The sequence below is a fragment of the Phoenix dactylifera genome, chromosome 18 (assembly GCF_051530095.1).
Source record: "Phoenix dactylifera cultivar Ajwa chromosome 18, Ajwa_hap1_PhDact_Kaust_v1.1, whole genome shotgun sequence".
In the NCBI taxonomy this organism is placed as follows: domain Eukaryota; kingdom Viridiplantae; phylum Streptophyta; class Magnoliopsida; order Arecales; family Arecaceae; genus Phoenix; species Phoenix dactylifera.
This window is the reverse complement of record NC_143207.1, coordinates 15,536,223-15,680,401: the sequence shown is the minus strand read 5'-3', so window position 1 is coordinate 15,680,401 and position 144,179 is coordinate 15,536,223. Positions and strand designations below refer to the sequence as shown.

The 144,179-nt window shown below is 37.5% G+C and overlaps 7 protein-coding genes, 1 non-coding gene and 1 pseudogene across 14 annotated transcripts; 7 read left to right on the top strand and 2 right to left on the bottom strand.

Annotated features, from left to right (window-relative positions):
* Positions 1-15,528: 15,528 nt before the first annotated feature.
* Positions 15,529-60,922, top strand: LOC120107465 (P-loop containing nucleoside triphosphate hydrolases superfamily protein). 2 transcript variants are annotated; one of them, XM_039120742.3, is made up of 23 exons: positions 15,529-16,188; positions 16,283-16,380; positions 18,000-18,089; positions 18,820-18,872; positions 20,976-21,041; positions 21,138-21,191; positions 24,374-24,433; positions 27,404-27,482; positions 29,382-29,449; positions 41,768-41,830; positions 41,989-42,093; positions 43,844-43,948; positions 44,103-44,210; positions 44,412-44,558; positions 48,849-49,031; positions 49,201-49,359; positions 55,005-55,190; positions 57,050-57,190; positions 57,274-57,399; positions 58,088-58,138; positions 58,358-58,405; positions 58,505-58,687; positions 60,245-60,922. In XM_039120742.3, the coding sequence occupies exons 1-23, from the start codon at positions 15,941-15,943 to the stop codon at positions 60,749-60,751; spliced, it is 2,928 nt and encodes a 975-aa protein (XP_038976670.3). In that variant the 5' UTR covers positions 15,529-15,940; the 3' UTR covers positions 60,752-60,922. The 2 variants fall into 2 exon arrangements, with proteins under 2 accessions (XP_038976670.3, XP_038976671.3); XM_039120743.3 differs by having other exon boundaries at positions 15,623-16,188; positions 16,283-16,387.
* A 2,717-nt stretch (positions 60,923-63,639) lies between these two features.
* LOC120112364 (replication factor C subunit 3) lies at positions 63,640-74,111 on the top strand. Its single transcript, XM_089928377.1, has 10 exons — positions 63,640-63,926; positions 64,045-64,456; positions 64,566-64,782; positions 68,559-68,638; positions 68,730-68,889; positions 70,898-70,979; positions 72,583-72,712; positions 72,798-72,861; positions 72,948-73,016; positions 73,553-74,111. The coding sequence occupies exons 2-10, from the start codon at positions 64,291-64,293 to the stop codon at positions 73,650-73,652; spliced, it is 1,068 nt and encodes a 355-aa protein (XP_089784503.1). The 5' UTR covers positions 63,640-63,926; positions 64,045-64,290; the 3' UTR covers positions 73,653-74,111.
* A 1,323-nt stretch (positions 74,112-75,434) lies between these two features.
* Positions 75,435-84,730, top strand: EDA3 (DnaJ/Hsp40 cysteine-rich domain superfamily protein). Of its 2 annotated transcripts, none has more exons than XM_039131487.3 (5): positions 75,435-75,605; positions 77,663-77,754; positions 81,529-81,712; positions 82,659-82,751; positions 84,237-84,730. In XM_039131487.3, the coding sequence occupies exons 1-5, from the start codon at positions 75,512-75,514 to the stop codon at positions 84,365-84,367; spliced, it is 594 nt and encodes a 197-aa protein (XP_038987415.3). In that variant the 5' UTR covers positions 75,435-75,511; the 3' UTR covers positions 84,368-84,730. The 2 variants fall into 2 exon arrangements, with proteins under 2 accessions (XP_038987415.3, XP_038987414.3); XM_039131486.3 differs by having other exon boundaries at positions 77,654-77,754.
* Positions 84,731-86,453: 1,723 nt separating this feature from the next.
* On the top strand, positions 86,454-116,416 carry LOC103706819 (pantothenate kinase 1-like). Of its 3 annotated transcripts, none has more exons than XR_005513863.3 (18): positions 86,454-86,878; positions 86,979-87,146; positions 90,449-90,489; positions 94,690-94,806; positions 100,434-100,553; positions 100,664-100,758; positions 100,834-100,927; positions 101,661-101,792; positions 105,679-105,791; positions 105,951-106,083; positions 108,326-108,442; positions 108,543-108,637; positions 108,717-108,810; positions 109,944-110,069; positions 114,076-114,188; positions 114,433-114,619; positions 115,840-116,037; positions 116,147-116,416. XR_005513863.3 is itself a non-coding variant. In XM_039131485.3 (18 exons), the coding sequence occupies exons 1-17, from the start codon at positions 86,749-86,751 to the stop codon at positions 115,978-115,980; spliced, it is 2,016 nt and encodes a 671-aa protein (XP_038987413.2). In that variant the 5' UTR covers positions 86,498-86,748; the 3' UTR covers positions 115,981-115,987; positions 116,147-116,416. The 3 variants fall into 3 exon arrangements, 1 of the variants encoding a protein (XP_038987413.2); XM_039131485.3 differs by having other exon boundaries at positions 86,498-86,878; positions 115,840-115,987; XR_015974764.2 differs by lacking the exons at positions 86,454-86,878; positions 86,979-87,146 and having other exon boundaries at positions 90,453-90,489; positions 94,679-94,806.
* Positions 116,417-118,880: 2,464 nt separating this feature from the next.
* On the top strand, positions 118,881-122,247 carry LOC149750952 (gamma-tubulin complex component 3 pseudogene; annotated as a pseudogene).
* Positions 122,248-124,828: 2,581 nt separating this feature from the next.
* LOC120108831 (uncharacterized) lies at positions 124,829-126,596 on the bottom strand. Its single transcript, XM_039122560.3, has 3 exons — positions 125,468-126,596; positions 125,283-125,362; positions 124,829-125,163 (listed from the first exon to the last, which is right to left on the bottom strand). Exons 1-3 carry the CDS (start codon positions 126,371-126,373, stop codon positions 125,070-125,072), a joined length of 1,080 nt encoding a protein of 359 aa, XP_038978488.3. The 5' UTR covers positions 126,374-126,596; the 3' UTR covers positions 124,829-125,069.
* Positions 126,597-128,587: 1,991 nt separating this feature from the next.
* On the top strand, positions 128,588-133,517 carry LOC103706763 (DNA-3-methyladenine glycosylase (MAG)). Its single transcript, XM_008790974.5, has 6 exons — positions 128,588-128,963; positions 129,086-129,157; positions 129,402-129,525; positions 131,657-131,727; positions 132,932-132,989; positions 133,080-133,517. Exons 1-6 carry the CDS (start codon positions 128,673-128,675, stop codon positions 133,241-133,243), a joined length of 780 nt encoding a protein of 259 aa, XP_008789196.4. The 5' UTR covers positions 128,588-128,672; the 3' UTR covers positions 133,244-133,517.
* Positions 133,518-133,629: 112 nt separating this feature from the next.
* TRNAS-GCU (transfer RNA serine (anticodon GCU)) lies at positions 133,630-133,711 on the bottom strand. The gene has a single exon. It is a non-coding gene; the product is annotated as a tRNA-Ser (tRNA).
* Positions 133,712-133,827: 116 nt separating this feature from the next.
* LOC120112361 (uncharacterized) lies at positions 133,828-142,375 on the top strand. Of its 3 annotated transcripts, XR_005513861.3 has the most exons (3): positions 133,839-135,013; positions 140,884-140,963; positions 141,486-142,375. XR_005513861.3 is itself a non-coding variant. In XM_039131480.3 (2 exons), exon 1 carries the CDS (start codon positions 133,931-133,933, stop codon positions 134,981-134,983), a length of 1,053 nt encoding a protein of 350 aa, XP_038987408.3. In that variant the 5' UTR covers positions 133,828-133,930; the 3' UTR covers positions 134,984-135,013; positions 140,572-140,820. The 3 variants fall into 3 exon arrangements, 2 of the variants coding, with proteins under 2 accessions (XP_038987408.3, XP_038987409.3); XM_039131480.3 differs by lacking the exons at positions 140,884-140,963; positions 141,486-142,375 and adding an exon at positions 140,572-140,820 and having other exon boundaries at positions 133,828-135,013; XM_039131481.3 differs by having other exon boundaries at positions 140,884-142,375.
* The last annotated feature ends 1,804 nt before the right edge of the window (positions 142,376-144,179 follow it).

Sequence of the window (144,179 nt, the reverse complement as noted above, 5' to 3'; positions counted from 1 at the left end):
TTCCAATGGCGCTTATGAGCGTCATCTTAGGTTAGTGTTTAGGAGGGGTTTAAGGGAGAAGTTAGTGTTAAGGAAGTTTAGTGAGTAGGATTCCGACGACGCTTTTAAGCATCGTCTGCTCCTTTCTCTCTTTGGCCTCCAACGATGCTTAGAAGTATCGTCTTACAATTTGCTTTGGATAACGCTAATTAGCATCATCTTAGTTTCATCTTTGCCGACGCTAGATAGAAACGTCGGTAATTTTGGCTCCAGAGAAATATTGGCCCCTTTTTCTGCAGTGAGATAAATCGGGGGATACCATTCATGTTCGGATGATCATAAATGGTGTCTTATAGAAAGCCCATTGGACTGATCGAAGAGACGGGGAAGTAAGAGAGAAGAGGTGTGGTGGTGGTGGGAGGGAGGAGAGAGGAGAGGGAAAAAAAAAAGGAAAAGTGGAGAATAAATAGTAAAAAAAATGCATGTATTACATTGAGCTTTAATCTTGTTCAACATGTGGCAGTTTGAAGACAAAGTTCTCAGCTGCATGGTCGGTCAGATACTTCTTAGATACCAACAAAAAAACAAGCTGCCAACCTGATACTCTCAGCCCCCTAGTTATGTTATGAGAGACATCATTGAATGATTCGTAACGCTCCTCTAAATACTGGATCGGCCAGTGCCACTGCCACTGCATGCCCACTAGTTATAACGGCCCTCATTCACATAAAAACAAAGATCAGTAGCTCAATAGAACCAAGTCCAAAACCACCACCAACGCTCCTGCATTTTTATTTTAGTTCAACGCTCGTGCCAGATTTAAGGTGCTGGAAGGAGTGGCGCTAAAGGGACCAAAGCCCTGTTTAGGAAAGCGGTTGGTATTAGAGTTTTTATAAAAAGCTGTTTATTATTTGGTAACTATATTTCTAAAGTGCTGTGACACTTTAATATGTATTTAGTAAACAAACTGAGAAAATACTTTTAGTATGACAAAATGACCATAAAGGATATTGTATAGTATTATACAATAGAGCATAATAAAATATAATATATATTAATACATAAATATATGATATACTATAATATTACTATAATATAATATAATATTGTTATAATATAGCACTATAACATTATATACTATAGAATAATAATTTAATATAATATTAAATTATTTAACATAACATATCAATTATTATAATATAGTTCACCAATACATATTCGATAAACTCCTCCATCAATTGGTCATTCCAAATGGCCTTCCTCTTCTTCTCATCTTGGATTGATGGACCAACAAGGATGTTGTGAAGACCTGAATTGGGCCCATCCTAGGGCCCAACAAACTGAAGTCGGCAAGGGATACCGACTTTAGTTGGGTCGTCGTGGGGGTGACCACGATGACCACGCCGGCCGAACGGCCAGCGAAATCACCGCAAGCCCCCCCTTTTCCCTCTCCCTCCCTCTCTCTCTCTCTCTCCCTTCGTGAACTATCAGAGGAACCCCTCCCTATTCCTCTAAAAAAATCTAACATTTCCTCCTCTAACTCTTTCCCCTTCCTTGAGAGCCGTTGCCGCTGCCGTCGCCGGAGCCCCGTCACCGCCGGAGCCGCGGGGGATTCATCCGCTGACGACCGGAGGTGAGGAAGATATTTTTTTTGTTATCACTTTTTATGGATTTAAGGGGGAAAATGAGGGATATCAACCGGTTTTATCTTCCCCTGTTTCTGAAGATTTTTTTTTTTTGTGAAGTTGGCCGGCCGACGGTGGCCGGCCGGGGTCAATCCGGCCGAAATGGGTTCGGCCGGAGGTGGGTGAACGGGGGCCGGGCTTCCAGCCCCGGTCTCCCTCTCTTTCCTCCCTTTTCTTCCTCCCTCTCTCTCCTTCTTCTCTTCTTCTTCCCGTCCGGCGCCGCCTGTGAAGGTGGGATGGCCGACGGCGGCTGGCCGAGCGCCGCCGCCGAGTGCCACGGTCGGCCGCCGAGGGCCGACCGGAGCCACCAGCCACGCCCCCCCCTTCTTCTCCTTCTTCTTCCTCTTCTCCTTCTTCTTCCTCTTCTCCTTCTTTTTCTTCTTCTTCTTCTTCTTCTTCTTCTTTATTCGGCCTGGGTAGGGGTGCAAATGGGTCGGGTCGGGTCGGGTCCTAGGTGACCCCGATCCGACCCGGTTTTTTGTTCGGGTCCCAATTTTGGACCCGGACCCGACCCGGTTGAAGATCGGGTTGGGTCGGGTCGGGTCCGAGTCGGGTTCGGGTCGGGTCCGGGTCCGATCGGGTCCAATTTTTTTGTGCTTTTGGAAAAAAATTTGGACAAATCTAATTTGGTCATACCATAATTATGAGGTGCTGGGTGACCCATGACTTTGAAAGACTTTGCAATTGAGCTCCAGTCAGAACAGATGACCCATGACTCACTAACTAAGTCGGTCTACAAGCCAAATTTCATATCACACTATTTTTTATCTATATGACTGATTGGACGGAACTCGGTGTCTCCCAGCTCCCCTCTCAGGAGGACAAAAAAAAATCCCAGACCTTCTTCCAAAATCCAATTCCATTACATAAAACTGGCACATGACCCATATTCAGTTGCAGTGTTCCCTCACTTTCTCCCTTCAAAAGTTAAAAGAAACAAAAACCAAAAAACAGAAGGAAAAACAAAAAAAAAAAAGGCAGCTACACACCAGAGGTCTCAACAGTGTAATAGATCGAGAGAGAATTCTGACGGGCCGACGTTCCTTTGGATTCTGTGAACCTATGCTTGTTGCTAACTTGCTATCCTCCCACACTGACCAACAGTACCACAACCCACACCAAAAAAAAAAAAAAAAGAAAAAGAAAAAGAAAAGACTTTCTTTTGCTTTTCCTCTCTCTCTCTTCGGGTCCATTCGGGTCGGGTCGGATCCGTTTGGTAAACCCAGACCCGACCCAGAAAATGATTCGGGTCCAATTTTAGGACCCGACCCGGACCCGCGGGTCCTAAAATTCGGGTCGGGTCGGGTCTACGCGGGTCGGGTCGGGTCGGGTCACGGGTCGACCCGACCCATTTGCAGCCTTAGGCCTGGGTGCTTGTCCTTGCTTTGATTTCCGTGCCTCAAGTGGGGATCAGACCATGAACCGGTTTAGATTATGAACCGGTTCCACCTAATCCTTGTATTGGGTTTGATCTGAATTTGAGTGAATAGGTTTGGGTTATGGTTTGGATTTGAGTCAGAAATTGGGGTTAGCCTGATTTGAGTGTAATCTGATTCGTCAAGATTTAATCTAATCTGGTCTGGTCAGACCTGGTTTGGGTTGGGCTAGGGACTTGTTTTTGGGCTGAGTTGGGTCTGATTGGATCTGTGGGCTGGTTTGGTTTGGGCCCGAGATCTGATCTGGACCTGTAATCTGGTTTGGTTCAGTTGGGCCTAATCTGTGTTGGGCCACAATTGACTTGGGTTTAAAGGATTCTGATTTTAGGGTCTATGTTTGATCTTAGGGGCCCATTCTTGGATCTATGGACTTAGGAGTTTAAGGGGTTAGAATTAGTTTAAATTATGTTTCTTAATTAATTAAATAATTAATATTTATGTTTAATCAGGGGTTCGTGATATCTGTGACAGGGATTCTTAAGCGAGCCCAGGTAGGTGACCTATTGCTTTAAAGTAGAATTTTAACATGTATCTTGCATATGTTGATGTTATGTTTTATTATTGGCATTATGTGTTAGATTTAAAATTAAATATTTAAATTTCATAAATTGTTATATGCTTTACTGATGGGAGTATGATTATGACTTTAATTTGGAAAGTTGATTTATTGATTTTTAAAATCCGCGTGACTATAGTCTAGGCCCCGCCAATGGGATGATACGTTGGCCTTGTCGACTTGTACTGAGGAACTAGTTCCGACACCGCGACCACCGGTGATAGAATAGTGGCGGCACAGGGGTGCGTTTTGCTCTTCGGAGCGGCTCAGTGGAGCGTGATTTTGGCACCAGGGGGTGCGGCACAGTGGTGCGTTGGCTCAGTGGAGCGGCTCTTCGGAGAGTTGTATTGGCACTTCGGTGTAACCATGCCACTGGGTGATGTGGTCGTAGTCATGCGGTGGAGTTATTTTGAGTCTCGGATCGGGTTTACGTATTGTCGTGTGGATTTTTGGATTTATGAGTTTTAGTTGCTTTTCATATGCATCATGACATGTTATATGATTACTTTATTGCATGATGTTGCCTACTGAGCTGTTAGCTCACTCCTACTATTTACATTTTTGCAGGTGATGATATATGATTATGGGGATTACGGGATGGAGTGATCATGATGTAGTTAGCTAGTGGATATTGACTTTCTCTTTTGACTTATGTATATATGGACATTTGATCTGAAAACTGGAATTTATTTTTAATTAGTTATTAATAGTTGATCTGATTTATCTGCCTTGCGTGCCTGCGGGGTCCGCCCTGTAGGTGCGCGGCGTCTGCTCGCGCCCCGGGCCCCGGGTTCGGGGCGTGACAGATGTGTTGGTATCAGAGCTCAGGTTTCAGATTCCTAGGGATTGTGTTTGAAATAGTCAAATGGAGCTTAAGTTTTAGGATCTTTAGGATTCATCGAAAAGTTTGAGAGATGGGTAGACATTAGGCCATTAGACGAAGGCATTTATTTGCTTTTGTTATTGATAAATTTGAGTTATTTTATCATAATTTTGAAGTGCTAAAATTAGAATGCAACCTAATTTTGGTCGTAACCGAAGTGTGAATAAGCTATTCCGAGAGTATTCTTGGTAGAACAATTTGTATTTCAAGTTATGATTAATTAGATTTTGACTAAATTAAGTGAAGGAATGTTAATCATGGAATATTATCGTGCAATGTAATTATTTTGGAAGTTCAACTTGATATCAGGTATTGTGGATATTACTTTTAGTTTGAAGTTAATTATTTGGTGGCAAGTTAAGTTTCGTTCATAGGAAGTTGTCTAATGCTTGAACTAGGAGAGATTTTATGATATTCTTCGAGGTTAAAATATGTAGTCGGATCAAACATGAAATTGTTATATATAAGTAAAATATATTTAAGGATGAGACTCAAGAGTTCTTCTTTGGCTCTACTTGGGACTTGAAATTTTATATCTTTTCGTTTTACAATTAAGATTGGTATTTTGATGGGAAGTCAATTAGTACGTCTTGAGAATATTAGAGTATTAAAATATTTTTGGGTTGGTCGAAAATAGGTCCTCTTTGATTTGGAAAAGTTCTTGATGGTTTTTCTTGTTAATGAAAAATTTCGTTGTAAAGTATAGTGTTTTTGATTTTGATCAATATGGATATCATTGAGTTATTAGTAGATTCTTTTATCTGCAATATATATATTTAAAAAAAATGAGAACTATTACTAAAGGGATGAAATAGTTAATGAGTTTGTGGTGTTTTGAATAGATTCTCTAAGTCTAGTAGTTTACAAGATTCCGAAATATTTGCAGTATTGCAAATAAAAAATATTTTACTTATTTAAGGAATTGATCTCAATGTAAAATCATAGAGCTTATATCTTGGAGGAATTTCTTGTAAATCTTTGAACCACATTATTAGATTTGTGTGAGTTAAATATTTATTAATCAAGGCTGTGAGTTGATTGTGGATTTTGTATCACCATATGAGAAATGCAAGTGGGATTTCATTAGAGGCCCAAATAAGTTTAGCCTAAAAGAAAAGATTCGGGATGATTGAGTAAGCTCCTGAGTAAGTTAATCTAGAATCTTTTAATTATCAAAGCTTAGAATAAATATCAACTTGTATAATGGAATTGCCAAGGAAAACTAGAATTGGCTTAGTTCAAATTTGGATCTAGAATATGATTACTTGATAATGTGATGGTACAAATACGGCAACTATCTCAAGGGTTAATCATGACCTAGTATACTTGGGAAGCAAGGATAAAATTTTGCTTGGATATTATATATATATATATAAAAAAAATGTTGATGATCTGGGATCATTAAGAAATTTTGGAGAATATTGATCAGAGTTGCACAGCGAAAGTAGGAATGACCTTGGAAAAAATTTGCAGAGCTCTACATTGAACAAATAGTAAGGTTGCATGGAGTACCCGTATCCATTGTTTCCGATAGGGTCTCGCGGTTTGTATCTCACTTTTGGGGTAGTCTGCACAAAGCTTTGGGGACCACTCTGAGCTTCAGCACAGCTTTCCACCCTCAGACTGATGGCCAATCTGAAAGAACCATTCAGACCTTGGAAGATACGCTAAGAGCTTGTGTAATGAATATGAAAGGTTCTTGGGACTGTCACTTGCCTTTGGTTGAGTTTGCATATAATAACAGTTACCAGGCAAGTATTCAAATGGCACCTTATGAGGCTCTATATGGAAGAAAGTGTAGATCACCTATCTGTTGGGATGATGTTGGTGAAAGAAAAATTATGGGCCCCGAGATTGTGCAACAAACAGTAGAGAAGATCCAGTTGATCAGGGAACGCCTCCGGACGCTCAAAGCAGACAGAAGAGTTATGCTGATATTAGGAGGCGGGAACTGGAATTCCAAATCGGAGACCATGTTTTTCTTAGAGTGTCCCCTTCTAAAGGGGTGATGCGATTTGGAGTTCGGGGTAAGCTCAGCCCGAGATATGTGGGACCATTCGAGATCCTCGAGAGAGTTGGAGCTGTTGCTTATAAGCTGGCACTTCCACCTGCTTTATCGGGGGTTCATTCTGTTTTCCATGTCTCTATGTTGAGGAGGTATATTGCTGATCCCAGTCATGTGATCGAAGTGGCACCTTTGCAACTCCGAGCAGATCTTTCTTATGTTAAGCAGCCTATCTGTATAGTGGATAGAAAGGACCAAGTTTTGAGGAGGCGCACGATTCCTTATGTAAAGGTGCAGTGGAGCAATCACAGTGAGAGAGAAGCTACTTGGGAGCTGGAGGAGGAGATGAGGGAGAAGTTTCCTGCCTTGTTCTCGGATTGAGGCATGTTTTAATTTCGAGGACGAAATTTCTTTTTAGTTGGTTAGAGTGTGAAGACCTGAATTGGGCCCATCCTAGGGCCCAACAAACTGAAGTCGGCAAGGGATGCCGACTTTAGTTGGGTCGTCGTGGGGGTGACCACGATGACCACGCCGGCCGAACGGCCAGTGAAATCACCGCAAGCCCCCCCTCTTCCTTCTCCCTCCCTCTCTCTCTCTCCCTTCGTGAACTATCAGAGGAACCCCTCCCTATTCCTCTAAAAAAATCTAACATTTCCTCCTCTAACTCTTTCCCCGTCCTTGAGAGCCGTTGCCGCTGCCGTCGCCGGAGCCCCGTCACCGCCGGAGCCGCGGGGGATTCATCCGCTGACGACCGGAGGTGAGGAAGATATTTTTTTTGTTATCACTTTTTATGGATTTAAGGGGGAAAATGAGGGATATCAACCGGTTTTATCTTCCCCTGTTTCTGAAGATTTTTTTTTTTGTGAAGTTGGCCGGCCGACGGTGGCCGGCCGGGGTCAATCCGGCCGAAATGGGTTCGGCCGGAGGTGGGTGAACGGGGGCCGGGCTTCCAGCCCCGGTCTCCCTCTCTTTCCTCCCTTTCTTCCTCCCTCTCTCTCCTTCTTCTCTTCTTCTTCCCGTCCGGCGCCGCCTGTGAAGGTGGGATGGCCGACGGCGGCTGGCCGAGCGCCGCCGCCGAGTGCCACGGTCGGCCGCCGAGGGCCGACCGGAGCCACCAGCCACCCCCCCCCTTCTTCTCCTTCTTCTTCCTCTTCTCCTTCTTCTTCCTCTTCTCCTTCTTTTTCTTCTTCTTCTTCTTCTTCTTCTTTATTCGGCCTGGGTGCTTGTCCTTGCTTTGATTTCCGTGCCTCAAGTGGGGATCAGACCATGAACCGGTTTAGATTATGAACCGGTTCCACCTAATCCTTGTATTGGGTTTGATCTGAATTTGAGTGAATAGGTTTGGGTTATGGTTTGGATCTGAGTCAGAAATTGGGGTTAGCCTGATTTGAGTGTAATCTGATTCGTCAAGATTTAATCTAATCTGGTCTGGTCAGACCTGGTTTGGGTTGGGCTAGGGACTTGTTTTTGGGCTGAGTTGGGTCTGATTGGATCTGTGGGCTGGTTTGGTTTGGGCCCGAGATCTGATCTGGATCTGTAATCTAGTTTGGTTCAGTTGGGCCTAATCTGTGTTGGGCCACAATTGACTTGGGTTTAAAGGATTCTGATTTTAGGGTCTATGTTTGATCTTAGGGGCCCATTCTTGGATCTATGGACTTAAGAGTTTAAGGGGTTAGAATTAGTTTAAATTATGTTTCTTAATTAATTAAATAATTAATATTTATGTTTAATCAGGGGTTCGTGATATCTGTGACAGGGATTCTTAAGCGAGCCCAGGTAGGTGACCTATTGCTTTAAAGTAGAATTTTAACATGTATCTTGCATATGTTGATGTTATGTTTTATTATTGGCATTATGTGTTAGATTTAAAATTAAATATTTAAATTTCATAAATTGTTATATGCTTTACTGATGGGAGTATGATTATGACTTTAATTTGGAAAGTTGATTTATTGATTTTTAAAATCCGCGTGACTATAGTCTAGGCCCCGCCAATGGGATGATACGTTGGCCTTGTCGACTTGTACTGAGGAACTAGTTCCGACACCGCGACCACCGGTGATAGAATAGTGGCGGCACAGGGGTGCGTTTTGCTCTTCGGAGCGGCTCAGTGGAGCGTGATTTTGGCACCAGGGGGTGCGGCACAGTGGTGCGTTGGCTCAGTGGAGCGGCTCTTCGGAGAGTTGTATTGGCACTTCGGTGTAACCATGCCACTGGGTGATGTGGCCGTAGTCATGCGGTGGAGTTATTTTGAGTCTCGGATCGGGTTTACATATTGTCGTGTGGATTTTTGGATTTATGAGTTTTAGTTGCTTTTCATATGCATCATGACATGTTATATGATTACTTTATTGCATGATGTTGCCTACTGAGCTGTTAGCTCACTCCTACTATTTACATTTTTGCAGGTGATGATATATGATTATGGGGATTACGGGATGGAGTGATCATGATGTAGTTAGCTAGTGGATATTGACTTTCTCTTTTGACTTATGTATATATGGACATTTGATCTGAAAACTGGAATTTATTTTTAATTAGTTATTAATAGTTGATCTGATTTATCTGCCTTGCGTGCCTGCGGGGTCCGCCCTGTAGGTGCGCGGCGTCTGCTCGCGCCCCGGGCCCCGGGTTCGGGGCGTGACAGATGTGTTGGTTCTTTTTAGACATTTAGGCCCTGTTTGGGGGAGCTTTTGGAAGGCCAGAAAGCACTTTCTGGCCCTCCAAAAGTACTTTTAGATGAAAAACTGTGTTTGGTAAATTTTTCAAAAAGCTGTTTCAGCTTTTGCGGGAAGCTGAAAACAGCTTTTGGAAGGAAGCTGCAATTTGGAGCTTTTGGGAGGAAGCCGTTTCAGCTTTTTCGGAAAACTGTATTTTTGACAAAAATGCCCATATTAAAATAACATAATTACATAGTTTGTCCCTTTATAAACCTAAAAATCTGCTGGAGCCAAGAACCCTAGCCGTCAGACTCCCTTCTGTAAGAAAAGATATTTTTCTTTTCAATTTTTGTATGCATCTCTTGAACCACATTTTAGAAGAAAATTTTTTTAATCCTTTTCCATACCTTCCAAAATCAATCTATTATTTTTTTTTATCATCAACCTCGCGGCCCATGTTGAGGTCCTCCTCGAGCGTGGACCATGAAGAAAAGCCCCTGGACCGCGAAAAATTATTTTATGGGAAATTATTATGGAAAATTATTTTATACTAATAATTATAATATTTTGTACCTTTATTTTTTATTATACTATAAATATAATATCATATTATATTATATCATAATACATTAATATGTTATGTTAAATAATTTAATATTATGTTATATTATGAAAAATTAATTTATACTAATAATTATAATATTTTATACCTCTATTTTTGTATTATACTATAAATATAATATCATATTATATTATATCATAATACATTAATATGTTATGTTAAATAATTTAATATTATGTTATATTCTAAAAAATTAATTTATACTAATAATTATAATATTTTATACTTTTATTATTGTATTATACTATAAATATTATATTATATTACATTACATTATAATACATTAATATGTTATTTTAAATAATTTAATATTATGTTATATTATGGAAAATTAATTAATAATAATTAAAATATTTTATACCTTTATTATTGTATTATACTATAAATATTGTATTATATTACATTACATTATAATACATTAATATGTTATTTTAAATAATTTAATATTATGTTATATTATGAGAAATTAATTTATACTAATAATTATAATATTTTATACTTTTATTATTGTATTATACTATAAATATAATATATATTACATTATATCATAATACATTAGTATGTTATGTTAAATAATTTAATATTATGTTATATTACCAAATATTAATCTACTCTAATAATTATATTACTATTATGCTATATTAACATAATATTATTTTATATTACAATAATATTATACTATATCGTATATTTATATATTAATTTATGTTATGTTTTATTATGTTATGTTGTATAATACTATGCAATGTCCTTTATGGTAATTTTGTCATACAAAAGTACTTTCTCAGTTTGTTTACCAAACACAAAATAAAGTATCACAGCACTTTACGAATGTAGTTACCAAACAGCAAACAGCTTTTTATAACCGCTCTACTTCAGACAGCTCTACTTCTAACAGCTCTACTTCCAACAGCTCTACTGCCAACAGCTCCCCCAAACAGGGCCTTATTCTTCTTACAATACAACAATAAAGGCACGAAACATTTTGTTAATTATAAGTCATGATTTCATCCATAATCATAAAGCATCTTATAAAGCATATCTAAATATGTACAATTTACATACACATAGATTACATACATATAACTTACTTTTTCGTTTTCGTTTGAACTCTTTTTTAACATATGGACCCCTAGAATCCCATATATTCATATATTAGTCATATTACTCCTTGTGGGTGAACCAAGAATCTACACCTATAAATAAGATGCTATTGTTTACTTCACAAAACACAGGTTACATGTATGACTATGATCAATAACCAAGCTCCAATTTTTTCTAAATCAAGTATGATAATAAACAAAATCTAGCAATGCAATCCACGCATAAATGGAAACAAATAATATATTGATTCAACATGTATATTGATTATTTTCTAATAACTAATAGCTTTACCAGTAAATACTATAGAGCCGACAAAGTAGGGCATGGCCATATTCTCTCTCTATCTCTCTGTTATAGAGAGAGCTTTCTCTGTCTCTCTGTTATAGTGTGTAACAGAGAGAGAACTCTCTCTCTCTGTAACACAATTGATCTAGCGGTCCTTCATGGACCGCGAGATCAATCAAGGAGGGAGTTGGTGGACCGCGATGTCGCAGTCCACGCTTGAGCTTGCACCGTGATGCTGCGGTCCATATTTTCTGATGCATGGACCATGATGTTGCGGTCCATGCTTGAGCCTGGACGGCAATGTCGCGGTCTCTGCTTGAGCCTAGACCGCGATGCCACAGTCCATATGCTCTTCTCTGCGTGGACCGCAATGCCGCGATTCATAACCTCCTAATGCATTGCAGTCCACGCTTAGAGGAGGATCTCAGCGTGGACCGCGATGTCGATGAAAAAAAATCGATGGATTTCGAAAGGAATAGAGAAGAAATTATAAATTTTTTCTCCTAAAACATGATTCAAAAGGATACATACAAAAATAGAAAAGAATAATATTTTTTCCTCATGAAAGGAAATCTGATCCACAGCTAGAATTTTTTGTTGGGACTCCAGCAAATTTTTAGGTTTATAAAGGGACAAAGTGTGTAATTATTATATTTTATTATGGAGATTGTGGTAAAAAAAATGGCTTCCCAATGGAGCCTAAAAGTGTTTTTTCGAAAAGCTCTAAAATAGAGCTTCTCTCAAAAAACTGTTTTTAGCTTTCTGAAAAATTTAAAGAAGCTTTACGAAACTTTTACCAAACACAATTTTTTATCTAAAAGTACTTTTCGAGAGATAGAAAGCCCCTCCAAAAGCTCTCCCAAATGGGGCCGAAGTCCATCCCAAAGACTGTACAAGAGCATCTCCTCATGAAATTCGGGCATCCGTGGAGATGGATGGTAATAAAAACTGAGTTTTATTTGCGACCATGACCAAATTTGCTTTAGGCTTCAGCCAAGCTCATTCGCTTCAGGGAGCAAACCAGGGTTCAAACATGTAACCCGAGTATAGCATTTGTTTCATTTTAGGGACGAAACCTAAGTTGTCATACTATACTAGTTGTGGTCTATTTCAAGGACAAGGTTAAAATATCATGATTCCAGAGTTTGAATCCACTACTCCTGCGTTCATCAAGAATTGAGCAATGAAGCAGCATGAGTTCTAATGATACTTATCCTTCTCTCTCTTTATTTCTCTTCATCCTGGAATAAAAAAGAAAATAGGGAAAGGAGAAAAATGGTTGGTTGATATTAGATCGCATTACTACACCTGATAATGTGAATTTTTAGTATATTAAATGTTAGCAAGGTAATGGGTGTTAAATTGAAAAATTTTATATGCAATTGTGGAGTACTTATGGGAGAGAATTTTTTTGTCGTTCTTTGGAAGAAATATGATAGGAATACAACCCATCTTATTGTAACCTAGAACCTCTTCTAGTGAAGAGCATGCTATTCTCATTGTTGTTATAATCCGCTCTTATTCATATTTATGTCATAAAATTTGAGATGTTACATCATTATATCAAATTTCGGCTTATTTAATTATACACTAATTTAATATTAAAATTTTGTATCATTCTACACATCATCATGTGTTATATTTGCAAGATAAATTTTAATTATTCGATAATTTTTAGCAATTTTTTTAGATCTTTTCATGACTTTAATGAAAGCTTTTCATTTGGTGTTTGCCATTTGGCAAGAGACTATATCTAACTAGAAAAGTTCACATTAAAACATTTAGGACTCTTTAGTGATCTTTTATTTAGTCCCATATTAGATATGTTATTGCAAGTCAGATTTGTATTTATACCGTTTCCAACTACAGGTGCCAAATTGAACTCCTTCATTTTGGACTAAATACTATATGGCTTAAATCACTGTGCTTGGTCACGCCGTGCATGAAGGTGGTGCAGGTGGGTCAGTCATGCACAAGCACAACTTACGTGTGCTTTACTTCTTGCAGCAGGTTGATTATTTGGTCGCCTCGGCTCTTTTCAAGATCTAAGGGGTGCATATATATGGCAAAAAAAAAAACAAAAGTTGTTTTTAATGATTAGATTCATGCAATCATTATTATTAAGTGGGATTTCACCAACTTAGATTATGACTGAACAAAATTTAAAACAGGAGCGTAAATTTAATGAGGTGCAAGTGGGATGCATACTCAGAAAGAAAGTGACAGGGTACCTTTTTTTTGAAAGTTTTTAATTATTTTCTAGCATTCATGCCCATCGCACCTAGATTCCAATGGAAGGCACAGCTAGTAACCAATTAGTAGTACAGATGGAATCCTTTGGCTGCACTAGTGGTTGATATAGAGTAGCCTTTTGGATGGAAAGAACAAACAAAATTAGAAAATGAGTCAGCAATGTTTTCTTTTGTTTACCTTCTTGCAACTTTTCAACAGAAATGGATGTAGTTATATAATAGTTAATCTATCTCATATATCTAGGTAGAGAGTAGCACCTTCTTCGTACTATTAAGAGCTTGCATATGATTCTGTGATCTTGCTGGTTATACTGGCCTAACCTATGAATTTTACAAGATTTTCATCTCAATCATTCAAACAGACTCAATTGTATTACATTCCAATACTAATTTGTCGAATACTTGAGATGCCTCCTCCAAATAGAGAGAGTGAGAAAAGCTTTGGACCACTGTCCACATCTACCATGTCGATAAAACTATAGAGCCAGTAAGGAATAGCCGTAAAAGATTCTATCTTATGAATAGCCTAAAGTCTTCTTGTTCACATGAATGGAATTTCTATAGATCAGTTGTAGCCTATTGCCCTAAGATATTTTGTAAAATGGATTCCAAAGACCATCCAGCTCCTTAAGTCTTGAAGTTGCTGGAGCCATGTTTTTGTCCACTGTTTGGGTCCATTCATCAAACGCTTGACGATGTCGAAGTTTTCCTAAGAAAATTGCGGTGACAACTAGGTGGCTAACCAAACCTTGACCACATATTGGAGATGTCAAGGGTCGAATTTGGGATTGATTTGGCCCCACCTTATAAGCTGGGCTTTAGTTTGGGTTTCACCTAGTTTGCTTAGGCTCAAAGGTTCCATAAAAAAAAAAAAAAAAAAAAAAAGGTGATAATCAAAAGGGTGGTAGCATATTAGGTGGTTTCTATATTACGCCAATTGACCCATTTGGCCCCTTAATCATAACCTTCGTACATATATTAAATCCAATTTAGTGTAGTTAGTTATTGATTCTATTAGTTTAGATGCTAAACAAATCGATGACATAAGAACTAAATCATGTTGGTCTTCGATGTCTTATTCTTACCCACTCCCAACAACATCTATTAGTTTAGATGTTTCAAGTCCTCCGGTTGTTTGACATGCAATTTTTCTTCTACAAATTCATCTAACTATTGTGACATCTCTCTCTCTCTCTTGTATCAAACGCATCGCTCGAGTAGTAACATTGACATTGTCGGAGTGAAGGTGGCAATTATCTTATCACAAACATTATACATACCACCATATATAGGAGGATGATGTCCTCTTCTAAATTACACCACAACACATTCCATGCACCAAATCCACAGCCGACAGCAAATCCATCACTGATGTTAAGACTCCATTCCAAGCCATTCCGATCACTGTAACGCCTTTCTTCCAAATCGACCACTCACCAACCCCAAGATTGCTTGAAGAAGTGTAAACATCATTACACATCAACTTAACCAACCGTCTTTTTTGTGAAATCATAAACGAACGGCCCTGATTGATCGCATTCAAACGTCCGGTATAATGTGCCGTCGGCACTCCGAAGCAAAACACGTACGACAACAAAAGACGGCTCATGAAACCAGCGCACCGCGCACGGTGCGGTAGGAAACGGACGCATCCCCTATTCCCCTGCTCCTGCGGGCCACTTTCCTGGGCCACCAAGTAATGCTGTATATATTCCAGAGACGTGCACGTAACATTTGTCTTTATTGGGGGGAGTAGGTTAAGGAAAACAGCGGGTGTTCTTGGATACTTTCTGGGGGCACGCACGAAAACGGCGACCGGCAGGCCCCGGTGCCGTGATGTGGGGATCCAGTACACGACGCCACGCGTCCTCCTATGATTGGATTCGCTTCAACGTACACCCTCGTTGCGACGACACGGGTGGCATGTGACGGGGTGTCCCACCTCGACAAACCGGCAATTTCTATCAATTCTTCGTATATATTTTTTCTATGCGACTACGTAGATCTGCCGTCCGAGATAATTATCGATGGTATAAGTTGTTAACCGCAAAAAAGTTCTATGGGAGGATAAGATGGGAGGAACTGTGGTGTGGATACGGCCGTCGCTTTTCTCCTCCGGGCGCCAGTGGAATAAATAAAAGTGGGAAGAGAAAAGGGGGAGGAAAAAGGAAAAGAAAAATAACCGAAAAGGCGAGCTTTCTAAAATCGATCAACTGCATCGCTTCCAAGGCAAGCAAAAGAAAAGCGGAGCAGAGAGAGAAACCCTAGAAATCTCCTCTCCTCGTATCCAAATTTCAAAAACCTCAATCTTCCAGCCTCTTAGATCATATTTTGTCAGGATTCCGTGCAATGCCGCTCCGATCTGCTCCGATTCGAGCTCCAATGACGGCGAAATCGGTCTTCTCAGGGTCTTCGATCGATTAGGGGAGGTTTTTCGTGTGGTTTTGGGCTGGAGGATCGATCGGAGCTCGCCATGGCGTCGAGGCCGGCTTCAAGGCAGAGGAAGGCGGCTCCGGCGGTCTCTAAGGCCACGAATTCGCTGTCCTCTTCCACGACGTCGTCTTCGCGGCAGGTACCGGAGGCGTCATTGGATGGGCTGAGCTCGCCGGTTTCGTCGTCGGCGCTGAGCAAGCCGCTGTACTTGTACGAGGATGGCCTGGGATTCGATGCGGGGGGATCCAAGGAGAATGTCACTGTCACGGTCCGGTTCCGGCCGCTCAGGTTCGGTTTCCGTGCGGCGTTGCTGTCCCCTTTCTTTGTGGAAAATTTGGAAATGCGTGCCTTCTTAAGATTTGGTGTTTGATTCCGAATGCAGTCCACGGGAGATTCGGCTGGGGGAGGAGATCGCGTGGTACGCCGATGGGGATACAATCGTGAGGAGCGAGCATAATCCATCAGTGGCATATGCATATGGTACGTGGTATGTGTGGCATTTCAATTGTGAATTGGATTATCTGTAATTACAACGCCTGTTTTGTGTTGGGCCTTGCGGGTCAAAATTCGGTGGTTCCAACAAAATATTATAGGCTGAAGATGTTATCATGCCTACCTGCATCCAGATTTATCAATGCTATAACACTAGATTAACTGGCATGCAAAGTAAAGAACAGAAAGAAGGTTTCCTCAATCCAAAAAGAGGAATCGGCATACTCATCAATTTAGGGGAAAAAGATGATAACTGAAATCTAAGGAATAATTTCTTGGTATGTGCTTTACTCAATTTTGTTACTAGTTAGTCAATTATTCGTTCTAAGTGAATCAGGTTCACTTTTCATTGGTCGACATAGATCCCTTTTTTTTAGTATATTAAGTGATTCCAAAAGTTCTTAATACATCTAAGACTCGCTGACTTCCCAATTGGAACTTATGAGCAAATAGGAGATAAATAAAAGGTCAACTAATTTATTAAGATATGTCAAATAAGAAAATCTGTCTTACTCTCATCCCTAATTAGGTCACCTAACCCAAACCCAAACCCAAGTGCTGATTGGTTTTGATTTGGATTGATCTCTAATTTAGCAGGTCATTGGAGCAAGATAGCTGGTCTTATCCAGCGTTTGCTAGCCCTAGATATATTAGATCTGATGACAATGTTGATCAGTCCCTCTATTCCTTTAGTATATTAGGGTTGGTGTAATTAAATGACACCTTGGTGCAGTTGGCTGCAACTATTATTTGCAACCCTGAGATTTTGATACTGATACTGTTTTTGTATTTAATGCTAAATATCCACTTTTTAGGGATTAAGGTATTATGCCCATCTTCCTATGATTAACACATTATGCCTGTCTTCCTATTCTCCTTCTCTTCTAATAGTTTGCTTTTTCTAGAATGGAGCTACTCCAATTGAATTCATTAAGAAAATGAATCAGAAACATTACAAAAGATACCTTCTACTAGTGTAAGGGAAAGTATTGCATGAGAATCAGAGAAAGACGTAAAAAGAATTTGAGAGTGCTTTCTGTTAAAAAAAAACATCTCACAAAGAGAAATGATGAGAAAAAAAGGAGAAGGGAGGCAACCATTTGCGACTCATCTCCACAGGTGGAACTATATTGTTATTCATTCAAAGGCAATGATAGCTATGGTTGTATAGGTAATGACAACTAGAAAAAAGTGGCACTGCTGCTTTATACTTTTTTGCTTTAAAAATGTGGTTTAGAAATTTTATCAGGATATTCAAAATAAGTCTGAGCAATCTATGATTCTTTGGTCATTTATTTAAGAGAAAGAAAAGCATTGATATATATTTTTACATTTAGATATTTAGAGAGAAATGCCAAAGTGAGTGGGAGCATTAACATATATGTAGTTGATATTCTACTTATAGATACTCGAAGGAGCATCTGACTGAAATCTTTCCTTATCTTTTTGTGCAATAAATTATAAGCAAGCTTTTCCACACTCCATGTGTATTTTTTATATAGTATGCGCAGTCATGTTCTGTAGATACAAATTTTGGTGTTTGAGGCCTCAGTAGATTAGAGAGGGTTGGCCTTGACTAACTGCTCATTTGTGCTTGATGGCTCCAGATCGAGTTTTTGGACCTACAACTACAACACGACATGTTTATGATGTTGCTGCTCAGCATGTTGTCAGTGGTGCAATGGAGGGTATAAATGGTAATTAGATTTAATACTTTTTGTAATATTTTATTTACAAGTATTTTTAAACTTTGAAGGATAGAGAAATATCAACAATTCAATGCTTGAACATGTTCTACATGCATGCTAACAGACACTTTTAGTGTATATGATGATTACATCTTTTACTCTTTTTAGCTATATGAATTTGCTTCGTAGGGAACCCTTTATAGACCAAACTTTGTTGTTTGAAAGCTAGGTGTGATATCTGATTTAATCCATTTAAATATACTATCCATGGCTGAATATATAAGGTTTGCCAGCATTTCTATAAATCATATGATTTATGAGATCGTTGCAGCTAGACATTAGGGCTTTGTGATTTTTTCCTTCTTACATGATGTTTAAACACATTGTCTGTCATAAGAGGTCTACATTTTTGACGAACTATCTATGTGCATGCAATCAGTTAGTCTTTTAATGTATGTCTTTTGAAATTTATTAATTTAATTATCCATGCTAGCATGATTCATGCAGAGTGAATCTTTTAGCTGCATCTCTTAATCTATAGAAGGAAGCAGCATGCACATGAAAGTATATGCGAATCCCTGAAGTTGGTTGGGTTTCAGCATCTTGAGGTGTCACAACATTTGGACGTATTCTTATCTTGTGTTATTCACTACATGTGTTAAATAATTTATACATGCGAACAGCATAAACTGTATGTATCACTAATATTGTACTCTAATGTTTTTTTTTTCTTTCGCAGGCACAATTTTTGCTTATGGAGTTACTAGTAGTGGCAAAACACATACAATGCATGTGAGAACTACAACTGTTTTGATTTATCCATATGTTGTATTGAAAATATAAGTATGTGCATTTAGATTTGATTAATCATATGGCATTTTGCATTTTGTAACTAATAGTCATGCTATCATTTGTTCTGCAAATATAGTCTTCAAATCTGATTCTACATAAAAGTCTGCCATCTAGTTAAATATTCTTCTTTACTTTTCTAGATGTGCAAACATCTATATATAACAAAGCTGAACTCTTAGAGTCATTTTATTTAATGCTTTTTGGGTAGAATGTTAGCAAAAAAAGAGAGATGCTAGGTGTCCTAACTTTCCAAGATAACAAAGAAGCCATGAATAAGTTTAAATTGTGTTCCTGGCATCTGTAGTCAATGTGAGAGCACCATTAAAATGAATTATTAGTTAGCACAGCTTTTTTAAAATGTGTGAACCAAAAAATGTGAACTAGCTATATGTACATAAACTTGAAAAAAAGGAAAGACTGATGTTAGGATCTTTTTTGAGAATGAAACAAGTGTTGGCCCTAACATTTTGCATCATGTTGGATATGGAGGTTGAAATTGATTTAGAAATTAGAATAGAAGGTTGCAAAAGTTGGTACTTCTGTTAGACTTGCTACATCTCGTTTAGTATGTTATGTTTTAATTTTTTAGATTATACTTATTTTTGAGATATCTCCTTGTATTTTTAATTTTAATTTTAATTTCTAGATAACTTAGTGACATAGGTCCGTTTAGCCTACATATGCATAGAAGGTCCTATGAACAATTATCTAGCTTGTTGTCCATTCTACAGAAATAGGGAATTTTTAGATTAAACTGAAAGTAAATAGGCTTTCAATGATTTCTGCATGTCAAAATATTAGAAATAATACAGCAGAAATAGTGAAAAGAAGTTGCAGTTTGAGTAAATATGGATTGAAAAGAAGAGAACTGGAGTTAGAGGCGTTTGTGGTTGGTGGGGGCTGGGAGGGTGGGGACAGAAGGATCAACCTGGCCTCAACCTCTTTCTTTCAACAAAAGCAATTCCTGTACAATGCTTCTAAACCAGCTCTAGTGGACTTCTGTTAGATTTTTTTTTTAAAACTTTCAATCACCTTTTATTTGAGTCTTGTAAGGACTCTTAAAGACTAAGCAATCAACTTGCTCTGTGGGATGTGTAAAGTCCCCTAATTAGGCTGCAGTACTGTAGCAGTTGCTTTAGCATAAATGGTACTGTGCTACACTAACATGAATAGTAACTATAACAAAAGAGAGGAAGATGACCCAAAAGATGTTCTACAACTGACCAGCAAATTGACTGTTAACAAAGTTAAAAAAGCTCAACACCTTGATAAGCAAGAAAATTTTAAATCTTCAAATTGGGAGCATTTAATGCATGAATGATGATGATAGACTCATATCATCACGATAAGAATTGCACGCATGATCTCGCCTTGACTTCATCACTTAGATCACGTACTTTATAAGATGTAACCAAATACTTTTATTTTAATATATACAATTACAACCACCAATTTTTTTTATCCTTTTCTATTTTTACTTTTCATATATTTGCTACCTTTGTGCTGTAATTTTCTAAAATTTTTAAGGACCTGCTTCCATGCTCTTGCATTAAAATCCTTATCCACACTGGTGAGTAACTCAGACTACATTGTACTGATAATTATATCTCAACAGAATATGACTAGCCCACGGCATGCTGTTTCTTTTCCCAAGTCATGTATATATTGTTAGATGAAGCTTTTCTCTAATTCCTTTATTGCAACTATTAGACAAATATGAAGTATTCTAGTTGAAATATGTTAATTAGTAGCATTTATGTATATGTTTTCAGGGCCTTAAAAATGCTTTAATAATTAATTTTGCATTTCATTGTATTGAGGCATTTCTACTGATAATGCTGATCTTTTCTGTGAATTTCTAAGAGTTTCAATGGACAATGCTGATGTTTTCTATGTATTTGTAAGAAAATATATTTCTGATTCATCACAATTCTTTTTTATATTAAATGACAATTATATGTTTCTTAAGATTAGTAACTAAAGTAACATGGTCAGAAATTTAAAATACCTAGCATTCATCTCTTGATGTTGTATCACTTGTAGGGAGACCAACGATCCCCTGGTATCATACCTTTGGCTGTGAAGGATGCATTTAGCATTATACAGGAGGTATGTGGCTAGTTGTTCACTTCCAGTTATTTTATTTTAATATAAATATCCTAAGTACACAAGTGGTTAACTATTTTAGCACTTCTATTTTTGTAGACTCCTAACCGTGAATTTCTCCTTCGTGTATCATATTTGGAAATCTATAATGAGGTTTGTTTCTCTATATCACTCCATCAGATCATGTTCTTTCCTTGTTGTAGATTGTTGAGTAGATCTGTGCATTTGATTGGATTTGCCCATTGATAATTTGAACATCAATCTTTTGGTCAATATGTTTAACAGAAAAGTTTTGTGCTCTATGCTTTTCCTTCTGTGAAGCACTAAATACTTAATAACTCTTGGTGTTTTTTTCAAGATACATCAAATTTCACTAGCTTAGAACTAAGCTAGGTCAATTCATTGTTAAAGGTGGTGCAAGTTTACAACTTTGTGGGTGTTATATGATTATATCATCTTAAAACCTCTTAAATAATTGAAAAATCTTTATGGTTGATAACTTGATATTCGTATTGCCAGTTCTGTTGTACAATATGTTATGTTCTTTGGATAAATGGTAAAAAGCAAGTTATTGATAGAACATCTAAGAAAAAGGTATCTCCCTTAAACAAAAATCATGAGTTTGAACATAATGACGAAATTCATTAACAAGAGAGATTAACATCAAGGCAACTTAATTCTTGTGTTTATTAAATCATTTAATTTTAGTAACACCACTTTGAGAGGACTAACTATACAGGAAGTTCTAAATTGTTTTGGTTGTTAAAGAATAGGTCCTGAATTATAAAAGAAAAAACTTATAACGTTCTTAGAAATAGCCTTCTCTATTCACTTCTATTATGTTCTTGGATGAAATGTATGGGAAATCTTTTTTGCTTTTTCTTTTGTAAAAAAATACTTGAACCTTGAAGTTCATTTTGTGGAATAACAAGAAACATGTTGTGTCGTACATTTTTTGATAATTGGACGTCACTGTTTTGCTGCAATCTGCTCCATAGAGGTCTCTTTATAGAGAATATGATAAATCCACAAAGAAGTTATGCTAAAAAAAAGAGTCGATTATATTGTGGTTGGCTAAGGGCAGGATAATGGCTTATTGAGAATGAATCTTGGTGAGTGGCAAATGGTAATTTTCTTTTATATATAGAAAGGCAAGCCCGCATAATGCACCTCGACTGATTGTATCTAAACAATAAAAAATTAAACAATCTAGACAGTTTGTTGTGGAGCTGTTTGACTTGAGCAGTTTTCCAGATGAACCAGATCAAAACTGCAACGGTGATTGAACTTAATTTGATCAGGCGTCCCCTTGGTTTGTACAACATCTCTTCTATGGGAATAGTCGATAAATTTTTTAATTGTACGAAAATTTTGAAGAGTTACTTTTTATTTGTAGTTGATGAGTTCTAAAATTGAACTAGTCAGTCTAATTGCTTATGAAGAAATTGCAATCCACAGATAATTGACAGATTAAAAAAAGTACAAATAGAGAAAAATGACTACAATTAGGTGTATAGTTAAGACTTAAGAGTAAGGAATACTAGATGGTTGTACGATTTCAATGCCCTGCATTTAGTTAGTACCTTGTAAGGAGTACATAATACACCACATAACTTTTGTGTACTATATATGTAAATCTGCTTTTGATCTTTCAAGCAGTGTCTTAAGATTTTTTTATTTTTATATATTTTAGTTTTTTTTCTTTTAATATGAGGTACATGGGAAAAGGCATAACATGACTAGGATAGGAATCAAAAACAAGAATGATGCTAGGGCTGGAAAGAAATTGAAACTGGACTGAGAAGTAGTAACATGAAAAATCTTGATGTTACATCTTGGGAGGAGCATGGCTGACTGGTAGATGCACTGACCACAGATAGCTTATCAAGAGAAACCTCATGATGAGGAAGGATCTTGGTTAATTGCTGGTTCTTAGTGACAAGTTTCTCTGCAAGACATATTAGGAATTAGAACAAAATCCTGTGGCTTCAATGTATTGGCATGTGATTTGGAAGATGGCTGAACTGTCATGTCCATGGCTTTGAACTCTTGCAAACTGGAGGGAGATTTCCCTCTTGGTCAAGTGGATTGGTAGCACTCAACACTAATGCTCATATGTCTGACCCAGCTTACCATCAATCTCGTAGAGGTAGCTTTAGACAATGAGATGTTTCCATAAGCATTCTGTCCGATTGACAGAAGGATCCATGGAGGTCTCTAAGAAGAGCAACATTACCAATTGATTTGATGACACCTTGAGTCAGTGGAGCCCAAGAAACTAGTCATGCTACCTCTAAATTCAAGTTTATAGAAGATGAGGTGAGCTCTAATAATCATGTATCCTATCTCAAACATTAAGATGGACTCATTTGTAACTGAGAGCACAAGCCAATTCCATGCAAAAACAAGCTTCTCCATATTGGGTTGGCAAGTATATTTACTTTAGTTAAATTGCTATGAGCTGGAATTATGAAATTGGTGTGCAATGATGATTGAATGAATCCATACTTGGTGGGCAGAACAATGACAAAGTCATCCTTAGAAACCTAAGACCATAGCAGTGAAAGGATGACCTAAAGACTTGAAAGGCATGTGAAGAAATTGCAAAACTCCTAGTGGCAAGAAATATGGGATTATATTTGATTAAAAGAAGCTGAAACCCGAAAACTTAGAATCAAACACCTTGACAAATGTATTTAGACAGATACACTCGTGTGTATATGTGTATGTGTATTTGACAAATGTGATGAAAGAAGGGTGAAGCCCCAAAACTTAGAAGTGAACATTTTGATCAACAAATTAGGACAGGTACACTCATATATGTGTATATCCATGTATGCGTGTGAAGGTGGTGAAAAATCTCTAGAAAATGGTTGGAGGAACTGAGGAAGAGGAAAGAGTTCTAAAACATTGCTAATGCAATAATTATATTGATACAGCTACTACACTCAGATAAGACAAAAAACTCATCTGTTTGTATCTGTCTAGACACACTAACATGTGCAAAATTATTTTATACATGCCACTCAATACAGCTATTCATTTTATATAAATTCAACATATGCATATCTTTTTATTTGTTGTTTCATATAGTAGTTGATTCCCATTATGTTATCCATTAATCAACTTGTTTTCTGTTTGGTACTTTTCTATTGGTGATCTTGCAAGAATCAAGTCTCCTAGAATTTATGCTTCTAAACACTGATACAATAATTTCTTTTGCTAAGGATACTGGTTGTACTGAGATGACCACTTTCCTATTGATGCTAATTATTTGCCTCTTTTATACATATAGAGGAGATGATATAGTGCTCACTGAACATTCTTGGTCCCAGGTTGTTAATGATTTACTGAACCCAGCAGGACAGAATCTAAGAATCAGGGAGGATCTTCAGGTGCTAGATTTCCCTTTTCTTTAAAAGTTACTGCTGTTCCATTTCTCTTTCATTGCTATTGCAACTTACATTCTATTTTTTAAGTTCTTTTGGAATTGGAAGCTTAATTTATCTGGTCGTTATTTGCACTAAATTGAAACTGTGTTGTTGTTATATTTATGCAAGTATTAACCTTGTGAGTTTGAATTCATTCGGCTTTTTCCACACAAAATAAAATTTAAATATAGAAGTAAAATCTTTTTTCTCTGCAGTAAGGACTTATATTTCAAGACAGAAAGCAAATTTGATGAAAGAAGATAGATGCCCTCACCCCCCACCCCAAAGAATAAAGAAAGAAAAACATGCAAAAAATAGAATTAACAAACAGATTCTTTCCCAATCAGGCCAATCATTGTCTTGCTTTTAGGATCTACCAATTCATCCTCCCATTTTCCTAAGTTCCACAGATAAAAATCCTACAGAGGCCTCCTTTAAAATGATCATGTATGGATCTGTTTATAAATCACCAGGTAAGGCACTCTTGCTGATCTTAAAACATCTACTGAAACGAGCAGATTGGGAAAACAGAGCTTGTTCCCCCCTTGCCTTGTCGTTTGTGTTAGTCAAAACAGTTGCCCTTCCTTTTTTTGTACTCCTATACTCTCTCTCTTTTTTGCTATATGCTTCCAGACATGCTCTTATACTCTCGTCATTTTACAAGCACCTTTCCTCTCTTCTTTCTTCCAAATGCTCCTAATTGCCAGCCATATTGTTGCTAGCTAATGTACCCAATTTCTGAGTCTATGCTGGGGAAAAATGTGGTTCCAGCCAGGGCCTGACATCCTCTGATAGGTGTTGATCATTGTCTGCCTGTGCTCTACACTCAAATAAATGACAGAAGAGTGGGTTGGAGAAAGAAAGAGGGCTCTCTGTTCTTTGGCATTCACCTTTTTTTTTGTTTATGGATTTTATAGTGATTTATGATCGTGAACTCTTGAGACATTTTGTGTGTTGGATGTTTTTATACCGAGTGGGTCATGGATTTCAGTTTGAGAGCTTATTTTTTCTTTTATTAGAAAGAGGGGAATTAACTGATTCCCCATTTGCTATAACCATCTTTCTCTCCTCCAAGCCCTTTTCTCTGTTTGGAGTTTATGATTTGTTTCTTGAGACATTATAGATCACAGAAGTCTAGTGTAGAAAAAAATGAGGTTATGTTGGATAAAATGGAATGCTCAAAGTTATCGATGAATGATAAACTTCTTCAAAAATCAAAATAACCATTTGAGGCTGGATAGTGTGTGATGCCGGACCGTTTTGGCTGCCCCACAATATGTAAGTGGGCCCTTACAATAGGTGAGATAAGGTTTTAGAGCAATCTATTTGCTTGCTGTCCAGAATCCTGAGATCAGGACAGTTCTGGTTGTATTTTTGTAATTCAAAAGAAAAAGCAATGCAGCATGAGTTGTTTATGGGTCCTAATGTGATACGTTAGTAGAGAACATGATTAGTGCTAAATGATTAAAGGGAGAAGGATTTATGGCTTCAAGAGTTCAGAGCAGGGAAGATTGCAGAATTATGCAGTGATTTTAAATGGCAAGCAAAGTTCTAATGGGTCATAAATAGAAAAATTACTTGGGATTTTAGTGCTCGTGTTATTGTAGCATGTATTGTTCAAGTTACAGTACCAAAGGTTATTTGTTTTCTTTATTGTTTTGTAGAGTCCTAACAGGACTCAAATAGGTAATGTTATGGCTGGTTAGTAACCAGTACAAAACTTGTTGTTGGCTCTATGGTTGGTTTTTGTTATTGTTTTGAGAAGAAAGAAAACTGAAGTTCGGGTACGACTGTTTCCCCCTCATCTCTCATCTTTTTCTTGTACTATTTTCATCTCCTCTCTCTATTAATGTCTGTTCTTCAGCTATTTATTGCTGTATTATCTATAACTGATGGAATTACTGTATTGCGGCCTTCGATTCCTATCAGACTCTTAACTAAGGGAAACAGGAAAAACGTAAAACTAGACCTCCTAACCACTTCCTAAACTGAAATAAATAGAAATTATTAATTATATACTAAGATGGATCCATCAAATTCTTCCAAAATCTTGGACTGCAGCAATTTTTAAAATCTGAGAAGAATACAGGCCTTTGGATGACACTTGGAGCTTTGCTGCGTGCTGATTTTCCATCCGCTGTTGATAACAAGAAGCTAAAGGAAGTTTATGTTTATTCTCATGCTCTGACAAGCGGCAGCAATGATCTTTTAAATATTTGTGCCATACCTTCCATTTATTGTGATTTACCTTTAGCCTTTAGAATCCTTTCCTCGTGGTGACTGAATCAGGGTTTGCCAAATGTGGACTTTGAGGATTCAAAAAGGTCTTTTTTGATATTAAATTTTACTGCATCTTGTTAATCTATAGATCTCCATGAGAGGGGAAAAAAGAGCTAGAGACAACTTAAAAAAGGTAACATGTTACTACTATACAAAAGCTTTAGTATTCATGTGTGAAAACTTTCACAAGTTAGTTCCTAACATATTTCCCTTCTTAAAATACTCACTTCCACTAATTCCTAAAATATCCACTTCCGCAAAATGCTCTCTCCCACTTAGACCACACCTAAATCAAGGATCATATGGTCCAATAACTAATAATCAGACTGGGTGAGTATAAATATGTTCCTAGGATGCTCCATTTTTTCTTCCTTTCCTTCTTTGAGGCCTAGGATGCTCCCTTATATCTGCTGCTAACCTATGAACCATTCATGATTCCTGGTTGGTTTAATCCTTAAATCTCTTACTAGCTAAAATGATATCCAGTTGCAAACAGGTTGGTTATTGAGCATATGATAATTGCTCATATATATATGTATAGATGTAAATATATTAGCATCTTGTAGAAGTTTGTTTATGGCAGATTGTCACTGTTTGCATCTTGTGTGAGGGCTATTATTTTAGCAATTACTGAACTTCATTTTATGTTTTCAGGGAACATTCGTTGAGGGTATTAAGGAAGAAGTTGTATTATCTCCTGCGCACGCATTGTCCCTTATTGCAGCTGGGGAAGGTAAATTTATTAATTTTTCCATAGTCAACCTGGTAGTTATTATTATACAAGCTAATCTCTTATATGTATGCAGCTGTCCATTGATGCTTAAATATTCAATTATAAATTTTCGATCTGTGGTATTAGATTATGGTTGTTATAGTACCTACCTATCATACTTTTGAGTACTTGTTTAACCATATATTTCTAAATGTGATTAATAGAATGCTACTATAATATCCAGTTCTGTATTCCATATTTGAAATGTAAAACAGCACTTTGTTTTGGGATCGTTCGTAAGCCCAGGAAACTATCATATGGCACGATGCTTCTCAGGAGCTTGATAAGACATTTCTATCTAATAATAGAACATTTCTATTGTTACACTATGTACTAAGTTACCACGTTTGTAGATTTTAGACTCATATATCATTATGTTATTCCTGCAGGTTTGCATATTTGTATTGGTAACAAATATATTTCCAGTTATTTAAAATTGTTGTATTTTCAAAGAGCATCCAGTGATCAATTGTAGCGGTCGTGAGAATGCAGGTTTCTCCATTTTATACTGTCCCAAATTGGATCATTTCATAGCGATGATAGTGCTTTTTGAGTGTTTAATAGGCCTTGAGCGATTACTGAAGAATTCTTGACTTTTGTCTACTTGGAATTAACTAGTGGGCCTTGTTTATAATAATATTAGAGTTTTTACAACATGCTTTATGGTAGGAGGTGTAAAATTATAGGAATAGGAGGGTCTTCCCAAAACCTCACCCAGGTACCACTGCCCTTTTTGCTGCAATGTCTTGTTTAGCTGCAACACTTGGCTGAGTGGTTGTGCTTATGTTTGGTGTTGGAGTTCATTGGCTGCCGTCTTCATGCAGTGCCTTAAACACTGCAGTGCCTTTATTGAGCTAACATTCATTGTGACCACCATTAAATAGTTCAGCTATTTCCTCGTTTGAGATCTTTTGGAATAAATAAAAGTTACCGAATTAAGAAAGTTTAATCGTCTTTGCTATTGTAACATTTGTTTGACTGATTTTCCAGGGTGATCTTGATAGAACTTATTGGTCCATCAAATTGGCCAAACTCTATAGCAACCAGAAAACATAAATGCAGAACGTGCGATGGAGCATTTAATACTAATTTGTCCTAACCATGGTCTTAGGTGCTAGTTTGCATCGTTCATGCCTTTGCTAAGCTAGTGGTGGCACTGGCCACACATGTGCACTGCAATACCCTATGTATCACAAGGTATCAAGTCATGCCAATTCTGCAAGAGTCAATATGGGTTCAGATTATTTAACATTGACACTAGTTTTGGAATCTAACATCTTATTTATTTTTATGATGTATCACAAAATCATGCTAAAACTTTGGCATGATTTTCTCTTTTTTTTCAATTTCTTTCTGTTTATGGGATTTTAAAAAGAAAAATAGAGGGGGAAATAGCTGGATTGCAACTCTTGCTAACCCTTCCACTCTCTCTCTTTCTCCTCTCTTACCTTGAAACTGAGGGATGAGAAAGGTGCGTCAGGCCCTTTCTCCCCCAATTAGTATGGCTTGAATTGGTATAGGGCCCTTATCGGGCCAATCTGCATGGAACAAAGCAATTTTTGGCGGTTCGGCCTAGTAAGAATCATCCTAGTTCATGGTCATTGTGGTATGGTACCGACTTAACCGCATGATTCCTTGATAGGAACCTTGAGTATCTTTAAATTTTTTAGTGTACTGCTATGGTGCCAGTACCATATCGTACTAGTCTCCTGTCCATACATGGTACGGTACTGAGATTGTAAACCTTGGTCAATAAGTTGTTTGCATCGGAAAGAAGCATTTGTATTGTCTTTCTTCATGCAATATACTACTTATGCCTTCTTTATCTTGCTAATGATGATAATTTTGACTTGGTGACAGAACATAGACATGTGGGATCTAATAACTTCAATTTACTAAGCAGCAGAAGTCATACAATATTCACACTGGTATGTAGGCTGTGGTTTACTGGAATTTTTGTTTGAATTTAGAAACATTGTTACTTATAAGAGCACTTCTGGTTGCTGTTGCATTTCCTTATTGAAGAATTTCTGCCTAATCAAATTTTGGCTGAACTAATATGATTCTGTAGCTTTGTAACTCTTCTGTTCTGTTTCATATGTTTTCCTAACTTATTGTTACCACTGAGATTTATTTGGTTTTCTGATGCTTTAGATATATTTACATGCACTTTCAATGGTCAACTGAAATACTAAAATATACATATTTCTTTCTGTTTAACAAGCAAATTTTAAGTGCTGCTGACATTTCGCTTAGGTTTCATCTGGCTATGCTCATGGAGGCCTTCCATGTGATACCTGGATTTAAACAACATATGCTGCTGCTGTCCTAAAAAAAATATGTGCACACAATCTTTATATTCAAAGCATGAACCTGTGTTCAGGTTTTAGCGACCATAACTGGGTTCATAAGGGTTTTGGCAATCAATATTGTCTCTGCCCAGAAATTTGATTAAGAGGCAACTAAAGACAGCGCAAAAAGCAATATATCTAGTCCCTAACCACTAAGATTCCATGCATGACAAGTCAAGATGCACATGATGACTAGTCAAGCGAAGAAGATACATGGCAAAGAAGAGAAGAATTGACACGAGTATCAAATAAGAATAAGATGCTTTGCTCTTTGTCCCAGTGTTTTAAAATGTGGTGCATAGAGCTGCATATGCACTTGCATATGCAGATGTCGTTATGCAAATGCTGTCCCTTGACTGCACCACGATGCCTATACGTGGTCATATTGCATATGGACCAAAAAGGCAATCTACGTAGCATTGTGTGGCCACATATGCGGCCCATTTAGTTTTGTGTGTCATATGCAGCCCACTCTTATTTGGGCCTGCACAGATTAGGTTTGATATGAGTTTAAAGCGGGCCTAATAAGGGTATTAATAATGTTAATATGTTAATTATATTATAACTATTGCTATTAAGTAAGGTTCGTTGTCTCGGTATCGGACCCCGTATCAGTGCCACATTAGCACTGTCGGTACGGTATGGTACGGAGCATGGTCTGTCGTACCGGTCCGGCCAGAGACCGGTACCAGATCAGCATGGAATCCGGTACCGGTAGTTTATCGTTGAAGAACTGGTTTGGGACCGGTACGAGACCGGTACGGAATCGGTACGTACCGGTCTGGGCCGCCATCGGTGTCGGGAACCCGCCCATGCCGCTGATATTTCAAAAATTTTTCAGATGGCAGCGGAATCGGCATGCACGGGTTCGACGTTCATCGCATGAACGTTGTTTCGAGACCTTTCGTAATTAGGTAAGAATTAAAACTTTTAAAACTAATAGGAAGATCAAATCTTCACCTTGCGCGGGTAGATGATCACCGCAAATCTGAATTCGTGGTTTTGGAAGAGGGTTCGCTTGAAGCCGTTCAAACGTCCGGCCTCTACGGGTATCCACACGAAGCAGGATCCGATCCAAGCTCTCTATCTCACCGGGGTACTAGCTCCCTTGCAGAGATAGCTTTGATGGCTGATGTCCTCTCTTTCAATCAACTCTTGATTGCACTTGAGAGGAGGAAGAAGAAGGATGAAGAAGAGGAAGAAGATCAAATCCCTTCGCAGCCTTCTTCTCTTCACACGCGTTGAAGCCAAGGAAGAAGACCAAGAGGAGGGAGAGGCCTCCTCTTCTTTTCCCTTTGCTAATGGCGGCTGAACCAAAGGAGGAGCAAGAGGGGGGCGTACGGCAGCAAGGAAGAAGCCTTCTTATCTATTAGGTCAGCCCCCATGAAGCCCTCTTTAAATAACAAGTGGAGCTCCTAACTTTTAGGAGCTCCCTTGAAATAATTCCAAGAGGGGCGCCGGCCCCTCTTGTTGCCGCACCAAGCAATATGAAAGGAGGAGGGGCGTGTGCCCCTCCTTCATGGTTGCCCTAATCCTCATTAGGTAAGGATTTGGATGCCCTAATGTGGTTAAGTCCTAATCCAATTAGGCTTAACCAAATTGGGTTCAATCTATGCTAGTCCTAATCCAATTAGGACTTGAATGAATCATGACTCAATTGAACTCTTCAATCCTAATCCAATTAGGAGTCATGTTGATTCATTAGATTAATAATTAATTTAGACTTAAGGAATCCTAATCCAATTAGGATGTATTTTAATTTTAGTCCTAATCCAATTAGGACTCTATTTGAATCCGAAGTCCTAATCCAATTAGGATTTCTAGGAATCCTACTCCAAGTAGGAATCCAATTTTAATTCAAAATTTCTAATCTCATTAGGATTGTAGGAATCCTATTCCAAATAGGAATTCCAGTCCTACTCCAACTAGGATTTCCAGTCCTAATCCAATTAGGACTCTAGGAATCCTACCCGAAGTAGGATTCTTGTTTCAAGTCCAATTAATTAATTCCTTTTTCCTTCTTCAACTTTTTATCAATCAAATTGATTTCTTGTGATTCCTAATCACGATTTCAACCATCGGATCGGTCAATACTTCTAGTGTGTGTGACCCCATAGGTTCTATTCTGACTGGTAGTGAGATATATTGTGATCTCTATCACTATATCATTGAAAACTCCTTTCAATGGGTTGGAACGATTCCAACTCAACTCATTAGGGTTTATCGATCATCAAGATAATCCCTATGAGTCCCACCATCCACCAGTGACACCTAGCAGCATGTAGTGGCTACCCAGCAGAATGGAATGATGAACCTCTAGGTGCAGTTAACGTGTGATACAGTCCTACTATCGTGGATCCCTACAGGACGGAGGTCATGGACAACTCGTCAAACCCCATCGTCTGTCATATGTCAAGATTTATTCGACTTGAGTTCGATAGTGGAAAACTCTTTCTCCACTTTACTGCCCTGGCCAAGGTCTTAGAACTCAGTCTAACAAATCACATAGGATCACTCCTCTTCTATCAAGGTCGATAGATTCCTTGTAGGTGCATACCCTACTCCTACAGTGAACCTACTGCAGCCAATCTACACTGCATGGACCCATATGGCTAGAGACCATGTATGTGTGCAGTCAAACTACAATAACCTCACTGTGAGTAGCCGAAGCACCGCAGGTCAAAGGACCAGTCACACTACTGCAACATCAAGCAAGTCACTGACGAGTGGATAGACATCCAAGTGACTTCTTGTCTTGGTCACGCTCAGTACCCTTGTTCTCTAACAAGCACCTGCACTATCACTTCAGTGTCCCTACACTGTGGACTCAAGTCTCGTCCATCCAGAAGGAGAGTGATCTGTGCACTGATCGGATCGATCACCGTCCTCGTGATGATCCATTGATCAGGAGCATTTAGAAATTAATCACCAATGATACATGGCTCAAATTCTCAACTCTTGAGAATATGTATCATCTTATTAATTTCTTGGACGATTCATAGACACATAAACAATATGAATGAAAAAGATGCCTTTTATTTATTCAATAATAAATAGTCAAGTACAAAATTATGTCCCTAGAATCAACAATGTGTCAGCCAAATTGGCTTCTAGGGCATACATCTAACAATCTCCCACTTGCACTAAAGCCAATTGGTCATATATCTTACGCCCATCTTCTCAAGGTGGGCTTCAGTCTTTTGCTGACTCAGCTGCTTAGTGAAAGGGTCTGCCACGTTATCCGCGGAGTCTACTCTCTGCACCTCTATATCATAGTCGCGTATGAAATGGAAGCGCCGCTCTATGTGCTTGGACTTCTGATGAGACCATGGCTCCATAGCTAGTGTTATGGTGCCAATGTTATCGCAGTAAAGTGTCATGGCATCTAATGACATTACACCTAATTCTGCAATTAACTTTTAATCAGAAGGTTTCCACTGCACCCTTAGATACGGCTTAACATTCAGCTTCTAAGGTAGAATCTATAATGATCGGTTGTTTGGAACTCTTCCAATTTACTGAACCACAATTGCACATATTCTGATGTTGACTTTCTATCATCAATATGTGTGCATCTTTCTACCTTCAACTCTGATCTTCTCCCAAAGACCAAGAACATGTCCTTAGTTCTTCTCAAGTACTTAAGACTGTTCTTCACAGCTGTCCAGTGTTCTTCACCTGGATTCGACTGATATCTGCTTGTGACACTCACAGCAAGAGCTATATCAGGTCGTGTACATAGCATGGCATACATGAGGCTTCCTATTGCCGATGCATAAGGAATCTTGCTCATGCGTTGAATCTCCTCAGATGTGTTGGGGCACATCTTCTTGGAGAGATGAATTCCATGCCTTAGGGGTAAGAGACCCCTCTTGGAGTTTTCCATGCTGAACCTCTTCAGCACCTCCTCTATGTACATCTTCTGTGAAAGGCCAAGCATCCTTTTAGATCTATCTCTATAGACCTTTATTCCCAAAATATAGGATGCTTCCCCAAGGTCTTTCATGGAGAATTCTTTTGACAACCAGACCTTGACCGAGGTTAACATGGGAATATCATTCCCAATCAGGAGAATGTCATCTACGTACAGTACGAGAAAAATGACAGCACTCCCACTAACCTTTTTATAAACACATGGTTCCTCTTCGTTTTTGATGAAATCAAACGTTTTGATTGCATCATCGAAACGAGTGTTCCAACTCCGAGAGGCTTGCTTTAGTCCATAGATGGACCTTTGCAGCTTGCAGACCTTGTGATCTCCATCACTGGAAGTGAAACCCAAAGGCTGTTCCATATAGATATCTTCATCAAGATATCCATTCAGGAAAGCAGTTTTCACATCCATCTGCCAAATTTCATAATCATGAAATGCTGCAATGGCAAGCAATGTTCGGATGGATTTTAGCATGGCTACAGGTGAAAAGGTCTCCTGATAGTCAATGCCTTCGCGCTGACTATACCTTTTTGCCACAAGCCTTGCCTTATAGGTCTCTACCTCTCCATCCGAACCTATTTTCCTTTTGTAGATCCATTTGCATCCAATAGGTACAATACCTTCTGGTGGATCTACTAAGGTCCAGACTTGGTTGGAATGCATGGAGTCTATCTCTGACTTCATAGCTTTCAGCCATTTCTCGGAATCGATATCAGATATCGCCTCGTTGTAGGTTTTGGGATCCTGTATGTGATCCCTATCTCCCACTAGGAACATTTCCTCGGTATCCTCTTCTAGTATACCTAAGTATCTATCGGGAGGATGGGAGACCCTACTAGATCTACGAGGTGGTTGAGGGACATCGTGTACTGGCTCCTTATGAATAGGTTCTTTAGGATCCATGACTCGTTGCTTTTCAGAGACTTTCTCTTCAAGCTCAATTTTCCTCCCACTGCCTCTATCAAGGATAAACTGATTTTCCAAGAAGATGGCATGACGGCTCACAAACACATTGTGATCCTCTGAGACGTAAAAATTGTATCCTAATGACTCTTTAGGATATCCTATAAAACGAGCACTTATGGTCCTAGCCTCTAACTTGTCCGCCTGTAGTCGCTTGACGTGGGCCGGACACCCCCAAATCTTGAGATGACCCAGACTTGGTTTCTTACCATGCCATATCTCATACGGTGTGGTAGGAACGGATTTAGAGGGAACTCTATTCAATAAATAAATTGCTGTGAGTAAGGCATCTCCCCAAAGAAACATAGGTAAATCAGTGAAGCTCATCATGGACCTGACCATATCCAAGAGGGTCCGATTCCTCCTCTCTGACACCCCGTTGAGTTGAGGTGTACCCGGAGGTGTCCATTGTGAGACTATGCCGTTTTCTTTGAGATAGTCCCGGAATTCCCCACTAAGGTATTCTCCTCCTCGATCTGATCGAAGAGCCTTAAGAGGTTTTTCAGTTTGTTTTTCTACTTCATTTTTTTTTTGAACTCTTTGAACTTTTCAAAGGATTCAGACTTGTGTCTCATAAGATACACATACCCATACCGTGAATAATCATCGGTAAAGGTAATGAAGTAAGAATAACGTCCCCTGGCTAGCACATCGAATGGGCCACATACATCTGTATGTACTAGGGTAAGTATTTCAATGGTCCTCTCCCCATGTCCTACAAAGGGCAGTCTAGCCATTTTTCCTTGAAGACAGGTCTTGCAAACTGGATATGACTCGGAAGTCAATGAGCCTAAAAGCCCATCTTTATCCATTTTGTTCATTCTGTCCTCTCCAATATGGCCAAGCCTAAGGTGCCACAAATACCTTTGGTTTATCTCATCTCTGGATCTTTTGGATCCTTTGGCACTCACATCTTGCTCGGTAACATTCACAGATACATCCATATGTAAATGATAGAGACTGTCAATCATGAAACCACGTGCGACTATTTTATTTCTTAAATAAATAGAACAGCAGTCTTTGTCAATTGTAAAAACATGACCTTCCTGTGCTAGACATGAAACAGAAATCAAATTTCTGCTAGCAACAGGTACATAATAACAGTCTCTAAGTATTAAACTAAATCCAGACGGTAGTCGCAGATGGTAGGTGCCCACAGCCACAGCAGCAACTTTTGCCCCGTTGCCAACCCGAAGGGTTACTGCACCTTCCGCCAGCCTTCTACTTTCCTTTAGACCCTGCATGGTAGTGCACAAATGAGCACTAGAACCAGAATCTATAACCCAACTAGAAGTAGAAGAAACCGTTAGATTAGTTTCAATAATGAGCAAGTCTATACCTTCTGAAGGTGTGTCACCTTTCTTGTTCTTCAGGCTCTCGAGGTATGAAGGACAGTTTCTCTTCCAGTGGCCTTCGACATTGCAGTGGAAACATTTTCCTTTGTCGTTAGCCTTTTTCTTTTGAACTTCCTTCTTTGGCTTCTTGTCTTTCTTCTGCTTCTTTGCAGGCTTCTTTTTCTTCCAAGTAGACTTTCTCTTGGAACCAGAAGTCAACTCAGCAGCGAGGACATTGCCCCTTGAACCTTTCAAGGCTCCCTCAGCAGTTACCAACATGTTGATTAGTTCAGTCTTAGTGCATTCAATCTTATTCATGTGGTAGTTTACTATAAACTGACCAAATGAATCAGGAAGTGACTGTAGGATCAAATCCACTTGCAATTCCTTGTGCATGTCCATACCGAGCTTCTCAAGCTCCTCTAGGTCCTTGATCATGGTCAGACCGTGATCATGGACAGACTGCCCCTCGCGCATCTTCGCTTTGAAAAGCCTCTTGGACACTTCAAAACGAGCTGTGCGACTTTGCTCACCATACAACTCTTGCAGGTGTGCCAGTATGTCCCTAGCAGTCTTTATATTTTCATGCTGGCATTGGAGTTCATTAGACATAGATGCCATCATATAGCATTTTACTCTAATGTCATCGTCCAACCACTTTTTATGCATCTCACGCTGAACATCAGTGGGACGTGCTGGTAATGTGGGGATATCTGAATCGAGTATGTAGCCTATCTTCTCACAGTCCAAAACTATTTTGAGATTTCTAAGCCAGTCCTTGTAATTGGTTCCGGTCAGTCGGTTGGTCTCAAGAATACGGGTCAAAGGGTTTGAAGCCGACATTGTATCTGCAGAGAGTAAAGATTCTAGTTAGACTTTTGTACTTGATCCTAATCTGTCCTAAGGTCTTTTAGAACAAATTGTGACTCCCACTATTTTCTCGAATTCCTCACACTCCCCTGGTAGGAAAACGGAAATCCCACACGACTAGGGTTTCTAGTGGGTACTGCGGTCCCACCAATTTACATGCCACCTCACCTAACAGTTATTGGTGACACATAGATGGATGAGTGTACAACTCTTGTACAATGCTTCTCAAGCATGTTGCAGTGCAACTTGGTCTCTAAGCCATGAAGACCTCACCTAACAGTTATTGGTCTCATTTCTTAGTTAAGTCAGACCCACTGTATAACCGTAGGAATAAAGTCGTCATTGGGTCCTCACCTAACAGTTATTGGTGCCCAACCCCACCTTTACCCTACAACATCTCATGTCTATAGAGAGGTCCAGCCCCCCAATGCAACTTGACCACTGTATCCAGCCGAGACAAGTCAACATCAGAAAGGCCTTAGCAGCTCTACTACAGTGGAAGACCTATTGACTTAATATTGGTTAATCAGGTCTTAGTGTTTGCAACTTGAGCCTTTCATAAGAGGTAATCGAACAATTGGCCAGGTAAGCAGGTGGGAGGCTCCCCTTACTCAGAGAGTAAGGTCCTAATTAAGTAACCACCTTTCATGCTTTCCTAGACACCAATTAGATCAATTAATCTAATATGATTTGCTCATGTCGGTTCACTCTCGACTTGATTGAGGAGGTTTTGATTTAGGTCTCAATTGGGTTTGCTACATCACATGTAGACCTATCTACCCGACTCTCATTCACATCACATGCAAACGGCGCATTGCAGGCAGTTATAATCGCGGCAATAATTAAAGCTAAACTTTAACTAGGTGATGATCATGGATTCTAATTAGGTCGTATTACAAGCACATGCACATCAATCGATCAAGTGGTCTTCAACTCTTGAATTGGATCCAAGCTTCCTTGATTCGATCCTTGATCAACTCTTGATCCCATCGCCATCAACCGCTTAGACCCCTGTTCATCTCATGCATCGTCTTCGACTTGATCGTTGATGTACATCACATCACAGAAATACAACCAGATGTAAAATAAAAATAAAAATAATTTACATCTCCTTTTAGGAGGCACGCAGGCCTCTCAAAACATCAAATAAGATGCATGCAAGCATCTGTAAAATTTACATGACATCGCAGATCACATCGCAGGTCATTACATTTGATACCAAAAGGGTTTGAATCCTATGATCATCACCGTATGCTACAATTATAATTTCAGATCTGAAAACTAACTGATTATATCATGACATAGGTCGCTGATCATGCTAATCATGATTCTAAACTTTGTAATCCCATTAACAATGCAATTAGAATCATCTTTTTATCACATAAAAATCAGCATGTAAAAAATCAGCACCCCTGAAAAATCTGCATGCAGAATTTTTCAGCATGCATGATCAATCAATTTTCAGATCTAATAAGCCTTTAGATATTTAATTCTTACCTTAATCTACGAAGCCTAGGCTCTGATACCACTGTCGGGAACCCGCCCATGCCGCTGATATTTCAAAAATTTTTCAGATGGCAGCGGAATCGGCATGCACGGGTTCGACGTTCATCGCATGAACGTTGTTTCGAGACCTTTCGTAATTAGGTAAGAATTAAAACTTTTAAAACTAATAGGAAGATCAAATCTTCACCTTGCGCGGGTAGATGATCACCGCAAATCTGAATTCGTGGTTTTGGAAGAGGGTTCGCTTGAAGCCGTTCAAACGTCCGGCCTCTACGGGTATCCACACGAAGCAGGATCCGATCCAAGCTCTCTATCTCACCGGGGTACTAGCTCCCTTGCAGAGATAGCTTTGATGGCTGATGTCCTCTCTTTCAATCAACTCTTGATTGCACTTGAGAGGAGGAAGAAGAAGGATGAAGAAGAGGAAGAAGATCAAATCCCTTCGCAGCCTTCTTCTCTTCACACGCGTTGAAGCCAAGGAAGAAGACCAAGAGGAGGGAGAGGCCTCCTCTTCTTTTCCCTTTGCTAATGGCGGCTGAACCAAAGGAGGAGCAAGAGGGGGGCGTACGGCAGCAAGGAAGAAGCCTTCTTATCTATTAGGTCAGCCCCCATGAAGCCCTCTTTAAATAACAAGTGGAGCTCCTAACTTTTAGGAGCTCCCTTGAAATAATTCCAAGAGGGGCGCCGGCCCCTCTTGTTGCCGCACCAAGCAATATGAAAGGAGGAGGGGCGTGTGCCCCTCCTTCATGGTTGCCCTAATCCTCATTAGGTAAGGATTTGGATGCCCTAATGTGGTTAAGTCCTAATCCAATTAGGCTTAACCAAATTGGGTTCAATCTATGCTAGTCCTAATCCAATTAGGACTTGAATGAATCATGACTCAATTGAACTCTTCAATCCTAATCCAATTAGGAGTCATGTTGATTCATTAGATTAATAATTAATTTAGACTTAAGGAATCCTAATCCAATTAGGATGTATTTTAATTTTAGTCCTAATCCAATTAGGACTCTATTTGAATCCGAAGTCCTAATCCAATTAGGATTTCTAGGAATCCTACTCCAAGTAGGAATCCAATTTTAATTCAAAATTCCTAATCTCATTAGGATTGTAGGAATCCTATTCCAAATAGGAATTCCAGTCCTACTCCAACTAGGATTTCCAGTCCTAATCCAATTAGGACTCTAGGAATCCTACCCGAAGTAGGATTCTTGTTTCAAGTCCAATTAATTAATTCCTTTTTCCTTCTTCAACTTTTTATCAATCAAATTGATTTCTTGTGATTCCTAATCACGATTTCAACCATCGGATCGGTCAATACTTCTAGTGTGTGTGACCCCATAGGTTCTATTCTGACTGGTAGTGAGATATATTGTGATCTCTATCACTATATCATTGAAAACTCCTTTCAATGGGTTGAAACGATTCCAACTCAACTCATTAGGGTTTATCGATCATCAAGATAATCCCTATGAGTCCCACCATCCACCAGTGACACCTAGCAGCATGTAGTGGCTACCCAACAGAATGGAATGATGAACCTCTAGGTGCAGTTAACGTGTGATACAGTCCTACTATCGTGGATCCCTACAGGACGGAGGTCATGGACAACTCGTCAAACCCCATCGTCTGTCATATGTCAAGATTTATTCGACTTGAGTTCGATAGTGGAAAACTCTTTCTCCACTTTACTGCCCTGGCCAAGGTCTTAGAACTCAGTCTAACAAATCACATAGGATCACTCCTCTTCTATCAAGGTCGATAGATTCCTTGTAGGTGCATACCCTACTCCTACAGTGAACCTACTGCAGCCAATCTACACTGCATGGACCCATATGGCTAGAGACCATGTATGTGTGCAGTCAAACTACAATAACCTCACTGTGAGTAGCCGAAGCACCGCAGGTCAAAGGACCAGTCACACTACTGCAACATCAAGCAAGTCACTGACGAGTGGATAGACATCCAAGTGACTTCTTGTCTTGGTCACGCTCAGTACCCTTGTTCTCTAACAAGCACCTGCACTATCACTTCAGTGTCCCTACACTGTGGACTCAAGTCTCGTCCATCCAGAAGGAGAGTGATCTGTGCACTGATCGGATCGATCACCGTCCTCGTGATGATCCATTGATCAGGAGCATTTAGAAATTAATCACCAATGATACATGGCTCAAATTCTCAACTCTTGAGAATATGTATCATCATCTTATTAATTTCTTGGACGATTCATAGACACATAAACAATATGAATGAAAAAGATGCCTTTTATTTATTCAATAATAAATAGTCAAGTACAAAATTATGTCCCTAGAATCAACAATGTGTCAGCCAAATTGGCTTCTAGGGCATACATCTAACAATCGGTACACCGATCGGTACTGGTACGGAGTTTTTTTTTTGGGCATACTGAGTGTCGGTATGCACCCATACCGGATACTGGTAGCGAACCGGTATGGTATGGTATACCCTGTACCGCTCAGTTTCGGCCGGTATGTTGAACTAAGCTATATTAATATTGATATTGCTGTTATTTATCAAAAAAAAATATCGCTGCTATAATTGATATAAAATGTATTTCATTTATTTTTAAATAGTTGAAGAAAAGTAACTGCATAGGAACCGGTAATATGCAGCTCACATATTGCATATGTATTATGTGCTCTGTTGACCTCCTTCGTATGACATCCACCTTTTAAAAACACTGCTTAGTCCAATTCCAGTAGTAATCTTCACAACATAATGAAAGTGAAACTGCAACTTTATTAGATATTTCCAAAGATACCCCTCATAGTGGCCAGTTGTCTGTGCGTGTGCGAGTGAGAGAAACTACAGTAGATATTTGTGGGGGGGGGGGGGTGTTGCTCCCCAGCAGGATCCAACACTTTTATAACAGATGGGGTATATAATTCAAAATTTTGCCACCTTATCAGCTTATCTAAAAATCATAAGACTTGTAAATTCTTTTAATAGACAGGGTATATCAAATACTATCTTTCTAATTAACTCCATTTTAAACCTAGGTCCTTGTCATTCACAAACACTTGCAATCATTATACTAGACTAGTATGCGCGATGTGCAATTCATGTGCTGTATTTAAGAGCAGCACTGCTTAAATAGTGCATCAAGGCTTGCAGAAGGCTTCCAAGTTCAGCTTTGCATGCTGGACTCCAAGCCTTTCACATCATATATAGAAATTTTAAGTTATGATTCACATAAACTTGCTGTCATCATACTAGTTTTTGAATTCCAGATTAGCATTTATGTTTTTCTATCCTGCTTTGTGACAGACAATAGAGAGTAGCCCCTGTGGTGAATGTAGTGAAGGGGAAGCAGTTCATCTTTCACAACTTGTAAGTCTATATATGTGATGCTTCTTTCTTTCTAGAATTTTCTAGTTTTCACTCTTTTTTGTACTTAAAGTGTTTAGTGATGTTGAATATGTTTGATGTATGCTCTTATAGAATGGTACTCTGTTGATTTCTTATAAATTTCTTTTACTCATATGCAGAACCTCATCGATCTGGCAGGTTCAGAGAGCTCGAGGGCTGAAACTACTGGAGTACGTCGAAAAGAGGGATCCTATATCAATAAAAGCTTATTAACTCTTGGAACCGTAAGGCTTTAAGCAAAATTCTTCATATTTATTTAAATTATCAAATATGTTTCTCCACTAAACTACTTTAGTTTCTGTAATTTTTAATTATATATCATCATTTTTGTGCTTACATGTGCATGCCTTGTTTGTTTCTTTCAAATATTGATGATGCCATAAGTTTGATAGTAGTATAGAACCTTGAATGATGCATGCCCAGTAAGTATGCTCAGTGTAAGTAATTTCTGGTGACAGCTTCTCACTGCCCATCTTTGATGCAAACTATAATGGAAATTTTGAACGATCTAAGAAACATCTATTTATCTAGAGGGTCCATATTTATGCTTTGATCAATTTTGTGGATATGTATCGTTTCATGCTTTACTTCAGATTGTTAACTAACTAATTTTGTTAACTGACTATATATGTAATGACATCCATATGCCTTCAAAAGTTCAAATGCACAAACAAAAAACAAAAAAGAAAAAAAAGGGAAAAAAAGAGAAATGAGAAGAAAGGCTATAAACTGATTTCTTGCTATTGTAAAATTTTGCAGGGTCAAAATCTGTCCAAATCATTTATCGATGCATTTTATTTACAAAATTCATCCTTTCTAGCACCAGAATCTTTATTCCTTGGTCTTTCCGTATTGCTGGGCTTAGTTTATATAATTATCATACTTTGCTCTATATAGAAGTTCCACAATTTAGAACCAATCCAAGGGTTGTCATAGTGCCAATCATAGTTTGCCATGTCATATGCGTCATGCCATGAATTTTATGATGCAAATGCAAACTTGGACCATTGGGACGTTTAGGTACATTATGAAACTGGAATTCACTTCATGGCTTGTATCAGGCCTTCTTGATTTGTCTGAGACTTTGGGGTAGCATTACTCATTTATATTTAAGCTGGAAGACTCAAAGTGTTCTTTGGATATATGATCTTATTCAGATCCCACTTTAAGACCAATTGTCCCTTAATATGGGTTTGATTCCTGTTCTTTTAAAAAAATTAATTTAAGGATCATCTGTTGAGGGAGATAAATTTAATTTTTGTTTTTTCTTTCTTTTCTAAATGAAATGCTAATTTATGTCCTTTTTTTGCTAAAAACCATTTTGCAGAGTGTTGTTAGATTTTTTTTTTGACTATTACATGCATCAATGGCTAGGGTGAGCCAATGTGAGAAGAATAGATGGATGTTCCCCGCCTTGCTTTGATCCAAACTTATAAAACGAAAACTATAGCTACTTAAGTTCATGCAAATGTTCTTTCTTCTCAACATTGTTGAGTATGCACAATCCACGGAGCTCTAAAAGTTATCATATTTTAAGTTCAGATTTTTATAAAGAAATTAGTTTAAATTGAAAATTGTTATATTTTAATCTTATGTTTATTAATGAAAACAATGGAAAAATGTCATGCCCAGGGACTTTTATATAATTATAAGGACCAAATTTTATAAATAAAAGTATTTGACTTTAATAATCAACTCAACTGAACTCAACTCAGCCTCAATCCCAGACTAGTTGGGGTCGGCTTCATAAATCCTATTCCTCCATTGTACTCAGTTTAGGGCCATACTTTCTAATAAAGTATTTGACTTTCATAACTCATAAATGAAAAAATACAACATTTTAAACCATTTCCATTTCATGTTTTGGATTATTGACATCTTGTCAGTCACATTTACATTGTTTAAGTCCTTTATTTTGCTTTATTTATTTGATTTTACAAGTTTCCTCATTGAACTTCTTCAGTTTTTTTTCAGGTGATTGCAAAGTTAACTGATGGAAAAGCTACACATATTCCATACCGAGATTCTAAATTAACTCGACTCCTCCAATCCTCCTTGAGTGGTCAAGGGCGTGTTTCTGTAAGTTACACTTTGTTTACTTATGACATAAGCAATTAACACGAAAGAGAAATCAACGAGTGGTTTTTAATGCTAGAGTTGTCTTGTTTGTTAAAAAGAAAAATGTTATCGTCATAAAGTATTCAGTAGTTTTTACCTGTCTTCTGTTACACAGCTCATCTGCACAGTGACTCCATCCTCAAGCAATGCAGAAGAGACCCATAACACGTTGAAATTTGCCCATCGTGCCAAACACATTGAGATACAAGCATCACAAAATAAAGTATGTTTCTTTATCTTGTAGAATTAGTACATAATTTTACTTTAGTAACAATTGTAGATCAACCTTCTTAAGAGAGAGTTGCATTTCCTAGAAACCACTGTCCTATGTTTGTGCATTATATTCCATGTTTTGTCTCCTTCACTTGATTTCTTTTTCTCTTAATTGTAATTTTTTCTCACATACTTTGTCTATACTTTGCAGATTATTGATGAAAAGTCTTTGATCAAGAAATATCAAAATGAGATTCGTAGTTTAAAGGAAGAGCTAGAACAGCTAAAAAGGGGCATTGTGACTGTTGCTCCCTTAAAAGATATGGGAGAGGATGATATTGTTCTCTTAAAGCGAAAGGTGTGCCTTTTCTCCATATTCTGCAATTTACGGAAGATGATCTTTTTCTTTTATTTATTTACAGTTCACATTGATATAGTTAATCTGCTGAATGCTTGATAGTTTATATAAAATGCTAAATATTATTCAAATCAATTTTATAGCTCTACGCAAGAATGCTATTAAACTTGATGTTGGAGATCGATTATCAGAAAGTGAACATATAAGATGTTTAGTCATGAGAAACAGCAAAAACAAAAGAGAAAACTTTTGATGAAAAACCTTCCTAAGAGGCTAAGAACTTTGTAATAGCAATGACGCTACGATATAGTTTGAATGCGCAGTTAAAGGCGAGAATGATATTAGCAAATCGAACAAATCAAAGCATGTAGTGCATTAGGTAGATTGAGTTACATGCTCCTGCTCAAGGATAACACTACTATAGAAAGGTTGAGAAAATATTTTCAAAATTCATCGAACAACAACTATGCAAACGATTTTAGTTGGTCTCTCTCTCTTCCCTTTATTTTCTCTTTTCTTTAGAGCTTGTCAGATAGGAGAGGCATGGAAGAGGTAGGTAAAGGGATTAGGAAAGTCATTTTGATTTTCTAAATAACAAGATGCTAGATGGTTGTTGCCCTACTTTACCAGCCACGCTACTTGAAAGCTGGATTTACTCCAGATTTGACTTGCTTAGGCAGGTGTTTTAGCAGGCTGGCTAGGCCCCCACCCATGGTCGGGCCACCTAAACAAGCCACCTGCGCCTAGAGAAGGCACTGGGGGTGGCATACCTAGGCTGCCACAGAAGCAGTCATAAGAAAACTTAGTTGAATGATTATTAAAAAATAGGAACAATAGGCTAGGGAAAAAATAATTAATCATGACAATATAAATTGCAACTTTATTGAAGACCGAGAGTGGTGGAGAACTAGCTGAGATGGCTTGGGCATGTCAAATAAAGTGGTCCTAAAAGGAGAGGTGGTCAGATCTATACTGGAACTCTAGAAAAAGGAGTATGGTAAACAAGGATTTAGAAAAGCTGGGGCAACACCAAAACTAAGCATTTAGTTGGAGGCGGAAATGCAATCTTTATGATGTTGCTGAATAGTTGGGGAAAGGAAATGGTTATAATTGTAACGATTTAACTAGTCTGAGCTGCATACTTGTGTCCAATTTATAAAATGGTAAATTGACAATGAAAACATATGCAGTATGGTCAACTTCATGATAAGTGGTAACCTATATCAATTTGCATCCAAAAGGGTAATTTGCTTTTTCTGCCCTAAAGCACATCTAAATAACCATGATCTAAAATCCTACTAGAATTTTCAATAATGTAAAGCCAACCCTATAATCTTTTACCTCCTTACAAATGAATAACTCAGAGTTCAACAATTGATGCATATTATGAACGTGTTTTATCATGTGCACCGACCTTCTATATGTTGATTCTGGTCATAATATTGGCATGCATTTTAGCAGCATTTATTGGAGCCCCTTTCACAATTTTTTTCTCCCAAGGTTATGTATAAGTCATTATCCTCATATAAATGGCGCTGTTATTGTAGGAATTTGCCCTAGTTCATTTATTTAGACGTTGGTTATTCCAGTCATATCATTTTATGAGTTCTTTTAGTCACTACATGTACTAAGATCCCATACAAGGGGATGCTAGTAAATGAATGGTTATCTTGTTTTTTCCTTCATAATAGACATAAGAACTGGTTCTCAAAATTGCTTCCAAAAGAACTAGGGCTCACCACAGTCTTGTTGCACAATTAAACTATGAGTTAGTTATTCCATTCCTGAGGTCTGGCTTCTACTTATCTTTATCAACATATTCTTGAAGAATGGATAAAATTAAATAAATCCCATGTCCATAACAATACCCATGATTTTTCACTAGTAATTATAGGTTTGCTAAATAACTCGTATGTATGGCTCATATGCTGGGCAGTAAAGAAATTGATTGAGATGGCATGAACATGTGCAGTGCTGAGGAGGCTCCAGGTTTGTGTTGAAGGTTATAAGAAAAGGAGGGGAAGATTTAAGGTAACATGGATGGAGGTTGTGAGGAAGGATATGAGAAAACTTGGAATAACATCAGAGGTGGTTCTAAATAGGAATGCTTGACGAATGAGGATCCATAAAGCTGACCTCAAATAGTTAAGAAGGGGCTACATGGTTATAATTAACTCATGCCCAATTTTCTTATATTTTCAGTTCTGAGATTTTAATGCAAAAACAAGCCTTCTGTAAATGCTTCCAACACTGAAAGAGCTTGTGGTGACATTGGATGTGGCCTTTTAAGGGAATAGATAAGAAGGAATGTTTGATAAAACCAATCCTTTATATTTGCAACAAAGCTTATATTTATGGCTGCGGTCATACCAACAGTTTCTACCAATAAATCCATGTCTCCATGGAAGTTCTTTCATTGTGTAACAATATCTGTTAATAGTCTTGGATTTTCATGCATGTATGATATCAACTTTGCCAAGTTTCTTTCACAAGCAACATTCTGACAACCTTTGACAGTTTATTTTAAACTTCTCCTGTGAAAGGCTAAATATATCGGAATTATATGAAACAAAGTCCAGATAATATCAGATGCAACTAAGATGTGTGGATATGAGTCCCTGCAAACATAAAGGAAAAAAAATCAAAGAATCAGGAGAATAATTAAAGACTCACCTATCCTTACAATAATAAATCATCTCACCAAGTTCTAGCAAGTCCTCAATAAAGCAACTCTAATAATAGAAAATAAAAGGAAAAGGAAATGTTGAAGCCATGCCTTGCAACATGATTCTTTTTGTTCTATATCTTTTGAGATATGCCTTGCTTATAGAGTTTTTACTAAAGACATTTCTTGGGAAAACTTGCGGAATAACTTTTATTAGATATAGTGTTCTAGGTGAGCCTTCAGACAGCTAGTTACATGTTTACATGGATGTAGAAAAGGTATGCCTTTAGAAAGATGATACTCATCTTACATCAAGTCAATCATAATGCTGAAGTGAAACGAAAACCATACCTAGACTTAGATCTTATAAATATTCTCAAACTAATGAAATAATCTGAAAGAAACTTAGATCCATGAATTTGTTGCATCAATCATGGGCTAATATTTGGCAAAAAACTTATCCTCCTCAGATGATCATGCACCTTTTGTTCATCTGGCATGACACAAAATTATTTTTTGACGATTAGTGATTTCTTGTGATTGTCTTGGTCCTCTATTTTCAGCCCTTGCGCACCATGAGTGCACATTTCTTTTTCTCAGCCATCCTCTGCCATCAGTTAAAGCATGGCTTTTAAGTTTAGTTTCATGGATACGGGAAAATTTGTATTTCACCTTCATTTTGTTGAGTGGCTACAATAATAAATTCTCACTCATTCAACAGGTTCTTCATATTTAGTTGTTAATAATAATGCAGTTTTTCGAACCCATAACCCATCCTAGATTCTTCCACATTTCTTCCTGCTTATGTTGGTCTTCGTTTTTGTTTAATGGCGCATCTCCATTTCAAATCTTTTTCTTCTCTGGTCGTGTCAGAAATGTTGCCATTTCTGACCGCTTCTAGAATTGATCTAGATCTGCTCCCCTCTAGAGTCCTTTCAGCATTTTTTATTAGCATATTTATCATCTTTCCTCTACTTCACTGTCTTTTGTACTTAAATCTCAGTTAAGAGTGAGTGAAATTATGACAACTAATTCCGATTTCGATTTCGGGAATTTTTTTCTGAGCTACCTTAGACATAGGAGGATAATGTGCCACCATTATTTTTATCATTAAAACTTAAAAAAGAATTTGTATAGTCTTTGACAAGAACATTCATTAAACTGTGAATATATGATGTTTCCTTGTTATGCTTCTGAAAGTTGGAAGTCTAGCATCCCATGATATTACTGAAGGGCTGACAACTGGAAAAATGTCCAGTAAAGTTATGGATAGGCAAGCTAGATGGATAATTTGCATATAGAGAAAGAACTCTATGCCATATAATAATGAGATCATCTGATGAGCAAAGAACTTATTGGTTTTATCCACCTCGAACACTTGTGTGGACTGATTATCTGCACCAAATTACTGAAAAGGCAATTAAGGCATCACTTTCTGGGAAAATGTCACTTCACATACTCAGTGCTTTATAGTTTTCTTAAAAATTAAAAATATTAGTATTGATACTTGGTAAATGTTTATCTCTCTTCTTTACCTGTTAGACATATCAGTCTTTTAACGTAAATTTGTTTTACCTTCTTTTTTAATGTTCAATTTTAATTAAAATATGATCATGTATATAAAGCTAGAGGATGGTCATGTAAAGCTACAATCGAGGCTGGAACAAGAAGAAGAAGCTAAAGCTGCTTTGCTGGGAAGGATACAACGATTAACAAAACTAATTTTGGTATCTACAAAAACCACCCAATCTCCAAGGTTTCCTCAACGTCCTGGTCCAAGGCGAAGACACTCGTTTGGAGAAGAGGAGGTATGGTGATTAGTATTAATCCACTTAAGCTCTTGAATAATTAATTTTAATTATCAGGTTCTTATGAATGTTGTCATGGACTCATAGATATATTGTCTCCATTCCCATGCAGTTAGGGCGTTATTTTTCCCAAATCACTCTGATTGTTGGTATTTATGTGAATGTGCAGCTTGCTTATCTCCCATATAGGAGGAGAGAAATGATCTTGGATACTGAGAACAGTGATTTTTTTGTTCCACTAGAAGGATATGGTGAAATTATTGATGATTCTTCCAAGGAGGAGAAGAAAAACCGAAAGCATGGGCTCCTAAATTGGTTCAAGCTACGGGTACGCATAAATGTCTATTGGAAAGGTCCTTGGTATCAGGGAAATCCATGCATTTAATACTTTATCGCAGACCAAATTTGCTGGCTTATTAAGAGTTCTGTCTATAGATTTTCTCTGTTTCTTTTCTAATCCAAAGTAGAACTTACTAATGGATGTCATCTCGTCAGGATGTTTCTTCACCATTATATTTGATTGGGACCTCATTTAGTAATGGTTGACAAGAATACTGTACAAGGTACGCGATACCGACTGTACCGACGTACCGGTGGGCATCGGTACCGGTACGGTGCCGAACCAAACCGAGCCGAACCGGTACTGTACCGAAGGGGCTAAAAATCAAAAAAAATTTGGAGCCGGTACGGACTGGTCGGTTCGAGTCGGTACCGGTTCGGTACGGGCCGGTACCGAGTCGGTATGGATCGGTATGGGCCGGTACGCGTCGGTACCTGTCGGTACGGGCCGGTACGGTTCGGTACTGAAATATGTAGCTGTACCGTACCGATAGGGTCCGGTACCGGCCCGTACCGACCGGTACGGCAGACCATGATCTATACTCTGTTTATGTTGAGGTATATCTTCAAAGATTTCAGTCATAGCACTGGTTTAAATTTGACCTCATGGTTATATCATCACTTATCATTACATAATCTGCAACTACGATGCATAGAGGTCTTCACTAGGTATGAAGTAATAAGGGCTCAAGGTTGACACCTTATGTAACCCAGCTACTGTTTTTTGTTGTTACATCCTGCTAACCCAACGTAATTGTTATAACCAGTATATAGAGCCCTATTAGTTTTTCTTTCAGAAACCCTGCTTGTTAGTGCAATTAGTGTCTGTTGTAGTGCTTCACTTGGAGCCAATACTTGCCCTTTTTCATGATGACCATTGAAGTTGTTGCTCATTGGAAGTGCACATCATCCCCAACAGGTAGCACTAGGCAATATATGTGCATCAAGGTAATGCTAGTCATATAAAAAATAGTGCTGCATATTGTAAAATACAAAGATAAAAAATTAGGCAATTTACAGCATATATGCAGTATGATTGTGTGTATGCGTTAATAAGCAAAACTGATGTTCATAAATCCTCATGTTCTTTTCTTTTATCAAGCTTCACATTCTAAACATGACTGCTAGAGTACAACTATAAGCATAAAGAATTAGGCCCTATTTGGGGGAGCTTTTGGAGAGCCAGAAAGCACTTTCTGGCCCTCCAAAAGTACTTTTAGATGAAAAACTGTGTTTGGTAAATTTTTCAAAAAGCTGTTTCAGCTTTTGCGGGAAGCTGAAAACAGCTTTTGGGAGGAAGCTCCAATTTGGAGCTTTTGGAAGAAAGCTGTTTCAGCTTTTTCGGAAAGTTGAATTTTTGACAAAAATGCCCATATTAAAATAACATAATTACATAGTTTATCCCTGTATAAACCTAAAAATCTGCTGGAGCGAAGAGCCCAAGTCGTCAGACTCCCTTCCGTAAGAAAAGGTATTTTTCTTTTCAATTTTTGTATGCATCTCTTGAACCATATTTTAGAAGAAAAAAATTTTAATCCTTTTCCATACCTTCCAAAATCAATCTATTGTTTTTTTTTTTTTATCATCAACCTCGCGGCCCACGCTAAGGTCCTCCTCGAGCGTGGACCACGAAGAAGAGCCCCTGGACCGCAGGAAATTATTTTATGAAAAATTATGAAAAATTATTATGGAAAATTATTTTATACTAATAATTATAATATTTTATACCTTTATTTTTGCATTATATTATAAATATAATATCATATTATATTATATCATAATACATTAATATGTTATGTAAATAATTTAATATTATGTTATATTATGGAAAATTAATTTATACTAATAATTATAATATTTTATACCTTTATTTTTGTATTATACTATAAATATAATATCATATTATATTATATCATAATATAATAATATGTTATATTAAATAATTTAATATTATATTATATTATGAAAAATTAATTTATACTAATAATTATAATATTTTATACCTTTATTATTGTATTAACATAATATTATTTTATATTACAATAATATTATACTATATCGTATATTTATGTATTAATTTATGTTATGTTTTATTATGTTTTGTTGTATAATACTATGCAATGTCCTTTATGGTAATTTTGTCATATAAAAGTACTTTATCAGTTTGTTTACCAAACACAAAACAAAGTATCACAGTACTTTACGAATGTAGTTACCAAACACCAAACAACTTTTTATAACAGCTCTACTTCAGACAGCTCTACTTCCAATAGCTCTATTGCAACAGCTCCCCCAAACAGGGCCTTAGTCATGTCTAAGGAACATTAAAGACTGATTAGAGCTGCAGAGTGTTGTCTATGCATTGTATGAACCAAAAGCAGCCACATCTTCATGTTTGAACAATTTTAGATTCTTTTCATATCTTAGCAATTACAATTAACATAGATCACTCCATGTAACATTCAGAATCGATGTTGTTTTTATCATTTAGGTACATACTTTCTGCTCATACAATTTTTTGCATATACAGCACGTAAGCTCGTAATTTTTTTCTCCCAGTTTGCAAATATTTCTTTTAACTGATGGAAGGCAATTAGCAATTGGTTGCTTGAATTCTTCCAATGGAAACTAGATTATACAATCACTTCAGTAATAATTTGGTGCTGACAGTCCAGGAATGTGGAAACTTGTGGTATAGAGGGTCAGAAAAGCGATTCTTTGATATGTCAGCTTAAATGTGTTAAATTGCATAAAATCAATCAGTACTTCCTACTTACAAAAAAAGAGCTAAAAGCGTGTAGCAAGAGACCTTTAAAGCACAGAGTTTAGTTATATATTAATGATCTTTTGGTCCCATCTATGTATGCTTTCAACTCAACTGAAAGTAAATATTTGCATGGATTCACTCTGAAATATATCACTACTAATACAACAGCGTATATGAGATGCATAACATATTACTGGTTCGGTACATTATAGTCGATATGGTCATTAAAGTATGCTATGGTCATTGCGGTATGGTACGCACCCTATACCGAGATAGCTCCCAACACTTTTTTTCTTCCAAAACCGGGCAGTATGGGTTGGTACTGACTACTGAGCATATTGGCTGGTTCCTCTCAGTTTGGACCAACTTCAGTATCGAACCAGCAAACTAATCCAGTTCCCATGGGTTTGGTATGGTACTCCCTAAAGTAGATGTTCGGGTCGGTTTTCCAGTCCTTGTGATGTATAGTATCAGACCATCCTTTCCTTTTAACTTGAGGACTTATTCAAATTTGAGCGCAGCTCATAAATTAGGTGAGGTACATATATCCTTATGTTTTTACACCATTCACACTATACATTCCTCAAAATTCCATTAAATACATATGGATCCTTCAATGTTTATGCAATAATTTATGCATATGGACTTTAGCTTTTGCTAATTTGTACTGTTTGGGCCTACATCACCAGTTAATGGACTTATTTTAACTGGTCAAACATATTTGGTTGCATTTTTTGGTCCTTTAGGGATACTTAGGCGTTGGTGTAGATTTGCAAAGCGAGTGTTAGAAAATCCTGCACCCCATTGCTTCCCTTCTTTTCCTTCCTAACATCAATATAAAGACCTCGTTAATTTCTCGTTTTTAATCCTTATAAGAGACGGGCATGATAACTGATTTCTACAGGATTTCTTGTATATTTGTGAGTCTTCTACCTTAAAGCTTCTTTACCAGTATTGGATGATATGTAGTGAAAGACCTTTTATCATCAACAATTCCCATTGACATCAACATGATGCTGGATGCACACTAGGTTTTAAATAACAGTATTATAACCATTATGATTAGGTTTTAAATAACAGTACTATAACCATTATGATATTGATTTTATGCAATAACAGGAGAAAAAGATAATGGTCATGATATTGCATTTTTTAGTGTTATAATGGTCGGTTATAACATAAATAAATCTGTTTTCACTTGTCTTTCTCCATGCAAATCTATGTAAAGTCTATTTTTCAAATTTCATTTTTTTACACCAAATTTCCCTTTAAAATTGATTGTACGGTCTAAAAAATATTTTTATCTAATGAAATGTGAATGGATTCCTGTTTTTGCCTGTTTCTTTCTATTATAACACCATTATAACAGTGATTATTAAAATAAAATTTTGAAATGCTACTTTTTGAGGCAAATAACGGCCATTATAACCGTTATAATTGTCAACCACAGTTTTCATCGGGGTTGATCCGCATAATGTGTTATTTAAAACCATGGATGCACATTGATAATTTTTGGTGAAGTTGTGAAGGTGAAACTCTTTTCATCTTAATCCTGACTTTTAGAGGCTAATGAAATACCAACAAAAGTGTAATTTGTTGGCAAAAAAGATATATTATATGAATGAATATTGTCAAGTTGCTAGTTCTTGGCCAAGCTGCTGGGAATAAAAGTAAAGCTTTTTCCCCGGTTAGGTCTCTATGCTTGGTTTTTTATGTAACGTGAAAAAGATTTATAGATGGCTAACAGATGAAGCTAGCAGTGATTTCTGACAATACCATGTTGAGGAGCGGTGATGGTAAAAGTTTATATCACACATCTTTGATGAGGAGACATTGTTTCCCTCATGACCAATGCCTCATGAATTAGGGGCAAGTGATGTAGATCTAGGAAAAAAGGAAAGACATGCTTGTGTCATGTGAGCCTTCAAGGAAACTAGACATTTGATAGACACGGCAACATTCAAAAAGCAGTGAGGGCACGATCAGATGTATGGGCCTAAAAGAAAGAAATTTACTCTTAATAAGTGACAGAAGGATTGTCAAAACTCTTGAAAGGAATTAATACTCCATTTCACACTCAACTGTAGAAGCAAAATGTAATTTATAATCAAGTATTGAGCAACAACTCATCATCAAAATAGCCTGCAAGCCTTATTATTTTGTAATTTTAAGCAGCTAATACTGAGATTACCCTCTGTTTACATGATCCCACCGCGACAAGAAAAGGGAACCGGGTCACAGCATTCATCCTTATCCACAAAACGGCTGCAGATATTCACTTAGAAATTTGTTATTATTCAATACTGAAGATGGTATTTGAAGTTCACAATGTTAATTATCTTTGAGAAATCCCAAGATACTCGCAGAGAGAACTGTTCAAATTAGATATGATATTAGATATGATTCTTTGAATAAGGAAGTTATGGATGGTTAAATTTTTTTCTCGGTAATTTCAATTTGTCTCTAACAGGAGCACTACGGCCTCTTAATATGGAATCATAATAAAGGATGATTCTTGCATTCTACTGTTTCTGTAATATGGACAAAAGAAAAAAAAAAATACTCCTTCAGAGTAAAAGGGCCCTCTCATATAAGGACCAACAGAGCATTTGGCTCATCATTACAATTAATGGTTTGATTTTCTCTACAGTTGATTTATGTTCTTGAGCTCTTCCATCTTGTTTACTTGATGTCCATGTGAGCATGTGACCTGAAAAAATGCTTCATGTTTCAAAGTTTGTGTTAGAATGTCTAGTGTAGGTTAATATTCTAGTAGTTCTGGAATGCTTCTCTTTTTCTTTTTCTTTTATTTTGTAACATGCCTTTTTCTCTTTTGGTTCATGTATAATTTAGAACTCTCTCTCCAGAAACGTGACAGTGGTGGGACATTGACAAGTTCTGATGGCGAAAAATCAAGTGGGACAAAGTCATTCACTAGACCTTCAACTCCTCAAGCAGAGAGTGTAAACTTTCCTGTGGAACCAAGAAATTCAAATTCTTTAATCACAGAGAGTATTCCTGCTGATAATCTTTCTCTGCAGGAGACACCTCTGGTATGCAGTTGAAGTTATATAATATATATGTGCATATGGCTTCTTGTTTAACAACTAAGTTCGCTTATTGGGCTATGCCATATATTTACATGTGCAAGAAGCTAAATTAAAGTGTGCAGCCTAAGAAATTTAGATTATCGGAAGGCATAACATCACTATGGACTGATTTTACTGTCATGCCAAGTTTACCCATTCTTATAGAATGCATTTATTGATGCTATAAATTCTTATTCTTTTTTCCTTTGTGAAAATTTTTCAACAATTGCACTCGGAATTTGAACACCATTAGCACAATTTTTTTTCCATAGATATGCTTGCTTGACAGAGAAATATTACCTAAACATCATGTTTTATGTGTTTGTTCTAAATTTTTTTGCCTCATCTATTTTGAATTGATATCCCCCCTGCATACCATGGTTCCATGTAATGCTTCCACATCAAGTTTTACTTATAAGCTTTGTCCGAAATAGATTATTTGGCTTATACATCTCCAAGAAATTCGAAATTTTAAATCAAATAATAAGAATGATTTTAAGCACATTAAACATATTTTATTCCGCAAGAGTACAAGGTGACAAAGGAGAAATCCAAGGACAGTAATGAAAATGGTAAAACTATGTTCCTTCCGTCATAGGATATGATGAAATGCAAGGGAGGTATTTAATAGATTGTTAGCTTGGTGCATCCGTGTTTAGGATTTCTTATGAACAACATACCCCCACTTCACGCAGCATGTGGAGAATGTCACCCTTTCTGAGATAACTAAGTGTGCTGCACTTGCTAGGTCAAGCAATCGTTGCTTGGAGAAAAGAATCGCCATATTTTACAGTTCACTCAACTTATTGTAGAATTTGAGAAATGTCTATTCGGCTGTCGTCCAATAGACGTTGAGGTTTATAATTTTGCTTTTTGACAGCAATTCAGCCATACTAAAATTACGTTTTTCATATTTGAAACATTTTGGATAGTTTCATGAAAAAGCAGTTCAGAACATGAAGCATACATTAAATGGAATTATAAAAAATATTTAAAGAAAATAAAAAATGATCTGTTGTTGAAAAAATACAAAAGTGAAGATATGACATTTGAAAATTGAAACACTAATTATGAAGAGTATATGATGTTTTTAGTGTGAGCTTGCCAAATAAGAAGGCTGAGTAGTGAAATTAATCAAGATCATCAATTTTTAGCCTTTGTTTTTCTTTCTTTTTTAAGAAAGGGGAAATGGAAACACAAACTTGTGAAATTTTTTGAGCAAGCTATTCTCAAATTATAATGCAATTTCACAAATGTTTAGCTAAAAATATTTGGTGTTTAGGTGTAAAAGGTCTATCTTCTCCCTTGATCTAGCAGCCAAAAGGAAAAAAAACCTGGAAGGGGATAAATTTATACTTTTAAGACAAAAGATCGATAATCATTGAATAATGTCTAGCATGCAATATTTAAGAATCTTATATGTTTGACGTGGATGCTTGAGGCAGACGGCATAAAAACCAAAAAGAAATTGAAAAAAAAAACATTCTCTTTAATTCTCTTTTGGGGCTGATACATGCCTATCTGATTTGATTTGTTTTAGAACCATGGAACAACTTCTGTCCATATAGATCAAGCTTTAATGGTGTTAGTATTTCTTTCTAGTTTCGCATGATGATAATTTTCATTCTTCTTGAGAAGTTAATTGGAAGGCTAGCTTAAGGAATGAAGTTAACAGAATGTCATACCTTGTTTTTTTTGTTTGGAGCATATATACTGTTAAATATTAAGTGCTATATGTGTGGCTCCTGTTTCAGGAATGTAATCTGGATTTTTTTTTTTTTTTTTTTTAACTTGATTAACTTCTGCTTGTTATCTTATGATAGACCAGCATTAAAACTATAGACCATGTTGATTTGCTGAGAGAGCAACTAAAAATTCTGTCTGGAGAAGTAGCACTTCATTCAAGTGTTTTAAAACGATTGTCAGACGATGCAACCAATAATCCAAAGAACGAGCAGATTCAAGTAATGTATCATTTCCTATATTCCTTTCTCGGTCAATATGCGTAAAGCATGTAGGTCTTGCTGATATATTTTGAACTTCGCAGATGGAGATAAGGAAGATTAGTGATGAAATCAAAGCCAAAAACCAGCAGATAGCTTCTTTAGAAAAGCAGATGGCTGATTCAATTTCTGCTAATCAAAACAAAATGGACAAACTGGTTCTCTCACCGGTGATTTTTTTTTTTTGAACATGTCATATATTACTCATTTTGATTTAGTATGAATAAATAATTAGGGCCTGTTCGGTACTGTTTTTTTTCCTATTTCCTTTTTTTAAAAAAAATAGAAATACAGAATTCAATGCAGAAAACATGTTTTGTTACCTGTTTTTGTTTCTGTTTCTATTTTTTTTTAAACAACTTCTATTATTTCTGGAAAAGTGAAAGTGAAAAAATTTCACTACTAGTTTTTTTAAAAGTGGGTTTTAACCCTTCTCCGAACCCTCTTCTTCCGTCCAATCTTTCCCTCAGCTCCATCGCTCCTATCCAACCACTGGCTCCTCAGACCTCACCGGCCATCTCTCTGCTCGATGCTCGATCTATCCCTCGTCCCCGGCCATATCACCGGTCCCATCCTCACTTTTTTTTTCCTTTGCTGCTCCCTCGACTGCCTCTCCGTTCGACGTCAAGCTCTCCCTTGTTCTCAACCACATTGCTGGCCCCAATCTCCCTCCCTCTGCGTCATCACCGGCCATGTCGCTGGCCCTCATAGAAAAAAGGAAAAAAATTGCAAACCAAACATGTTTTCTGTTGTCAGAAATTTGAAAAAAAATAGAAATAGAATTCCTATTTTCAGATTTTCTTTAAAAGGAAAAGTGACAACAATGCTGACACAGCCATATTTTTTTTTTGGTTGCAGTCTTATGCTGAACTGGTAGAACAACTCAATGAGAAGTCTTTTGAACTTGAGGTACTAAGTTATCTTTAACTTGTACTCTTTCATATTAATCTTTGCATGGATGCATCTCCGAATACTTTGTGGCAAGTGGAATAGTTGAATGTTATCTTTGCTCTGAACGAAATATTTGGCCGGAAAATTTGGAATATGCATATAATCTAATCAACTTGGATATATTTTGGCTTTTATTGAAAACTGAGTTTGGAGACGGTGTTGGGTGATCTATTCCAGGTGAAAACTGCAGATAACAGAGTGATACAGGATCAGCTGCAACAAAAGGTGAAATTTAGTAATGGGTTATATTTATGTTCTCTTGGTTGTATGACCACTGGCTACAAATTGCCCAGCTGTAATTCTTGAATCCATTCTCCTTGTCAGATATGTGAATGTGAAGAATTGTGTGAAGCAATTGCTTCACTGAAAAAACAGATTGCCTCTTCAACAAATTCTAAATCACAACATTGCTCTGGGGGAACTAATTTTGAGATGGAGTTCCCTGCAAGCAAAGAAAACACACCATCAAGAGACGTTACTACAGAGTTGCTGCAGCAGGCGCATATGGTCAGTTCTACTGATTGTTTGCTAGTTTTAGATATTATCTGCCCATATGATACCTCTATACCTAAAGCACATTGAGTTGACACATGATATCGATGTGCCATTGTAGCAATTGTTAAAAGAATAGGATATGATACAGCTGGGGTATGACAATGAATAACTACTTTTTTTACGTATATGTGGAAAAAACACCCATAAAGAATAATGAATCATCCCAATAATTTGACCCATTCTTCCACGATAACATCCGCATCCTAGGCTCCAAAAGTAACTATCCATCATGCCCATGGTTGAAAGGCCAGCATTTATCCCCCATTCCCCTCAAAAAGAAAAAGAGAAAAAAATAGAAAGAGAAGCAGCCCTATCCCTCATGCTTGGAGGTATATGAGAAGTATTTTCTAGCGTATCAAGGAAGAATCCATTCAGAAATAAAAAAAGAAAATGGAACTTAAAATAGCTACCTGGCATATATCCTATCCGTATGCAATGTGTATCAGTATCTGATATGCACATTGCATAGGGACACGGCATGGAATTTGAAGTATGTATGCTTCCTAGCGCTAAAATGCTTTATTCCATGCCAGAAGTTCAAAAGAAGTGTCATTTGTTTGTTTACCATACTAAAATTTTTGCATTCGCACAAGTAAAATTTACCTGTAATAATGACATAATGTTTGCATCATTCTTTTGTAACTCTTATAATCATCCACTTAGAAGAGGTGACGCCCTATTCATAATTTATCTGAGTTCATATTCCTTCTCACTTCCTACATCAGGGCCATAAGCAGCAACTCTTTTTGTTCTGCATTCCACAATTGTAGCATGCGATTTATGTAAGCTTGCCTCTTTAGATCATAATTTTTACCTCTGATATGAATGCTATTCCGGCATCAAGTCTTGACGTTTGTCCTCTCTGCTTAGCTTTCTCTTTTTTGGGGGCTGGAAAGTGCTTGATCTATTTCAAAGTTGGAAACCTTGCAGGGTTGCTTCCCAGTTCCATGAGTCAAGCTGTGTGACCTATAAGATAGATCTCACAACCCACCAATTGAACTACTAATTTTACTGGCAAATGCCTCGTCTGTCTTGCTTACTATGACTTGAAAACAAATTTAGAATATCGACATTAAGTTGAGAACTAGCAGTAAAATTGTCAAACTTTAATGAGTGGTTGCGGAGTTTATAAAGCTAAATCCTCACAGATGTGGTTAAAGCCTACCATTCGAGATCATTTGTCAGCAATTTTTGGAAGAGGAAAAAACAACTTAACATAGTCCTATAAATATGTGAAACTCCATGCACTGCAAATTGGGGATAACGTATGTAGCTCTAGAGCATCGGACATTCTTGTGAATCCACAAATGAAAGTGCTCAATAAATGGACAATTTGTTTAGAATATCATGGATAAATTATTGACAAAAGCAGCCAAATTTCTGGATGCATGTGGTTGTAATATTCACTGTAATTATTTAGATAATGTTCTCTGTTTGTGAGGTATCTTTCTTACTTTATAATAAATCCTGCCAATACCTTCCACTCAATTTCTTTATTGACCCCCTTAGGCATCCGAGATTGAAGAACTTAAGCAGAAAGTAGCTGAAGTTACTGAAGCTAAAACCCAACTAGAAACACGTAACCAGAAGCTGGCAGAGGAGAGTGCATATGCCAAAGGGTTGGCCTCAGCTGCAGGTGTGGAGTTGAAGGCACTATCGGAAGAAGTCACCAAACTCATGAACCAGAATGAGAGGCTGGGTGCTGAATTAGCATCAGTGAGAAGTTCTGCTCAGCGGAGAGTGAGCAATGGACCAAAGAACGCCAAAAGAGACAATCACCTCAAGCGGCATGAACCAACGCCCAGGAGAGAAGTGAATGCTAGCTATGAAAGAGAACAAACACTTGAAGCTGTGCTTCTGGAAAAGGAGCAAAGAGAAGCGGAGCTTCAGAAGAAAGTAGAAGAATCCAAACAGAGGGAAGCCTTCCTAGAAAATGAACTGGCCAACATGTGGGTTCTTGTGGCAAAGCTGAAGAAATCTCAAGCAAATGAACCCGATGATTTAGATGCCAACTGAAATTGTGTTGGAAAGGGAAGATAAGAGTGGAAGGTGAGAGTTATTGTTTTGGTTGGTCCATAGGCTTTGGGTTTTTGTATGTAAGAGATATATTGTATATTGAGCTTGTTTTGTATTGTGAATTGACGTCGTTCTTATTGTTTCTATTTTTAATGTCAGTTTTCATTCAAATTTATTGTTTGAGTTGTGTTGACTTTAAACTGGTGCGAATTGCCCTCCATATTTGGCAGAAATGTTGCAACTTATGCAATGTCAGCCCGCCAGAAATTTTTATCATTGCTTCAAATAGTCACTGATCTGAATAACTTGCTGAGGCATCAATTCTTGTAAGTTGTAACGTTACAGAGGATACGGAACCGATCCGTAGATTTCCACTTGATGAACAAGTTAAGATGCAGTTATGCTAGCTGCGTTACATGTTAATGTGGTATGTGGGTTGGAGTACTCTCTTTTCTTGTAGAAGCTAATAAAGCAAATAACTAGAAGATCTCACTGGATGATTGTTTCCAGGAATCTTTGATGGCCTCCATATGTGGTCTAAAATTACCTTCATGACAATTTTAAATCACCTCTAATTAAATTTGTATCGATGTCTTGACCATAAGGGATGATCCAGGAAGTTTCTTTGACCAGCGTTCGTTAATTCGATTCAGATGACATTGTATTAAACTCTCATTCTTCCTAATGAGTTGATTCTTACAAAAATGTAGAATGCTTTTATGGTGGGTTGTAGTGTTGTGTGGATGATATTGATGATGTCAGTCTCTTGTTCCTGGCTTCTTCGGTTGATCTAACGCAATTCTTTTCTTTCATTTAATCAGTGAAATGAAGGTTTTGGTCTGCAGGCTCATTGGTAGCACAAGGAAAAAAGAAAACAGGTAGATTGTTCATTAATTGTCAATAAGCATCTGTATGGAATTAATTATTTATTCTTGAGAGCAAATAAACGTTCAGTAATACTTTTTGTAAAATAAGCTCTGCACCTAACCAATCACCTACATGATCGCTACAGAATTATTCCCATGATAATATATGAATTCTGTTCCCCTTTTATTTCAAATTTGGTTCGTCATTAAATTAAACCAAGAAACCAAATTAATAAGAAACCTTGGAAAAACATTCTCAAGTTAAACCACAAAATGAACAAACATTCTGGCAGAAATCCTATTCAAGATGAGGTGCTGCTGATTAGGCGAAGAGCAAACTTTAAAATAAACTCTGATAAAAGAAGTTACGAAAACCTTTCAGAGGTCAATTATAATTCTTGTTTTGGCATCTATTGACCAGTGATTAAGTTGGATTCTGGAATTGGAAATGGGTAGCATCCACATTGGGTGGGCCTGATGAAGAGATATTTATATGTTTTGGTTGAAGAGACATTTCTATGAGAAGATGCGGCAGTTCTGTCAGGACATTTTCCTCTCATTTTCCATTTTAATATTTGAGTATCATTTGACATCTGGATCTTGTCTCAGAGGGTTATGCTGACTCCATATCATCATGCGAGTGTAATCAAATCATTACAAGATGCTTGATTTGGACATTGTTTGGAGGCTGCATGAAGTATGGTTTTCAGAGGTCTCGCAAACCTACTTCTGTTCTTACCTGAATCCATATACAGATCGGAATGCCATCATCATGTTGTTCATAGGCCATTCTGTGTTGGAATCCGGCGTCTTTGACAATGAGCATTCTTTTATAAATATTCTTCAATAAATTCGTTCTGACAAATTAGAAGATCAAATTCATACAAGAGAAAAGCTAGCATCAGGAGACCAATTATTTAACAAATAAAGATAGAGATAAAATACCATATATTTGATTGGAGGTTGACAATTGGCGTTCCCTAAAGTTAGGCATGGCCCGCTATTCGTAAGGTGTACACCACCTTTCTAGTAGAAAAAGAAAACCACCTCTCTTTTTTTATTTGTATAAAATTCCCACCCACTAAAATCTCATCCTAGGAAAACTTCTCTATTGCTACCTTTTCTCAAAACTAACCAAATCCAATCCATTCAAATCCTTTCTATTCATTTTTTTTCTAGAATTCTTACTCATAAACTTTGCTTAAGAAAATGAGCATACGGTCCTTAGCGGTAACAAATGAAGGAGAGCAAAGATTCCATCATAGGAGGTCTCGTTTGTAAAAAAATGAGCAGCTTGTCATCATGAAGTCTCGAAAGGCACAACCGACACCTCTCAACACCAATTGCATCCCAGAAAAACTCCTCCATTGCTACCTTTTCTCAAAACTAACCAAACCCAATCCATTAAAATCCTTTCTATTCGTTGTTTTCTAAAATTCTTATTCATAAACTTTGATTAAAGAAATGAATATTCTCATAAAGTTTTTTCTTTTTCTCTGGATAAAAGAAAAAGCTTTCGAATGGAAAGATATGTCGAAGTAATGACTATGAGCTCATTTGGTTGGTAAATAAGTGAGGGATATCCTCCACTATCTCCTCTATTCTTGCCAAACGATCTGCTGGTGCCATAAGAATAAATTTATTCATTATGGCGGGATATTCCTTCATCTCGCAGCATAAGTTCATTCCGATCGATGGCTCGGATAGACTTGTAGTGCAAAACTAAGCAGAACCCTATCACGTCCTGTTCCCGTTTTATCCCCATTGCCGTTATTTCCATGATTTATCCCCAACATGGAGAAAAATGATTCACTTTCCTTTTCTTCTCGCTCTCTTCCTCCCTCTCCTCCCACCTCTTCTCTTCCAGTAATCCTCCCAAATAATAAAATTTAAGTTATGCAAGGTAAGGTAAGCCCGAATTACCCGCTTATCCACCTTCCATATTAAAGTATGTCGGCCACCAAACCTACAACGACCGTGGGTCTTTATACTTTTCCCCGCCACCCCACACACTTCCAATTTGGCTTTCCCATCATGAATCCAGTGGGATATCTCATGATCATCCAAACACGCTCTTTTAGATTCTGGTTTGGGGCCGGATCTGAGGTAGCATCGAACCTTGGTTCTAGATCCACCATAATATGTTGACGCCAAGTCCAAGTGAGACCTGGCCTAATCCAAACAAAGTCAAACGTAGTTGCCGTCAATTTTTTTTTTTTTTTTGGGTAAATCGGACGCTCACGCGAATCTCGCATGAGCATTGCCAACAGAGTCACAAGCCAAAATATTCCACAACGGTGAAGGAACAGGTACACAGTGAGTTCACAAAATCTTTTTATAGCTCTGTACCCAATCAGCAGTTCTGTTCGTCTTTCATAATACATGATCAATCTGAAATACGGTACATTTTTTTGATCCTTTTTATAGAATCCACTCTACCGCTTCAATCGGATCCGCCTCCAAAATAAGACGGAACCCGTCACTTCATAGCCAGAGGTCTCAGTCCATTGCACCATCGGTGAGCTTATCCGCGGCCCTTCAGCCCACCCTAGCCCTCGAGCAGCCAAAAAGACCCCCACTCGGGATTTTTGGCGCCATAGCCGCGACGGCTGGGAACAGTACGAAACCGGAGAATAGAGCGCTAGGGCGTGGGAGAGAAGGATTTCAACGAAGATGGCGGAGGCGACCGCTCCCATGGAGATCGACGGCGACGCGCCGGCGAGGTCCAACAAGGACAAGGCCCCTCTCGCCTCCGACGGCAAGTCCGCCCCCTGGGTCGAGAAGTACCGTCCCCAGTCCCTCGCCGACGTCGCGGCCCATCGCGACATCGTGGACACCAGTAACCCTCGTCTCCCTCCCCCTCCTCCACCTATCTTCTCCTATGGATCTCTTTTCCTTCTTTCTGGGTTCGATTCTGTGGTTAAAAGTTGGATTTTGTTGGTTGGAAGTTGATCGGCTGACGAACGAGAACAGGCTGCCCCATTTGCTTCTTTATGGGCCGCCAGGTACCGGGAAGACGTCGACGATTCTGGCAGTGGCACGGAAGCTGTATGGGGCGCAGTACCGCAACCTGATTTTGGAGCTCAATGCATCTGATGATCGGGGGATTGATGTTGTTCGACAGCAGATCCAAGATTTCGCCAGTGCACGGAGCCTTTCCTTTGGGTAAAAAGAATTTGGATTAATTTCTATGCTTGCTTATATTTATTAGTTTATATGCTCTTCGCTGAAAAGTGGTTCGAGGTTTTCTTTCAAAGAAGTTTTGCTTTGTTCGTGCTGAATTTACATCTATTATTTTCAGTAGTCGAATTTGCGGAAGTACAGGGTTTATGTAAAAATTCTTTTGGGTTTTGGTGATCCGAATGCTTGAAAGATAGACATGTATCGGTTCAAAATGTTTACTTGTGGAGTCTGACAAATATTGCGAGACATTGTGGCAGAAGGAAAATAGAGTAGATGATAAGAAAGCTATAACTTGCGGGGTCTGCCACAAAGGAGTTGCACATTTTGGATAAGGGGGAAGGGTATTACTGCATCCTTAAAACACCTTGGGATATGTACTTAGCTTAGTGATGGATTAACTCCTCTTTCTGATTTTGAGTTGGAGTTGTTGTGGTTATGATAGGAGAAAGTTTTGATGCGCTGCAGAATAGGGGGCATAGCAGTCATGTATTGGTGTGATGTGTACTGTGGTACAGGCTTTTTTTTACTCTTTAATTTGCTAATATGGGGTGGTACATGACAGTATATTCCATTTTACGGGCTATGCAATGCAGTAAGATTGGTTTTAAACCTTGGATAGGAGAGGATTTTGTTGTATAGTTGAGGTCAAAATGGAATGGATTATGAAGTTTGTCAAGGTTCTTAAATCCTATGAGAGAAATATTAGCTCTAGTAGCAATTACTACAAAGTAAAAGTGAAATTATACGAATGTAGTTTTAAATTTTAGGTGCATAAATGAGATTAATATTACGAGGTTAGCAATTGTGTCTAAATTAAGAGCTAATTGAAATTATCTTGTTTTTTACTTGAAGCTCAACCTTATGCTTGTGTTGTGCATGTGCATACACACTCCTCTCTCTATCTACGTGTGTGCATGTGTGATTCTCTCATTCATATCTTAACCATCAAGCCTTGTTACCTCTATCAAGTATGACATTATGGAGCAATGTGATTTAGCAATGCCTATAAACTTTCTTTAAGGCAGTTTTAACTGATGTCAGTTTTTTTGCTATTTCACACTGAAATCCTATCCACAAACTCTTTGGGCAATGCATTTTCTACAATACCCTAGGGGCATAATTACAGTGAAGGGAAACACGACTTCATGAAATTTATTATCTTGTTAAGCTTCTAATAGAAAGGATCAGGGGATCTCTATACCCTTGTTTGGTAGAGTCATGTCCATATTAGTCTTCTCTTTTTAAAGGTTCTTGACATTATCATGCTCCAAAGAAAAATAGTTGGTTCAACCTTTCATTGACATGTCTGACAAAGTGCCTTGATGCAATTAGAGAATGCAAGTGAGGTGTGGGTCAGACTTTTGAAATTGGAAAGCAAGAGACAAAAACTTGATTGCATGTCTCATTAAGCATCTTGATGATTTAAAACAAAACATTATCTGCCCGTTGCATTCATGGATCATATATTACATGTATAAATGAGTTCATTAAACTAAAGCAAGGAAGTGGGGATTTAACGAAAAAATTTTGCATAGTAAAGCCTTGATGTCTCATGAATCAAGCTTTGATATATTTCTACCTAGCATATGTTCCAAAGAGAAAACATAGAACTTCAAAGGATGAAATGCTACATAAGTGTTTTTTATTTACTTCATGCAAGTATCCAAAAAGTGATAAAGAACTTTTTACCTTCATTAATTATAATAAATTTTTTGTGAGGCCTGATATATGTTAAAGCCTACACAATAAGCTTCATTTTATGTTGCCTATATACAGACCGAGATCCCTGTGTCAGCATATGCCGGTCTATGCTGTTTGGCATTTACCACGACAGGGCTAGACTGGCATGGGGCAGAGGTGTGTTCCCAAGTGCCTTGTGCTGCCCATATTGAACTGTGCCAGTTTGGCACAGTTTAACATGACTTGTTATAGGGCTGAACAGTGTCAGAAGCCTTTTTTCTTCTGTTTTTCTCATTAATCCACAAGAGAGGGAGGTTAAACTTTGTTCTTGGTTCCAAAGAACAACAGAGAACCTAGCATTCATGTGATGCCTTTCTGCAAAATTGAGCAGGATCCATATTGAATCCTTGCTCCAGACTTGGTATAAGCAATTTTCAACCTATTTCCTTTTCTTTTCCTTTTCCACATTTGGACTATAACAATTTCTTTGTTAAGGTTAATAGAACGATTTATCCACACATGCACATTTATATATTCAAGATTAAAGTTGATAACAACCAAATATGTCCACTTAAACACCAGCTTAGAAATTAGTGATTTTGGGGAGGAGTGATTTCCATCCAAAATCCTCCCCTCGAAACAACATTAATCTAGAAACAAAAGCAAATAACATCTTTTCATGTCGATTTTTAGAAATGTTATTAGAGTATGATGTCATTAGTGTCATTGAGGTATCACTTGGTAATTTATGACATAACACATTGACACTCAATCATTGTTTCTTGGTGGTAATGTACTGTTGAGGTGTAATACCATGCCATAATACCCTAGATTATACCTGTCAGTAAGCAACACAGTCATACATGTTTTCATTTTTGATTATAGGATATTATTTATTGGTTTTAGTTCTTTTTTTAAATTATTTTTAAGAGCTACATCTATAAGCATTATGAAGAAGCTGTTGATTGTTTTGATTTTAAAAATCTAAAATATGTCCCTTGCCCATTCATGCCAGTGGCATTGACTGCATGCCTACAGTGTGCTAGTGTATCCTAAGCACTGGTACATGGGCACATGCCATGCTAGTGCTAGGCGGCAAGGCATCAGCATGCAACATTTATTCCTTGTTACATGCGCATGTGGTGTAGATGTTTAGCAGAACTACGATATGTAACGAATAGTACAGTAAAGCTGTATCTTGGATCGATTGCTATACTAGCTTTGTCATGTATCAGATTCCTGAGGAGAAATATTCCAGATAGTAATTGCGATACAGATTGAATTTTATTGCTGTTCACTTGACTATGTGCAATTGCAAAGATGATTGTATTAGAGTTAATGTTGTTTCGGCAGGTTTTCGTAAAATTACTGCCAAGGTTACAAATGTGGAGGAAGTTGATGAATTCACTGAGATTGAAAGAAGTAATGTATTGAAAATATTAAATTTTTTGTCATGTACAATGATGACTGAAGAGGACCTTAGTAGAGAGAGAAGCTCGGATTATAGTGGAAATGCCAGTCAAGAGGAAGATCTGACCAAAGAAGATCTCAATGTCCCACATATTCTACCATTTTATTTCCTTTGCTTATGTGTTTGTAGATAGAAGATGACAACTCTGAGCAAATTAGGATTTACAAAGCCGGCGCTGGATAGACATAATAGTGTTTATTGGGAATGACTGCTTGACAGAAGTATATGCTAAGCAATTTTCCATCTTGGTGGCAAAATATGAACATGGCATGTGGCAGGGTGCAGCCCCTAGGATTGGAACCATGTGTGTGTGGGAGTAAAGATACTCCACCCTCCAAATCATATAAACTGCATATCATGCGATGAGGTAAATTTTGTCCTGATGAGCTTGTGACAGCTGCAGGATCCTGCCACTATCATGGGGCATGGTTGTTCAACACCTGGTTATTTAAAAGTAGCACATGTACATACATGTATGCAAACACAAACACCACTAACATATATACAGTGTGCACACGTATATGCGCACTCATGCAGATGTATGACTTTATCATTGGTTACCTGGTGGATGCTGCAATACCTAGTCAACTATTTATGTTTCATGCAGTGCAAAATCTTCTGTGAAGTTGGTCCTGCTGGATGAGGCAGATGCTATGACTAAAGATGCTCAGTTTGCATTACGTAGAGGTCTGCCTGTACAACCATTCACTTTTCTAAGTATTCATAGGTTTATGTATTCTCACCATCTTTATTCTTGTGATTTTATCTTTTTGTTCAGTGATTGAGAAACATACGAAGAGCACTAGGTTTGCACTTATCTGTAATCATGTCAACAAAATTATTCCAGCATTACAGTCAAGGTGCACTCGGTTTCGGTTTGCTCCACTTGATGCAACTCATATCAGAGAACGACTTGAATATGTGATAAAGGCTGAAGGGTAAGTTGTTCTTTTTAATTTGATTCATTGTAGAAATTTGACATGAAATAAGTTTCATAAGGTGTTGTACCCATGTTGCATGTCATTTTGAAGTTGTATCTTTATTTCATGGTTTGGTTTTGTACAGCATTGCATTATTTTGAATTTCCTTGGCCACCTATCCAAGGGATAATTTACATTTTTTCACGCCGGAGCTAATCTTGCTTTTCATGGTCTGATAATATCCTTTTAATTTACACTCTATTAGAAAATACAGTTTTGATTCTGGCACATTCTTTTCTAGATTTTGTTTGCCAACTTCTTAGAAAATGCCCTTAGATTCAAATCCCCCCCCCCCCCCCCCCCAACACACACACACCCAAAAAAAAAAAAATCTCAATTTCTCTTTAATTTTATTTTAGCTAAAATGGAAACTCAAGTCAAGCAACAAAGCCTTGCTCTATCACTTGATTCATTAATCTCTCTTTAATCACAAACCTTAAACCATTCAAGATCAATTAACATTTAGTCTTTTTTTTTTTGGTTAAGATTTGTTCATTTTAACATCTTCCAGGCCCATAAGGTAATATTTCCCTTTGAAATTCCTTTCTCTCATAACAATCTATTTTATACAATATCCTTTCTTGCTATCACTTGTCATAAATAGTATGTAGTATATTTTTGGGTCATGATTTTAGCTAACTTGGTCAGCTTGGATTGGGTCCATAGAAAATATTTTGGATCAACTGGGTCATTCTGGTTAGGACAGGTAAAGCATGACCTGAATCAAACTCACTGCATTTGAGTTTGGGTTGGATCAGATCTTGATTTGGATCCAGTGCAAGGTAACAAGGAAGTACATCATCTGTTTGATGTCTAGAAGGTCCAGTAATAGCATGGATAATAAATTGAGATAAATAAAAAAAGGGCATTGGTGCAAAATAGGACCACTAATGTTGTCTATGAAAATGCAATTCAACTAATTGAGCCTTCCACCTATAATTAGTACCTGTAGTACACAAGCTCGTGGAATCTTGGGGTGAGTTGGATTGGGCAAAGCTAGGTTTAATCATGTCATCTACTGTTTGACCGATTTTAAACCTTGTTGGGCCATGGCTTGGGTTAGGTAATATGGACCAGATGCAACCTGCTTGTTCAAAAGGTCATATTTCAGAACTATACTGGACTTATGGGTCCAAAAAGTTGGGTGGTGCTGGGCCTAACCAGGTCGGTCTCGGGTTGCGTCATGGGTTGACCCAACCTATTTGCAGCCCTAATGCTCACTTAAATTGCCTTACCTAGCTCTAAGAGCCAAGCGTTTGATCACGAGTCTGTGTTCATTTATTGCTGCTCCTAAGCTTTTTTGTTTCTTATATGGAATTTTATACTTGCATTTCTTTTCCTTTTCTCTGTATAGGTTCTATTGGTGCAAAAGATTTTTTTGGCGTTCTTTTACTTTGTGTACTAATATAAGCCAGTAGCCATGATACTGCTACCTTGTTTATTATTTGAATCAATTTTCTTTTCCCAACCTTAAAAAAGAAAAATTCTGTTCTTGGGATTGGAATGCTTTAGAGGATTTGAATCCCCAAAATGAATCTTCAGTAAGCACCTGCTTCAGTGTTTTTAACAATCTGAAATTGATGATTATGCACTTAACAGTGATGCAATAATGAATGTTCAATGAGAGATTCCGGAAAATAACTTGCTCTGGAATCTATGAACATAGTCTGTCAGAAGATCTTTGATGAACATTCAGGGTTTATGTACAATTTTTTTTTAAGAAGTTCTGACTTCATCTATGTAAGAGATGCTTTCAACAAATAAGTAGTCAACTTTCCCAAAATCTACCATTCTATTTTGTAAGATCTGTTTGCCCCCTTTTTATATTTTTTGGATAAAATCTAAGATTTTAACAGCAGCTGTCGATTGGATTAAGCAGTATATGATTTTCAGTTGTTAACATGCTACCAACTTATTAAACATCTACTGATTATTGAATCAGTAACTTGTGATCATCTCCTTCTAGGCTTGACGTGGCTGAGAGTGGCTTAACTGCCCTGGTACGGCTGAGCAACGGTGACATGAGAAAGGCTCTGAACATATTGCAGGTCATTCTCCTTTAGTTCCAAGTATTGACATTGCTTTCTTCTTAGTCAGATAAGTTACCTTTTGATGGCTGACTTGGCATTTTATGTCATAAATTTCACTTAATTTCCTCGGGTGACAAAGTTGATATGTAAAATTCCCAATTTGACTTTTTTACAAGTCTCCCGTATTGAGGGACCTTATCAACATGTTCTTGTTTATTTGACCATATTGACCAATATTTGCATGTTATATTAGTGATGGTGTATAATAATATTGACAATCTTAGAAATTAACTAATTTTCACTCTTTAGATTTCTGTGGTCACATACTCAAATGTATCAGTTAACCAACTATGATATGTGAAATAAGGACCATGGGCATGCTTTTGTACCATGTCCCAGTAAGTACTGAAATGGATTTTATTAGTAAATGTATAAAAGGCCATGTTATTACAAAAATTTGAACAAACTTTTATGCAGAATCGAACTCAAATCTTTTGGGTCATATGTTAGCATGTCTATCCATATTTTATTTTGCATATAGGCTTATCATCGTTTTCATCACATGCTAGTGCTGAAATCAAGGTTTTAAATTCCTGTGGGACAGTAGGGTGTCCCACTGTCCCAAGTTCCTGGACAGGACGTGGACCGGGATGGGATAGGACATCCACCATCCCGTGTTTTGGTATGTGGGGTGTCCTCGTTGCATGAGAAAACCAGGACGGCCCTGTTCTACGGTACTTAGAACTTTGGCTGAAATTGTATTCATCTTTTACTTAACCTCTATGTGACATTTCATAAGATGGTCATGTAACAAAAGGATTACTTTATACACTGTTTTATGAAAAATTATTATGTGAAATATAGAGCTCTGATAATGGGAGTGCATACATCAATACAAGTTTGCTTGCATGCCATTAATTTTATAACCTAGACTCAAAATGCGTCAGATTTCAATGTGACTTTGCAGCTGATACTCTTATACATTGGAGGTGGAGGTGGGTAGGGAGGGAAACCGGGGACTAGGGACAGCTCAGTGTTTAGGAAACTCAGATTGTTCTGAAACAGGAAAAGGTTTTAGAAGATCTGATTAGGAGGTGATGAAGTATGACAAATGTGATAATAAATTAGAGCCAACAGATGTAGATGGGATGAAGCCAAACGTTATGCTTGTGGCTTAATAAATTTTGGTAACAATAACGGCAACTTGCATTCAGAAGCATGAAGTTGCTTTTTCAATAATTAACATGTACATCTGTAGGCACATGATGCAGAAAGAAAAGCTTAAAGGTCTTTACTGTAAATCTACCAAAATTTCCAAAGCCTCCTGGGATAAGCATTACACTGAGGGGAGATAATGATTTAAGTTTATTTGTATGATGAAAGAGTTCTTGGGAGTTGCGACTACAAGTAATTCATATTTTATTTGGTCACCTAATCTTATTAGAAAGAACTGCATGTATTACTTATTCTATGATTGTCTACCAAAACATCTGGATTAAATATTTATATGGGTTGTCGGATTAGTTTTCACTTTTGTTTCTGATATGTTTAGCTTTTCTACATCTGTATTTTTTTTTCTGAATTTGATAATGAGGTAGTTTATCTCCTTTAATGTGGACAGTCAACACATATGGCTTCTCAGCATGTAACAGAAGAATCTGTCTACCTCTGCACTGGAAACCCGATGCCAAAAGACATTGAACAGATAGCCTATTGGCTACTTAATGAATCATTTACAGCCAGTTTCAGATGTATCCTCGCACATGGACTACTATTTTTTGATTTGAGCGGGAAACTTGTTATTCTATGCAAGATTTGCCATCTTAGCTTGTTTAGATATATCTGATATTAAAATGAGGAAAGGACTGGCCTTGGTTGATATTGTGAGGGAGGTTACAATGTAAGTTGAAACATGCACGAGATCTTTTTTTCATCCTACCCATTCTTTGTTGTGTTGCTAAATCACATTCCGTGATTTGTACTCAGGTTTGTTTTCAAGATCCAAATGCCATCAGATGTCCGAGTTAAGCTAATCAACAATTTGGCTGATATTGAGTATGGACCTCCTTTATCTTAGTTAAGTTTATCAGTTTCATGGTTAACATTATGTAACTCATGCATTTGTGCATTTTACATCTTCTGGTCATAAGGTGTTAGGTCTTAAGTGGTTTCAATCAGGTTACAAATCTTGCATGAACCATTTGTGATTTCAATTTTTTTTTCATAGGATTTGTACCCAGTACCGACTGACAGTCAACATATTAGATTAGGTCCAATACTTGATCAGATTAGGACTTAATCTGTTTTTTTTTTTTTTTTTTTTTTTGATTGGATCATTTCTTAAATGAGTCAATTCTGGTTTAAGTCCAGCGTACAAGATCCTTGCTTAACCACTTGGTTTAATAGGTCTGTGTTTCAGACCAAAATTCCCTGGAAAATGTTTTGTGGTTAAACCAATGATGTTGTTACAATAGTCATAATCAAGAAGAGTTTTTATTACTTACCAATAAGGAAAAGTTTTTATTAGACAAGGCCAAGAAAAAGGACCTGCAAAGAAGAGTTTAACTATTTCTACAATGTTCTGTTTGCAGGTATAGATTAAGTTTTGGATGCAATGATAAGTTACAGCTTGGATCGCTTATCTCTACATTCACAAATGCTCGTTCTGCTCTGGTTGCTGCAGCCCAGTGAAAGCACATCCTTCCGTTGGCTTTGTTTCTTGAAACGTCTTCACCTTGCATATAATGGTTTAAGGCATGACCTACCCAGTGTATCGTGTTGAGTGAGTGTGATTAGAGTAATTTCTGCGTAAAGCCCGACTGATGATGCACAAAGAAATGCAGCTTTCACTGAGTACGGATGTAAGCTATTTTATATGCTTTCTTTTAAATCCTGTGGTTCACCTAAATGTCCCAGATCTGCTAACGTACTGCACAGAGGTGGAGCTGTATCGCTGCTTTGAGGCCATTTGCTGTAATAGTACATTTTCCGAGCTGACTTTCTTGGACATACAAATCTACCGCTAGTACTTTGCTTTGTCTTTTTTTTTTTTTGTGCCCTCCTTTTGGTAGGAAACTTAGCTTAATTCTGGAGGAGTGATGGGAAGAATGTAGAATTTTATGACTACCTCTTAAGTTTTGTTATGCGAAACCTCCTCACTGCACAGGGACGCAACATGATGTGTGAGTAGTTCTGATTGTTAACCATGCACCAGTTTGAAATTTCTGTTCTTGGAGCCTACTTCAGAGAAAATATTCATGCCTACCTTGTCCTTCTTTTCCCTTTTATTTAATAAATTGAAAGGAGAACATCATCAAATGGAAGCAACTCTGGTTTGATGAGTGCAACTGCCCGGAAATTATATAACCTCAGATAAAAGACTATCCGTTTTGGGCATATGATGCCTTTAGTAAAGTTTGTAAAATCGTGGTGATTGCCGATTAATATATATTTCACTTACGCTTGGAAATGTTTAAACAATATCCTCCGTTTTTTTGTGGCCTTCTTAGTTGTTTGCATGCCGTGCTAGTCATGATCTTAATTTCAACCCAGTTATGGGCCAGAATGGGAGAGGGAAGAAAAACATAGAATTTATGTATGACATTTAAATTATCTTCATGTTCATAGGAATACCCGAATAGCTTGGGAAGGGAAAATTTGATTGTGAGCAATGCGACTGGTGATATGAGTCAAAGGCCACCAGGGTTTTTCATGTTCGTTATAACTATATTAGCTAGGATTAAGCTTAAGCTTATCCATTTGCATTTGGTTCAGGATTGAGCGGACTTGGAAGTGAGTTGCTGCCCCCTGTGATGCTCATGGCTTCTAAAAAATAAAATGCTTGTTCTAAAATGGCTAGTCCTTAGTCTTCTTTCGGTTTTCGTATTACAAATCTTGGTTCGCGCTTTATGGCGAAAAATCCAATCCCATGTAAAAAAACGATCCATTTTCACACCATCTATCTATTCATTTCTTTCCTATGTTCTTACCACCCTCTCAATCGCTAGCTATGCCAGTAAAACTAATGTGCTTGCCGTAACAGTTTATCTGTGAGGCCTCTTGGCAGGATCCTCCAGATGTAGACAAAAAGGATAAAAAAAAGAACACTAATTCAACAAGGCTCAGGCATGACACTCGTTTGGACAAGTTGCTGGTCTAATGCAATGTTGGATACGCTTGTTACTCAAAAGATGCTAGATCATGAATCCCACAAGAAATCGGTGGTTGATGTAATTGCGTAGATTTAGGTTACGCTGGCCCACTGTGAACTCATCCGAGGAATCACCAGAAAAAAACATCCGAGGAATATGAAGCAGTCTACATAATTCCTATTTTTGTTGGTGGGAGCTACACCAAATCTTATCTTAGACACGTGCCGGCGTGTTGGAGCGAAAGCAATCTATGCTGCTGTTTGGTGGAAAATAGCTAATCAGACGGGTTTTTGAATATCTCGTAGCTTTTGGATCAAGTCGCGACCCGTTACCTTCTTGTGGCTGACCGCCGGATGAGGAGGTGGGGGACGGAGACACAGAGAGAGAGAGAGAGTAGAAATGGGCAGCAGTTGCCCCGTCTTCCTCTCGTCTGCGCTCCCACCAGCCATCTCTCGCAGCACGCCCAACGGTAGAAGCAGCTCCAGAAGTAGAGGTTAGTTCGTTACTCTTCGCTACTACCGGATTTTTTTTCAGCCGCAAGGAATTTGAGTTTATGGAGCTTGCTCGATGCGTCATGACCGCTCCGTCGTACTAGTAGTTTCTTTTCCTTGTGATTTTTTTTGCGGTTTCTGTGCTCACTGGCTTTTCCAAGAGTTCTTAAATGATTTCTTTCTTTTTCTCTTTTTAGTAGTTTCTTTTGGTTCCCCATCTGAAGTTTTGTCGCACCTTCTTTGCAACCTCATGAATGAAAAATTTTCTATGATAAGATACAAATAATGAATCAACAAGGAGGACTTCACATTCGTTGGGTGATTGGTGGATTGAGATGCGCACAATTGATTCTTCCATGTTGAGCCTCTTGTTTATGAAACGTCTCGCATGTAGCATTCCTTGCACAATCAACCATTCTTCACTGATCGAGTCTTGGGTTTGATGAGAGAGATGGGTTCAATTGCCTGGATTAAGAGGACTTCATGCCATATTCTGCATGCAACACAGTGTGAAGGTGCTTATTTTGAATTTTTCCTTGAAACAACTTATCTAGATGATAAATCCTATAAGGATTTTATCAAAACAAGAGGTGATTGAGTATTTGCTTGCATGGATATGAGGGGACATTGAGAAACAAGATGAATTTAGGCACATAAGATAAGTACAAATAATGTAGTGCATGTGGGCACATGATATACTAGGAATGAAAGTCAAAATGGAACGTGCGAAACAAATCTATGACCATCACCAAATATATAAACGGTTGTTGAGAATTTGATATGATGGTCGGTTCATGAGCAGTGGAGATCTTAGTTGCTCTTAACAAGGCCATGACCTTGGATGCATCTTAAATGGTTAAAAAAGGATTTAGGGAGATAATATAACTTAGGTAGAAATGACAATAAATTGAAAAATCTTTATTTTGCAATGAATTTATTTTTCAGTAGGCACAAACAAGTTATAAACCATCTCTAAATATTTGAGATTAAGCATGCTGTGCATATTCAAATGTGTGTTTGGTATTATATTCTGAATATAAAGAAGTGTGGAGTCATGTTTTGCTTGGAGGATCTTTTTTCTGAAGGAGGGAAGATTCTTCAAGTACTATGATGTTGTACAATGGAGAAGCTTAGGAACACATTGCAGATACAAGTGTCTTGTGGTGAATCAGTTACAGTAGGAAGAATTGTCCTAGATTGGAGAATTGTAGGAATTTAACCCAAAAAGGATGAAGTGGTGGAGAAACTGATAAGTTGGTATGTGACTGTGCAATTAAGCCTTGATAAGGTCCTTGGGTTTATATTGAAGAATTGAGAAGGAGGAGAGAAAGACATATGGTTGCTTAGATAAAATTGATGGGAAAGTTTTGAAAAAGCATTAAAAACCCATGTGCCTTGCAGTAGAAGCTAAACATAAGGATGGAATCGAATCTTAATTCTAAATGCTGGGAATACAGCTAGTTGGGTCGTAGTTACGTCTATAAGTGCTTTTGCCTCTATGCTTATGCATGGGGTAGTTTAAAGTTTAAACACTGTAATTTGGAAATTTTATCCTTGATGGCTGCAAACTATTTTACATATGAAGGCTGCAAATATAAATAAGAGAACTTTTCCTAGTATTTCTTAATAATATACTAAAATGATCAAAACATGGTATTCTTGTAAATTTGAGATTCATTGCTAACTGCAAGTCAAGGCATTGAGGCTGTTTTTATTCTTATCAATTCAAGGGTGTCTGTTATCTGCTGGTGTTTGTTAATGCATGTCTAGAACTTGAAAGTTAGTGGGTTCTCAAAGCCCTTGCGTTAAGATGCCTTGCAAATTTCTATCATAGAATCTATAATTTCTGGATTCTCCTTAGGTGTTCAAATATTTAAAATTGCTTGGTATAGTCTTTCTATTTTTGGTTTCATCAACTCTCAAGAAAATATTTTGTTTATTTCTTCCTTGAATAGCTGTTTTCCGTACATGTCTTATAGTAATAACTATGTTAGCAAAACAATCTTTAATTGGTCTGATGTGCTTTATCCTGTTGGTACGCTAATGCTAGCCATATCAGTGTCAGCTGGACATTGTGACAGCTCCAATTTGGAAGATGACAACAGGAAGCAGAGCAACTCTGAGTGTTCGTCAAACACAGAAAACCTGAAGGTTGCATATGATGTATTTTCGTGCTTTTCAAATTCCTTAACAATGGCTGTTTTTCATCTTATTTGTCTTTGCCTTTTCTCTGCATCTGTCCTATTTGAAAATATCACTGTATGTGCATTTGCGTAGATACTTCTGAAATATGCAAAATCTGGTCGATATTTCTCCTTTCTTACAAAAGCAAATTTATGATCAGCAGGAGAAATAGCAATCAGTGTTCATGTTTGTGATGCTTGAATCTAATTTAGATATTGGAATGTGTGTCTTCGGCTGAATAATCATTTATAATTTTATATTTATTTTTTTCTTCAACCAATGGGTGATGAACCTAGGCTTTCTAAGGTGACATTTTCATATTTGAGATACTACTTGAAGCAATATACTTCTTGCAGCATGTTGTATATTTGAAAGTGAAAGCCAGTTATTGGGTTAATATGCACTAGGATTAAATTTGGACCCTTTTTGATCAGTAACCTGCCATGTGCAAACAAAAGTTTTTATTTACTTGTCAGTCATGGTATGCTGTACCGGTCGGTACCGGACGTATCGTACCTGTACCGATGGGTACCGGTATCTGTACGCCAATGTCGGTACGCCTGGCATACCGCATACCATACCGTACCGACACTCGGAACACCTATACTAGTGTGGCACCGGTATGGGGTTCGATACCAGTACGGCGAACCTTGCTTGTCACCGTGTTAGATTTACATGCTTTGTGTCATATTTAATAATATCTTGGACTCTGATTAGGAATCTTAAATGTACTAAATATACATGATGATGACAACAAGCACAAACATGATTGAAACTTGCGAAATCTCCTTAAAATCAGATTCTAAGTGAACTCTCCAGGCCTAATCTGTACTATGTTCAGAGAAATTACTGCACTCTCTGAATCCTTAGAGAGCGGTTGCTGGCCTTTTAGAGAATCATGTCCCAAGGAGCTGGCTCCTGCATGAATTTATTAAAGGAGATCCCTCAGAGGCTTACAATTATGAGTATGATAGCAGTACGAGAAACCAAATTAAAATAATTAGAATGTTGCGGCCTCACTGGTTCTGTTACTTAAAAGCTGATTACTATGATGAGAGTCTTCAACCATATCAAGTCACCTGTGGTGTGAGCTATAACAAAATACTTACCTTTGGCAATATATCTAGCAACCACATCACTTCAGCTATCTGTATACTTATGAATGTGCATCAAGCAACTGAAGTAAGTTTCCAATTAGAGAACCATTTAAATGGCATCTTAGTGTCCATTAAATGTGTTGAGCATACTTTTTGCTGAAGATTCTACGTTCTGAAGAACTCATAAGGTACCATGCGTGGTATAAGGCTGCATCAAGATGTATAGCATTAGATGATTTTCAGATCAGCAAGCTATGTCGATCACAAATGCAAGGTTGGGTTTTGTGACTGCCATATAAATGCATTCACTGAAAGTTTTCAATGTCTTTCTCAAATCATTCTGAATTTCTCCTTGATCACTTTTGCTTTATAGTCATATCAATTGGCAGGTATGCTAGAGTCCTAGGTGGTTGATTGACTTTGCTGCCATTTGTTATATCTTATATTTATATTTTAGAGAACAAATCAATCATACTTACATTGAGGTATATCAATAACTATCTAGGACCATTTAACTTCATCTTCAGGATTGTCTTTCTGTGGAAATGTTACTTACAAGGTAGCAAACATCTTTTCTTCAACTCCCTTTTTCATTATTACCTCTGCTATGCATATAAACTACCTATATGAAAAGCTGGTTCGGGAGATGGTAAAGTTGAGACCGAACACAAATGAACCAGGGATGACAACTACCCTCAGAAATCATTTTGAAACATGTATGGGTGATTGTTTCAACTAGAAAATCAACCTTTCAAGCATATAGACTTTGCTGAACATTCTGAATGCTTGTTAGAACTAAAGCAGTTACATCTAATACCTTTTCCACTTCTGTGACATATCTGGATGTTATGTTCATCTAAGTCTTCAGCACCAAAAAGTTCATTTGAACTTACACACCAAAAAAATGAACCTCCAATGCTGTAATAATCACAACCATTCTCCATTTGGAGGAGGTTCCAGGTTGTGGTGCATCCCCAAGTACTTTGCCCTGGCTAATTTACTTTGGGTGGGTTCCCCTCCCTTTTGCTCAGAAAAATCAAAACTGGCAATCAGAGATAGGCAACAGAAGAAAGATGATTAGAGATATTATTTGTTATTAATTTTTATATTGTATAACTGGAAATGTTTAAATATATTATTCGTTAAATTTTTTCAAGATAAGCATCCAGACTCCAAAATTAGATCGAGGATACAGGAAATTCGACATTCCAAAGTTCCTTTAATATCTACATCTTTTATCGAGTTCCAGAAACAACAAAAACCCCTTCTAGTATCATTTTGGTGGGTTAACTTATTACTTGAAAGGTCCAACAACTCCAACTCTTCACCCATCTTTAGAAGCTGCAATTTGATAAGTGCCCAAGTGTCTGACATGCATCCAACTCATCACACATTTTCTGAAACGGATTCTCTTACCTGGATGAAGAACTTTGGGTAGCAGAATTATTTCCATGCAATCATATCTAATAGAAGAAAATGAAGAGGCTGAAGAGAAGATAAAGTGAAAGAGAAGTTGAAGGGTATCGCATATAATTTGACATAAAAATAATCATCCCTCTAGTTAGTTAAGTACATAATGTGTTCTAAGTATATAGAACAAGTTTCATTGATGGAAGCTTTAACAAACAATATGCTCAATTTTATTTCTAATGTAGAAATTTAGTTGAAGAGTCCACCATGGAATGCTCAACTTGTTCTATGACCTTGTCCATGCTCCAATCTTAGACAATTCTGAGCTTCACTGCCTACTGCTGTTGCAATCACTTCCTAGAATCTTGATGGAAATGATTTGTCCTTCTTTGACATTATCATGCTGCTTTTAATGTAAGAACCTTTAAATTGTTTTTTTTTTTTTTACATTTGTCTTTTCTATTACAAGATCGGTTGATTGAATTTGGTTTCTTTCCATAAGTATTACATGGATTAATGCTGTATATTATTAGTAATATTATTTGGCTGGAAAAATTCTGAAGAGCTAACTTAAATGTTTGCAACTTTGCTCGTTTTTATTTATATCACTTGTCTTGACCATAAAATACTTACAATGGGTATATCTGGATCTAACAATTCTGTGTACAACATGCCCAAATCTATGAATTTTCTTGTCTTTTTGAAATAAGTTTTCATTAGTCAATTTCCAGTTTCTTCGCACCTCAAGTTCATCTGCAGTGGGTATTAGACATTTGTTATGTTATCAAGGTTAATGAACATAAGTGTATGTATAAACAATTTTGATGGGATATGGAGTGATATACTTTTGGTGGCTTATGGTGTACCAACTTCTTTTGGAAGTTATAAACTGTAGCGTCTGAGAATGGAGCAACTTTCTAACATACAGATTATTTCATTACTATGTGAAATTGTGAATGCAGTTGCAATACTTTAACATGTTATGAGGAAATTAAATTACATGAGTTCAATATGTGCAGTTCTGATTTAAATTTCACTGATTATACCCAGAGACAAAGCAAGTGTTATGGGTCAAATACCAATTAAACAGCAAATGCATGCAAACAAAATGGGCATTTCACATTAGGGATGCTAGAAGATGTATTATTTCTGTTACATGTCTTTCAAGAACTGCATCATTCTAAAGCTTTACGAAACAATTTTTGCATTAAAAATGTCCTGCTTTCTTATGCAGAGGAATTGCCTTCTGCCTTCAAGGCGCAAATGTCTTGCATGTTTGTGTGCAAATCTAGCATTATTAAATGCTTCAGTGTTCTCTATTTGTCCGCCTAATGGAATCGCCTTGGACATGGTGGATGGGTCGTCTGGGAAAGAAAAAGCCGTTTGCCGGAATTGTGGGGGCACTGGTGCTATAATATGTAAGGAATCTGCTCCTTTATTTTTTTTCCTTTCTTATTTATGGTTTTTGTCAGGATTCTGTTTGATTTTGATTCAGTTATGCAACAAACTAGTTAAGACTCACGTAAGCAGTTCATTTATTTCTAATGACTGTAAGCCCTTCTGCATATCAGAGCCAATTGTGACATGAGTGTTCTGCATATCAACTCTTGGATTAGCATTTTAGAAGCAAGCTCTTAGAGAGAAATGGAAAAAAATAATATTAGAAAAGGATCCTGTATATATTCTTTATCATTGAGAATTGAAATAGCAATCATGTTGTTGTGAGGAAATGATGTCTTCCGGCAATGAGTCATGAATGTTCATGTGATGGACATGGAAATCCATCAAGGTGATTGCATCGGAAGACAAGGATCTTATTCATTATATACTTATGCATAAAAAACATGCTTAGAGAGTTTAAAGAATTTTTCCCAAGCCATGATGTGATTCTGGAGTTGAATTTATCATTTTGGGATACTGAGACTGCAAAAATATACAATCCTTTAAGCTTTAATATCCACAGCTGCATCAATCCATGTGCACAACCCTTGAGGTTTTTCTTGGACCCGAATCTCGAACAACTATGAGGCAAAGGGATGCTTCGCTGCAGTAGGGATCTAGTGCTTTAGATCAAACCTTTTCCTCTCTCTTCCTCTCTTTTTTCATGGAGAAGAACCTGTAGGTGCCGTACTTCTCTTTAACTCTTCTATGTGATTTAACAATTTTCCACCCTTTTTTGCTGCTCCTATGTGCAAGGCCAGCCACTAGTTGGTTGCCCAACTAGCATCATAGTTGGACTAGGACACTATTTTGGTTTCGGATGAATATTCCAAATATAATGAAGTGGGCTTGATTTGGAAAATGTAGCTCTTGACTCGCTTATAGAACTTTTTCTGATGATACAGTTCACTTGCTTTGATTCAGGTGACATGTGTGGTGGCACAGGTAAGTGGAAAGCTCTCAACAGAAAGCGAGCAAAAGATGTTTATGAGTTTACTGAGTGCCCAAACTGTTATGGTATGTCTTCGCTACTGCATTTATATGATTTGTTCCATGTGTTACTGCATTTTCCTCTTTTTTTTTGTTTTAATAAGGAAATGGCTTTCCTAGCCACAGTTACAACTTACAACTGCTAGATCAGAGTGGTAGATAAGTCAGAATACAATATAGTCCAATCCAGTCCATGTTGCTACACTCCATGTTGCTACACTCCCTACACTATTCTCTAGTGAGTGAACTGGCAACATAAAGCCTTAAGAATCCTCAATTAAAGCGCTAGTCCCTCCAAGAGACCTGCTCAACCCATGTAGGCTGCTCACAAGTGTGAGGAAGTCACTTCCAACTTCCAAGTATCACATCACGAAGGCCTAGGTCATCAGGTTTATGTAATCCTTTCCTCACAGCCCAAGTTTCTGAGACCAACTGGCTGGCGGTAGGTATCCCTTAGCTCCTCCAGCAATAAACAACCACCAATCAGATATAACAATTAAACCAGGCCCACCTTGGATTGTCGGCATGACTAGATCTGTCAGTTTGTTCAGCTTAACCCAGCCAACATTGCTTGCAAGAATGTTGGTTGTTTATGCAGCATCAGGTGGTTGTCTATGACCATGAAGAAAAGAAAGGGAAAAAGAAAAATTCTATGGTTATTAATGCATCAAATCTCATAAAACATACCAATAGTTGTTGTCTACATGGCTACAGAATGATACTGAGCATGTGCCTTGAACATGAGGAACAGCATGGATGGCTGTGATATTATTTAAGATCAAGATATTTAACTTTATATCAGATGATAAAGGTAATCCTACTTTTGGTTGGAACACTTCTATTATTTCTATCTTATAAAGAAGGAAGATAGATCTAAGAAAGGTGGGTGCACTCAGGGATCATATTTCTAAAAATAACCTTAGTTGAATGTCCAATCGGTTGGATGTCTGCTGAGAATATGTTTTATTATGAGAGTTTAATCATAATTATTTTAAAGAAAATGTTAGGATGTTCCATTCTACTGAAGCACTGCATAAAACATAGCTTTCATCCTTATCCTATGTGGATGGATTGGCATTGCAGACCAAGGTTTGATCCATCAAAGTATCCATTTGTTAGAAAAGATAAATTTCTGAGGTTTTCCTTAGATAAATCTGAAAGGCTATGGAGTGCTTTTGGTTTTACTTCTGTGGAAATCTTTCTTAAGGGTATGAGTCTCTTTTATGTTATTTATCTGCTACATAGATGAGTATCTAGTACCATCTATGGAGAGTAGAATTGATGTAACTGTAAAGTAAATTCTATTTATTCAAACATTCAAATCTAGGATTGTTATTTTCTTCAAGGCATTCAACATTTTAACTTACCTGCTTCATTTGGATCATACAATTCAAGTATGACTAGTGAGCTTGGCCACTATTACTAATAAGTAACAATGACCAAGCCATTGTGGTGTTTAATATTTCAATAATTCAAGGATGAACTTGACACGTGTATCTTATGATGGTGTAGGTCGCGGAAAGCTGGTATGTCCAGTGTGTCTAGGGACAGGTTTGCCCAATAATAAGGGGATGCTCCGAAGACCTGATGCACGAAAATTACTGGACAAGATGTACAACGGCAGGCTCTTGCCCAACTCTTAATATTTTCTGAACTGCTTCATGCTTGCCATCTGAAATGAATTTCCACTACATCAAGAAAGGACTATGAGGCCAACAGCTTGAAATCTCATCCCCAGTATACAATCAAATGCAATGGTTGGTTATCATACAATAGTACTCGAGTTTTGACACCAGTGATGCTAACAGATGTTTCATACATTGTCTGTAAATTTTACATCATCGTCTGCAACTGAGTGGACAATTAGATGCTTCAATAAGCTTATTTTTGTTCTTTGCTGAAGATTTTTTTAATGTTATTCTTTCTGGACTATGTATGGTATGGGCATGTATTATGTATAGCCCTTTCTAATAGAACATGGCATGATTCATCTTTTGAAGGCTAAAGGAACATTTTTTTTTGAGATAATATATGAGTTTACATGTTTCTCAGAGAAGAAATATGAGTACCTACCATAAACTATTAAGCCAGACTTTTTTTACAGGCAAATGAACATCATTTAAGTGTACAGGTAATGAGGCTTCAGATCATGATTCCTTCTTAATAGCACTGGCCGGCCCTGACCCTCCCATTCAACTGAAGGAACAAAGCAAAGGAGGCAAAAAATAGATGAGGCTTAAGTTTTTACTCCTACTTTTCCGTAATCATATGCTAAAGGTGGTGGAGAAATATAGGAAAATGCTATTGGCAGTGATGGTCTGCCAAACGAAGAGATTGACAAAGGAAACAAACCCCTAAAGTATAATTTCCACTTAGAAGATCAAGAAGGGAGCATACAACTTAAAAAATAAACTCCACCTCGGGAGTGCAAGTCCACAAGACCTTTCGAGAGGCAAATCCGTAAAGATAAATTTGTTGGATGAAGGTCATGCATGAAAGAATGAGTTCCTGAATGGTGATCCAGATGAGTTAGTGGAGCTTCCAATAGGGAGAATCATTGAATACTATTTGCAAGCTTGAGAAGGATTAGTAATGAAAGGAGAGTCAAATACAAGACATGGTTGTGTTCTCTATTTTATCCAGAAGGAAATATATTGCACAAACAAACTAGGTCTAGGAGGAGGACCTGAGGTCCTGAACTAGACCATCTAAGGCCGAAACAAAGTGATCGTGATACGTCACGTTCTCATGCGGGAACAATGAGAACCCAATGCTTGAACGAGCAAATAATGGAGCCAAGGACGCTGCGTGAATGACCTATTATTATGGTTTATTGGTTTCCTTACCTCTAATTGCCATCCAAACAATATATTTTAAACATTATTTTTCCCCCAAAAAAATAAACAATATTTCATTCAAGAATTCAAGTTTCGACAAAGGTACCAACTCCAATACCAAAACAGGGTCATCCTGTCATTGTCTAGTATCTTGTTCGGTATATCTTGGAGCATCTCTTAATCTAATGCTTGAACAATGAGAACCCAATGCTTGAATGAGCAAATAATGGAGCCAAGGAGGGTGCATGCATGGCCTATTATTATGGTTTATTAGTTTGCTTATCTCTAATTACCATCCAAACAATATATTTAAAAAAATTATTTTTAAAAAAAAATTAATGATATTTTATTTAAAAACTCAAGTTTCAACAAAGATACTATCTCCAATATCTACTGTCATTGTCTTAATATCTCGTTCAGCATAGTTTGGAGCATTTCTTAATCCAATTATCGGGACGAAACGGAACAATGACGCATCCTGGGAAAAATCAAAATAGCTCCGTCACACAAAATTTAAAATTTTAGTCTTATTTTTTATTTTTAACTAAAAGATGAATCCTCATTTAATATAATCTCTATATCAATAAAAATTTAAAAAGTTTTTAAAAATATGATTTTTAAATGTTTAGTTTATTATGACAAATTTACAAATTGGTTTAACTTTTAAAAGGAATAATTGATTGGACCAAATAAAAAAATAATTTAAAAATATCACAAGATACGTGCACGATTTGTGCTGGTTCAATTTTAAAAGGTAAATTTATCGTACTGATGACGATTTATACCAGTGCAAATTAAGATCTCCGCTCATCTCAAGGACAAGACGAAAAAGACATTGGATAGATGTTGGATATCAACAAAATCTAAAAGTACTAAAACCAATTATTTAGCTACCCCGGGAGTATATTCTTCGTCCAACGCTGCTTCTTGCGTGCCATCCGCCACCTTTTATTACACCAACCACCCGCCGCCCGACTGTTTAGGTTGATGACTGCATCAAAAAAGTCCAACTTTCTTGCATTCCGTTTCTTTAATTTTCCTTCTCCATTTCCCCTCGCTGTCATTGGCCGTCAAAAACCCTAAACCTAATCCATTCCTTCGCATCGCCTCCCAGAAGACGTAGATGAGATCCTTTCTTCCAAATGCTACCGGAAATTTGAGAAATTTTTGATCTTGATCTAGCCGAGATGGAGCTTCCTCACGTGAAGCTGGAGCTTAGTGGGGCAGAAATCTCTGGGAATCTCGACGAGCGAAATCCTCCAATTTGTCTCCCGAATCAGCCCTCCGATGCCTCTCTGCTCGCACTCGACATCGGAGGCATGCATTACCATTTCTCCGATTAATTTGTGGCATCCAAAGTTCTAAATTTGGTTTTTTTTTTGGTTCTAACTGGGATGTGATGGTTGGGCAATTCTAGGAACGTTGATCAAATTAGTTTATTTTTCGGGCGGCAATGAGGGTAATGAGCAGATTGGAAGCGGTAATGCAACTCCTGGTGGGGAGTTACGTTTTGTGAAGTTTGAAAGGAGGCGTCTTGGTGATTGTTTGGAGTTCATTAAATCCAAGAAGCTTATCCATGACAGCGGTATAATTTTTAACTATTTTTATCTGACATTCATTTTCTTGTTGTATTTCTGTTATTTTTACGATAGAAAAAAAGACCGCTTCTCTGGTACATTGGGATCGCCTTTATGGATCACGTTCATTTGTTATTCCTGACCAAGGATGTCATTATATGCATATACAGCTGTACTTTATTAAAGAAGTCTTGAATGTGCAATCCAAATAATTTCATCACAAATCCAATTGCGAGTTAAAAGAGGGAAAGTAATATTTAGTGATGGACTGTTTTTTTGACTGTCTATATGAAGACCCTTTCAAATGTCTTTATATTTGAGGGTAGGGTCACCCTCCTGGTGTAGCTATAGTTTTGTAAAAATGACCCGATGCAAGGAAGCAAGAAGAACATGACAAAGAAGAAGAGGAAGATGGCGATACAAATTGTAGCTCTTAATTATAGCAAGAGCTATAGCCCGACTATAGACATCTCCAAGCCATAGTATGCTGTACAGTACCGTGCCAAACGGTATCGGGCATACCATACCGGAAGGTATCGAACGTACCGTACCGATTTGGTACTGGTGGTGTCCCAACACTAGGTATGCCAGACGTACCGCATACCGTACCATACCGATACTATGATAGTGTGGCACCGGTATGGGTCCGGTACCGATGCGGCGAACCTTGCTCCAAACCAATCTTAAGCATGATGATATCATATGGCAAGGAGAAGGTGCAAGCCTTGTAATGGCATCAAATCAAAAACATAATGTTGATATGCTTTTCTCACTAATCAAAAATGTTATTTTCTGTAATTAGTGTTGCACTCTGATTACATACTAGAGAAAGTAACCATGGATAGAAACTCCTTTAGTTACTAATAAAAATCAAACCAGTTTCAGTTTGTCATAATATGAAATGATACTGTTTCTTACTCTACTAGTGATGTGAGAGAGTATATGAAAGATACAAAAGCATGTACTAAATTGGCGACCCATGATGTTTTTGGAATTGCAAGCTCTAAATGGTACATTTTGACATATTATGTTTACTTAAGGCATATTGCATGGATATGCTTCTTCTTTATGTGTATATGCCCAACACATCTTCAGCCTAAGAGTCAACTGTGAATGTCCATAGCTTGCATGACTTAAACGAGTTAGCAGGCTGGCAAATTCACAGGAGGATCTGTCTCTTTGTGAATTAGCCAGTCTGCTAACTCATTTAAGTCATTTGTTAGGAGGTTTCTTGTAAGAATTATTAAATCACAAATGAGCGCTAGTAGTCCAACAAGATATCCATCAGTGATTTTTGTCTAATATTAAGGCTTAATATGATCTGACAGAAAGTTCTTGATCTTGCTGTTCTACTGATTTTTCTTGATGATTTATCATACTTTTTCACTACTCATAGTTAAGTTCTCAATTTGGGTTTTCAATTGTGTAAATATGTTTGATTACATCACCCTAATGATGCATGTATTGGTTTGGCAATACAAGTTTATTCCACAGAGCTGTGTGCATGCACGAAAAGAATGGGGGGACTTGATCATAATTATTTTATGTGCACAAGGGATCTCCAAGTGATATATTGGACTTGGTTTTCTCCAAGGACTTTTTTTTTTATGCTGCAATGGAAGATTCACACTACTCTAGTGAGAATACATTCAAGGACTTATTTAAAATCATGTAATGACTTGAGGAGGAGGCAATAGGTTTATCATTCGAGATAATAACTCTAGTCAACCGTAGGACTCTCCACCTCCTAACTTACTATATGCATTGGATATTATCAGGTTTAACTAGATGTTTACTTTCACTAGGATAAGCTGGCTAACCTATAGTCTCCAAGTTTTTGGCTCTTCCTCTTCCACCCTTATATCAAGAGAGAGTAAGAGAGAGAGTTTATGATAGTATTTTGTTAGTGTACTTTGCACTTTATCATGAGTAATTACTTCCACAAGCTCAAATCTTCTTAGGCAAAATCACTCGAGACCTTTATATGTTTGTCCTTGATTGAAATACTAGTCCATATGCAAGTTGGATTACGCTTTCTGATCATCAGATTTAATCTTCATGAATACATCTATTATGTAAGAGATACCCCCAGTAGTTATGTTCAACCACAAGATTTACATAAAGCTTTCATGTTAGATAGAACTATTGGTGTGCAATATGTCTACTGGTCTATTTTAAGAATTTTCCAAAAATATAGCTTTTGTTTGATGGGTTAACTTTTTTTGGATAGGAATTGATGGGTTAACTGATAATATATGATAACAAATTCCTCTATAGGTTAGAGCTAAGGTTTGTCGTATCCACCTGTATTGGCCTGTACTGATCGTACCATACCGTCCCATTAAGATACCAGTACGACATTGAGTTTTGGATCAATATATGAGCCAAATCAGTTTGTACCGATCCGAACCGAGGGAACCACCCCATACTACAGACTTGTGCCGACCTAGTCTCGGGTGGTACCATGGTTAGAAGTGAGAAAAAGTGTTGGAACCGTCTCGGTATGGGGTGTGTACTCTACTGTATTGACCATATCGTATTGAACTAGAAACGTACAGGCAAGGTTCGTCATACCGGTACCGGTCCTGTACCGATACGGCAATCATACTGGCCGATTTTTCAATAAAAAGCTTTCGGTACCAGATCCCACGCTGATCCGGTACCGATCTCAGCCCGGACCGATTCGTACGGACCCGTACCGGCATCCCACGCTGATCCGGTACCGATCTCAGCTCGGGCCGGCTCGTACCGGCCCATACCGGCCGGTACGGCATACCCTATGTATAGGTATGGTTCTTGGTACCGATTCTGTGAAACTTGGTTAAATATACATCCCCTTTTTAATGACAGATCATTTATGATGGTTTCCTATTAAGTGAGATGATATGTTCTTTGAATGGGAACAAGTTGTTCTTATTGCATGTTTAAGCTGATCAATAATCATAATTATATAGATGTCTTTTGTATTGATGGCCAAGTAGAGCAACGACACAAATTTTTAATGTGTTGGTATACTTTGTCTCTCACTTCTTCATTAATCTTTCAGACCAGCCTTTGTAGTACTTGTACCTACTCAAACTTCACAGGCAACTTCGAATATTGTCCTTAAGATGTTGTAGTCCCTTTATTGCCCTTCTCTATGTCTGATAACATTCTCTCAGTATTGACCTGCTATGATCATTTGTTTTGTGTGCAGAAGAACTATAGCATGCATATGCTATTTTTTATTTTTTTTCATGTACATTTTTTTTTCTTTGATTGCTAGTTTCAAATATTCTTTGCTTAAAATTACAAATACTTAATTTGGCAGGAATTATTACTGGTTTATCTAATGGGCATGTGGCAATAAAGGTATGGATCTTCTTGTGTTTTCTTATACATGGATGTTGGTCAGTCTTCATACATATAAAATAGAAGTATAGACCTTTAAATGTTTATGACATGTTTGGGTAACACACTAACCATGATTATAAAAGAACCAGCACCTAACTATAACCTCTGTCAGTTGTCAAGTAATTTTGCTTTGAGGTGTAAACCCTCATAAATCATGTGGTAATGCTCCTTCCATACATAACCGGATTACTTTTTAGACTTCCTACTTTTAGAAGTTTTAGATATTGTATGGAAAATAAATTTAAATGAAATGTCCAAAGTCATCAATTCTTAAAATATCTTTTCTAGGAAATAAGTGTTCCTAAAGATTTGCATTCAATGCATAATATGTGATTGCTTACTTTAAGATGAACATCTAATAATGCTTGAACATCCATGTTTACTTAATTGGGTGCTTCAATCTTAATATTAATCAGGATACATTTAACAATGCTATCTGGATTGAAATCGAGTCATAAATCATAGTGTGGGTCAAATCACATTGGATAGTGGATCAAGTTGCAGACAAGTCGCTAAGTACTTGATGGTGTTGAAATTTGCTAAGTGAAATTTGGTCAGAAATCTTGGTATTAAATGCATTATTTTCTCTTTAAGAAGTTATTTTATAATAATTATTCTATCCTATCTTTTGTTAGTCTATAAATAAACAAGATTTGGTTCTTTGTAATATCTCGAGTACTCTTGTGCTTTTGTGACAAACGTGTGAAGAGGGTGAGAAATTGGAATTAGACAATAGACAAGAAGTACTACTGCGAGGTGTATCCCTAAGGTTCCTCTCTTGAAGTGAAATCTTTACCATCTAAATTTGTTTTTTAAACATTTACACATATTTTTTTTGTAAAACGGAGTAGGTTTTATAGGTGGAAATCAATCCCCAAACACCAAATATAAGTCATCTTGAGCAGTAATGGGACTAGACGACTTGATTCAGCTCAAGTCCACCTGTGGTTGGGTGAGATATGCTGATTGGGCAGTCAGGGCATAGTTCGGCTAGATATCACCTGTACTGTTCCAGGGTTATGGTACATGCTGCCCAGTTCATATGGTGTGGACTGGAGACCAGTATTTCAGACCTTGATTAGATGTGTCTTCTAGCACGAGTTTGCTCCACCTGTAGACTTCGCTATCTTGACCCTCGCTTGGTGTCTATGCTTCTCGAGATCCTTTTGTGAATGTGATGTTTTAGAAACCTCATTGACTTGTTAGGGCCTTTAGTATCATTTTTAGTCGCAATAATGATATTCACATATATGCACACAATAACTAGATTGAAAGAAATGCACTTAATAAATATGTGGCAATTGAGATAAATGTTATGAAGTACGGACAATTAATTGAATCTACCAAGCCATGATTTATGGGGCTACCTAGCCATAGATCAACTTTTTTCAGCTACAGATCTCTTCTTCTTTTCTTGATATGCGAACTCAATAGTTTGTTCCATCTAGAGCTATTAGTTTGGTGCAATGGTAAAGGCTTGGGCTGACAAGTGAATTGGCATGTGTTTAGAAGTTGGAGAAGCCACTTTGTGCAAAAAAAAGGCCAAAGGTTAGGTCTGTTCCTAGTCCACCCCTCCCAGGGCCTTGGATTCCCGAGATTATAACTGATATTGGCCCTTATAGGAGGAACAAATTTATTGCATGATAATGGTGGAATTCTTAAGTCGAAACATGTTTTCCTTTGGAAAGAGGTGTTAGTTTTTATGTTGTGTTCATAAGAAAATGTCTATAACATAAGCTTAATAGTAGATGCTGGCGATAAGGAATATGAAATGATAAGTAACTAGAAGTTTTGCAATGAAAGGAAGCACACTTGGAGATTGAATGAATAGTGCACACATGTTTGCCTTTTTTTGCACAAAAAGTTTCAAATGCAAAGATTTTTTGAAGGTTTCTTTTGGAGGTAAGGAGAAGGCTATTTCTTCCTTTGCTTGATATAGATGTTGAGTGGATCCCTTTCAAGAAGTTCAACCAGATGGGATGTGGAGAATAATCATTCTTGGACATCTTATAGCATAGGTTCTTCATCAACTGTTCTCATGCAATCCCACATGGATTCTTTTGACCCAGATAAATAACTAAAATGCACAATCAAGAATGGTAACTTTTGTGCAAAAAATAGTGTAGCAATTTTAAGCTTCTCTTGTACATAAAAATATATTAAAAATATAAACTTGGTGGAAGAGGTAACTGACTTACCTTCCCTTGGACCCATGGCCATGGCTAAGTGGCTACAATTTTCATTTTCGTTATTGTTATTGGGGCAGGTTCTTCATAGATGATTGTTGAACCTTAACCACCATCTTGTTTTCTAAACATAAAATATAAAAAGGATAAAACATCAACCATTTAAAGTACATTGATCAACATTCCCTTTTACGAGCAAATCATCTTTTAGTTACAAATGTGTCAAAACTTTTAGTTACAACCAAGTAGTCAGTTCACCTTTTTTCTTCTTTATGTTGACTTCATTTAACATTACATGATTGATTAAATTCATTATATTGTGATTATTTTTGTAACACTTGGTTGACATTAGTAATTTGGTTAGTTTGATCAGCTCCATCTTTCACCAATTCTTTTTCTTGCACTAGCATTTTGCTCTAATCAAGAATCATTCAGTCTCATCACCAATTCTCTAGTAGTCACCATTAGAATCTTGCATTTATCCTGAAACCATTTGAGAAGAGAGCATCTGTTTTTCTCAGAATTTATTCAGTAGCTTCTTCACATTTTGGTTACAAAGCTCGATCCCCCTACTCCCTACCGGCTATTTGGGAAACTAAAATGGAATGATGAATTGTAAACATATTAAATTCAACTATTAAATTGTCTATATATTAAGCTTGTAGAATTCTGTCTTCCAGGTTAACTCTGACTCCAAATGTATTTTAGATTACACAGAAGATATGATAATTAGCATAAGTCCAAGCTGCTTTGCATCTGAACTCAAGTCAATAGGTATTATGGTTGACTAATTGCAGTAAACATGCTGGTTTGCATATTGGAATTGGGGCGTTTGCCTAGATTTGTCTGGATCCATGCTCAAGAAAAAAACTTACCGAGATTTTCTGTGGGGCTTTGCTTGACCTTAGCCTACAAATGGATTTTCCTTTAACCATGATTTGGTTTCTTTTAGTAGTATTAATTGTTTTTCAATCCCACATAATTGTAAAAAAGACTTGACAATTCTTATTAGAATTAATATTTTATTCCTTTTATATAATTATACATTCAAACTGTTTGTATTAGTAGTATTTAACATTACATTGCATCTGCTGTGTTGCATGATAATTTTAAGTTATATCATTTTCCATAGAAGTTCGCATGTATAGTCATCAAATGACGTGCAGTTATTAGAATTCAGTTAAAAAAACGTAGGTAATATGCTTAATATATGACCGTTATGTAATGGTTGATTGAATATTCAGTGATATTCAATGGATTCATGATTGATCTCCATGATGGTTGGATCCTCTATAAACGAAGCATGTAGCTATACTGTCCGTTGAATAGAAGATAATATGTATTAAATTAAACTATCACTGGATCTTAACTGCAAATTGCAGTTGGACATCAGTATTTTCCATGTCATGATAAAAAATATAATTTTCTACGTGTTGCCAAACTTTAGACAATTCATGTCTTGTCAAATGCATTTATAATAAACGTTTATTTAATTTCTTTTTTTGATTAACAAACTTTTGTGTTTTGCACCAGTTTGCTGAAAAGTGAAAACATATTGTCTTGTACAAAGCTGCATCTTGGATGAACATATGCTAGATTATTTAGGTTGTTATGGCTGGTTATTTTTACTTTCATCCACTTTGGAATTTCAATGTTTCATGGAAAATTAATATGGAGAAGAAGATGTGCATGATATATAGTTCATTGTTGTTATGATTTTTCATAAAAGACAACTATGATACTCTGCTCTCTGTTTTGAATTTGAGCTGATCAAAACTAGATATTTTTAGTGACTTTCTGAATTGTTTTAAATTAAATAATTATTTTTTGTGCTTTGTGTGTAATTAATTCTGCAATGATGCATAGCTTCAGACTTTATAAGATCTTTAATACTACTACCTTCTGTAGCAGTAAAAAACTTTGAATTATCGGTCTTCATTTCCAACTAATCTGTGTTATAGTGCTTGACCAGGCCACAGGTGGAGGGGCATATAAATTTGCTGATGTGTTTAAAGAAAAGCTAGGTGTTTCTCTTGATAAGCTGGATGAAATGGATAGTGTTGTGGCTGGAGCAAACTTTTTGTTGAAGGTTTAACACTGAAACTGTTCTCTTCTGGACTGTTTATTTTGGATTGCATAGTCATAAGCTACAGGATGCAATGTACATCATTGTGTGTTATAGTTAGTCATATCACACAGCGCCTGGAACAAACAAGGTTCTGAAACTAAAACAGACCTATCTCACTTCCATCGAGGACTACCTTCTGACTTAGTTCATTTCTTGATCCAGCAGTTCATGTGAAAAATGTCTACTATAAGTATAAAGAAAGCGAAAACTGAATCTTTGCGGAATTGGGGAGGATCCTTTCTTAGTATTTTCTATAGCTTTTTTTCTTTTCATCCCCCCTCCTCTTTTCCCCCTCTTTTATTTCTGGAGGGGCAAGCAAAAGCTTTCTTTATTGAGCTGGAGTTGTCTTGTAATTCTCTTTGTAATTGTGTTAACAGTGCCTCAGAAAATCATTTCAACATGGAGTCCAGTCACTTTACCCCTCTCACTTTCATCACCACTATCTTTCATCCCACTATAAGCAAAGCTGGCAAAGATTGAATGTTCTTCAGGTTAAATCAAACATGCAGACTCATTTTCTGCGGAGAACTTCCTTGTAATTACCACTCCTAGCCTTAACATTTTTCCAATTCAGAAGCATAATGCTATGTCATTCTTGACTAGTTATCTCTTCAATTATTTATATAATAAATTTTAGGCTAGATTGGGTGGGTTGCTGTAGAATGCGATGAACTTTTCAGAAGATGATCATAGTCAACAAGGCCAATGAGTTGATGTCAATGGAAGTTGTATGCAGTTAACCATCATTGGAATGAATTAGAAAATTAAGCTTCATTGGTGTATCAGTAGCTTTAGTATCAATCAAGTAGGCATAATTAGTCATCTCATGCCAAATGGAAGATGGACATGGCTAACCCTCGAGGAAAGGCACCATCTCAAGCATGGTATGCCGTACCGGTCCAAACCGGACGGTATGGAGCGTACCGTACCATACCAATTCGGTACCAATATCTGGTTTGAGTAGCATACCGACACTCAGTATGCCAAAAAATTTCATACTACACCGTATTGACACTATGCTAGTGTGGCACCGGTATGGGATCTGGTATCGAGACGGCGAACCTTGATTTCAAAATTTAGTATGCAATGAAAAGGGCCAAACTCCATTCATATTGATACTATATATGATGCTTTGGATGGGCAAAGGTGTTGGTGTTATTACTATCTATATTCAGAACTTCAATTTAGTGATTAGTTATTATTGTTAAGAACAAGGTTTGGCATCTCGGTACCGGATCCCGTACCAGTGCCACACTAGCACTGTGTCGATACGGCATGGTATGGTACGGGATCTTTTCGGCATATTGATTGTTGGTACGCCATCCGTATTGGATACCGGTACCAAACTGGTACGGTACGATATGTCTTATACCGCCCGATTCGGGCCAATATGGCAAACCATGGTCAAGAATGATATGCCAAATGTATATGTAGGAGTTTGTTGAGATCATATGTAGCATGATGCAGGCAACAAACACTACTTGCATGATGTGGAACACGAGGCAAAAGGGTCCACATAAACCTTGCAAGAAAATAATTATGAAGAAACATTCTTCATATCCATTTGATTGATAACAACTCCAAAAACAACAATGGCCAAGACATTAGAAGTGGTGATATTATCCATCAAGTGAAGCTTTTGTAATTATGGAAGCCAAAATCTCGAGTGAAGCCTTCGATGACTCAAATATATCAGCTTTGTTGCATTCTGACAAAATTTCATCTATGTTGTTTTTGCAAACCACTAGGCAAATATGATTGAAATTTTCCTAGTTGGAAGGGAAAGAAACATTCCAGATATGCTGATATAATTTAGGTCTAGTTTAGATGTGAACAAGGACTCAAGCAAGGTACGTTGTATTGATATCGGGCCCTATATCGATGCTACCCTGTCACTTTGTTAGTATGCCCGATACAGGGGCTAGTTCGGCATATCGAGTATCGATATGCTCCCATATCGTGTACGGGTACCAAACCAGTATGGTACTGTATATTCCGTACCGTCTGGTTCGGTACGTATGGCGTATCATGGACTCAAGTCCTAGTGGATGTTCCGCGAGACATCGAGACGGGATACCATCTCAAGTGTCGGGATAGGACCTTTCCACCATTGCCCCAGCATCCCGATCGGCACATCTCGAGACATCCTCAGTCCCAAGTGTTGGGACGGGGCGGGATGGCGATGCGTCCCGTTCCATAGAAAAATCGGGATAACCCCATTCCACAGGATTTAAAACCTTGGATGTGAATTTGATAAATTTACTTTTAGTATGAGAGTAGAGGAAATAGCTATTTTGTACATACTAGCAGTTTTCTTCTTTGCTCTCAGAACCATTTGCTGTTGGGTCTTAGTCTTATTGTAGAAAAAAAAAATTCGTTCATGTCTAGTTTAGCACTAGGTTGGATCAAGAAAGATATTATACCATCAAGATTATCTTTTGAATTGATTTTGGTGGCTTTCTTTTTTTGGATTCCTTGATATTGGAAACTTTCTATCTTTTACGATATTTCAGAATTCAGAGTATTTTATTTCCTTCCTTTTCTTATATCCTTTCTTAGACAGACAAGAGATTTGTTAGGTAAAATAAGAAATCCCATCATGTAAATCTTATTGTGTGTGTAGCTATAAAAGGAGAATAAGAGGAGGGTATAATCAATTCCATTGATTAATAAAAGGCATTAAATTGTTTTCTATCCCTTCCCTCTACATTTTTCTATTTATTCTTCATACTCTACTAATTATGTTGCTAATTGTCTTCTATTCTCTAACATGTTCTTCTTTCTCTTCTAAATTGCAATCAGATATTCAGACAGTAAATTAATTCCTTCAGGTCAGTCCCAAACAAGGATCTGGTACTGTCCCAGCCCTAGTTGGGACGGTATGTGGTATGCACTATATTGCCTACTATATTAAAATTGTGTACTGGCTGACACAGCTTGGGCCAGATGGTACCCCCTTAACACTGCATACTAACATTTTCAGTTTATAGAACAATATATTGATTGAAATGCTCAAATTGTCTTATCTATGACAAAGCTTTTTATTGCTATTTCAAAAGTTTTTAAAAGAATTAAAAACTTTAAACTTCTATTACATATGGAACAACTATATTTTTTCCAGCTATTAAGAATTAAAACATATATTAACTTTTAAAAAATTAGTAATTATTTAACAAATGACTGATGAATGGTATAATTGGATCCTCCCCAACTTGACAAAATATTCGAAAAATAATGCTAACAAACGTCATTTGCTTGAAGGGTAGGTTTTGGTGTTCAACCCAAAACTCAATTTTTTTTTTATTTTGATCCTGGGTTTGTCCTTTAGGGCATGAATCCAATGTTTGTACAAAATAGAATCAACCTAAAACACAATTTGTACTAATTTTCTCCAATTTCTTCCTAACCTATGGTCAAATTATAAACATTAGTGTTGGAGGGGATTACCTAGCTAGAAACAAGTTTCTTGCCTCTAAAATTTGATTATCCAGTGATCTAAGCTCCAAACATTCAAACTAATCTTTACATAACCTTCCCACCGCCTCTCCAAAATTCTCCTACCTTAAGATAGTGGAATAAAAAGAAAAGTTTCTTAATGAGCCCTCATCCGGCTTGATCCATATTCCATAGTGACTCAGCCATCGCTCTGGCATGATACATACCGGTCGGTACAAGGCTAATACACCTGCTACCATAGTCCTTGGTCCCAAATATGATCAAATTTTACCCATCCTCATGTGGTTTTGATCAAGCAATGTTGAACCGGCCCGTACCGGCCGGTTCAGCCCGTACCGAACCGGTTTGATTTTTGACTGGTCTAGTTCGGCGTTAAAAAATGGCACTGGCCTATACTGGCTAGGAACCGGTCGGTTCGCACCGGTTCTAAATTTTTTTGGGCTTTTGGATGCGTGAACTAGGTTGAACCAGTGGTACTGGTTCGGTACCGATTCGGCGATCCTTGGTTTTGATCAATAGGGGTATATCATATGCAGTTATGAAGAGCTCAAAGTTGTTCATCCGTGGTGGCTTGCTACTCCGAATGCTAAAGTTCCACACAAATGGATTGATTCTATTAGCGGACATGAATGATTGCAAGGATAGGAATTGGTTATCATTTAGCTACAATATAATGAGCATGATGATTGTCTATTGAGTATAACAATATAATGGAACAAGAGAGCATCTTACAATAAGTGGCAAGGACAACAGAGAGAATGCATCTGGAGAAGCAACAACTCGCGTATGTAATAACAGATTGGTTAAAGAGTTGGAATTTGGAAATGCCCTAGGGTGAGAAATAGAACATCACTGATAGACCACTCTAAGGATCCAAAGGGATAGAAGGAGGTATGATATTTTTGGGTTAGGAAATATATGAATCAAAAAGTCTAGTGTGATGGTGGTCTGAACTGTATATTACATGATGCATAATTGCATATCATGCAGTTGTGAGCAGACTATTACTGTTGATATTGCTATATCGATCATGCTGACATGTAATTGCTACTTTAGCATCCATTCTTTTTTTCCTTATTTGCCTTTCTATGATTTAATGCTCAGTTTCTACGAAGAGTTTAATATATTGACTTAAATGCTGAATCATCTTATTTGGTTTGTGCTGAAGCTTTTGTGTTGCTATTTGACATGTCCTTTATAAGAATTAAAACATTAAACAACTTTTATTATGCATTGAACAACTATATTTGTCATCTATTAAGACTTACGACATCTATTAGCAACCAAGGACAGAAAGTTTTAACAGATGACTAATGAAGAATATAATTAGATAGGCCTTACTTGATAATATATTTTTAAAAAATAACCCTAACAAACATCATTTACTCAAATTATTTTCAGACCTAAGCTAATTTTGGGGAAGGTTTTATTGATCAAAGTAAAATTTATGCATTTTTCGATTTTGGTCCTGAATTTGTGCTTTAGGGCATGAACCCAGTGTTTCCGTAGAAAATAATATCAACCTAAATCATGATCTGTACTATTTTTCTTCAAATTCCCCTTTCATTTAGGGTTGAATTTTTGAAAAAGTAAAGCAAGAAATTGTTTTGAACATTTTTAGTTCGAAAGCGATTATACTGGGCTGTGTGAAACCATAATGTGCAGAAGCAAGATTTGATATCATTTGGCGCCCTACAGTATGCAGGATACCTGGCAGACGTGCATGTCCCATGCTAGTCCAGGCCGGAAGCTGTATGTGCAGGATGGCACGAACTGGCACAGTTGGCAACCTTGCATCACATAGTGATAGTAATGATATGACAAATAAGAAAAGACCATATTACCAATTGGCATATCATATACTATAATACTAGATCCAAGCAAAATGTCAATACATCTGATTTACATTAGGAAATATTGTATAATTCCCGGTTCTATGCATTGATATCAGAACTGCTCAAGTCATGTAATGTTTTGATGCTAATTTTGCTGAGCAGGTTTTCAATGTTTCTTTAGAATGAGAATCGCTAATACCATATGATCTGGTATGCTTAGGAATCACTTATTCATGAGGATGTTAGTATCTGGAATAGAACAAATTGTCAAATATGTTAACTGTTCTTTTTGGGCAGAAAATCCCTGGTGAATCCTTTACACACATGGATGGAAAAAGGACTCCCATAGAAATTAATCAAAAGAACTTATTTCCGTATCTTCTTGTCAATATTGGTTCAGGCGTCGGCATAATAAAGGTAATTCTGCATGTTATGTGACATTTATTTGTAAAAAAGTCTACTAGCTCAAACTCATGAACCCTCTAAGATTTTGCAAGAAAGTTGTAATACGTATAAATGGTATGTAGGTTACTGGAAACAAGATATTTGAACGGGTGACTGGGACACATATTGGTGGTGGCACAATATTTGGTCTAGCAAAACTTTTAACAGGTTGCACGAGGTAATGTTGCCAATCTGTAATATGCTTCATAATATTCTTTTTTCAAATTCTGATACTTATTTTTATTTGTTTCAGTTATGATGACTTCTTGAAATTGAGTCAGCAAGGGGATAATCTTGTGCTCGATTTAATTGTGAAAGATATTTGCGGAGAATTAGCTTGCCAAAAGGTTTGATTCCATCCATCTAGTTGTATTATTAACTACTAACCTTCTGTTGATGATTTCATTTCATCAATTGTTAACGGAACTGCAGCTGCACTCATAATCGGAGTTACAGTTGTGGGTACATTTTCCCCATATAGCATTTATTGCTTTATTTTGGGGAAGTTCTTATTCTGTTATAATGCTAAACATGAGTAACTGTTGATTGCACCAAGTCTTCTAAACGAAGACCACAACCTTTCTGTTTTTCAATTACATTCTTATGAATGCCTCATTCACAACTTTTAAATAGTTTTTTCATTTAACCCACTGGTGCAGAAATTAATATGTACTTTCTGTTTCCGCACCATTTCTTATCTTTCTCCTAATGAGAACAAAATTGCAATCAAATTGATGCTTTGTCAAGTTGTGCAAAAATGTTTTTCCTGTCACTACCTTTTTCTGATGTTTTCTTGTTGTTTCATGGTATGTTTCTTTGATAAAAGAGAAAAAAAATACCACTCTTTGAGTTTGCATTTAACATATTTTGTTGAGAAGAGGCCATGTTTTAGCAACATGCTATGTGCCAACGCTTTGTTAAGAAACTACATTTGGAGCTTTATAATTTCTCTACTAATATCAATGGCATCTCATGAGTCATGTTTGATAAGGCAAAGCTGTCCATGGTGCCTTTGAGTGATTTCCCCCTTTTCAATATGATTTTAGTAACCGCGAGTTTTATTTGTTTAATTTGTTCCAGCAAGGGCTTTCAGCATCAACCCTTGCCTCTAGCTTTGGAAAGGTGATAGATTCTAAAAGGAAGCTGTCAGATTACAGAGCTGAGGATCTTGCTACTACATTGTTGAGTGCTTTTACTTATAACATTGCACAAGTAAGTCAATCTACTGATTTCACTCATTCAAAACAATAAAAAAAGAGAAACAAACTCTGAAGCAAACCTAGTGATACTAACAAGAGAATACATCCTCAATATATTTATTTTCATCTTACAATGTAAATATAATCATACAGTTTAAATTGTGCATCTTACTATGTTCATAAAGTTTCTGAACTGCTGATCTCAGTGCTGCTAGCTGCTATGGTGTTTTGATACCAAAAAGTAATCTTATTTTTATAGTAATTCTTATTGATCTACTTGTTAAGATTCTTTTGTGTTCCTCAAATTATTTGCAGACATTTCCGTAGTTTCTTTTGTTATTGCTTAGTGACTAAAGATTTTTCACCAAACTATTAGAATCAACTTTGTGGTAACTTGAAGGGATAAAAACCTTCCAAAGAGTGCTTACTGATCTTTTGGAAAAGAGATGTGATATTGTCCCCTTAAAATTAGAGGCGTAAGTAAGGATAGAAGAATTGGAGAGATGAGCAAATGCAAAACAGAAGAGAAGAAGGGAATAAATGGTAAGTACGAAACTGCAGAGACTAGTCATGTGCATTCCCATATTTCTCTTATTATAAGCTTAGGGCAAGCACTTAAGTGTGTAGAGGACAATATGTCCTTTGACGTCAGGATCTGGCCACTTTAGGCAGTTAAAATCTAAAGTTCAGCCAAGTCTAGGCTCAAAAATACTTCTAAGGCCCAATTGCACGACAAAAATCTGAGTTAGCTATTTAACTCATAAATTTGCTAATTATGGTTGATCTTTTATAAAGCAGCTTGTTGCATTGGGGTTTTTATCTTTCCACCACCAATTTGGGCCCCTGGCTGTGTAAGTCAAGACCTCAACTCGCTCTTATGAACTCTTAAGCAGGGGTCAGCTTTACCAAATCCTTCTCAACCAAATGTCTTGTGAAAGAGGACATTAAGTCAGGTCAGGAATCTTGTAGCTACAACCTCACCCAGAAAGGGCTGGCCAATAAGTTACTACTTGGGGTCATAATTAAGTACCCAAGTCCTCTCCAACACCGACCTAATGTGGGATTAGACACATGTTCGGATGAGTCCACACCAATGTCTGCCAAACCGGTACCAGTAGACATACCGGTGGCCTACCGGACCGGTATGGTACCGGTTCCGGCCGTACCGAACCCGTACCACTGGTTCGGATGGGTTTCGGCTATTTTTGTTGTTTTGTTGATGTTTTTTTCATATTTTTTTAATGTTTCTATGTTTAGGGCCACTTTGGACCACTTTAGGTCACATCGCCGCGTGCTTCAGGCAAGATTAAGGCCTTCCATGGCTTTCAAGCTCTCGGGTGACGCTGAAGTGAATACCACTCCAGTAGCTTGAATAACTCCAGGAACATGATTTCTCCTTGAGGCAAAGTTAGTGTTCGCTGCGCTAGAATGGTCAAAATGGTCAAAATGAAGGCATACCAATGCGAACTGGTCCGGCTTGCATCGGTACAAGGTGGTACTGGGCTTGTACCGGTTCGCACCGGTATGCCCTCCATACCGCTCGGTTTCGGCCCCATAGGGGCCGAAACTATTTTCCACCATGGTACCGGACCGGTACGTATGGGGCCGAAACCATTTTTCACCATGGTACCGGACCGGTCCGATACGTACTGAACCAGCCGTTACATGCTGAACCGGCCGTTACATGCCGGTTCAGCATACCATGGTCCACACACTCCTCCTCTTGATGTCCTCACTAAGGGAAGGGTCCAATCACAAACCCCACAACAGACTCATGGTTAGCCCCAAAAAAGCCCATGCCATAGTGACCCCTTGCTGCATGTTGGTCTTGGGATGATTGGCACTAATACCATTTGTGATGGCCTAGAATCTCATGAAAGGGCTAGCCTTGAAAGACCTTCTTGATGAATGCCCTAACGTGGGACTGGACAAACATCTATGCAGGTCCTCACATACTTCAAAGGATTTTATGAAAGTATTTCCTGATTTTGATTTGATATTAGAGGAGGCAACTTGAGGATAGGCCTTGGTGAAACAATAAGGTTGCTCTACTATGACATGGATGTCACGGATTCAAAACACGGAAATAGCTTCTCCGCACATGGGGGTAAGGTTGTGCATACATTTGACTCTCCCCAAACCCCATAGTGGCTAGAATCTCGTGTATTGGACACCCTTTTTTATTGGAGGTGACAACTTCTTTATCTCTATCTTCTCTTTAATGAAATGACATACACCTCAATATGATTAGTTTTTTCATGACACTTGGTCATAAATCCAATAGCTTAGTTCTCACAATATCACATCTGTAGATGTTTAGCCAGGAAGCTCATCTTGATGATAGGTGTCTTTAACTATGTGACTTCACGCATGATATGCTACAATGCTGATCTGACAAGTGATAACCATGCTTTGCTCTTTTTCATCCACATATCCTTCGACAAAGGTGCAATAACTTTAATCAAACTTGTATGAACTGCAATCTTGTCCAATCTGCAGCTCAGATCCCTTTTAGATAATGAAAAGATATGAACCATGGCATCAAGTCAAGGTTTTTAGGCTGATGCATGAATTGAGTGACAATGCTAAAGCATAGTATCTAATCATGCAATTATCAAATATTCAATTTGCCTGCCTTGTTATGTATGGTGCACTTCTCTTGGTCTTCCAGATGTGTTCCTTGATCAATGGTTACTTTTAGATTGAGGACTTCTATAGTCTTTACAAGCTTGGTTCCATGGATTTCTCATAGAATGGTAGATAGCTCCCATGGTACAGATCAACAATTTCTTTACTCCTGATATCTTCTAGTTATGTACTTTCAGTAGAAAGTGTGAGATTTTCCAAATCCCTCATCTGAAAATATTTATGTAGAGAATGTTTTAACTTTTGAATACCTTCTATATTTCTTCCAAATATGACAGTATCAGCTGCATTTGCTTTAGAACAATATGCTGAAAAAATTGCTATCAACTAACACAGAGATAATTTTTTTCATTTTACCAAGTCCATACACCACAACTACTTTACTGATTTTCTCAGTGATTGTTTTGGAGCATATATTAACTTTTCACTTGACCATTTTGTTCCCATACATCTCTATTGGAAGCTAGTCTTCGCATTTAGTCGATACACAAGCCAATTCAAAGTAGTCAAGATAATAACACATCTAATTATAGTTTGAGTTTCTGGTAAGAACATCTCAAAATAATCAACCCAAGACCTTGGGATCAAAGTGCCCATCTGCATTGTATCTACGTACATACTATGTTATAGGTTATCGGAAAGCACAGGGGTGAATGTTTCCATAACTTTGCTGGCAAGCATTGATATTTATCAATTTGTATCAGTGTGTATCTCTTTCATATGCATTGATATATGCTGATATATTGTGTGTATACATCTGTTTCTTTGCCTTTATAAACATGGCTGCACCTTCTTGGGAAAACTTTGTTTCTATTTTAGATGGCCTGGACCTTTTCCTATTGCCTTTTTGTCCTTCCTCTCATGTGAAGCGAAAGGCCCAATTTATAACTTGGACAGGATGTTAACAAAAACATTTGTTATCATACACTGGAGCAAAGGTTAAAAATCCAGATAAAACGTAATATAACCTTCCAAAGGTACTACTTCTATATGAGCATCCAATCATATTGACATATTTTGCGATACTTAAATCTTGTCCTACATTGTATATTTCATTACATCTGAATCTCTAACTACAGTAGATTCACTTTTACTATGTTTAATAAATTCTAGCATCCACCTTGTAGGAACTTTATTTATATCTGTTATGGTCCTTTCATGCCTGTTGTACAAAGTTCAATTAGTAAAATTATTAGTCATTTTACTTGGAAAAAGGGTTTTGTTGGTGCTTATTCTTGATCTGTATGTGTCAGATCTCTTTCCTTGTAGCAGCACTCTTAGGGCTCAAAAGGGTCTTTTTTGGAGGATCATACATTCGTGGCCATGCTAGTACAATGGACAACATTTCTTATGCAATTGATTATTGGTAACTACTATTTTTTTTTTTGGAAATCATCATTTCACTTTATGGTAATCTGAATATAGTGGTTCGAAACTAGTATTTTGTTTTGGAAGTTGTATTGAGCTTTCTAATAAAGATGACTTGCTAAGATTTCTGCGGGCATTTTTTCTAATAATCTTTCAGGTCCAAAGGCCAAATGCAAGCAATTTTTTTGCGCCATGAGGGGTTTTTAGGAGCTCTAGGTGCTTTAATGAGCTATGAAAATCTTGATGTTGATGACTTGACACTTGAAGATGTAAAAGAGCAAGTGAAGCTGGTAAATCATCTAGATCTATTCACTATTCACCTATAAGATTGCATAAGGATTGATTATTAAAATATTTAGTAAATGAAAGGTCATGTTTATTCTATCATTTTGTATCCTGTATCTTTTTGGTTGATGAAGAACTTCAAAGCAACTCTTCTTGTCTATAGTTTTAAAAGGAGACACTTAGCCTGAATGGAAGATGGAACACAAGGAGGGTTGACCCTCTAATACCGACAAATTGGAACACTTGTTGGTTAGGGGTAACTTTCTTACTGAAACAACCAACAATCATGGTAGGCTGCTAATCAATCTATCCCTAAAATCACATCAAAATCTTGAATATCTCAGATGGTTAGGTCAACACTTAGTTCCCTACCTTCTACACATACCACACATGACTTATAGACAAGTTTTGTAGGCAAGGAATCCTCAATAGGAATAGATACTGACAGACAACAATCTAGCTGTTCCAGATTCCATTTCAAGTGGCAAGTAAAATGAGATGATACAAATGACTGGGCAGAATTAGGATCAATTATAACTCTGACCATAGTATATTAATATGGGAGACAACCTGCCCTGCTTAGTAAAGGGATCTAACCTTTTAAAGGGTCAAAATGATCCTTTGGTGACTGTCAAAGTTCAAGGATAGAAAATTAGACACAGTCAGGCAAGCTAGTTTGATGCACCACTTATAATGATTCAATATCTGGGATTCAGGAATAGGAGAAAAAGGTAAAAGAATTCTGTCATGCTTTGTTCAACAAGTTTAAAAGGACATTTGATTTGCTAGATTTTGTAGGTAGACTGTGACTGGATGCTGAATCCCTATTCCTCCTGAACAGGTGTTTTAGATCCATATAGTCCTGTCATGTGTCATAGATATCTGATAATTACTTACTGAGATTTGTCTTTGAGTTTTCCTCACCAAGTTAACAATGCAGAAATTAATCTGGTGTTAGATATTCATTTATGTTAGTCACATGACAAGTCTCCAAAGTCATTGTGATGAAATTAGAACAGAATTTGATGCTCTAATGCCTTCTACAGTGAAAAGTTTGGAAGGCTACTTCAATATAAGATGACAGAATCAATTATTGGTGCAATAGCCCCATGTATAGACAGCTTAGATGGACTACAGCCGTCTAATGAGTATGCGAGTGTGATAATGTACAAGATATGTACCAACATAAAATACAATCTATCTCAGGTAATAAATCTGTGCAGAATTTTATTTTATTTTGCGGATATTTTGTCAATATTTTCAAATTTCTTTTCCTTTCCCACTTTTAAATGTGGCTCGTATTATGGATCTTGGGAACAAACATGACTACTGCACAATTAGGTTGATCCATGTCACCAGGACCTAAGGGCCAATAGTTACAAGCTATCAGATATTTTTAGTTTTGGTGAATTTATCCTTTCTGAGTCCATCAACCTTGAGTACAACTTCTCCCAATTACAAAATAGAATTCTAGTATCTCTTATTTAGGGACTACCTTTCTCCAGTTAACTTTCAGATTTATATATGGCTTTGGGTAGGGTCTGACTTTAGCTTAAGGCATCAGGCTAACCCAAAGGCCTATAACATTTTGAGATGGGTTTGTCATGGCCTTTTCTGTTTGATTCATTCAGCCTTCCTGATTTCAACCTGTATATGCATATAGGTATTTGGACTTGGAGGAAGAGGAAGTTTTTCAATTAAGGATAATTTACGAGCATTTCTTTTGGAAAATACTTGAGAATTATTTGTTGTGTTTGATTTCTTTTCTTTTGGGAGTATTTTTGTATCTCTCAAAATGTTGTATTATATCTAAGTAACCAATTGATTCCTTACTTGAGGTGGAAATGTCCACTCTAATGATTTGATCTATCCTATCCAATAAAAGGAAATACTGAAAGTCATACTTGCAACTACCTATCCCAACTTCATTTGAATATCTTGATGCTCTGTTTTGGTAAAGGTGTAACCCCTAAACTGCTGTTGCAAGTTCTAATATATTGTACTATTAAATAATAATGGACATGGTGAGTAGTGACAGATTATGAAGTCGACAATTGGTCTGCACCATACATCTTGGTAATATTAGAAGGAATGATGTTCATCTTATGAGACAAAACAGTTCGCGAATTACAAAAATTGCCCCTTGTTTGGACAGCAAGATAGGCGTTTGCAATTTTTTAGTGCCCATCCTAGCAGATGGTCCTTGGTAAATTCTGAGTTTCTTATATTTTAACATTGTTGGTGCAGGAAAATTGCCATGAAAGTTCTAAAATTCCTGATGGAATGTTGATAACTGAACATAGCGAAAGCAACATATTTCCATATCTTCTTGTCAATATTGGCTCAGGTGTTAGTATGGTTGAGGTAACTCCTATTATTACTACTACAGTTGATTGTTCTAGTTTCTTTGATAATTAGATTTTTCATTATATTGTAGCAATTCATTATATGGAATATAAAACAGGTGATTGGCAAGGGGAAGTTTGAGCGTATCATTGGGACACATCTAGGTGGTGGTACTATTCTTGGTCTTGCAAGGCTGTTAACAGGGTGTACAAGGTATTGATTTTCTACCAAGTTTTTCCCCTTATCAGCTTAAATTTTTCATCATGAAATATTTGATTTCTTCTTGTTGTAGTTATGAAGAGTTCCTACAGTTGAGCCAGCAAGGAAATAATCTATCTGTGGACTTGACTGTGGGGGATATATATGGGGAACTAGGTTATCCAAAGGTATATTTTCTTTTTGTTTATAATCTCTAGCAATGTTCAGCTTACATATGCTTATATGTGTGGCATCTTTTAACATCAGTAGATACTAATTAATGGTTTTCTTTGGTAGGTAAAATATTTGATTACTAGAATTTGGTTACGAGTTGCACAAAATATTATTTATTGTTTACTTTGCAGTCACCTTCTTTGAAATATTATATAGTATCTCTTTATTTAGGCCTAGTAATGAGTTCGGTCTGGTCAAGTTTCCTTTTTGACTTGAAACCAGCCCAAAAAATATTTTTGGGCTTTAGGCCGGGCTTGAGCCAAAAAGGCCTTTGCAAGTTCTAGCCCAAGCCCAACCTGAGCCCAAAATGAAGCACAACCCAAAGCCCAAAACGGCCCCAATCCTCCGTATTCAAGAGATCCTTTAGAGAGATCGAGGGATCAAGAGGGAGGGGGTAGAGAGAGATGGAGAGAGTGTAGGAAGGAGATCGGAAGGGCCTAGGGAGGGAGGGGAGGGATTGGGAAGGGCTCACACACTCTCTCTCTCATCTGCCTCACTCTCTCTCATCTGCCTCAAAAAGAGGGGGGAATGAGCAAAGGAGGGAGCATGAGAACGTGCTCGCCACCTATCAAGGTGGTTAACGGAAACAGTGAGAGTGGAGGATGGTGGGAATGGGCAAGGGGATAGAGATGGATAGATATAATGAGAAGGGGGCGAGAGAGGATGTACCTAAGAGTGGTGAGGATAGATTATTGTCCACCACTGCTGCCTTGTCTGTCGCCGCTGTTTGTCTGTCATTATTGCATCGTTTGCTGCTTGGGAGAGCCAAAGAAGAGGAAAAGGGATGGAACAAGGAGCCTAGGGCATGTAGGGAGAGGGGAGAATAAAGGTAGGTCTTGATTAAGGGGAAGAAAAAGAATAACGATAACAATAACATGAACAATTACTGGCAGACATTTAGATCTTAGAGTCAAGCACAAAGAAAGTTGGGGCGACAATTAAAACTAGATTCTTGCTTTGTTTTTCTGAACCTGAAATCTAGTTGAGTGATCGATGTTGTAAACTTTATGGTGAATCTAATTTAAATTGTGTTTCCTTCTGTGTTATAGGTTTAGTAATTACATCTTATTTGTTTTAATCATCATAGCATGGTCTTCCAGCATCTACAACTGCTTCCAGCTTTGGAAAGGTAAGTTCAAACAAGCTTTCAGACTACAAAGCAGAGGATCTTGCTGCAGCTCTCTTGAATGCTTTCACATACAATATTGGACAAGTAAGTACCAATTTCTCCTTTTGTTGGCGGAATTCCTATGATACTTCTGGTAACCAAAAGATAATAATACTCCACAATCTGAACACACCTTGTCTGGTTTGTTATTTGTCTACACAAAGTTGATAAAATTCGTGTTGGAAATATAGCTAGAATGTTTAAACTATATAATGAATAATATGAACAACTCTTCTTTTATAAATGATTTTAATCTTCTTTTTCTTTCTTGTGTTATGCCTTGAGCTGCAGTAGGAAGTTTCCTGTACTTGTAGGAATTATATGGAATACATTAGAATTTTGTTAAAACCTTTGTTATCTTTTGTTTCATACTGTGCCTGAAATCCATGTCCTTTATATTATTATTTCACAGAATGCTATTGATATGCAAGATTCCAAACAAATCCATGACTATTGGGGAATGAAAGGCCATATTGATCTGTCCAAATGATCAATTGTTATGATTTTTTACATTCCAATGATTTTATTGACAGAATATATACAGGAGTTAAAATATTGCTGTTTCGCTTGTTTTATCAGTTATCCATGAGGATATACCTGGCTTGTAACTTATTTGAACATGAATCAATTGTTATGCCATGCAATGAGGGTCCAACATACCATTTAGCTACTAACTTTAAGATATTTCTGTTATTTTTCCCTTCGGTGTAGGTAAATTTTATGTGATGACTTGCCTAGTATGGATAGGCATAGCTGTGGGTTATTGGTATATATGACTGCTTAGTCATCATGAAATAAGAGAAAAATCTGTTGCACATTTGGGTATAAGAGAGGGGTAGCAGTAAATATAAGTGCTTGGGAAGAAATATGTAAGATACTTTTAATATAAAAAGTAAGAGGAACTCTTAAAATAATATAATAATTGAAGATTTCGGTTGTCTTGGAAAAGCTACAATAGAGTTATAACCAAGGTCCGCAATCTCGGTACCAGGTATCATACCGATATCTTATTGGTTCGGTACAGTATAGTATGGTACGCATCCTGTACCAAAACAGCTGTAATAAAGTTATAATCAAGATCCGCAATCTCGGTACCGGGTACCATTCTGATACTTTATTAGTTCGGTACAGTCGGTACGATATAGTATTAGTACACACCCCTATACCGAAACAGTCTTTTAATAATTTTTCTCACTTTTTATCTTGTTACTCCTCGGTTTAGGTTGATACTCATCTTAGTACACCTCGGTGTGGGGCCTGTATTGACCCGAACTCGAGTTCCGTACCAGTTCCCACCTAATATGGTACAGAAGTACAATCTATATGGGGCGGTACAGCAAACCATGGTTATAACTATATCAAGAAAATTTTTAGTAGTGTCCTGAAGAGGAAGCTAAAGAGCTTCCTCCGAGGGAAATGAAAACGATAGTAAGAAAATTTTGGTACGACGCTAAGGTGGGAGCTAAGGCCCCCTCAAAAGCCTTTCCTATATGTTTCTTGTTGATGAGCTTTAGGTACATAAAACTCATATTGTTTATGATCTTCTTTGCTAATTTTATCATTGTATTAGATTCCAAGGCCTCTTAACTTTTGTAGTACACAATATGCTAGCTTATCTTTCCTCCAGTCCCAGCCACTTGTTCTCGATTGTAACCACAGCATATTGTTCCTTTCTACACCCAACTTCTGAATACGTGATTGCAGCTCTACCAAAGCCATCAACCGATCAGCTTATGGCACTATAATAATCTTTGGTTAAGCAGCTACTTATCAAGATCTCCAAGCTTGTACCTTCCAACGCATTGAATAGATTCATTGTAGTGAATTCTAAGTGCAATATATGCATACATGCATGCATACATACATACAGGCATGTTTTTCAGAAAATCGCACAAGTCTTTCTAACACATAATCCAAAATCAATGCGATCTATGTGGTAAATTCTGGCATACCTTCACCATGGTTACACATATATGTGATAGATAGGCGAAATCCACTTCGCATGCCACCATGGTTACATGCTCATTTTCCTCCTTTGTTTGTTGAAACGGTAAAAAAAGGTTATGTTGAAAGAATTTTTCCATCTCTCTCTCTCTATATATATATATATTATTATATATATGTTGAATTATATTTCTTTAATGCACTATTGTTAGTATAAATCCAATGTTAAGAAAACAAATTACAAATTAAAGTAAATCAAATACAGTATCATCACCATAGTAGAGTTTAACCACCAAGTTTGGGATGGATTGGTGTGGCTCCTCTATGCCTAGGACACCAGAATATCAAATCATGAATGAAGAAAGGTATGAGAGAGAAGCATATTGGCTAGCGACTATGAGGTCCCAATTCTCGACTAGGACACTAAAGGGCCTTGGTACTAGCATTTGGATCTAGAACGCATATGGTGATGCTCACAATTTCGATAGTCATACTATTGATATGGAGATCTTCCAAAAGGTATTCAATACTCATTATGTCAATTCTCCATTATCTTTCTTTTGATTGAGTGGCATATACTTCCATGGTGCTCATTTTTCCAATTATGAAGCATAGCTATGCGATCATATTCATATTGGACCCAGTGTCCGGGTAGTTTGGCCACTAGTAGGTCAAGAAATACAAGCTATTAGCTCAATGGTAGAGCGCACCTTGATAACTATGTTGTTGTGCTTGGATTGAGGGCTCTCGGCCATATGGATAGTTTAGTGTGCTCATCGGCACCTGACCTGGATATGTGGATCATCCATGGCATATTAGCATGTTGTACTTCTATTCCCAATGTGCCTATGATGTAGCACAATGCTGTACCATATTACACTAAATAAATATCTATGTTATTATCTGATGTGAAAAAATTGATGAGATTTGGCCCCATGAAATGTGGACAATCTCTTTTTTTGGGGATGGAGAGACAAAGAAGTTATTGCAGTTGCAGAAAATGGGATAAGAGAATTCCTGCCATTATCTTTCTCTGTCTCAATTGAAAAAATAATTGGAAAATGAAACAAGAAGTACAAAAATGAGGAATAAACCCCAGTATAGTCTAGTACAATTCAATTCAACATTTTGTTCATTTGGGTTTGATTGTGTCATATCTCTATAATTCAAATCAGGTTTATCATTGGGTAAACTGCATTGCCTTAACATCCAGTCGGTAAAAAGCAACAAATATAGTCGATCGATACACTTATGTATGATCAATAAAATTGTGAATCTTTTTGTTTGTACTGTTTTTGTTTTGTTTGTGGGATGTCTGGAATTCATTACGCATACTCGTTCCGAGTAATAGACTATAGGCATATAAATTTAAAGGAAGAGATTACAACGGATGGATGGGAAAAATGAAAGGAACAAATACTTTTAGGAGGAACCACTAGTCTTACTGATCTTCTGTTTGACACAAGCAATTGAATCCATTCTTTCCTATTGTTTTACTATCCATAATAGTGCAAAAAAAAAGGTCAAGCTCCAAGTTGTTCAGCATTGAGTTTCTCAATGCTTTGCCTTAGGATTAGTGAGTTCTATTTCGATAGGCCCGGAAAGGACATAGCTCAGCAGTCCAACTTGATATTTTTTTGGATGAGGTTGTATACTGACTAGCATATATTTATACTTCATAGTTATCCACGAGCTGTATTGTTGAATGAGTAGAAGTTACATATTTGTCGTACATTACAATAAGATTAATTTTAAACTGATGGATACTGTGAACAACAGTTGCTCCAGTTAAAATTATGAATTTACAAAACACAAAGTAAAATATTGGAAAATCAGTTTAAGTATCTGATCTTCGTGTCTGCTATTGCTTTGTGTAGAATGTACAAAATGGGATTCAGCTAGAGCTGTTGTTACATGCTATGAGTGATTTTTTTTGTTACTGTAATTGGACCATTTTATTCTTTCTGGCTCTGACTTTTATATTATTTTCTGCTTCTTGTTCCTTTGTAAAAATTCAGAGAATAGAATTAGTGAACAATTAGAAATTTATTTACCAAGTTGTTAGTCTTAAGTAAACTCTTATTTCTACTGTATATGTGCATTGCAGATCTCCTACTTTGTTGCAAATCTTTCAGGGCTGAAGAAAATCTTTTTTCGAGGAGCTTACATATGTGGTCATGCAAAGACAATTGACAAGATTTCTCGTTCGCTTAAGTATTGGTAATCAGACTAGTAATTATCTTTTGACTCCAAGAATTACTATCCTTTTCTTCTCCTTTTCAGGCTTGGTTTTAAGAAACTCCAATTTTGGCTTTGGTTTTATCCATGGAGCATAGTCTTTTTCCATTGTTCTTTCCAATATACATTGCTACTGTTATTAGTATAGTATATTCTAGTTTGTTTCTTTGGTATCTGTTTTTTTCCTTTCCTAAACAATGCCTTTGTGATTTTGATATTCTTTCAGGTCAAAAGGCCAAGTACAAACAACATTTTTATGCCATGAAGGGTTTTTAGAAGCTGTAGGGGCATTTTGGAGTTACGAGAACATGGGTATTGATGATCTAGCTGCACAGGAGGTCATGAAACAAGTCTTGCTAGGTGCCCCTTATACAGGGAAAGCTTCTTTACCATTAAGGCAATTATATGAAAGCGTGAGTATATAATAATTGCCTCATAATTAGCAAAGAAGTGCTTGGGTTATGCTTTTTGTTTCTTCCAACTAAACAACTGGCAAGCCAATCACCTTGTGCATTAGATATAATTATTTTTTTTCTCTTGAGAATAGCAGTTGTTCGCCACCACTCAGGTTCGAACCTGAGATCTCTCACTTAGATGGGTGCCCACTAGGTATTGGTGTGCATTAGATATACTTATTTCACATTTTACTAGGTTACACATTTTTATATATGTATAATTCTCAATAATTAGAAAAGTTGGAAGAGTAAGGCAAGGCATTCGGACTTTCAATGAATTTAAGTGTAAGAGGGATTTCACCAAAGTTTATATTTCTAAAAACATTATATTCATATTTGCAGTCTAAACATTGTCAGTTTTTCATGTGGACTTACAAACTTTGATAATGTATCACATATTCCATATGCTAGTCGTTCATAAATCTTTATATTGTGTATCAAAGGTTGCCGAACCAGTACCGGGTGTCATACCGATCGGCCCCCGGTCCGGTTTGGTACCGATTCGGACCGGTCCGAACCGGTGGCTGTGGAAAATCTAATCGGACTTGGTGCGAACCGGCTGTCCTAGCCGAAGCAGACGAAACCGGTCTTGTTCCGTCCAGTTCGCTCCAGGCCGGAACCATTTTCTATGCCCGAACCGATCCGGTGAAAGACTAGACCAGTTTGGTATGAGCTGAACCGGCTGGTGCAAGCCGATTCATTTTTCCTTGTTGTGTATAGCATTCTAATGTTTGAAATTTAAGTCAATACCTTAGTTGCTGGAAGTGGGTCGGGTGCATGTAGAAGGAAGCAGGTCTCTTTAACAAAATTAATAAGAAAACACTAAGGAGATTTGGCAGCAGGTCCACTACCCTAAATAGAAGATTCTTGCTACTATAGTCAATATATACATAATGAAGTCAATCAAAAATATAGAAATGATTCCTTTATTATGGAGATAGTCATTTTATTCTATATTAAAGGAGTTGGAGACTGAATCATTTAATTTCTGTACTGTTTATATTGGTGCTGATAGCACCCATCATTTTATTCTCAAACACTATAATTTGAAAATTGGGGGTTTTTCCTTATATTTATCTGTAACAGTGCATAAGGCTGGAATACTTTGACTTGGGGCGAGACTGTCTTTATCCCTCTTTTCAATATTTTAATCCCTATTCCCATTTTGGCTTCTACAGAATGATGAGAACTCCAAAGTGGAAATTGAGAGGTTGCGACATGACAATGCAGAGCTCAAGCATGAAGTAGAAAGATTGCGACTTGAAAACGAAGAGCTTAAGGCTAAGCTAGAGAAGTTGAGAGATGATCATGAAGGTTAGACAGCAGGTGATATCTGCCCAACAAACTGCATCAATTTGGGCTTCAACTGGAACAAAGTAAATTGAATACATTACAATCCAAATGGCATGATCTTATTTACTGTTGCTGAATTTCTTTTAGTGTTCCACAATCTTTTCCTCATTCATTGCTGGTTCAAATTTGCAGATCCTATGCAACGCTTGGTATCCAAGGCTTCTGCACTGCCACCATCACTAGATATCAATAAAGGTGGAATGAAAATTTTGGCTGAAAAGATCGTTCTATGCTTTTGTATTAATGTTGCGATAATGAGGATGATATTATATTGTAAGATTATTTAAAAATGTAATAAATTCAGGTAGGTAGACATAATTCGAACATGAAATGGGATGCTGAATATTCTTCTTTTCGTTCTTTTTTTTCTCTAATAGAATAGTCCAGCTATATTTTTATGCTTGCCTTTGCCTCCTCACCCAATCTATAATTCAAGATACTATCTTGTGCATTGCAATTATCCCACACTTGTCATAAATTTGATAGGAAAGTGAGAATGGTGTTGTATTTTTAAGGATTAAATTATTTAATCTATGATGCATCATTTGGTGACAGTTCCGTTTTCACTGGCTATGTAGAAATTTTCACCATTGTCAAACATATGGTTAGAGTTAAAAAATAAAAAAAAATAAAAAAAAAAAAATCAACATTTTAGCTTTCTATCCTAGCAGTGGACGAAAACAGCAGAAAAAACAAGCAAAATCAAAAGTGAAATGATAATGTTTGAGCATATTTAATACTTCCTATGCAGAGTTTTTGGTCATGGATATAAAAATTTAGATTCAGTACCTAGACTTGTTAGAATTTAAAAAATTTTCCATCTTCTTCTTAAGCTCAAAGTCAGTACCTAGTTTTAGATATTAATTCATGCCAATATTGGCCATCAAGTAAGATGTTGGTACCTTGTAACCTAAAAACCATAGCATGCTAATGTCCGCTTCAAGAACCACAACTATGTCGTCCCAAACAATTTTTAACTTGAATAATCTGATCCCAAACAACCCAAATTAGTAACGCTATATATTTCAAAAGCCCTTTCAGTTAAAATTATTCTTTTCAATAATAAATATAATATAGTTAATCATCATATTCTATTGACTATATTTACATGTGGTGTTCAGTCATATGTGGAATTGATTGTTGATAGTAACTATCATCTATTTTAATCTTTGGTGTCAAGCATGTTTGATGTGAATAACAAGAGACATTGTCTCCTGGTTCGTTCTTCCTGTGGATTCCCTACCAATCTTCAGCTCTTGATCTTATTTCAAGATACACACTTCTCAATATGTTCATGATATGTTGTTGATCCTCGAAGGTTTCTGTCCTTTAATATCTATCATTTGTGACGTTCGGTCATAAAATTTGATGTAAGAAAGAGCTAAAAAGTAAATTATTTCTAGCCTATATTAAGGCCTCATTCCACTATAACCTTTACTTTAAGCATGAGACATAGCCTAATTGAAGATGGTGTAATTTGTGAAATTAAAAACGATTCTCAAAAGGTGTAGATTAGGAGTAGCAATATAGTCAGCTTAGGTCAGTTCAGTTGGTTCAAGTTAGGACAATAATATACGAATTCTTAGCTTATACTCAACCCAACCTAATATTGGATCAAGACCTCTCAACCTACACTTACTTATAAGTTGACATCCATAACTTTAATTGACCCATTTGACCATGATCTAATCTATTTATAAGTACTCTTAACTAGTAAGATGGGTGCTAATACTTAACTTTGGACACGTGTCCTCACTATTATATGCCATATTGACTACTATTGCTAAATAGGTAGTGCTTTCTTTCTTCTCATGTCATACATAGTAGAAATATAGAAAATTACTACTCATTTTGGATACTTGTCTTAGATATAATATGCCGCATAGACTACTTTTGCCATACTTAATGGGTAGTGTTCTCTTTCCTTCACATCATGAATAGTGAAGAGATAGTACCACTATTCATTTTCAATACTTATCATTTCTATTATATGTCATATTGACTACTATCCCCATTCATGGTGTAACAGTTGGCTAGCTACCATCATACAACTGTACTTGATTAAGGTCTTATTCTAGACAAACAACTTTTGCCCTCTGGGTATACATCTCAGTTACTCGGATGCACACTTGGCATACCAACATATATTCTTGGTGTATCGGCTTGCACTGTATTAACCTTCACTCAGGTTAATAGGTATATCGGCCTGCACTTTTAGCGTATCAGCCTGGATGCTTGGTTTATGACCTACATTCTTAGTATTTCAACTTGTTTTTCTAATAACTAGTCTAAAGTTAGCATCTTTCTAGTAGTAATCAATCTAGTAACTATGTATTTCATTCTATCATCCAAGTACTTCTGCTTGTTGACTGTGTATAGCTTAGTCTACTAGCTATGTATTTCGGCCCGCTGTCCAAGTAATTCAGCTTACTAATTATGTTTTCGATCTACACCTCGTATTTGATTGAAGATTGATATCCTTTCAAAACTTTTTATTTAGCCTGCAAAAGATGTTCCTTCTAAAAATCTACCATTATTCGGTCTGATAGTGGATGGCCTTTTGGAGCCTGATATTGATTGATCTTTGTATTATAACTATTGGTATGGATGTGGTGTAAACAGAATTGTGTCGAGATTGAAAAGTTGGGTAGAGAAGGATACAAACTTATTTTTCAAAAAAAAATAGCTGTGAAAATTTTTGACTTCCATTTTTATAAAAAAATAAAAAAAGAAAAATAAGATAATCCAATATAGTCTTTGCATTGAATTTCGTACTCTATTTTAGAATAAAAAATAAGGAAAAAAAATGGATACCAAAGGGGAATGAGCTTCTTGATTCTCGAAGTTTTGTTTTTGATCTCATGTCATGAAAGCCTCCTACTGCCGCGTATATTGTCATAACGGCTACCACCGAGAAGTCCCAAACCCTCCCCTTTTCAAAATGATTCCATTTCCGCGCCCAAATAAATAAAGAACACGCCACCAAAAAGTAAGCAAGAAACAAAAAGAAGCCCAAGGGGGCTGAACCAACCACCCCCTCTCTCTTTCCCTAAAAAAGGGTTGGATCCCGTCGCCGGCGGCCATGGACGACCCCCAAGACCCTGGATCTCGTCAAGGAGGCTCGTCCTCCACCTCCTCTCCACCCTCCCTCCGTCGCCCCCTCCGCCACCGCCGACGCCGATCTCCCCCACGCCCTCCGTTACAACCTCCGTCGCTCCTGAAGAGCCCTCCATGGTCGAGTGCATAAAGCGCCATCTCGCCGTCTCCGGCCGCTCCGGCGATGCCCTCGCCTTCGCCGACATCCACTCCAAGCTCCCCGCCCGCTCCGGCCCCGGCTCCGCGCGCAACCGCTGGGCCCTCCTCTACCTCCTCAGGTCCCTCTCCGACGATCGCCGCCGCGCCGAGCCCCTCCCTCCGCTCCTCCCCCGCGCGCGCGCCCGTGGCGGCGGCCTCCCCGCCCTCCCCTCGATCCCTACCCCGCCCGCCCCGCCAAGAAAACCCTAGGCCCCTCCGGCGGCATCCTCCTCGTCTCCAAGGATCCGGAGAACATCCGCGAGATCGCGCTTCGGGAGTGCGCCGATCTGATCGTGGAGGAGACCGGGGTCTCGGAGTCGGCCCTCGTGAGGGACGCCCACTATGCCTGCCAGGGGATCGACAGGCGGTACGTGAGGCTCGACAACGCATCGGACAGCTACGATCTGTTGGAATCTCTCAGGCTGCCGAGGTCCACGAGGACGATGGTCAGGAAGCTATGTGAGCTCGGATGGCTATTTAGAAAGGTAAGGGGTAACATCCCAGAGTGCATGACTCGGTCCCCGGCGGAAGGGGTCGGGACCGTTGGCCAGGCCTTCTGCTTGGCCCTCCAGGATGAGCTCTCGGGCTACTACAAGCTCTTGGCCGTGCTCGAGTCCCGGTCGCTGAACCCGATCCCGATGGCCGGCAGTGATTCCGGTACCTTTCTTTGAGAAGGCTGGCGGTGTGGTTCGCGGAACCGATGGTCAGGATGCGGCTGATGGCGGTTCTGGTTGATCGATGCAGGAGTTTGAGGGCTGGGACGACGGCTGGAGCGATCCATAGGCAAGCCCAGCACGGGGATCCGCTGGTCCAGGAGTTCATGGGTCGGCTCCTCCGGAGAGTGTGCTCTCCTCTGTTTGAGATGGTCCGGAGCTGGGTTTTGGAAGGGGAGTTGGAGGATATCTTTGCCGAGTTCTTCATTGTGAACCAACGAATAAGGCTCCATTTGAAAACTTGGAATTGAAGAGAAAAGAATAGAATGAAAGGAAAAATTAAAAATTTTGATGTTTGGAAGTTTTTTAGAGAAAGAAAAAAAAAAGAAAAGGAGAAAATAGTAGGAAAAATTTTGGGCTCTAATTCTCTCTTTTCTTTCCTCCCATTAGTGGGAGGATTTGGAGAGAGAGGAATTGAAACTTAATAATTTTTTTATAATACCTATTTTACTTTTAAATTAAAGAAGTATCAAATTAAAAGAATAAATATATCTTAGGGCATCTTTTGTTTTAACCTTTCATATGTTATCTTCATCTCGATATACCCATCTACTGCACCTCTACGAAGCTCCATCTCCACAGTTGCACTTTCTTGGAGGAGCAACAGTTGTTCTTGAGAATAGTAAATTATGTTTTGGGAGAAAAGTTGAGCACATATATATTCCCTCAAAGTAGAGATGCTATTCTTGAAAAAGTAGGAAATGCTATTCTTGAGAAATGATATTATGTTTGGGAGAAAGGTCGAACACATGTATATTCAGAGGAAGAAATTTTTTGAGAAATGATATAATGTCTATTTGAAGGAGACATTAGTATAACTAGAATAAAATTTCTTCCTCCGAATATACATGTGCTCAATCTTTCTCCCAAACATAATCTCATTTCTCAAGAATAGCATTTCCTACTTTCTCAAGAATAACACCTCTACTTTGAGGGAATAAACATGTGGTCGACCCTTCTCCCAAACATAATTTACTATTCTCAAGAACAACCATTGCTCCTTCAAGAAAGTGCAGCTGTAGAGATAAAGCTCCGTAAAGGTGCAGCAGATGGGTATATGGAGATGGAGATGACATATAAAAGGTTAAAACAAAAGATGCCCTAGGATATATTTATCCTTTTAATTTGGTACTTTTTTAATTTAAGGATAAAATAGGTATTATAAAAAATTTATTAAGTTTTAATTCCTTTCTCTCCAAATCCTCCTATTTATGGGAGGAAAGAAAGGAGAGAATTGGAGCCCAAATTTTTTTCTCTTATTTCCTCCTCCTTTTTTTTTTCCTTTCCCTCCACTAAAAAACTCCTAAACATCAAAAATTTTAGCTTTTCCATCTATTCCATTCCTTTCTCCTCAATTTCAAGTTTTCAAATAGAGCCTAAAAAGTTTGTTGTGAGGACAGTGGGTGGTCTGATGCTGCTGCGGAGGCAGCAACCCACGTTGGTACGACGAGGAGGAAGGGTGGGCTGGGTTATGGTGAGACGGATGCATCGGAAGCTCTTGTGGTCGAGGCAGCAAAGCTGATTGATCAGCATTTGATGCATGTAATCTACCATGGATATCGATTCAAGGATCATTGCCTCGCGATCAAAAGGTAATTACTTCTTGGGCAGGGCACCTTCGTCCAGTATTTGATGGATCTTGTAGGCCCTGAGCTGTCGGAGGCAGCAAACACCATCAGCTCATTCCAGTTGGCAGGGCTGCTCGAGACTGCAATCCGGGCATCCAATGCACAATATGATGATCGTGATATCCTTGACCTTGTTGAAGGTCAAAATGATGGAGCACAGGGACGGGGATAGAGGATGGGAAGTGTTCTCAATGGAATACGATTTGAGGGTGCCACTGGACACTGTGTTTACAGCATCTGTCATGAAGAGGTACCTCAAAATTTTCAATTACCTGGGGAAGCTTTAAACGGGTTGAGCATGCTTTGGTTGGAGTGTAGAAGACAATGAAACCCAAGGTGCATAATTTCCTGTGCAACAGCTAAAGAAGGTGCGGTCAGAATGCAATTTGTCTCCATGCTGCAAAGGTGCCCAAGTTATCTGGAAGGTGCTGTCGTAACGATGAAAAATAAATCACCCTCCGAATCATAAATATGGCTTTCCAAAAAAATTTCTATGTATGTATCATATCGAGTATGAAATTTTGTTTACTCGCGTTAAATTGATTATCCATGTCTCTCCTCCTGCTAGATTTGGAATTGTATATTTAACATACTCATATGATGAAGTCCTTAGATATCATGTTAAAAACGTGCTTCAAAATCAGTGCTAACCAACTCGAACCAATTTTGAAAAAGATTGAATATTGCTAATTGTTTGTTGACATGTACCAAATAAGAAAAACCTTTTAAAAAATTTGTATCAAGATTTGCAGTACCGATGCATATTGTCCTGTTCAACATATTTCGTACTGTACCGATACTAGATCAAAACTTGATACCCGATATGTGTGAGTGTTGATATGCCAAGTTGACCTCCATATCGGGCAAACCAACATCATATCTGATGTAATAAAATAATATCAACATGGCATCGATATGAGATATGGTACCAAAATTATGAACCTTGATTTCAATATGGAACTTTGGACATGTAATTGTTTCGAATAAAGCCTCTTTAGAAAAAGGATATTTTATCTTAAACTGTTCTAGTCCCCTTATGAAACTTACATTATTGGATTAGCCACACACTTCACATATTTCTAGCAACTCACATAGCATCATCAAATGATACAAATCTTGGATAAGAATCTAGAATGCACTATAATGCCCTTATGTTTGATACTTTTCTCTGCCAATTCTAGGATTCCTTGAACAATGTGATAGCTCACACCGGGTAAATCATAAATAAACACTTCTTTTTTCTAATTGATGCACCTCAATTAGGAAACCTCTTCAATGAGGATACCTCTTGAATGTGATATCTCACACTGGACAAATTATAAATAAACACTTCTATTTCCTGATTGATGCATCTTGGTATTATAACCATGGACAAACTAAGAGAAACCTCTTAAATAATTTCAATCAACATTTTATAGTACCGATGCATATTGTCCCATACCAAGTATACTATATTGTATCGATACTAAATCAGAACCCGGTACTGGGTGCGAATGGAGTGTTCTTATGGCCAAACTGACTCCTATATTGGGCGAACAGACCTTGTATTGAGCGTACCGACACTATACTAATATGGCACAAGATCTGGTATCAAGATTGTGAACCTTGATTTCAATATTGGACCTTAGATATATAATAATTCCAAATAAAGTCTCTTCAGAAAGAGGATATTTGGTCTCATGTTAGCCTATTCTAGTCCTCTTATGAAACTTACATTATTGGATTAGCCATGCACTTCATAAATTTCTAGCAACTCACATGGCATCATCAAATATACAAGTTTTGGACACAAATCTATAATGCACTACAATGCCCTTATTGATGATCTTTTTATCTTTCGACATCTACGATTCCTTGAACAATATGATATCTCACACAAGGCAAATCATAAATAAACTCTTTTCCTAATAGATGCACCTCAAATTTTACAGAAAGAAAGATCAAATAGCAGTATACAAAAAAAAGGATTTTGCTCCTTTTAGTTTGCCTATATTTATTTCTAGAGCAATGTCACCATGATAGACATCATATTTAATAAACAAGCTTCACAACTTCACCATCTAAACAAAAATCATCACATGTTTGGTGTTCTCCACAAGCCATGACATTATAATCCTTTCCAAATAGGGATGCTCTAAGGGCTGTTATATCGCAATGCTTGTCATCACAGCACTATTTGCATCCAATAAAAACTTGAAAAGTTTATAGAAGTTTCACTACAATTCGTGATTTTGTTATAGATTTAAACTTTGGAGCCCAGAAAATGTGATATAACCTAACAATTTAGGATGAGGCTACCGGAGTAGTTAAATTCCAAAATTTTGCCTAGATGATGGCATTAATATTTTTTTTGTTCTCCAATTGATCACAAAAGCAGGTTGCTTCTCATTTAGAAAATCTTGTTCGGTTCCTTATTCCAAATGGTCAAAAACGATCAACTTCACTAATGAGATCCAAATCATTTCCCTAATATTACAGCCTTGATATATTTTTACTAACAGGATAGGACTTCAATAAGTTGGCCACCCTAGAATATGTAAGCATTTTTAGATTAGCAAATAACATTTTTCTTTAGCTCTTTGCGGAAGAAAAAGAATCAAACGTTAGGGGCTCATTTGGTTCGCACGAAAAGAAAGGGAAAAAATGTGGTCAACAAAAAAGTAATGAAATACCTCTCGTTTGGTTAGAGTTTTCAAAGAAGAGATATGACAAAGTTGTATTTCCATAAGAATATGATTCTCATATTTGATTGAAAAATCTTTTTCCATGAGAAAAATGTGAAAGTTACTTTCCCATAAGCAGGAAATCACTCCATTTTTATTTTTCCCCAAAAAAGCCCCTCAGGTATTAAATACCTAATTTTTATTAAGGATATCATAGAAATTACACATAACTTTTTCAGAAAAGTGGATGGTCAACCAAACATAAGCATTTTGGAAATCTATCACATTCTTATGGTCAACCAAATATGCCAAAGGTATTTTTCTAGGCATGCTCTTCCTAGGAATCTACTTTCCAGAAATAGGAAAATTCTTCCCGCGAACCAAAACGAGCTCTAAGAGAGGGAAAGCTAAATATAAAGACACAATAAGCAAGAGAGAGCAAGAAAACCAGCATTGTTTCCCACTTTGTGAGAATTAGGAATTGTAACTCCCAATAAATTAAATCAGAAACACTAGTAGAAGGAAAAGGCAGAAAACTAATATCCATTTAAAGATTTGAATGTGTTTATCAAAGTCACATGAAAATTATAATCAAACACATCCTCGAAGTTCGCAGCAGCATTTGCAGGCTGAACAATGATTACACTATGTTTAAAGTTCAGGCATTTCCTACTATCAAAAAATCATAGAGATTCTTTAATAGACTCAGATGATTCTTGACTTCTAGAAAAGGAAAACAGAAGTCTTGCCAGAATGATCAGATTCCAAAACCAAAGAGTGCTCTTATCTTGTTAAAGATGAGCTGTTTCCATCCCCTCTCGGTGTTCTCCACCACTGTAGCATTCCCATACCTGCAAAAGTGTCTCGCTACTAAGTTCAAACAAACAAACAAACAAACAGATAGCAATAAATCAATAGTTTGCATCATCTTAGTTTCTTTTTTTTTATAAAACGAAAAAAAAACCCTTACTTGTCCTCCTCTGGCACCTCAGTCTGCGCCAGTTTTACAATGGTGACTCCTTGCTCCGGCTCATCAAATATGAGCCGCACCTGCATTCCAAGAATAGAAACCAATGAAAAGATCCAATTAGCAAGAACCGGTTCGGTTGAAAGAAAAAATAAAGAAAAGGGATTCAAGATCGTTGATGTACACACCGTCGAATGGATCCCTTCAGCCCAGCTCCCAGACCTCCATTTCTGAACAATAAGCTTCCCGTCCTGCAATTCCTCGTTCACTCCAGTGATCGAGCCATCAAAGAGACTGAACTGCCCTCCAACCTCCTTGCTGATCCTTGCATTGCTCTGAGTGAATCCCTTCCACCGGTTCTCGTCCATCAAGATCTCATACAGATCGCACGCCCTACAATTAAACTTCTCCGTCAGAGTTATCGTCCTGAAGCCCTCCTTCACCTTATTCTCCTTCTTTGCTTCCGCCGCCGCCCCCGCCGCCGCATTCCTTGACGCAGGAGCCGCCGGGACAGCCTTCCCACCCGCCGCCGGGGCCTTCCCGGCGTCTGACGGCGCCTTCTTGACCTCGATCTCGTCCTTCACCGGCCCGCCCTTCGCCATTGCTTGAACGTAAGCCCGGATCTTCTCGAGCACCAGCGGCTTGCCCTTGGCGATGAAGGTGTCCTTGATCCGGCGGCCGACGGGGCCGTCATCGTCGCGGACGGTGATCTTGACCTCGGGGTCCTCCCCGGCGTTCTCATCTGCGAGGTAGGGGACCTCGAGGGAGCCGGAGACCTTGAGGAGCGAGGGGCCGTCGGCAGAGTCGCGGGCCTCGCCCTCCCAGGAGAGGGAGAGGGAGAGCTCGTACCCAGGGATGATCTTGCCCTTGCGGACGTTGACGTAGGCCTCGCCGTCGACGCGGTCGACGGTCTTGGTGCGGATGGCGAGGCCGCCCTCGTCGTCGAGGATGGTGAGGTTGGAGAGGAGGGAGGAGAGGAGGGAGCGCGACCACTCAAAGCAGTCCCGCTCCACCCAATGCCAGTTGTGGACGTTTGTGCCGTCCGGCCGGTCCTCCACAATCCACCGCTTGTCGCCCTCGCCGAACTTCGCCATGGCCGCTAGCTTGCTAGGATTTCGACGGAGTCGCTAAGAGAGCAAGAATTTGGCACAGAACGACGAAGGCCAGGTGTTCGATAAAAAAATCGAAAGGAATATAGGAGAGGAGAAGAGAAAGTATGAGGATGGAGGCGGGGGGGTTTGGGGGGAAGTGGGGAGGAGGAATTCTGGATGCTTCGGTTCAGAAAAGACTGGAGAATGCGGTGTTTTTTTTTATGATAAAAGGGCGTGAGCTAAAGTGGTCTTAATGCTTCCAAAGCGAAAAAAAAAAAGTGGTCTTAATGCTTTCTGGACGTCCGTGTAGAAATTCTTGTATATAGGAATACGGATCCACCGTCAATTTCGGTACGTCGATCGCTTGGAGCTACTTTCGGAATCGGGTCCAGTTCAAGCTGCATCTGAGCCAAATTGGCTCGGTTTCTTTCTGTTTTTCTTTTTTTTTCCGCCTGGCTAGAGGCTCGGATTTTTTATTTAGAGCAGATTTTTTAAAATTTTTAAACATTATATGTTGCTAGGCGTTCATATAAATAAACGTAAGATATATAATTTTTATATTTTTATATTTTTATTTTATAAGTAAGGAAAAGTGGTAGCGGTCTCATTTACATGATAAGTAAACAAAAATAGAAACCTACTTGACTGTTGTTTTATATTTTTTTATAACAAAAAAAAACATATTTGGAAAGCCAAAATAAAAAAATGTTTTACAATACTTTTTTAATGATAAATGTTAGGCATGTAGCTGCTGATGATTATTAGATGGAGGATACATGATGTGAGATACACCACGAATTACAGTATCGATTTTATGTCGTCCATCTCGTAGATATCTATTGATCAAGGATATTGTAGCCATTGTTTTCATTATTAACAAAAAAGACCACTTTTGATTGGAAAAACAGTGAGATAGAAGAGGCGGGCAAAAGGAAAAAAAAAAGAACTTCTTTGGTATAGTAAATAGGGATGGAGGTAACAAGGTAGCAGTCATTGAGGATCGAAGAAAAAAAATAAATCTCTAGTGTTGATATGCCATTTGATTTTATGGCCCAAAAAAATTACTTTTAAAAATAATAATAATAATAATAAATACTTCTTTATTTTCATAAATTATGAAAGTTATTTTTAAAAATAAAAAATAAAAATAAGCAAACCAAATATGTCTCTTGCATCATATTTCATATTTTTGCTTTTAAAAATAAAAAGGGGAAAAGGTGATACCCAATAGAGCCTAATATAAGTCAATTACAATTAAAATATAAAATAAAAACAATTTAAATTAATATTTATTTAAAATATTGTTTTACTGGAAATAAATAATTTATATTGTAATGGATTATTCTGTAAAAGTCTATTATGTGTATTGGCAAATAATGAGATGCACACCAATAAAAAATCTTCACAAGAACAGTTGTATAAGTCATTAAATTATATTAACATAAAAATAAAATTAAATAAATATAATAACCATGAAAGAGGTCAACTAAGATATCAATTGCATACATTAAATACAAAACAAAATTATAAGCAATATGAAATGTTTAATCCATTATTTGCTAGTATATATACAGTACCAATAATCCATTATAATATATACTACTTGATATTTCTAGTAAAATAATATTTTTAAATAAGTGATAAAAATCAAAAAAAGAAAACATATATAAGAAAATAAAAAAATAAAATAATGATATGAAGCAAAAGATAAAATATAACAATTATAAAAATTAGACAAATTTGGATAAACTTTGAAAAATCTAATTTAATGACCATTTAAATATTGTAGCAGCTCTTACTTACAGGTTCTTTATATCAAATGAACCATAGTGATCATTTTTAAAAATTGGTGTTATCCCTTAACCAAACATTCAAATATTAATATAAAGTTGATTTCATTCTCACATACATATGTATATAGTTAAATTAAATATTACAATAAAATTGTCATTAATTTTTCCTTGCATTCCTTCATTTTACACCCAAACAATATAATTGAAATTGTAATTCGGATTCCAAATCTTTCATTCCCATTTTTTTCTATTCTCTTGATGCAGGTAACATTCAACTTCCTAAAGTCACCATTAATGCATTAGTGCCTGCTCCACCAACACAGTTCTCTTCTTTCTCCTTCATCAACTTTTCTTCTTAATTACTTGGAAACGAAGGGAGGGATCAGATGATCTCGGCCGTCCATGCCTCTATTCCTATTGGCGAAGACAAAAGAAAAGCTTCCTCGCGGGAACGCGGGAACGGGCACCCAAGCCTAGTGCGCCCCCGCCTCCGTGGACGGTGGGTTCGGATGACCACCGGTAGGAATCCTCCGCGGTTCAAGAGAACGGCGAGGAAGCTCGGCAAGAAGGCCACGGCGATCAAGGCGGGAGCCACCGGCGCCGGCGTCCGAGTCGGAATCACAGCGCCGCCCACCGCTCCACCGCCTCCGGGGGCGAGTCTCGTTACCCGACCTCGTTCTCTCCCGGCCCCGGCGGCGATTTTGCCGCAAGATTTCTTTTTAGTTGACTCCCTCGACCTCGCCCGTCGCCTCCTCGGCAAGTTCCTTCGACGAGACGAAGTCGTTCTCCAAATCACCGAGGTATATCTCTCTCGTTCACCCCTGTTACGAAACCCTAATTGCTTTCTGAGCTAATAGTGGAAGAAAAAGTTTCGATTTTTCTATTGATTAGGCCTTCGATGCTTCTGAATTCTGAATTGTAGGTGGAGGCCTACAGGCCGGATGATTCGGCATGCCATGGTCGATTCGGCATTACAATGCGGACAGCACCAGTTGTAAGTTCTAATTTTCCCCTCATGTTCTATTTACCTGTAAAATTATCATAATATTTTTTAGAGATCATTCTTACTGTATTTAAATATATAACATATAATCTAATTCAGCTTTCTCCAAAAAAAAATCCTTCTTTTCTTAAACTTTTCTTAAGTTTCTGTTATGCTTCTCCAAAAGAACTTCTTTTTTGATGTTTAAGTTGTATGTTTAGATTTTAATGAATGGATGGGTGTTTTGGTGGGGTAGTTTGGGCCGGGAGGGCATGCGTATGTGTATCTGTGCTATGGCCTCCACGTGATGCTCAACATTGTGGCGGATAAGCAAGGAGTGGGTGCTGCAGTTTTGATTCGTTCGTGTTCTCCTGTCAGTGGTACGTGGAAACGTAATTGTGTCAAGTAGTTTCAACATTCTGAATTCACTTGAATGTGTCAAAATTCCATTCTTCATGGGTTTTTAAGCAACACTCACCAAATGTTTCTCTTCATGATTGTTCTGTGGACAATGTGTTAATAATATATGTGGTGTTGTATGCTAGTGAACTATAAATGCAATGGTGATTAAAATCTTTGGAATCTTAAATAAAAAAGATAACTGTATGCATATGTAACAAGCTTCTTTCCAATTAGTGGAACTTGTCTCTACAGATCTTTTTAAACCATTGTACTCCTATGGTAATCATATCCTCCGTTGTTGCATGATGGTTTAACTCCTCATTACTTTCTATAAACATGTTTGCTGTTTTTCCTTGAACATCTCATATCAACTTTTGATCTATCTTCTTGGCTGAAGGCAGATTTTGTTGCTTCAGAGATAGCCATCTTCATAAACTCATCTTCCAACTGCCCATCTTTATAAATTCATCCTCCAACTGCCAACTAGTGCGGTGCTTGGATGAAGTCATCATTCAGGATAAGGAGGATAAATGCACTTTCCAGTTCCTATAATGAGCATGAGGAGTTTGTGGATTCGGGAATCGTTTTTCTTTTCTTTTAACATTGTGTGATAATTATGATATTTGTGCCATGTAATCATCCTATCCTTCAGCCAGAATCTTTGGAGGATTTAACTAGTTTCTGCAGCACTTAATATTAGGAAAACCAACATTTTTTTGGAAGTAAATTCTTTGAAATTTTACTCTATTTGGTTGGGAAGGAACAATAGGACATGTAATAGAATCAGGAGGACTATAGAAACTTCCAATGTTACTCCAGATTTTTAGTGAGCTCTTGGTGCTGTTGGCTGGAATAATTTGGAAGAGTTCAAAGATCTTGGCTGATGTCCCAAGTATGTTCTTCTGTTCGTCTTGGTTTGGCTATCCTGCCTCCTCCTTGTCCTCCTCCCTCTCTCCATCACTCTTTATCGCATCCGTGAGTGGATGTAGGTGTGGGTGTCTATGCTCGAGCTTCTATGTTTCTTTCTTGCTCATATCACTTATTAAATACTTGGTCGCATTGCCATTTTTCCATTTTCATTTGTAACCTATAACTTCATGGGTTTATACCATCAGTCCTCTCAATGAAATAATTTTGATCTTTGTTCATCATGGTTATCAGAACCTGTTGATCACTTTCTTACCAGGTACTTCCTTGTATCCCTCTTCTTGTTATGTAACATGGCGTGCACTTGCGAAAGAAGAACTTGAATAAATTGAATTGTCATTCCACTCTTGTGCTGTTGAATTCGAAGAAAGTCCTTGGATAAATGTTGTTTAATACCACTTGACCTTTGACTTTATCATGCTTGATTTTTGGAAAGCACTAGCAGTTTAATTTAGAGTTTTAGATTCTCAGTGCAATTAAAAAGGTAAAATTGAAAATTTCATGTACACATAAAGAACTACTATATATTGAGAATCACGTGACATTCCTCTGCTAATATCTTTATTATTTGAAATTCCTTTTTTTAATTCTTTATGTATTCCCTCTTCATCATCTGTAAAAGTTATCGTTCATTGACATTCATTCAGAAACTAAGAATCCATTTCTTTTGTCGAAGTATTCAGTTATTTCCTTAGTTGAATATAACCTAAAATTCCTGTTTTCCTGAGAAAGGATGGTGAAGCTTGAAAAGATCTTGGCTTTTTGTTTCTTCAAAAAAGCTAAACAATTTCAAATTTTTCCAGAATGCATTCTTCTCTCTGTAAGCTCCATTTTTTCTCAAAACCTTAATTATGCATAACACCTATCAACAAATATCTTAATAAATTCTTTCATAATTTGGAGACTATTTTGTGAGCTTCACAATAGGATAATTTTGTTTAGATCTAACCTTGTTAAGTTATATGCCCTTCTATGAGCAGCTTTGATGATTGTCTGTGTTGAATCACTGTTATATGGTTCTTGTAAAAATTGAGCATCTAGTTATTATCACAACAGATTCCCTATCAATAATACCGTTATGTTTGATATGGCACATATGACTCAAATGGTGCCTTCAGTTGTTTGAGTCAGCAGTTCACTGCTAATTGGGGAGATCACTTTTGACACCATCATGAACTGCAGGTTTGGAAACCATTAAGGAACGTCGAGGTCAGATGACTGACAAGCCTGTCCTACTGACTGGGCCAGGAAAAGTTAGTAATTCACCCTCAATATATTTTACCATCTTTTTTTTTTCTGTTTTTACTATATGTCATTAACTTAGTTTTTGCCATCAAGTCTGTTTTTTCTGTTTTTGCCAAAGATCAAAATTTAGTAAATCTTGAGGGAATTATGACTTTTGGAAGTGTTCCTATTGGAGACTGTAATGGCTGGTCATCAAAGGGGGCCTGTTTTATGATTATGGATCATTTGTGATTTATAAACTTTCATATGTGAATGAAAGTAATGAATTAATAATCCAACTTTATATTTTTTTTCTAAAATAAGTTCACATTTGTATCTTAGTTGTTGGTGGTATGCTTGTTAGTTGTAGATTTTTTTTTATAATTTATTTGAATGCCATTTTTAGGCTCTAGCTAAAAACAGAAGATCCTCTAAAATTTTATTCTGCTATTCTGTTTTGTGCTAGGGCAGTATTCTTTGTTTGAGATAACTCCTGTGACTTAAGATGTTCATCAAAATTCTGAACAAGCACATTCACCTGTCGCAGCTGCCAACCAAGCTCTGCGCTGTGGAGTATTTAGTCCCTTACACAATTGTGATGTTAAGTTTACCCTCAGAGCTGTTCATTCTCATGAGCCTGCACTATTTTAAGATGCAACCTTCTCAGACCATGAGTAACAAGCCCTGTGCAGTTATCATGTATTTTCTCATGCAAAATAAAATACGTTTTGAGCATCTAATGCAGATACACAGAGAAAAAAGGTAAAATTATATTTGAAACATTTAGCATATTGCCACGACCTCAAGGAGGTCTATAACTACCGATTCCAGGTTATCTAAGTTGTAACTACAAATGTTGTTGACTGGAATTTCTTATAGTTGGTACATCCGTAAGATTTTTCTTAGAAGGGTGAATACAGAGAGAAAGGAGAGGGAAATAAAAGAAAATCAGGAACATAAGGAATTATTTGCCTTCTCTTTGCTGCATAACTGGTTAGTTGGGTGGCAAATATGTAGTTGTGAATTAGCTGCAAAACTTCTAACATCCGACAGCTTCGACAATTCAAAAGCAATCTCTCCCTCCCCCTCTCTCACTTTCTCATGCCGTGGGTTGTTAATATTATTAGATGGGGTCGAAAAAGAGCCATCATTTAAGTTACTTTCCACACTCAGTTCTTAAAAGAGCAATAGGTCTGACTTTCCTAAATGTTATGTGTTTATTTTTATCGCTAGGTTGGTCAGGCACTTGGCATTACGACTGCTTGGTCAAGCCATCCTCTCTACACCCCTGGTAAGAGCGGCGGGTTTGCAATAATAAATCTCTTATCGATGCATATTAGTCGGTGTTCCTTCAACTTTTGTTGCATTATTTCGTTTCCAGGGGGATTGGAAGTATTAGATGGACCTGAGCCGGAGAAAATTTTGATCGGTCCACGCGTTGGCATTGAGTATGCATTGCCTGAGCATGTCGGTGCTCCATGGAGGTTTGCCATTGCTGGTAGTCCCTGGATAAGTGCCCCTAAGAACACTCTCAGGCCACCATGATAGCAAGAGACTGCAGCATAAGCTTCTTTGAGAATGTTTCTCGGCTTTTTGTGATCTTCTTTTACAACCTACACTGCAGTCTTATTGTTTATTCTGTATGGAGGCCATGAGTATCTTAGAAGTATGTTCAGGAACAATATGAAACACTTGCATTCTAATGATAGAAATGAGCTGATCTTATTCGACAGCAATGAGTTTGGTGCTGAAAATACTTATTTCTTTATGTTTTAAAAAATCATGTTCAAAATTAATAGCAAGGCGATACTTTGTTGAAGTGGACTTTGTTAAGGGTGCATCTAAAAGTTGGCGAGTTTTATTGGAGATTTATCTGAGGCATAATCTATAAGTTTTTTGTGCATGAGCGTATTTAAAAAAGAAAAAGTAAACGTCGCCTGAGAGATTCGAACTCTCGCGGGGAAACCCCATGTACTTAGCAGGCACACGCCTTAACCACTCGGCCAAAGCGACATTGCTGTTTCTTGCGCCTGCTAATGTAATCAGTTAACATGCAAAGAGACCGGCCACAGATTTCGTTCCATCGAGTCATCCATTGGTCTGGAGTCCCGTCTTTTCCTTTTCATTTCTTTTTTTCCAAGAAAGAGCCAGCCTTTCTTTTCCTCATTTCTTTTCTCGAAAAAAGAGGGGAGGGAGAGAGAGAGAGAGAGAGAGAGAGAGAGGCGGAGAGACATGGCGTCCTCCGCCGCCCTTCCGCCGAACCAAAACAACCACGCCGCTGGTGTGAGCGGCGGAGAGGGCTACGCCGCCAACTCCGGCGGCAGCACCGCGGGCCGTCAACCCCTGACTTTCTGGTGCCACGAGTGCGACATGAGCGTGACGCTCCTTCCCTCCTCCTCATCCTCCTCCTCCCCTCCGCCTCTCCTCTGCCCCGAGTGCCGCGGCGAATTCCTCGAGGAGATGGAGCTCCCCGCCTCCCCCCCTCCCCGCCACGACCAAACCCTAACCCTAACGCTCTCCCTTTCCGACTCCGACTCTGACTCCGACGACCCTGACGACGTAGACGGCATCGGCGACTCCCCCGACGGCGACGACCGACGCCGCCGCCGGCGCGCGTTAAACCAGTCCTACCTCCGCCGCCTCATCCGCCAACTCACCGCCGGAGAAGGCCGCTCCCTCCCCCTCCCCCTCCCCGTCCGTGGCCCATCGCCGGCCCCCCAGGCCTCCATCGACGCCCTCCCTTCCGTCCAGATCTCCAACCCCTCCCTCCTCTGCGCCGTCTGCAAGGACGAGTTCCCCCTCCATTCCAACGCCCGCCAGCTCCCCTGCTCCCACCTCTACCACTCTGACTGCATCGTCCCCTGGCTCTCCCTCCACAACTCCTGCCCCGTCTGCCGCTTCCGCCTCCCCTCCGTCGACTCCTCCGCCGCCCCCGCCGCCGCGGACCACCGCCGACCCCGCATGTCTGTCCGGTTCGGGAGCTTCTTTGATGATGATGATGATGGGGATGATGGCGGCGGAGTCCTGGCCATCCGAACCGCGCTCCACCGCATCAGGAGGAGGCACCGCCAGATGCTGCGAGCGCGGCCGTCAGCGTCCGCGGTGGGTGAGGCGTCCCCCACCCAGATGGCGCAGGCTGAGACGGGGTCGTCTGGGCCGGCTACCAGTGGGGAGACGGTGTCATCGGAATGGCCGGTGGAAGGGGGAGGAGGATCGGCTGGTGGAAGGGTGGATGATGAGGGGGATGCTGTGATGTCAGATATTAGGGTGGATTTGTTCGATTGACTTGCGAGGGTACCATTAGCTAAACTCCAGGTACAATTTGCTTTATGCATTATTTTGAAACTTTAACTCCATTTACATAGTCCAATACGGTCGTTCATTCTATGTCACGTGATGAACTTTTGAATGTGATTTGGAGGGAAAGGGTAAATGAGATCCGGCTAAAATTGATTCCTTTTAGAGCCTATGTGGATATTCCTGCATGAATATCCTACATGAATTGGGCCTATTGGCCTGCCTAGCCCGAAGTCTTCTAAGAGCTTGCCTGAGTCCTAGCCTATATCCTAGTTTGTGGGGCTGTTGATCTGCAGGAAAAAAAAAAAAGATTCATGGAGGTCCTTTTTTGGCTCCTATAAGATTTGAGTCATTTGAGCTACAGGGATATTGATTCAATATGTGCCATATCGAAATAAAATGCCCAAGCCATGAATTCCTGCACCCAAACAGCCCCTTAGTCTTTAAAATTGCTATAAGGTCTTCACTTAACAATGATCTAGTTCACCTTAATAAGATAGTAAACTTTTGGTGATGGCCTATTGAATTGTGGTATGAGAAGGATGGCATATGTTGGCTGTAATGCGATCCACTTAGTGCTGGTCTTTAACTTACAAGTTATTTCCCTGTTCTTATGCTCCGTTTTACTTGAACTTTCTTGTTGCTTCGATAATTCGGTAATATGATTGATTTTCTTTTCTTTTTTTTTTGTTGAAGGGGGGGGGGGGGGGGATTTGTTTGATGTTGAACCTTGGCAAGGCTACTCAACTAAGTAGCAGCTAATTATACAACATGGAGATGCATCTTTGTGGTGTCATAAATTTATGAAGTATGTCATAATGCTATCTATTAGGTCTCTTTGATGGTGGAAAGTTTGAAAGCTTTCATGTTGTCTTGATTATGGAGTCTAAGACCAGTCTAATACCTCACTATCATCATCTTCTTAAACTCATGCACTCTTGCTTGTAAGGATAGTTTGTAGAATTTTCAAATGTATTCATCCATATTGCTCCCTTCATGATAAACACAATAGAATTTGATGAATAAAGAACATTGGTACTCCATAGAAAGGAACTATCCTTTATAGGTAAAGCTTGCTACCGTCCCGCACTAATCATACGATACTGTATTGGCAAGATACCAATATAGTACTGAGATTTGATTCGGTATATCCAAACCAATCCATATGGTCCAAACTAAGCAGAAGCATCTTGTTCCACCCGGTACGAACTTGTACCATTCAGTTTTGTGCAATACCATGTTTGGGGGTGAGAAAAAGTGTCGGAAGCCTGTCTCAGGTGGGGGTGCATGCTGTAGGATTGTACGATGCCGAATCGATAATATACTGGTAAGATTTCTGGTACCGGTTATGTGGATCTTATTCATAAAGATTTGCATCTCTATCCACATTGGCATTTTATGTTTCCACGTTTGCTTGTAGGACTTCTGGGGCCATTTGTCATGTAGTTTCTGTGCTTCGAAGTTCATAATAATATATTGTAACTTCGCAGTTCAAAACCCATAAAACTGCTCATGATTCGTCGTCCATAGTTCTCTAAAACCTTGACAATACCCCTTGTTGTATTGTCTGCATGTCAAGGTTATTTGAGACAACCTATAGGGACCAATAGGGCGAACTCTAGGGCCTTGATTATAATAGACAACCAATGTTTCTCCCATAATTTGTAGCCTTGAAACTCTAGAATATTATTCATCTTGCTGTTTCTCTCCTTTAAAATCTCCTATTTTTTCTGTCCATGGTTTTGAAAGTTCTAATTTTGCTGTCTCGTGTAAATCATTGACATGTCTCGACTATTTCTAGGTACCATTTGTAGGAGTCGACAACCTTGGGAAGTTGTGATCATCTTGTGACTAATTTTGGGGAGAGAAGGCGGCATGTTGCTGCCCCAAAATTTAGAAATCACAATTAGATTGTTTACTCATATCTAGTGACTGTTTTTCACATGCATCATGGGGCTTAATCTGGACCTTAATTTTTTAAAATCAAAGAAAAGGGCTGTGCTATTTGAGTTACCGCTGTCTAATCACTTTTGGATTTCTATAGCTACATCAGATCATTTGCTAATATTGTCTGTCTGCTTATTAGTAGCGTAGCTATTTTTAGTTGCTTGCATACCATTTATTGTATCCTCCAATCATTTAAGTGTATCCTCCATATCATTCTAATATTATCTTTAAAATATGTTAACAGTCCACTTACCTTTTAAATCTCATGTGACCCCAAGCTGTCCTTCTAAACCAAGCATAACTCCTCTCTCTCTCTCTCTTCTCTCTCTCTTTCTCTTCTTAGGGCCTGTCCCTCGGTGTGGTCAGTACTCCATACTGTCGGGCAGCGAAGCTTACACTTGTTTACTTATTATGACGGTTCACCAGGTTGGCCCTCCTACGCTGACGCCTACTTTCTCATCATAACAAATTTCTTGCTCTTTTGTGGGGATCATCTCTCTCTCTCTCTCTCTCTCTCTCTCTATTGTGACCTGAAGTTGGCTGCTATGCTATGACTTGCCTCCCATGAGGAATGTGTCTCTACCTGTCCTCCTAATTCCTACTTATTAAAGTTTTTATAGAAAATGTTTCAATAAGCTGACCACGAGATCCTTGCCCTGCACATATGAACTTATTTGTCAAAATAGTTCTAATGACATTATTTAATTGGATATGTCACCTGGGTTCTTTTTCTTTTTTTAGCAAATATTACTTGGGTTCCTTTTGATCAAAGTTTTGTGCATTTTAAAAAAAATAAAAAAACAAGTATATTGCAAGTCCTTAACATTCATTTTTTGTCTATAATATAGATTAGCCTTCTAGTTTTAAAAGTACTCGATATATAGCTCTTTGCTTTTTAGTTTCTAACTTAATTTTTTGTGTGTATAGGAAATACATTATGGTGATTCACATCATAAGTAATGTCTTATAGGAGAAAAAATAATAACATAAAAACAATATGTTTTAGATCAGGGCTGTTAAATTAGTTGAACAAGTACATTGCCTCCCCCTCCCCCAAAAAAAACAAAAAAGAAAAAAAAAGGGATGAATCTTGGTCCGCCCCTACTCATGGCCTTCCAAATATGCAATCTAAACATGTGATTGCACATAATGTTGTAGAAGATGAATAATCGAAGTTTTTGGATAATAACCATTTGATCTTTGCTAAATGTTTTGGCATATATGGAGTCATTTTGTTAGTTAGCCACAGATATCAATAGTTGGATGGTCATCAGTTTTTTGTCCCTTCATTTTGCAATAGCATATTGAGTCATTGTCTGATATGATGGGTTCAGAGTTACTTTTAATTTTTAACTTTTAACTTTTATTTTTGTGGTGATGCAATAGTTGATAGCATACAGAATTTGTCATTAGGAGGCAGTTTCCTGGAAACATTAAGAAAATAAATTTCTCCTCTTGGAGAAATGTCCTTTGGTGGATGGAGCCAACTAAAAGAGGGCAATGCCACCAACCTTTGGATTCTTCAACAAATCAGAAAATGATATGTAGATAGAGAAACAAATAAAAGCTAGTATCTAATTTCTCCTCGAGTATCTGTGCACTTAAACAAAAGTGGATGCCGCTTGGACTTTTTGTGTGGATGGTTGTAAGATGTAAATGGGTGTAAGCACTTCAAAATAAGCTCATGAGAGAAGGTGAGTAATAATGCATTATAGATCTAGTGTCAAATAATATTGTTCCTTGTAAGATTATACTTATAAGGGCATTCCAGTGCATGAGGCTCTCGCTAATACGGGGTTTGAGGAGGGTTAAATGTACACAACCTTACCTTACGTATAAAGAGGCTATTTCAATGTTTCAAACCTACGATACCTAGGTCATAATAGTGCAACGTTACCATTGCACCAAAGTCCGTCTTCTTGGAAGATTATATACCTATATTAAACAGAATTAGAGAAGGTTTACCAAAAGGGGGACAAGAAGAAAGAGAAATTCTTTCAACTTTTCTGGTGAAGTTCTAATGACATGGTTGATTATTTTAATTTTGTTTCCACTTGTTAAAAGAGGTTTTGTTATCATTTCTTTTTTTAATTTCTTGCATTTCATTTCATGCAGCATATAAGGCTCGAACAAGCAATATAGAGAACATGCATACTAAAACTTCTCACTCATCAGTTGCTTTAATTTTAGATGCTAAGACTTCTCACTAGGTTTGATTAACCACGATACATGTGCACAGTTAATTCGGTTGCCCATCCCTTTAATTTAAGTATATATGTAGTCCTGAGTAGCTGCCAATTGAGATGATTCCAGCAGTCGTTGAGGATGAACCCCAACTGTCTTTGGCATTTTTAGGTTCTCTACAAGGTCTCCTATTACAAGGATAGAATCACTACTACATTTTTTGTTCTAGAGATTCTAGTAGTTAGGTGCACAGTGGGCTTGGGTCATTTCAAAAGTCGAAAAATGAAGATTATGTTAGATACTCACATACAAATAATATCTTCTAACTTTATAATACATCAAATACATCAGCAATTATAAAAGTCTTGGGATGACAAGTGCAATCACGAAAGTTCGAGTCCTGGGGCAGCATTTTTGTGCAAAGAAATGCAAAAAGTTAGATTTGTCTCCAATTTGCCTATAACACCCAACTCAGTTAATAAGGAACTGGGCCTAGTCCACTTGACCGGCCTATATGTATGGGTTGGAGTAGGAGACGGAAAAAAAAGATACCTGTTCGACTTGAAGTAGGAGACGGACTCATCCTCCATCTTGATTTTCTACGGGATTTAAAAACCTAGCCTCCAACGGCTATTTAAAATCCCATACCTTTTTTTGCCTCACCGCCGATAGGTTTTGCTGATTACCACCACTAGACCACCATTGGTTCCTTCTATTTCTCCTCTTGGCGTCCAATGGCCGTAGCTCACAAAGCTCATCGGAGATTTTGGTTGAGTGCTCATTGGAGTCTTAGATTTTAAGAGGGATTTTCGAAATTAATTGGATTTGTAGTTTGGTTTCGCTCGCAAGGTAAGTAACCTAACGATTCAAAGTGTATTTTCTGACATTTGGTAAAATTATAATTAGTTTATTAAATTTGATTGTGATTTTTATTTTATGTTTGATTAAACGGGTCAAGCATGTTATTATTACGGTAATAATTATTTTAAAATATGTTGTGTATTTTAATACTTTTGTAAGGTGAATTTTGGAAAATATGACTAGGTAATTTATATGTGTGTATTCTCAGCGTAGCTATGGTCTGGCCATGTCAATCAGGATTATACGTTGGCCTGTCGACTTGTAATCTAAGAAACTAGATTCGATACCGAGCCATTGGTGATTAGGATAATGGTAACTATTTTTTGGCACTTTGTGCACCTTGTATCTATCATCTGACTCATGCCACTGGGTTATGTTACTATAGTTTGATATTGGGTCTAGTATCAGTTTATGAAAAATAATTTTTTTAAAAAATATATGTATTATTCGAGATTTAATTTTTTTCCAGTCGGCATCAAGCTATTTGATTATTTATTTGTTTGGTATGCTTAAATCCCACTTTGATGTGTTATATTGCTTATTTTGTTAGTGTAGCTCATTATTCTTTCTTTTCTATATTTCAGATCCTGAATCATGATTGCTGGGACTTGGGAGAATGCGCTAGATCTTTTGGAGATATTCGTGATTATATGGATTTCTAGCTCAGCTTTGTTTAGATTAATTAATCTTAGTTTGGATATTTTATTTGATTTGAATAATAATAATAATTAGTTATAATATTTTGATTTATGTTGCTTTGGGATAATTGATTATGAGAATGATTTGTTTAGATCTTGATTAGATTAATTTTTGAAGATTGAAGAATTATTATTGCTGCTTGGAGATGATTATGATTTGATCAGCAGCCTTGCATGCTTGTATGGTTTGCCTTGCAGGTATGCGGCGTCTGTTACGCTCTGGATTCAGGGCGTAACATTACCTCCTTAGAACCTCAGATTACCTGGACCATAATCAGGTAATGTACTGACTGCTTGACCCAGTATCAACTTTTCTCCAACACGTGACACAGGTATCAAGTGTCCAAGTGCCATAGGATTTGGACACAGGAAACTTAAAAAAAGAAAATCAGATATCAGGGACAGGCCCATGTTAAATAGATGTATTTTAGATATGTACAAATGTATTTATGATGAATAATTTTTTTGTACCAATTGCTTTGTAATTCAACAGAGCTTGCAGAAGCTTCACTAAGTGTTTTGTTATAGTTGAATTAGGTATGACGTCCACAGGTTATATCTAACTGTGATGACATTATGGTTTGTTGATTTACAAGTGTCATATGGTGTGTTATGAAATGTGCAAGTATCTAAGTGTTTGGAAACATTTAAAAAAAAAAAACCAAAGTTGCATTTTCCAGCTAACACTTATCAGTGTCATCTGGCTCTCTGTGCTCTCACTTGTTCATTCTTTTTTTATTTTTTTCCAAAGCTTTATGCTTCCTTGTTTTCTTGCACAAATGATCAGTCTTCTGTTGCAGGCCCAGGAAGCCCACTATTATTTGGTATGTGCATAACACCGAACAGGGGTACCGACTTGAGGCGCAATACCTTTATTAGGATGCTTACATATCACATGGTTTGCTAGATCATGCTACCTGCACTATCTGCCCAGCTTTTGTTGTTGCTAATATAGACGAAAGAAACTTTGATATATCTGAGTAGCTGCTTTTATTACGATACTTGGACACATCACTTTGTTGGGTAAATCATGATACCGGCACTGTGTCCAATTTACCGTTGCTAAAATAGACAAAAATAATGTTGTACTTGAGGAGCTCCTTAAGATTATGCATTTTTATTCTGACACATTTGTTAGTCCTGCCAATGGTTTGCATATGTTTAGACTGCTTCACTGATTATTGTTTTGCTATGATCTATTAAAAGTTGAAACCGCCACTTGGATGGATTTTTACAGCTTTTCAACTCTTATTTTGATGATTTATATTAGTCCTTTTACCAGCCTTTCATCGGTGGTCCTAAGAATTTGGTTCAATAGTCATTTTTGCCGCTCATGTATAGTAGCAGTTACCAGAGAGCCACCACCACCAGCCTCAAAAGACTTTTAAATATATTTGGATGAGTGCAGTCTGCAACTATAACGTTCTGACTAGATGTTGTAATTTTGCAATTTTATGCACTGATTTCCTTAGTGCACTTTCTGCAATAATGATACCACTGCCATTTGTATGTTGATTAAACATATGTTTCCCAGGGAATAAGTATTTCTGTGACAATTTGTTTCCCCCTTTAGTTGATTGATGTTCTGTAATTGAACCAATTTACCTGATAGCTGCTTATTTGTGAATATTGCTTGATGAAATTTGCGCAAATGATAGTAATAGATTGTAACTTACAGCATTCTTTTCAAGGCAAGTTGCATACGGATCATGTTGAAAATTTTTATTTGTTGGATGAAATTACTTGAAATGTTAGTTTGCAGTAGTTTGCCTGCATGAATTACAGATTTATTTTGTGATGCACTTGTTGGGAAGACGGTAACAGCCATGGCCAAGTGCTTTTAAGCTCCTAGTTGCCTCTGTGGACAAAACGTACCCCGTCTGTGTAGTATGAGAATCTGAACTTCTATGTTTTGTTTGGATATATTGGGAAGGAGAGAGAAGAAAGCGGAGAAGGTGAGAGAAGATAACTGTCAAATATGAGGGAGAGGAGAGAAGGGAAGAGAACCATGGACATGAGGGAAACGAAAATAAGCAGGTGCTTCTCTTCAAATCTCTCCATTTCCAAAGAGATTAAAATAGAGATCTGGATAGGAAACACTTCTCTCCATTTTTGACTCTCCCCACTTATCTATTCAAACATAAAGATTTTAATTTTTTTCTTTTCTTCTCGGAAGAAATTTCTAACCAAATAAGAGAAATGAGCTTTATTTTCTCTTCTCTTTCAATTCAACAGGGAATGCTTGCTTTCTCTCCCTCCTCTCCATTCAAATAATCCAAACAGGGTGTTAGCTAGGTGTGATGCATCAGTGGATTAACTTTTCTTTGTGAAGTTCATTGCTTTTGTTACTACCGTCCCGAGGCAACAGCTAATGCAATATTAATATGTTAGGCGAGATTTCTTTGGCTTTCTACATGTTATCACTAGTTTAGTGCATAAAAGAATTGGGTATCTTCTTTTACATTATTACTATTTTAGGACAGGCTCTTTTAGCACCAAATATTAAGATCAGTGCGTAACTTGTGAATGTCGTTCCCTATCTTGATCCGTGATACATCAGTGAGATATGGGGAGTTTTTGATAAACTCCATATATCTCAAAAACCAGAATTTTATTAGCCAGAAAGTTTATCTTGATAGACTCTATGAAGCAAGGAAGGCATAAAAAGCCAGAGAGAAAAAAAGATTTCAAAATAATGAAATTTCTATCTAGTGTTTGGATATGCTGGGAATCTTTTAGCGAGGGGATTTTATTTGAATGTTTCCATAGTTGGATTTTCCTATCGCACAGTGATTTATTTCAAATTCAAGTGCTTGATTGTACTTAATTTATATACTTAGATATCAACATCTAAAATACCAAATAAAAGAGAGGTGCCAACTTTAATCCCAAGCCTTTGAAACAAAAGAAACACAACAAATGCACTCGCGCAAACTAAGCCAAGCAACAACAACCCATCATATTGACATTTTTAATCTTATTTGCATGTTTTAAGGCATCCTCCAAAATATGTAATCACAACTATCCATCCTCTCATTCACAACTATAAATATCCCCAAAATCCAGTTGAAAATAAAGGAGAAATTGCTTAAGCTAGGGAAAATTTCACCATTTTGAGATCTTACACCTTTCTCCTCCTTCGGCCAACACCGTATATGGGGCCATGCCTACTCCTTTCCTTTGCCAACCTAAACATCCCTTCATCATCCAAACTAGATTATCCTATATGCAAGAAGACTTATTTCCTTTCATTGATGGAAGAGTTTCCCATTCCCCAACCTTTTCTTTCACCTTCTATCTGCATGTGATATATTTTTTCTATTTTTAGTATTTTTAAATTTTTATACCAATTTTTAGGCAAACTTTTGAATAGCAGCTACTTATTTTCATTGTTTAGAAATGAGTTAGGAAGCATAAAAGAACCCTAAATAATGTTAAGAGCCTTCTTTAATTTTAGTTAGTTTTACCAAATATCCTTCATGGATGTGTAGAAA

Bases quoted from the DNA above. Each gene is read 5' to 3' on its own strand.
- LOC120107465 (XM_039120742.3), top strand. From the start codon at position 15,941: ATGGCGTCGAGGCCGGCTTCAAGGCAGAGGAAGGCGGCTCCGGCGGTC. The intron at 16,189-16,282 runs GTTCGGTTTCCG...TTCCGAATGCAG, and splicing joins GTCCGGTTCCGGCCGCTCAG to TCCACGGGAGATTCGGCTGG. The intron at 49,360-55,004 runs GTACGCATAAAT...CTCTCTCTCCAG, and splicing joins TAAATTGGTTCAAGCTACGG to AAACGTGACAGTGGTGGGAC.
- LOC120112364 (XM_089928377.1), top strand. From the start codon at position 64,291: ATGGCGGAGGCGACCGCTCCCATGGAGATCGACGGCGACGCGCCGGCG. The intron at 70,980-72,582 runs GTCATTCTCCTT...TAATGTGGACAG, and splicing joins AGGCTCTGAACATATTGCAG to TCAACACATATGGCTTCTCA. The intron at 72,713-72,797 runs GTATCCTCGCAC...TAGCTTGTTTAG, and splicing joins ATTTACAGCCAGTTTCAGAT to ATATATCTGATATTAAAATG.
- EDA3 (XM_039131486.3), top strand. From the start codon at position 75,512: ATGGGCAGCAGTTGCCCCGTCTTCCTCTCGTCTGCGCTCCCACCAGCC. The intron at 77,755-81,528 runs GTTGCATATGAT...TTTCTTATGCAG, and splicing joins CAAACACAGAAAACCTGAAG to AGGAATTGCCTTCTGCCTTC. The intron at 82,752-84,236 runs GTATGTCTTCGC...ATGATGGTGTAG, and splicing joins TGAGTGCCCAAACTGTTATG to GTCGCGGAAAGCTGGTATGT.
- LOC103706819 (XM_039131485.3), top strand. From the start codon at position 86,749: ATGGAGCTTCCTCACGTGAAGCTGGAGCTTAGTGGGGCAGAAATCTCT. The intron at 106,084-108,325 runs GTAAATCATCTA...TTGTTGGTGCAG, and splicing joins TAAAAGAGCAAGTGAAGCTG to GAAAATTGCCATGAAAGTTC. The intron at 114,620-115,839 runs GTGAGTATATAA...TGGCTTCTACAG, and splicing joins TAAGGCAATTATATGAAAGC to AATGATGAGAACTCCAAAGT.
- LOC120108831 (XM_039122560.3), bottom strand. From the start codon at position 126,373: ATGGCGAAGTTCGGCGAGGGCGACAAGCGGTGGATTGTGGAGGACCGG. The intron at 125,363-125,467 runs GTGTGTACATCA...CTTGGAATGCAG, and splicing joins CTGAAGGGATCCATTCGACG to GTGCGGCTCATATTTGATGA. The intron at 125,164-125,282 runs GTAAGGGTTTTT...ACACTTTTGCAG, and splicing joins GAGGTGCCAGAGGAGGACAA to GTATGGGAATGCTACAGTGG.
- LOC103706763 (XM_008790974.5), top strand. From the start codon at position 128,673: ATGACCACCGGTAGGAATCCTCCGCGGTTCAAGAGAACGGCGAGGAAG. The intron at 128,964-129,085 runs GTATATCTCTCT...TCTGAATTGTAG, and splicing joins TCGTTCTCCAAATCACCGAG to GTGGAGGCCTACAGGCCGGA. The intron at 131,728-132,931 runs GTTAGTAATTCA...TTTTATCGCTAG, and splicing joins TACTGACTGGGCCAGGAAAA to GTTGGTCAGGCACTTGGCAT.
- LOC120112361 (XM_039131481.3), top strand. From the start codon at position 133,931: ATGGCGTCCTCCGCCGCCCTTCCGCCGAACCAAAACAACCACGCCGCT.